The 144,179-nt window shown below is 36.5% G+C and overlaps 2 protein-coding genes and 1 pseudogene across 10 annotated transcripts; 1 reads left to right on the top strand and 2 right to left on the bottom strand.

Moving 5' to 3' along the window:
* The first annotated feature begins 26,044 nt into the window (after positions 1 to 26,044).
* On the top strand, positions 26,045 to 96,576 carry FXR1 (FMR1 autosomal homolog 1). Of its 7 annotated transcripts, XM_043594827.1 has the most exons (18): positions 26,222 to 26,500; positions 46,411 to 46,463; positions 48,056 to 48,149; positions 58,907 to 58,978; positions 59,399 to 59,547; positions 59,774 to 59,867; positions 60,291 to 60,407; positions 62,087 to 62,257; positions 63,532 to 63,610; positions 67,275 to 67,384; positions 72,544 to 72,630; positions 74,040 to 74,097; positions 74,185 to 74,247; positions 79,467 to 79,670; positions 81,427 to 81,627; positions 82,348 to 82,428; positions 85,928 to 86,019; positions 86,788 to 87,212. In XM_043594827.1, the coding sequence occupies exons 1-18, from the start codon at positions 26,450 to 26,452 to the stop codon at positions 86,956 to 86,958; spliced, it is 1,947 nt and encodes a 648-aa protein (XP_043450762.1). In that variant the 5' UTR covers positions 26,222 to 26,449; the 3' UTR covers positions 86,959 to 87,212. The 7 variants fall into 7 exon arrangements, with proteins under 7 accessions (XP_043450763.1, XP_043450759.1, XP_043450762.1 ...); XM_043594828.1 differs by lacking the exon at positions 82,348 to 82,428 and having other exon boundaries at positions 26,045 to 26,500; XM_043594823.1 differs by having other exon boundaries at positions 26,251 to 26,500; positions 74,040 to 74,247.
* On the bottom strand, positions 95,449 to 100,080 carry DNAJC19 (DnaJ heat shock protein family (Hsp40) member C19). Of its 3 annotated transcripts, none has more exons than XM_043594833.1 (7): positions 99,922 to 100,050; positions 99,300 to 99,411; positions 99,017 to 99,068; positions 98,864 to 98,937; positions 97,704 to 97,783; positions 97,082 to 97,152; positions 95,449 to 95,598 (listed from the first exon to the last, which is right to left on the bottom strand). In XM_043594833.1, exons 2-7 carry the CDS (start codon positions 99,372 to 99,374, stop codon positions 95,528 to 95,530), a joined length of 423 nt encoding a protein of 140 aa, XP_043450768.1. In that variant the 5' UTR covers positions 99,375 to 99,411; positions 99,922 to 100,050; the 3' UTR covers positions 95,449 to 95,527. The 3 variants fall into 3 exon arrangements, with proteins under 3 accessions (XP_043450768.1, XP_043450767.1, XP_043450769.1); XM_043594832.1 differs by having other exon boundaries at positions 99,300 to 99,408; XM_043594834.1 differs by lacking the exon at positions 99,300 to 99,411 and having other exon boundaries at positions 99,922 to 100,080.
* Positions 100,081 to 121,390: 21,310 nt separating this feature from the next.
* On the bottom strand, positions 121,391 to 121,856 carry LOC122492376 (annotated as a pseudogene).
* Positions 121,857 to 144,179: the final 22,323 nt, after the last annotated feature.

Raw genomic sequence — 144,179 nt, 5'->3', positions numbered from 1 at the left:
CAGAATTACACTTGTCGAACAGTTTTTCATTACCAGGGAAGACTTCCATTATGTTTTTATTGCCTGAAAACAAAAACCCCTGCCATGCTTTTCATGTTATCATGTCATCTATAAATAGATTTTCTCATTCAGCAGAAAGGAAACAGAAATTTGAAAAGTTTTACATAAGGTATCAAATATTCTTGTGGTTCATGGGTCAACAAACTGAACAACTACACCAAATCTCCCTCATATATTACAGTCTCCATTAGCAGTAATTCTTAGGTTAGCAACCTAAGAAGAATATTGTAACAGAATCAAGGTCTGAAGGCATCAGAGGGTATTTTTAGACTTCAGTAGGGTCATGATCTGTTCTTTTTAGGTGTGGATTTCATATATTAAAATTCAGTCACTAGTTTTCTCAACTTCATAAAGCCCTTTAGGCAAAATGCATAATGAAAAATTCTGTGGGGCCCAAACAGTAACAAGGGATATGTTCTAATTTTCTTTCCAATATCGTTTTCAGTAGTTATTCAGCTTGTTTACTGTCATACCCTAGGTCTTCCTAGGCAGCCAGTTGTAAAAAGCGTCTGTGATTTGGCAGTGTAAGAGCCTATAAAGGAATGGACACTGAGTTATTTCCAATTAGCACAAATGCTAGGTTAGATATCAGTCAAGTACAGCAACAGATAACATTTCTTGTATGTGTAAGAAATTTTTGTTCAACAAAACTTCCTGCCAGGTTGAATTTAATTTAAACATACTAAATAAAGAAAACTTCCAGAGACTTTGTAAATAGATTTCTCAGAAGGCTATAAAATGGGCTTCAGTTTCTCAGTTGAGTCTTTTAAAAAATCTGAATTATACTCTCTCAGCATTTTTATACTAACATCCAGAGCAATCTCTGTACTTTGACCAAAGATTTTTTTTTAAGTTTATTTATTTATTTATTTATTATTTTTTTTATAAAATTTTTTTTTCAACGTTTATTTATTTTTGGGACAGAGAGAGACAGAACATGAACGGGGGAGGGGCAGAGAGAGAGGGAGACACAGAATTGGAAGCAGGCTCCAGGCTCTGAGCCATCAGCCCAGAGCCTGACGCGGGGCTCGAACTCACGGACCTCGAGATCGTGACCTGGCTGAAGTCGGACGCTTAACCGACTGCACCACCCAGGCGCCCCTATTTATTTATTTTTGAGAGAGAAAGAGAGAGAGCATGCACATGAGCAGAGGAGGGGCAGAGAGAGGAGGAGAGAGAGAATCCCAAGCAGGCTTTGCCCTGTCAGTGCAGAGCCCAATGTGGGGCTTGAACTCCTGAACCGTGAGATCATGACCTGACCCAAAATCAAGACTCGGTTATTTGACTGAGCCACCCAGGTACCTCAAAAGATTGCTTTAAAATGCAATGAGGTAGAATCAAGTTTTCCTTTGTATCTGCAAAGATGCTTACAAAATTAGGGAGAATTTTTAAATGCACTAGTAAAATCCATAAGACATTTTCATTCTAATTCTGATTCACCCTAAATAAGTTTAGGTAACTGTCCCAACTGTTTCATATCACTTGTGATTTATAATTATAAATACTTTCTCAAGTTTTGATTGTATGATGCCATAGTGTTCCAATATTATTCAAATTTTTAAAGCTTATACTTGAAATGATGTTATTAATCACACAGGAAAAAAAGGGACTATTATCAGCTCTTACTTTTGCAGCATGTGAAATTTATTTCATTCCTACTCAGGGGTGGCATGGGATTAGATCATGAGAGGTGAAATTTCTACTCATTATTCATTTTCTATGACCAAAGTTTGCCACATACTCATAGGTTGCCTCCATTTTATAGACAAGGAATATAAAGCATGGAGATGGTGAATAACTTTTCCAAGCTTATATAATATTTTAGTAACAAATCAGAATAGTCTTTCTGGAAATTTCAGAATGTGACTTAACCCACCAAATGATTTTAAAATACTAATGCAGTGACTGAACATAGGAATGAATTGTAGCTGATGCCATAGAGCAGAAGCTTGTTATATTTACCATTTTTCCTAGAATGAAAAATAGGGCAAAGCATAGAAACAGAATAAGAAATATATTGGGGCGCCTGGGTGGTTCAGTTGGTTAAGCGTCCGACTTCAGCTCAGGCCATGATCTCGTGGTCCGTGAGTTCGAGCCCCGCATTGGGCTCTGTGCTGACAGCTCAGAGCCTGGAGCCTGTTTCGGATTCTGTGTCTCCCTCTCTCTCTGACCCTCCCCCATTCATGGTCTGTCTCTGTCTCAAAAATAAATAAACGTTAAAAAAAATTTAGAAAAATATATAACTAATTAGCATATAAAATATGTATTATCACTAAGAACTAAAAAAAAAAAAAGTAGATATACATAGAACAAAGTCTGAAAGACACATACCACTTAATAGTAGTTATTGAGAATCAAGATGATGGAAGACAAATCTTTTATTTTTAAATTTAAGCATTTTTGTAATTTTTATATTTGTTACAATAAAAAAGGATCATATCTGACTTCGGCTCAGGTCATGATCTCACAGTTTGTCAGTTCGAGCCCCGCGTCGGGCTCTGCGCTGACAGCTCGGAGCCTGAATCCTGCTTCAGATTCTGTCTCTCTCTCTCTGTCTCTCTCTCTTTCTGCCCCTCCCCCACTCATGCTCTGTCTCTCTCTCTGTCAAAAATAAATAAACATTAAAAAATAAAAATAAAAATAAAAAAAATAAAAAAGGATCATAGTTAACAAATATTTATTAAACTTCCACAGTGTACCAGCACTTTATTTGGACTGCATTAGTGAGCAAAATAAAAAATATTATTGCCATGAAGCTTACATTCAGCTTCTATTATATTGGAGTTCAAAAAAACCATAAGACATCCTTAATGTAAGTCTAATTTAAACTTCAGCAGAAAAACTGACAGGGGGAACGGCTTTCTCAAGGAACATAAGTTACACTGAGGTAGATTTGTTTGTTTGTTTTCAATGACTAGCGAAAAAAAAGCCCCATGGGAAGGTGGAAAAGACACAAAGCAAACAAATTAAAAACAGGAATTAGTGATAATATCATAAAATGTAAACTATCTTTATATCCAACACTAGCTATGCTTTATGATTTCAGCATAAAGCATGATTCACAAAACTTAAAAGTAAACCAAGAATAGGAGTTAGAGTTTGTATTTGTAGTAGAATATGGTTTCTGTAGCACATTTAAGAGACCTTGTATTTTTTTCTTTTAATTTTTTTTTTCAACGTTTATTTATTTTTGGGACAGAGAGAGACAGAGCATGAACGGGGGAGGGTCAGAGAGAGAGGGAGACACAGAATCGGAAACAGGCTCCAGGCTCTGAGCCATCAGCCCAGAGCGCGACGCGGGGCTCGAACTCACGGAACTCGAGATCGTGACCTGGCTGAAGTCGGACGTTTAACCGACTGCGCCACCCAGGGGCCCCTACCTTGTATGTTTTTGTAACTTAGGTATCAGGTGACAGAGGAGGAGGAAATCTATGAAGGAAATGAGAGTGTAACAAAATTCAGTCTGAAGTGCAACTTTGAATCTTAGCCCAACTGGTTCAGCTAATTTGCTGAACAAGGTACTGTAAATAATTCAGAGCAGGGGCATTTACTGCTTTGCTGCTGAGTAAACTGAGGGGCCAAATGATTGCTTCAAAATCTCCCCTTAATTAAAACTGGTTTCCTTTCTTACAAGAGTGATTCATATCTCTTATTTAATATTTTCCATTATCAAAAAGATGGTTTATACTGTTCTACACTTAGAAGGCACTAATTTTTATTTACGATCGCATACATATTTTTCAAATGCCTTTCAGTTGTATACGTGATATATACACATATGTGTTCACATATGTGCATGAACACCATACCATTCATGGTGTGGATGCAATTAGGTTTGATTTTTAAATAATTTTTTTTTTACATTTATTTATTTTTGAGAGACAGAGACAGCACAAGCGGGAGAGGGGCAGAGACAGAAGCAGACACAGAATAAGAAGCAGGCTTCAGGCTCTGAGCTGTCAGCACAGAGCCTGATGTGGGGCTCAAACTCACAAGCCATGAGATCATGACCTGAGCTGAAGTCGGACGCTTAACCAACTGAGCCACCCAGGCGCCCCTGATTTTTAAATGTTCTTGAGTTTATATTTGAAGATTTTCTCTGCTACGTGGTACATTGTATCTGAATTTGATTTTTAAATGCTACAGGAAAGTTTCAAAATGCTATATACACCTTGTACTTTGTAAGTCATACTGAGAAAAAACACTGATTTCCAAGTACAGGTCCATAATAATCATAGCTATATTCCTATTGAATACCATCAATTATGCTAGAGAGCTATTGCACATATGGTGGTAAGTTCTGTATCATATATTCATTAAACTTTCATTTTGTTCATCTTGGATTATGAAAAATATATTATTATATATAACATATTTCTGAATCTATTAATATTTATATATATTTATAATATGTTAAAAATATATCATATATACCTACATATCATATATGTTTTTTATATATTTTAAGTGTGTATTTTTTCTTAATTTATTCAATGGGAAAATAAGAAAAGAGGCAAAATGATAACCAGTGGACAATGATTTCTTTTTTTTTTTTTTTAATATTTATTTATTTGTTTTGAGAGAGCTCGAGAAAGCAGAGAGAATCCCAAGCAGACTCCGTGCTGTAAGCACAAAGCTTAACATGGGGCTCAATCCCACGAACTGTGAGATCATGATCTGAGCCGAAATCAAGAGTTGGACACTCAACCAGCTGAGCCACCCAGATGCCCCAGTGGATAATGATTTCTTAATAATTAAAAGAAAGCAGTGAATATTCTTGGTGTATTTAATACTATTTTTCAAGTGTTAATACTTACCAGTTAAGCATTCCACATTTTTAAAATCACATTTTCCAGAGAGCGAGGTGAATTATATATTAAGTGAATCAAAATACTCTTGGTTGTTTTACACATGATTCTTCTAAAAATTTCTTGGTAAAATGAAATAATTATCCAAGAACCGATAGACATGTTTTTTGGTGTCCTCTATGATATTTTATTGTTAAGTTCTATTTTTGTGTTTACCTTATTAAACCAAAAGTTCCATTTTATGGAATATGAACTGAATTGATCCTGAAAATCTTGAATTCATGCTTAAATCTCTAAATTTATGAAACAGGTTATGAGCAGGTTGGAATGATTAATTTTGCTTTTGTGTTAGGAATCAGAAAGAGTAGGTTTTGGTTCTCTTTCAAATTCTGAATTAATTTCATGTCAATGAAAATACGCCCAAAAGAGTTACATGATATTTTAGTAGTCTTCAATAAAGCCTAGGGGAAAGAAAAAAAGAAATCAGTAGCTAAAGGCCTAAGTTTGCCAGGAATTGATACAAATGTTTTTTCCTCAATCCCTACCAAAGTGTTATGAGGTAGGAAATATTATTTTCAACAGTTAGTAGGAAATATTATTTTCAACAGTTCAAATTTTAAGGAAAGTAACTTTCTCAATGTCACACTGTTATTAAGTGTCTGTGTGGTTGAGCCCAGGATTGATGGCCTCAGAAACTCAGCCCTTCATGACTTGACCCTACTGCCCATCTGATTGACCTTAATTTCCTTTTGTTTCCTGGTTTACTGTTAACTTCCTGTTTTTATTCTACTTCTTTTTCTTCCTGTACCCCCTCTTTCTTTCTTTTACCATGTTATGAATGGAGAAACACAAGAGAATAAGTATTACTTCATTGTGTTGGGGAAAATGTGTTATGAATATCCTAGGCATTTTACATTATTTATTTTCAAATTCTTTAGGGTATGGTCAAAAGCAGTAGAGTCCTAAAGGATTTTATCAGTGAGGAACTGGTAGGAAATTGATGACATACTCAAATTGGATCATTCAAGTACAGTTTTAAAAAGAGACTATTGGGGTGCCTGGGCGGCTTAGTCTGTTAAGCGCCTGATTCTTGGTCTCGGTTCAGCTGATGATCTCACAGTTTATGAGTTCAAGCCCTGCATTGGGCTCTGGGCTGTCAGTGTGGAGTCTGCTTGGGATTCTCTCTCTCTCTCAATCTCTCTCTCTCTCTCTCTCTCTGTCTCCCTGGCCTCCCCTGCTTGTACTTTCTCTCTCTCTCAAAATAAATAAATAAACTTAAAAAAAATTTTTTTTAAAGAGACTATTGTAGAGGCGCCTGAGTGATTTAGTTGGTTAAGGGTCTGACTCTTGATTTCGGTTCTGGTCATGATCTCACAGTTCATGAGTTCGAGGCCTGCATCAGGCTCTGTGCTGACAACACGGAGCCTGCTTGGGATTCTCTCACTCGCTCTCTCTCTCTGCCCCTCCCCTGTTCTCTCTCTCTCTCTCTCAACAAATTAAAAGAGAGAGAGAGAGAGAGAGAGAGAGAGAGAGAGAGAGAACCTATTGTAAAAGTGCCCCCAGGATATAGGGAAATTACCATATGAGATAGTGCAGTAGGAATTGGGTTCCCTCGCCACTGCAAGGCCTGCAGAACAAGGGGGATGTGTGGCTTCCAGAACCTGGAGACTAAGAAAGCTCTGTGGAGAGGGTCTGACAGGCACTCTAACTTCAGTCAATAGATGCAAATGTATGTTAGATGGTGGAACCAGTTCCCGAATAGCTCATGGCCCTTCTACCATCTCCTGCGGGGGTTCTCTCTTAGCAGCAAACACTCAAAGCTTAAAGAAAAAAAAAGCCTGTGAGGCAGCCTATGCAGGTCAACCTCCCTGGTTGCTGCTAAAGGTTGCTAATCTAAAGAAAGAGTAGAGAAAGGGTCCAGCAAAGCAAACAGAAAATATCCAGCAAAAGGTCTAAATTGTGGTGAAAAGAGGTAGTGCATCTTCTCTAGCTGGGAGTAATTCCTTGTCTATCAAACGCTTTCATTTTTGCTAATATCAGAAGTAGCTTGCCCTGCTTAATCCCATCAAAATTAATGTAATTTCTTTGTACAAATTGTAATGACATTAAATATTTTATCTATGCCTGATTAATTTATCATTTCTTTCATGCATATCATTGTTCCTAAGTTTTTGCAATGTGTATATTTTATGTATGCTACTGCTGAACCATCAAAAGAGTATGCCTGGGCATCCTACATCAGCTGGCTAGGCCCTGGACAATATTGAGGACTGCTATGGTTCTCAGATACTAGCCTCAGGCAGCCTGTACTACACAATGTTTAAGAACAAGGACTTTGAAGCCAGACACTGCTACCTGCTAGCTGTATGATGTCGGGCAAATTATTTCTGCCTATGCAACCTATTCATAAAATAGGGAGTAACAATACCATCTACCTCAAAAGGTCATTCCAAAGTTTGGATGAATTGCCACGTGCAAAGTGATTACAGCAATGCCTGACACATTATAAGTACTGGACAAATGGTACCTTTATAATCTCAAAAATGAACGTTTCTGGTCTGACACAAATTGACTGGTTAAAAGGAGACTATGTGTTAGAGTAAAGATAGATTAGTATAAATTACTAATTCAATTCTAAAAGCAACTCAAAGTGACTTTGAGACCACATAAAGAAACATCGAGGCAGAAACCATATTAAATGACCAATCTGCAAGCAAAAACATAATCCCAGAAACCAATTTTGCAGTATGGAGCCTCACATCAAATCTGCTTTATGTTTAGCTGACTGTCATAGTCCCCTTATTCCACAATACTTTATCAAGTATTTTGGGGTCATCCCAAGTGACTACAAGTCAAATTGTTTTCCCCCTGGATCCTCTTACCTGATCTCATATCTCAAATGTCTTAATGAGCCACTTTCCCTCTCTATGTCTCTGGCTCTGCTCTGATTTCATTTGATGCCACTTTATTTTCCCTGCTTCTGGGGACAATGCCTTTTTCGCCATTCCTGTTCCTACAGTTCTCTACTTAACTTAGCCTAGTTCACACTTAGGGCCCTGGATTATTCTCTCTAGAAACCCATAGCTTTATCAAATTTATTCCTGTCAAACAATTTCTTCCTCATACAAAATGGTTGCTTTTGAGTAGTCATTTTATGTACTTGTCCTTAACTTTCGTAGAACCAAAAATTGAAAGCACAGAAAACATGTTATCATAGGTAAATGAAAAAGTATTATTAGTAATCTAACAAGCTCAATGTTTTCCAAATTATAGGCCATGACTCATTATAGGGTCATAAGCTAAGTTTAGTTGGCAGACTCTAGAATGTTTTTAATTAAACAAAATACAATGAAATAGGATGGGATAAAAAAATAGAATTTAACCATAAAATAAGACTATGCATTCTTTCATGACTTTGTTTTAGTTATTTATGTGGATATATGCTTGGTCACCATGCAAAATGTATTTCTTACTCTGGTTCAAGATGTAAAAACTTCGAAAGCCACTCTAATATGTCTCATTTACTTGTTTATTGCTTTAAAAATGTTCTCAGTCTTAGGCACCTGGCTAGCTCAGTCGCTAGAGCACGCAACTCTTGATCTCAGGGTTATGTATTCAAGTCCCGTGTTGGGTGTAGAGACTACTTAAAAATAAAATCTTTAAAAAATAAAAAGAAATAAAAATTCTCTTAATCTTTTCTATAAGAACATTTTTGTGTTTCCAATTAGATTGTAAGCTGGTTGAGGGAAAGGACTCATATCATTTACCTCTTGTATAACAGCCCCACAATTCAATTGAACCAACATTACTGAAAGCCTTAACACATACAGTATACTAAGTATCCAATAAATATTGACCATCTTGACATCTACATAACTGAAGAAAAATGAAAGCATGCTAGCTGAAAATAAATCTATAAATGAAATATCCAATTATGGTAAGTCTCCAACTTATTTATAGAAGACCCACTACCATTTGTTCAATAGCATTAATTAAATTAAATGAAAAAAATTTGCCAAATACTTTTGCCAGACCAGGCATTTTGTTAAGTGTTTAAGGTAGAGATGTGATTAACATATAGTCCCTGCTCCCAAAGAGTTCATGATCTATAAAGGACATGTATTTTGATGAAAGAAAATGGAATTATAAGTGTTAAGTATTAGGTGTTTTTCTCCCACAACATTCTACTGACATGGGTATCATATTCCCATTAAAAATTTTTTTAATGTTTTTATTTATTTTTGAGACAGAGAGAGACAGAGCATCAGCAGGGGAGGGGCAGAGAGAGAAGGAAACACAGAATCTGAAGCAGGCTCTAGGCTCTGAGCTGTCAGCACAGAGCCCGACACGGGGCTCAAACTCACGGACCGTGAGATCATGACCTGAGCTGAAGTCGGACACTTAACCGACTGAGCCACCCAGGTGCCCCTCATATTCCCATTTTAAAGAAGTGGAAACATGTTTAGAAATGTTAAAGTATTACTGCAATTTTAATCCCTCTGAATTCAAAACTCATGAATTTCTACTAAGATTTTTATGTGACTTATTTTGCCAAATCCCAGGATATGGAGATGCATTTATTAACTAATCAATACATTTTTTGAGTGCCTACTATATGCTTATGTTCTAGAAAGAAGATAAACATGTGGAAATTTAGTATAGAAATTAACTACCAAATTTAAGGAATCCCACAAGGTGGACAAAGTCAGTTGCCAACGGGATGGACTTTATGAGAACTGCTATAAAAATCAAGTATTACAGAAAACTGCTGTAGAAGTCAAATAATTCAAGTTAGGTCTGGTTACACACAGCATTGCAAAGCATTTCAAAGAAGTCATAGCTCTCATATCACAAAATTGGAATAGCCCTGAGAAACACTGCTTGTATGCCGCCACCAGATCCATTCATTCTAAAATGTGTAAATCTGAACCAAAATGAGAATACCAGCATCAAGTAATTAGGGTTTACTGCAGTAGTTAATTTTCCATAATGTTACAAAACTAACAGTTTCCTCTGTGGCAAGCTTACAATGAAGTCTAAAATAGAGAAGAAATAAAAGCAGAGTTGATCATGAAGAGACAGGTGGTCACACAGAGTAACACCCTTCTCTGTCAAACAGTATTTCGTTGTTATAGGATTAGAAATACTTCCATCAGGCAGAGATTCCTTGCTTACTTTATTACATAGTAGGCATTGGTGGCAGCCCTCAGGGTACAAGAGAAAGTTGGAGGAGAGGAGATTTAAACAGCCTTTAGGAGTTTATAAAACACATCTCATTTTCTCAGAATAATCTTGTGTGATAGGTTCTGGCAGAGATCTCAGACAATTTGGCAAGACTGTGAAGCTCCAACCTGATTTTTTTAAATTGGTTCTTTCCTTCAGTGGTATTCATACAAGTGGCTTTATAAATACGTTCTTAAAATAATCAAAAAGTATTTTTACATACTGGATTCCTTGGTAATACCAAAAATCCTTTACGTTTTATCACAAAATAATAATGTGTTGATGATTATTGATGGTGGAATGGGTCTAAACTTTGTCACTGTCTTATTCAGTAGGCTTTGAGACTTCCTGAATAACTTAACATTTTACATTCTTCGTTCTCTTGATTTTAAGTTGACATGTAAGAAAGGCCTAAACTTTTGTGTCAAATGTATGTATTTATACTTTTTTAAAATATACCTAAGCTCCATTCACATTGATTCAAGGGATTAGAATCCCACCTTAGCATCCTTAGTATCCTTAGCATCCTTAACATTTTCCCATTCTTTAAAGTGGGGTTAAAGTTACTCACCTAAGGACCGTCTATTTGTAAAAATTAATTACCTGTCAAATGTCAAGTTACTGAAGGTTTGCGGATGTGTCTTTAAGCATTTTCATTACACAGCCGATCCTTGAATGACATGGGTTTGCATGGCACAGGTCCACTTCTATGTAGATTTTTTTCAATAAATATATCATAGTACTATAAATGTATTTTCTCTTACTTATGATTTTATAAATAAAATTTTATTTTCTCTAAGAGAGCTTACTTTATTGTAAGAATACAATATGTAATGCATACATAAAATATGTGTTAATTGACTGTTTATGTTATCAGTAAGGCTTCCAGTCAATAGCAGGCTGTTTGTAGTTAGGTTTGGGGAAGTCAACGTTATATGCAGATTTTCCAATGTATAAGGAGATCGGCACCACTTACCCCCTTCTTTGTTGCAGGGTAAACTGTAATTCCCATATATTCCAATTATAGATGTATTATGTAATTTCCTACTGTGAGATCTCAGCTTAAACCTCACTTCCTCCAGGAAATAATACATTGCCTCTCCCTATGATTACATTATGATGCCCTGTTTTGTGCTCTAATAGAACCCAGTCCTTTCCCCATCTGGAACCTGTCTTATTCTATTGTAATTCCTTGTTCAGTCACCTTCTTGCCTGATAAACTGAAATCTCTTAGAGAACAATGACTCTAACCATCTTTCTCATACTATTATATCATATGTGTACCTAGGATAACATATAACACAGTAAAAGTCTAATAAATATTTGCAAGGTGAATGGAAAATTAAAGTTGGAGCTCTTTCTCCCTTTCATAAAACTTTATTTTCATCATTGAAAATTATTATTTAAAAAAAATAATGTTTTCATTTATTTTTGAGAGAGAGAGAGAAAAAACTAGTGAGGGAGGGGCAGAGAGAGAGGGAGACACGGAACCCAAAGCAGGCTCCAGGCTCCCAGCTGTCAGCACAGAGTCAGTCACCAGGCTCGATCTCGTGAACCATGAGATCATGACCTGGGCTGAGGTGGACGCTTAACCAACTGAGCCACCCAGATGCCCTGAAAATTATTATTTAAAAAAATAATTTTACTAGTAATGCAATCCCCTAAGATTGTGATCAGTTTACTCTTCCTGTAATCCATTTGTATGAACATTTTTGCATGGAAAATGCAATCGTAATAGCAAAACAATCTTAAAGTGCCTCACAACATATTTGCCTAGAAAACTGGTGTTTTTGAATGAGGAGTCATTAAAATGAAATTCTGAGTTATCACACTTGTTGAGTTGTTATGACTTAATTACATATTATTCTCAAAAAATGTCATCTTACTAAGGACATCCTTTTCCCTAAGAAGATAATTCTTAGTAGAGAAGAAAATGTTTCTATTTTCTAGCCATGGTAGAAAAAGAATTTACAAAGCAAGATCAGAAAAAGGAATAAAATAAATCCATAGACAACTTTCAGAAAATAAAATTGTAATAAAATATCAAGATTCATGGGTGCATTAACAATTTTTTTAACTTCTCAAGCCATTTCCCAAGTGAAGTTGTATATCTTGGTCTTTCTCATGATGAATACCAAGGTTATCTTAGTTTAAAAATATAATGTGAGCTATGAATAATAGTAGTATGGTTTCTATTTTGATATTAAAGTGTATGTACAATGTAATTAGTAAATTAGAGAATTCATACGAAATTGGAGATCCAAGTATTATCTCCTTTTTTCCCCCTTTTCTCCCACTGTTTACTCTGTGGGGAAAGGAGGGGTAATTCACATAATATAAAAAATTTTGCTCAACATATACCCATAAAAAGAATATGAGAGTCAAAGAAATTAACTGTATATATGTATTTTTGCTGTTTATATACTTGATACTTAACAAATGCTTGACATATTGTAGGGGTGCCCAGGTGGCTCAGTTGGTTGGGTGCTTTCAGTTCAGGTCATGGTCTCATGGTTCATGGGATTGAGCCATGTGTTGGGCTCTGGGCTGACAGCACGGATCCTGCTTGGGATTCTCTCTCTCCCTCTCTCTCTACCTCTTGCACACGTGCACATGCACATGCTCTCCACGCGCGCCCCCCCCCCCCCGCCCAAAGTAAATAAATATTTTTTTAAACCCTATATTGTATATATCCCAGAAATGTTTAATTGATAAATGAAGAACAGTTTTTAAAAGAATTAGTTATTCTTTAAGATCACATTAGACTTTTTAAAAATTCTTAGTCTCCATACAAATGTATTTGCTTACATTGCTTATGCTAACTAAAACATCTAATAATACTTGTCAGAGGAAAAAAAAACTTATTATGGATAAGAACCTAACTTTATTTAGTGAACTAAATCCAATACAATTTCTACATCCCCAGCTTTTATGGTTTCTTAATAGAAATGTGTCATTAGAAGAATTACTGCAACTCCGTTTTCTTAAATCATTAGCTTATTCACAGAGAACAGAATGAAAACTCACCAAAGAAAAACAAACAAAACAGTTAAACCAGGTCAAAAGATTCATCGAATCTAAGACAACCAAAAAAGCTTCTGTTTACCCTCAATTAGAACAGATGTTTTCTTTCCCATTTTTGCTTAACTGAATCTACCTGATTAAATGTTCTTTATATAGAAGTATCTTTTTCTCAACATCACCAAGTATAGATTTAAAGCAAAACAATTTTAATCAAATTCACATTCAGATTATATGGGCTCCAGCCAATTCCTCTTATCATAATTGACCAGAACTGTGGTACTGCTGTGCTTCATAGAGTTTTAGAATAATTTTCTTTGATGCACATTTCATATCATTATGAAGTGATATGGCCTGTTTAAAAATATGTCTTATAAAATCATTTCCCTCTCCTGTCTTATTAACTCTTGAGAGTATTGAACAGTAAATATTTGGAAGTTATTTATTTCCATCTTTCTGGCTTTGAAATTTTCTTTATATTGGAAATTAGAGAAAACATTATTAAGTTTCCATTGTGTTTCAGGAGTGCCTGGGTGGCTTAGTCAGTTAAGTGTCCAACTTTTGATTTCAGCTCAGGTCATGATCTCATGGTTTGTGAGATCGAACACTGCATCGGGCTTCACATTGATAGCGCAGAGCCTGCTTGGGATTCTCTTTCTGCCCCTCCTCTGCTCTCTCTCTCAAAATAAATAAATAAACTTAAAAATTTTTCAGTGGTGTTTCAAAGTAGTTTTATTTATCCCAAATATATATTTAAATATGTATATGTGTCTCTCTGTATATGTGTGTGTATATATACGTGTGTGTGTGTGTATTTTTTTTTTTTTCCAGTAAGCTGTAGGCCCATTGTGGGGCTTGAACTCATGATCCTGAGATCAAGAGTCACATTCTCTACCACCTGAGTGAGCCAGGCACCCCCCACCAAATATATTTTGAAAGTACTACAAAGTATACATTCTCTGCAGTTATGGAAATTGTAGAGTCAAAATTAGCCAAAGAAGTTAAATCCAAAATACAAAGAATTTTATAGTAAAATTGGAAATGCCTATCATTTTTTTTTGTTTGAAAATCATCTTTAAAATTTTTAGATACAAGCACCTGGGTGACTCAGTCAGTTAAGCATCTAATTTCTTGATTTTTGACTCAGGTCATGATCTCACACTTCATGGGTTCAAGCCCTGCATCACGCTTTTTGCTGACATTGAGGAGCCTTCTTGGGATTCTCTCTCTCCTCTCTCTGCCCCTTCCCCTCCTCTCTCTCTCTCTCTCTCTCTCTCTCTCTCTCTCTCTCTCTCTCAAAATAAATAAATAAACATTAAAAAACTTTAGATATATCATGTATTCATAAAAGCATATAAAAAGCAGATCTTCTAGAGAACAAAATCAATAATAGGTTGAACTCCATAAACCTATTCGCTTAATAAATAAAGCATTACTAGTATCTTAGAAACCCTTTTTAAACTCCTCTCAGATTGAAAATCTTTCCTTCTCCCATCTCAAGAGGTAACTGCTATCCTGATTTCTCTGTTAATTAGTCCCTTACTTTTCTTTTCTTTTTTTTTAATGTTTATTTATTTATTTTGAGAGAGGTGGGGGTAAGGGCAGAGAGTAAGAAAGAGAGAGAATCCCAGGCAGGGTCTATGCTGTCAGCACAGAGCCCTACGGAATGTAGGGCTTGAATCCATGAACTATGAGATCATGACCTAAGCTGAAATTAAGAGTTGGGTTCTTAACTAACTGAGCCACCCAGGTGCCCCTGCTTTAGACTTTTTAATAGCAACATTGGAAACAAGAAGATACTTGAGCAATGTATTTCAAATGTCTGAAGGAATATGATTTCAACTTAAAATTTTATAGCCAGCCAAACTATCATCATCTATGAAGTAGGATAAAAATACTTAAGATACAGAAAAATGTAGAAAAATTTACTTCCCCACATTCTTTCTGTGGAAGCAACTGAAGATTATGATCTTTAAAAAAAATGAGATAAACGAGACTCTAATACAGGAGAGAGGTGAAGTGAAACCCTAGGATGTTGGTGAAGGAAGACCTCAGGATGATAGCTATGGGTCTGGTGAAGAGTATAACCAGTTCAGTTTAGAAAAACTTAAAAAAAAAAAAAATCCCTGAGAGATACTTTTTTAAGACAAACCTGTTAGAATGGCTTATTGTGAATGAACTTGTTGAAATGACATTTAAACAATTAGTGAAAAGTTTGGGATTGAATTGCTGATAAATAATTAAAACATTAAGCAAGTTAACAAAATAATTTAAAACTCCAAGAAAATTAAAAAAAAAAAATTTTTTTAACGTTTATTTATTTTTGAGACAGAGAGAGACAGAGCGTGAACAGGGGAGGGGCAGAGAGAGAGGGAAACACAGAATCTGAAACAGGCTCCAGGCTCTGAGCTGTCAGCACAGAGCCCGACGCGGGGCTTGAACTCACAGATGGTGAGATCATGACCTGAGCCGAAGTCGGACGCTTAACCGACCGAGCCACCCAGGTGCCCCTCCAGGAAAATTTTAAAGTCATCCTGGGGGTGCCTGGGTGGCTCAGTCGATTAAGTGGCCAACTTGGGCTCAGGTAATGATCTCATGGTTTGTGAGTTTGAGCCCCAAGTCAGGCTCTGTGCTGACAGCCCAGAGCCTGGAGCCTGCTTTGGATTCTGTGTCCCCTTTCTCACTGCCCCTCCCCCTCCTCTCAAAAATAAATAAACATTAAAAAAATTTTTTTAAGTCATCCCAGAAAACTAACTCTTATTTATCTTATGGCTCACCCCCGAGTATATAAATATATATTATATAAGTATAACATATACTATTATTACATAATATAATATACTGATCCAACCTAAATTCCAATAAGACTAAAGTAAAAGGATAACAATAGAAAGTGTGCATGTGCTGTGGCGGTAGTAAAAAGAAAAGACCTAAGGCCTCCTTTTCCACAATGGGAAATTGTGGAATATTGACTTCCACAATGGGAAGTCAATAGCTAATGCCCACATATTATCTGAGATACAGAAGATAGCTAATAAGTTATAAGTGGTTATCTCTGGGAAAGGGGAAATGATTATAAATGAGAGTGGGGCACTGAAGTTTCTAAAATTCGTTGAGAACTAACTGATTCTTTAAATTAGATATAACTTTCAACAAAAAGAAAAACTTACAAGAGAAGATATATAATTTTTCAAAAGAAAGAAAGTGTATCCTGTGTGCTTTGCATAGAATCCAGGACTGAAAAGTCTGAGATCTGGTAATATCAGTGAGGACTAAGAAAAGTAGAAGTATGTTCAGAAGGTCAGTAGACAATACCTGGTTCTCAAATTCAGATTCCTGTTCTTGGCTACATTATCAAATCCTTTGTCTACTTCTTTTTTTTTTTTAAGATTTTATTTTATTTATTTTATTTTTTTATGTTTATTTATTTTTGAGAGAGACTGAGTGTGAGTGGGGGAGGGGCAGAGGGAGGGAGACAGAATCTGAAACAGGCTCCAGGATCTGAGCTGTCAGCATAGAGCCAGAAGAGGGGCTTGAACTCAGGAACAGCGAGATGATGACCTGAGCCAAAGTTGGATGCTTAACTGACTGAGCCACCCAGGTGTCCCAAGATCTTATTTTTAAGTCTACATCCAACATGAGGCTCAAATCCACAACTCTGAGACCAAGAGTTGCAAGCTCTAGAACTGAGCCAGCTGGGTGCCCCATTCGTCCACTCTTAACCTGACTTCCTCCACCATCTTTTGAGGTAGTTCTTATCATTTAACCCTTGTGCCCATTCCACCTTAATTAGCTTGCTAATGGTACTAAGATATGATAATTTGGTAGTTCAAAACATGAACAGTTAGAAAGACTGAATTTGAATTCTAAGCTGATTGGTTAACATCTCTGAGCTTTGGTTTTCTCTTCTGTGAAATGAAGAATGATAATGGCCACCCCTCTAAGGGCTAATGAGAAAATTAAGTGAAGCAATACATGTAGAAGAGCTGAGTATGGTGTCTGGCATGTAATGAGTGCTCAGTTATTATTATTAAACCCCAGAAGCACTGTTAGAATCAGTGCTGATTAGAGTATTAAAATTACCATTTTTGTTAGAATCAGTATTTGATTTTATTTTTTAAAAATATTTATTTATTTTGGGGCACCTGGGTGGCTCAGTCGGTTAAGCATCCAACTCTTGATTTCAGCTCTTGATTAACTGCTCGGGGCTCTATCCCATGAATTGTGAGTTCATGATCTGAACCGAAATCAAGAGTCAGACACTTAACCAACTGAGCCAGCCAGGTGCCTGGAGAATCAGTATTTTAATTTAAGTGTGAGACTCATTTATTTGAAAAGACTAGGGGTTCTTTGTGCAGTTTATTTATTTTTATTTTTATTTAATGTTTATTTATTTTTGAGAGAGAGACAGAGCATGAGCAGGGGAGGGGCAGACAGAGAGGGAGACACAGAATCTGAGGCAGGCTCCAGGCTCTGAGACAGAGCCTGACGCTTGGCTTGAACTCACAGACCGCGAGATCATGACCTGAGCTAAAGTTGGACGCTCAACCGACTGAGCCACCCAGGCGCCCCTGCTTTTTACCTTCTAAGAAGAAAAGTTCCCTAAAAACAAGGACCATCCATTTATAGATGGTCCATCTATAAATTGCATTCACTCTTATTTTACTTTCTCCTCAAAAGCTTTCCTAGGAAATCTCATCTGCTTTCCTAATCTTAAATGCTAAATATTCAACATAGGCTCCCAAAACTTCATCTCTACCCTACACCTCTACTAAACCTTCACAGAGTGTTTTGAAAACATCTCAAATGCAGTATTTCCTGAACAGAACTTATCTCCCTCCACAAATCTCCCCTTATGTTCTAAATTAATAGCATCATTATGTGCCCAGTTGCCCAGGTAAAAGCTAACATTTATCCTTGAGTCTCTCATTTCTCATCATATACCTAGCTATTAGGTCCCATTGCTTCAACGTTTTAAATATCTCAATTTTATCTCTTTTTCGTCACTCTTATTGCTTTTATTTGGGTTTTATTTATCTCTTATCTAGCTTGCAATAGCCTTTTATCTGGTTTCTGTTTTCACTGTGATTTTTAAATCTATGTTCCTCTCTACTGATAAATTTTCTTTCTTAAAACCCAAACGTAGTTAAGTGATCACCCTATTTCTGAACTTGTGGTGGCTTGTTCATTATCTGACTCCATCATCGCCATTTATCAAACATCTATCTAAAATATACCTGACATTCTTCTAAGTTCTTTGTATATATTATTTCATTGAATCCTTATATCAATTCTTTTGGAGTAGTCATTTTCATTCCAGTTTTACAAGTGATAAAACCAGGGCACAGAGAGGTTAAATAATTTGCCCAAGGTTGTAGCTAGTTAGTGGCCAAGCTAGAAGTTTGACTCTAGTGTTTTTACTTTACTTTACATTACATTACACAGCTGCCTTTCAGAAATACAATAATTCCGAACCTCTTAACATGGCTTACAGTATTCGTCCCAATGTTTACTAAATATTTATTTAGTAAATGTTTATTAAATACCAAGTGCAGTTGAGTATAAACCAAAAACTTCCTTCAAAGAGCTTACAGGTTGGTAGAAAATAATATGAGTGCAATATGTTTCAATTAAGTGGCATAATACAATGACATAGAAATATTCCCATATTCTAGGGGCGCCTGGGTGGTGCAGTCGGTTAAGCGTCCGACTTCAGCCAGGTCACGATCTCGTGGTCCGTGAGTTCGAGCCCCGTGTCAGGCTCTGGGCTGATGGCTCAGAGCCTGGAGCCTGTTTCCGATTCTGTGTCTCCCTCTCTCTCTGCCCCTCCCCCGTTCATGCTGTGTCTCTCTCTGTCCCAAAAATAAATAAACGTTGAAAAAAAAATTAAAAAAAAAAAAAAGAAATATTCCCATATTCTATGTGAACAAACTAAAAATCTTTAACTGGACTGAATGTTCCTATTTCACGCATTTGGTCATTTTTCACATTGTTCTTGGGTTTGGAATGTATCCTTCTTTGACTACATGATAACTCGTGTCTTCAAGGTGCCACTTAATTGCATTCCTCCTTGGAATATCCACTTTACAGGAGCAGAGTTGTAACACAGTATGTTCTGTTGAATCGTCATTGCTTATTTATGGGGCTATTCTCTACCTCAACCCCCAGACTTCACCCACTGCAGAGGCCAATAGCTAAGTAAGTCCAGGCTGTCCTGTGCTTCCGGCCAACCTACGAATTAGAGTTTTCTATGACCTCCTCCTTGGGTTCAATTAATTTGCTAGGGTGGTTCACAGAAGTCTTTACTTAGGTTTACCAGTTTATAATAAAGGAAATTATAAAGAATACAGATGAAGAGGTACATAGCGTGAGGTCAGGAAAGATCATGAGCATGGGAGCTTCTGTCCCTGAGGAACTAGGATGCACCACCCTTCCAGTATGTGGATGTGTCATCAAATCTCCTTATTCAAGAGTTTTTACAGGGTCGGCTGTGTGGCTCAGTTGGTAAAGGATACAACTTTGGCTCAGATTATGCTCTTGCGTGCAGTTCATGAGTTGGAGCACATGGTGCTCTGTGTTGACAACTCAGAGCCCGGAGCCTGCTTTGGATTCTGTCTCCCTCTCTGTCCCTCCCCCGCTTGTGCCCTTGCTTTGTCTCTCCCTCAAAAAATAAATAAACATTAAAAAAAAAAAAAAGAGTTTTTACAGAGCTTTAGTTTCCAGCCACTACACTCTTGTCCTTCCCAGAGGTCAGAGGTGGGGCTGAAAGTTCCAACAGCTCTAATCTCTTAGTCTTTTTGGTGACCAGCCCAATTCTGAGCCAGATAAGGGGTTCCATGCTAAAACACATTAGCATAAACTCAAGAGTGTTCAAAAAGGCTCCATATGAATAAAAAAAGACACTCCCATCACTTAAGAGATTCTAAGGAGGAGAGAGAGACAGAGACAGAGACTGATTAAAGAATTACCTCACAAAACTGTAAAGGCTGGTGAGTCTGAAATCTATAGCTAGGCCAGCAGAATAGAAGTTCTGGTAATTTTGAGTCTAAAGGTCTTATCCCATTCCTTTAATGGGTGTATATTATTTAATTTTATGGATAAGTTTGCTCTAATTATTGCTGTATGAAGGGTTAATTTAGCATTGATTTTTATTTCTTACCTTTTTTATTTATTTTTTCTTAATTGTGACCATAAGTTCCTTCCTCCAATAAAAATCCTTATGAACAATCTTGCAACCTTATTGAGTAGATCTGTAGAATAAATTCCTACAAATTGAATTGCTGGCTTAAATGGTATGATTAATTTAAACATTGAGACCATTGAAAAATGTCTCCAGGGGTGCCTGGTTGGCTCAGTCGGTTAAGCAATCGACTTTGGCTCAGGTCATGATCTTGTGGTTCGCGAGTTCAAGTTCCTTGTGGGGCTTTGTGCTAACAGCTTAAGCCTGGAGGTGGATTTGGATTCTGTGTCTCCCTCTCTCTTCCCCCGCCCCCCTACTTGTGTTCTCTCTCTCTCAAAATAAATAAATAATCTTAAAAAAAAAAAAGAAAAATGTCTCCAAAGAAGTTGAACCAATTTACACATTTGTGTACCAATATGACTCTTTTCCAAATTTTTTCTAAAATGTTTCATCAAACTTTATTATATATTTATACATATTTATTATTTCTAGAGAGTTATATTATTTATAAGTCATTATTTTTCAGAGATGGAAAAAAGTGGTATCTAGATGTATTTCTTTTGTTGAGAGTTTTACTTGAGTTTAAATATGTATTGACCATTTATATTTAGTTTTATGTCAAGTGTTCATGTCCTTTATCCATTTTTCTTTGGGCTTATTTGTTTCCTTATGATTTGCAAGAGATCTTTGGTTTTTTTTTTTTAATTTTTTTTTCATCGTTTATTTATTTTTGGGACAGAGAGAGACAGAGCATGAATGGGGGAGGGGCAGAGAGAGAGGGAGACACAGAATCGGAAGCAGGCTCCAGGCTCTGAGCCATCAGCCCAGAGCCTGACGCGGGGCTCGAACTCCCGGACCGCGAGATCGTGACCTGGCTGAAGTCGGACGCTTAACCGACTGCGCCACCCAGGCGCCCCAAGAGATCTTTGTTTAGTAGGAATTCAGTTATTTTCCCCCTCAGGCTATATTTTGACTTTGTTTATGACAAATATTTTCTTTCCATTGAGAAGTTTTAAATGTTCATGTATTCACATTTCCAAGTCTTTCCCCATTGGCTTCTGGATATTTTGTTTTGGCAGAATCAGTCAAACAATAGTTTTTAAACTATTTACTATATTTACCTGTTATTTACCATAATTCCATGGTTATTTTTACCCTTAAGTTTTTGTTTCAACTGGAATTTATTTTGAAGTAGTAGAGTAGAAATGTTAGTAGTCTAGTATCATTGTGTCTTAACATTAATAAAATGTTCTTTCTCACTCACATATAATTTGAACTAGAAAATGACAGAGCTGCGGCACCTGGGTGGCCCAGTTGGTTAAGCATCTGACTTCAGCTCAGCTTATCTCATGATTTGTGAGTTTGAGCCCTGCGTAGGGCTCTGTGCCAGCTCAGAGCCTGGAGCCTGCTTTTAGATTCTGTTTCTCTCTCTCTGCCCCTCCCCAGCTCAAGCTGTGTCTCTCTGTCTCTGTCAAAACTAAATAAACATTAAAAAAAAAAAAAAAAAAAAGAGCTGAACTTCAGAAGGGCAATCCACATTCAGAGCCTATGCTCTTGATTTTATTATTTGTAATCTAGTCTTTTTTGCTTTAAATTCAACTTTACATTAGGTTAGGGCCGTGGAGAGGAATGAGATTCAGTTTCTGACCTGCAAAATAAAACTTATATGGTGCCTTTCTTCTTTCACTCTAGTTGCCAATATCATAATAAATAAATTGAGACATTATAATATGAAGACAATTGAACTCGATAGTTAGGTTTAATGTAGTTTTCTTTAATATTAGTCCTTATACTCAATGACTGATAACATATATTGTGATTAAAAAATTAAAAATGCCTGTGGAGCAAAAGCTAAAATATTTTAAACTATGACCCCTGAGTCTTTCATTAGCTATTTATGATATAGGGCACAATTTATCTTGGAAACTATTGGTTGAAATATTAAAAGTTATTTCACACAGTCTTTTTTTTTTAAGTTTATTTATTTTGGGGGGCTCCTGGGTGGCCCAGTTGGTTGAGCATCCAACTCTTTTTTTTTTAAATTTTTTAATTTTTTAAACTTACATCCAAATTAGTTAGCATATAGTGTGACAATGATTTCAGGAATAGATTCCTTAGTGCCCCTTACTCATTTAGCCAATCCCCCCTCCCACAACCCCTCCAGTAACCCTCAGTTTATTCTCTGTATTTACGAGTCTCTTATGTTTTGTCCCCCTCCCTGTTTTTATATTATTTTTGTTTCCCTTCCCTTATGTTCATCTGTTTTGTCTCTTAAAGTCCTCATATGAGTGAAGTCATATGATTTTTGTCTTTCACTGACTAATTTCACTTAGCATAATACCCTCCAGTTCCATCCACATAGTTGCAAATGACAAGATTTCATTCTTTTTGATTGCCGAGTAATACTTCATTGTATATATATATACCACATCTTCTTTATCCATTCATCCTTCAGTGGACATTTGGGCTCCTTCCATACTTCGGCTATTGTTGATAGTGCTGCTATAAACATGGGGGTGCATGTGTCCCATTGAAACAGCACACCTGTATCCCTTGGATAAATGCCTAGTAGTGCAATTGCTGAGTCATAGGGTAGTTCTATTTTTAGTTCTTTGAGGAAGCTCCATACTGTTTTCCAGAGTGGATGCACCAGCATGCATTTCCAGAGCATCTAACTCTTGATTTTGGCTCAGGTCATGATCTCATGGTTTGTGAGGTCAAGCCCTAGTCAGGTTCTGAGCTGACAGGATGGAGCCTGCTGGGGATTCTCTCTCTCCATCCCTCCCCAGCTCTCTCTCTCTCTTTCTCAAAAATAAGTAAATAAACATTTAAAAAATAATAAAGCTATTTATTTTTTATTATTTTTTTTTCAACGTTTATTTATTTTTGGGACAGAGAGAGACAGAGCATGAACGGGGGAGGGGCAGAGAGAGAGGGAGACACAGAATCAGAAACAGGCTCCAGGCTCCGAGCCATCCGCCCAGAGCCCGACGCGGGGCTTGAACTCACGGACCGCGAGATCGTGACCTGGCTGAAGTCGGACGCTTAACCGACTGCGCCACCCAGGCGCCCCATCAATCTTCTTTTTATTAGTGTATTATAAAAATTTTCTCATATTAATATTACTCTAAAACTTCATCTCTAATGGCCACAGAGGAGTCCATGGTATAATGCTTGAAAAATGGAAATATTTTTGTGAGAATCAAGTGATTTGCTCATTCCAAAAGATCCAGATATGCAAAAAATACAATAATTATAAAATTTATGGCTATCATAAGTTTCCCCTGTGGAAATATACACTAATAATAAACACACACAATATTTTAAATGTGATTATGCATGTTGCCTTTCTTTTCCTTTAATGATTTTTTTTTACTTTTACTTTTTTCCAGTTTTATTGAGATATAATTGACATCCTTTCCTTTTCATGACAAACGTCTAAGATGATGAAAATAGATCTATTCAAAATTCTAAACTTTGTGTAATATTTCATTATGAATATAACAAACAGGGTCACTGATGGGGATTTGGAAATGGAAAAGGGAGGACTTCAATCCTAGTCTGCTACTTAGAACTTGTGTGATCTTAGATAAATGTCTTTGCTGTGAATCTCAATTGCTTAATGGAAATCATAGGTCTACCTAGCAGGAGTAGTAAAGTGTTAGCGGCAACGGGTCGGGGGTGGGGGCAAACTCACATGTTTTTAGCATGCAAGTCCTGAAGAGGACCAACTTTTATTCTTCAAAGTTCAGATAATATGGAATGCTTTAGTTTGTCTCCAAATGGAATTTTTGCAGCCCTACCCAAAGTCATTCACACTGAGAAGTAGAAGAAAACAGTGCATAGTTCTCCAGAGTAAATTACATCTAAAGACCAGGTGAGAATGACCAGAAGAAGCTACCATAATGCACATTCCAGACTCCTAGAGCTAGACATCTCAACACCAAGACCCCCTGGCTCCAAGGAATGACACCTGCTTACTCTGAGAGGATATGTAGATCAGAACTCCATTCTCAACAGGACATGTAGATCAGAACTCCATTCTCAATAACCCCTCCAGCACTCTCTCCCCAAACAAAGATGGGACTCCCTCCTTTCCTTTCTGAGTTTCCTGGATACTCACTCTGTCAATTGCTCTCTCTATATCTTCAGTAAACTGCTCTCACGTCCTGCTGGCTTACATTTGATTTCCATCCTATGTCAAGTCAAGGACCCTTTTGGCTGGTCCTGTGGGACCCCCTCGGGGTCCTTCAACCTGGCCTGCTGGTATCAATATGATCAGCAATTTCAATTCTACATATATTAATGAATACATACATCTATACAATAACTTGTACAGGAATCTTCATTGCAACATTTTTTCCTAATAGACAAAACAATGTAAACAACTCAAACGTCTATCAAAGGATGGATGAATTAATAAAATGATGTTGTATATCCATACAATGGTATACTTGACAGTAAAAAGGAATGGATAGTGATACATGGATGCTACAACATGGATGTAACTTGAAAACACTATATAGGCTAACTGAAAGAACTCAGTCATAAAAGACCATGTACTATATGATTTCATTTATACGAAACGTCTAGATTAAGAAAATCTATAGACAGAAAGTTAGCGATTGCATAGTGTCTGGGACTTGTGTGAAATAGGGGAGTGATTGCCTACAGGTACAGAGATTCTTTTTGGAGGGATGAAAATGCTGTAAAATGGATTGTGGTGATAATTGCACAACTCTGTGAATGTACTAAAATCCATTGAATGGGACACTGTAAATGGATGAAATGTATGGTATGTGAATTATATCTCAATAAAGCTGTTGGAATAAAAAGCAAACTAGGGCATTGAATTTGAAGGATCTTAATAGGATGATATTAAAAAGTGTTGGGCAGATGAAGCCCTTAATAAATGGTGGCCATTACCCATTGATGAATTCAGTTTAATTACAGTGTCCTCACCATAATTAACATTGTAAAAAGGTCATTTTGTACAGTGCAAACAATAATGAACACTTATATATTGTTTTCCTTCTGAACATTTGGAGATGTAGATGCGCCGATGAAAGGTTATGTACATTTAAGACCCCCTGTCCTAGAAAGGCTGGGCCCATGGGCGTTTCTTTGAGAATACAGTGTCAGCAAAGCACCCTTTTTAAAGATTTTTTTCTGTCAGAATGCTAATAAGACACACACATAAAAGAGTCCTAATATTTTTTTCCAACGGCCTTGCTAGGGGAAAATTTTTTAGTATGGTTAAAATAGATACTCAAAATATCTCCGTCATAATGCTTGGTAGAAAGCCATACAAGATGATTCTGCTTTGATCCTTTTCGTGGAAGTTTGCAGGATTTGCGGAAGGGGAAAACATGGTCTCCCGCTCAGAACTAAGTTTCTCCGCCTACTTATAACAATGGGTACTAACCTAAACTCTGCTGCAGGTTGTACACACTTCTGACCCAAAACTAACAGCTTTAGCTTGACATTTAAGCATTTGAAACGTTAACAGGTGGAGGGAGGATTCAGGCGAACTGTCAGGAGGCGTGGAACTGCGGAATTTGAGTCAAGGGAGGGCCATCCGACTTAAATAAAAACGAGTGAGGTGAAAGAATTCGGAGAACATAGGTACATTTTTATGCTCCCTGCTCAGCCCAAAAGTTGTGCCAGTGGACAATTGGAGCCCCCAAAGTTGCCCTTCCGTAGGTGAGGAAGCTACTCCAGGGCTACCAGCACTTGCAAGAAGTTTAGGGCAGAATGCCCGAGCCCCAAGGAAAGCAGATGCGTGGGGCAGGCGGCGTCAGGGAAGCTCACGCCTGGGCAGCTGGAGGCACCCACTGGCCGGAGCGGGCAAGCCGCGGGCACTGGAGGGCGGGGACATAGGGGCGGGTCAGCAAAGGTCGGGCGATTGTGTCGGGAGGCGAACGGGGGCGTGGGCGGCGGCGGGCGGAGCCCAGGACGAGTGATGTAAGAAAGCGAGGGATCTCACTGGGAGAGTCGGGGTCGTTGCTGTGAGACCCCAGGGGTGTGGGGCGGGGGATCCCAGTCCCCGCCGTGTTTTCCCCGCCCCTCCCCCCGCCTCCTTTACGCCCCTCCCCCCTCCTCCCCTCTGGTTGGAAAGTTTCTAGAATCTCTTCCCAGCGGCCTTTGCGGTTCCAACATGGCGGAGCTGACGGTGGAGGTTCGTGGCTCCAACGGGGCTTTCTACAAGGTACCGACCCTTTTGCCGCTTTGTCGGGTGTTGTGGGGGTTAAGTCAGGTTTGGGAGAATGCTGGTGGTCCTGGAGAGTGAGCTTTGGGGTCGAAAAGGACGGCCAGGCCGAAGCCCGAGGCTCCTGGTTTCCTCGCTTCTCCCCCCTCCACCCGCGGTTTAACGGTCTCGGGGGCCCGGGCTCCGTTATGTTTTGAAACAACACGTCGGACACCTCTTGTGTTTTTCTACTTATGGACCTTCTTCTTGGATGCTAGTGCAGTCCTTGGCGGGCCGGTGAAGAGAAGCCCAGTCGCTGCTCGGCGGCGGGGAGCTTCCCGGGAGTAGGCCTGAGCGCCGGGAGGTTGGGGAGTCGTGAAAGGAGGTGGTGGGATTGTGTGGTCACAGCAGCTCCCCCGCCCCTCGGACTGAGCCGAGCGGGAGCGCGTCGGCCCGCTGCTCCGACCCCTCCCCACCCCTTTGAGGGGGGGTGCGTCGCGGAATCTTAAGAATTCACCTTTGTTTTAGGGTTTTGGGCTAATAAACTTTAGTGTCTGATTGGGAAGCGGGTACCGAATTGAGGGTTAGGATCGAAGGGAAAACAGGAAAACCTTTTAATGTGGCGGGTTGAAATATTTTTGCGGCCTGGGAATTTGGGCGGCGCCTTAGCCCCTCTATTACGGAAGAAAAGGTTAGAGTTAGAGGCTTTAAAGCAAGATTTAAAAAATGAAATCGATAAGGGAGACGGGTGGGGAGGTGACTAGTTTCTTTATATTGCCCAGTGTTTTTGGAAAGAAGTGTTGATTTTTTTTCTTCCCCACGAGGTTTTTTGTTTGTTTGCACTGGGAGATGCATTATTACGGGATCGGGCTGGAAAACAGAAGAGGAATTCGAGAGTAGAGGAATTTAGTGGGGGCTTCCAGTGCAGGGGTCACATAACTGAAAATGAAATCCTTACAATTTAGTTTTGCCAATATAAAGGTCCCTTGTCCCGATTCTTTCTCCAAAAGTATACCACCACAATGTTTCGAGATCAATACAAAATCTCCCCAGCTGTTGTCTGTCAGTCAATCTCACTAAGCCAGGATCTCAAATGTTTGAGAGTCCTGGCTATTTTTATGAAGGGCCTTCTCCTAAAACAGGAGTATTGTGCGTACGCAGAATGCATTCTCCCAGGGTTTCATTTCGGCGTACCTTTCATCCCACAGGATTATGTTTTACTTGATGGTCGTAATTTCCTATTTCAGCGTTGTTTTCCTTTTGTAGTTTACTGATAAGCTGTGTGGATTTGGTTTAACTGTCACGTGGTAATAGCATGGTGGGGAATCGCAGTTGGCGTCTAAAGGATCTCCCTAAGCTTTTTACAAGTTTAAGTAGCCTTAGGTGGTCAACATGAAGTGAAAACTGCCTGGTGGAAAGGAGTCTTTTTGCTTGACTAGATGTATTAGCAGTTAAGATTTAAAACTTGGTGTCAGACAAGACCCAAGTGAAATTTGAGTAGATATTTCATTGACTTCTGTTATTGAAATCTAGTGGTTGCCTTCTCAGACCCTAGATACAATACAGTTGTGACACAGTGCACAAAGAATGGGCTTGCCATACTTCTGTTAAGGGTAGGTAAGGTTCATTGTTTTTTGCCGCCCCCCCCCCCCCCCGGAAAAGTTTCAGATTCCTACTCTTTGGTGATACAATTGTGTAATGGAGGTATACTTTTCTTTCCTCTTGGCAAATTGAAAAATAGAAAAAAGATTTTTTGTCTTAAATCATTTCGCAGCATGTAGATGGTAGAACATTTCTTGTTTAGCCAAAGTATTGTGTTGGTTGCTAAATAAGCTGTTTTTCATTTCTTATTTTTATTTTGTAAGATTCATTATGTAAGGTCATCAGTTTACTAAAACTTTAAAGATTGTTTTTTACAGTCTTGAGTTTTTCATAGTTTTTTAAAAATTAAATTCACAATATTCCCATTTTGGAACTCTATAGTATTGTGGATTCTTACTCATACTCTACAAATCTACTTGATTCTACTTAGACTTTGAGTCCATTACTTATTTTTATTTCATAAATAAAGGTGGTTCTTTTGCAGAGGTTGGGAAAGATCCTAGCCACATTGTACCAAAATAATTGCACTTGAACGTACAGAATTTTATGTCCTGTCATAATCCACTTGTACTTTGTGGAAGCTGAGATCTTTAGAACTCTGAAAAGAGTGGGAATGGTGAAGTGGAAGGAGCCCTGGATTTGAAGTTAAATAGATGGGAATTCTAGGTCTCTACTTCAGTTTACCATTATCTGCCATTGGACTCTTGAATAAATCTTGAGTCCGTTTTCTTTTGTGTAAAATGAAGGGTCTGAAGTAGTTCAGATTCCCAATTTTTTTAATCCACAGAATTGCCTACTTGGGGAAAAATTGATTTATGGCACAAGCAATTTAGTATTTTTAAGTATATGAGTTTTTAGGTTAATTTGCATGTGGTAAAATTCACCTATTCTGGTACACAATTACATGAGCTTTGGTAAAATGTTGTGTAACCACCATCAACATTGAAGAGAAAGAAGAGTTCCACTGTGCCCCCCAGTCTTCCTTATGCCTCTTTGTAATCATCCTGTCTTCTCACCCTCAGATCCAAGGGGGTTTTCCTGTCCTCATAGTTTTGCCTTTTCCAGAATGTCCTATAAATAGATTCATACACTATGCTGATTAGTATTTTGAGTCTGGTTTCTTATATTTAGCATAGCAGCAGTTTAATTTTAAGTAAAATTTGTTAATTTAAACAATAATAGTGGTCAGTGAGGGCATTTTGAAAACAAAAGTTGCCTTGGGATAACAACTGTTAACATTTTAGTTTATTGTTTCATAGTGTTGTTTTTTTTTTTTCTTTTTCAATGTGCAGGTGATTCTGATTTTCCTCTTTTTTTTCCCTTGCCCCCATATACACACACAGCTGTAAATGTTGTAAATCTCAGTAGAAGAATTTCAGAGTCCTGGGTTTAGTAGCCAGTGTCACCATTCCTTGGGGCAGTGTTCTGTAGACCTTTATTAAAAATTTTCTGGTGGAACTGAAACTGCATTTTACAAGTTAATTGGAATCAATGAAAAGCTGAAGATGTGACCTAAAATTAGGATCGTTTTTTTCTTCGGTAAAAACCCCAAAAAACAAAACACATAATATGTTTTGCATCTTGCCTTTTTTTTTTTAAACAAGTGGATCTATAGTTGTTAAAGAGATACAAATCTTGATACATTAATGGAAGATATGTTAATTAAGTACCTGATAGGGGATATAATTTTATATAAAAATTTGTGTTTATAGCCTTTTCTACCTAGAGTGAGACATCTTAGGGTTTATACTACTGGCCATTTAAGGAGCTTTTCTAAAAAAATATTTAAGATAGAATTTACATTTTATGATTGTTAGCGTATTTATAGAGTTGTGTAAACCTTATCACAACCTTACTTTAGAACATTTCCATTACCATCCAAAAAAAAAAAAAAACCTTATGCCCATTTGGAGTCATTAAAATGCTTTTTAACTGATTTATTATATAAATGGGCTTTGTAATTGCATTGCAACTTGCATAGCCATGGGCAGAATATCATTTAAATGGAAGTTGAAAGTAACCCCTCAATTCCTAGCTGATGTAAAGGAAAGTTTCCATGGTGTTCCAAGCAAATATGTAATCTCTAAGATGGCTGAATGAAATTTCAGGCCTTCTTTGTAAAAGAATTACTTTCAGAGCTCTACGATTTCTGCTTTTACTAATTGACTCCAAATTTCATTTTGTTTTTTAATTGTAAGTTTATTTATTTTGAGAGTGGTGGGGAGGGGCAGAAGAGAGGGAGAGAGAGAATCCCAAGCAGGCTTCCCACTGTCAGCACTGAGCCTGATGCAGGGCCTGAACTCCTGAACCTCGAGATACGACCTGAGCCAAAACCAAGAGTCAGTCGCTCAACGGACTGAGCCACCCAGGGATTCCTTGACTACAAATTTCAAAGGAATGCAGTGTTTCCAAAATTTCCCATTACTTTACCTTAATATTAAAATGAAGTTTGAGAGAGTAAATTAGGCAATAGGTTTATTAACATTAATAAATGTTGTAAAACCTATAGAACTTTAGTAAAGGAGTTTTCTGGGAGTGTACTGATCTTTCAAAGTTAGTTTAGCATATTGATTTCTTTGTGCAGATTAATAATTTGGGAAAAGATGGTGGCTACTTTTTTTTTTCTTTTTTTTTTTTTTTTTTTTTGAAGTTCATTTATATTTGAGGGAGAGGGGGAGAGAGCGCATCCCAAGCAAGCTCTGTGCTGACAGCACAGAGCCCAGTTTGGGGCTCAGTCTCACAAACTGAGATCATGACTTGAGTTGAAATCGATCAAGGGTCACATGCTAACCCACTGAGCCACTCAGGCTTCCTGGTGAGGGAAATTGTGTTAAATTAAAACCCTACATTTCCAGATATTTTAAAGATTTTTAGTTGTACCTTTTTTTATTATTAAATTTAATACATGTACAAATGGGGTATCTACACAGATGTGGAAATTCCAAAGATTGTCCTAGTTGTTTTCAATGTTTTAAAATGTCTTTTTAGGGGCGCTTGGGTGGCTCATAAGTGTCCCGACTTCGGCTCAGGTCATGATCTTATGGTCTGTGGGTTCGAGCCCCACATCGGGCTCTGTGCTGACAGCTCAGAGCCTGGAGCCTGTTTCAGATTCTGTGTCTCCCTCTCTCTCTGACCCTCCCCCATTCATGCTCTGTCTCTCCCTGTCTCATAGATAAACGTTAAAAAAAAAATGTCTTTTTATTAAAATGTAAAAGAACTAAGATTTAACTGGAAAGGCCACTTAATTTTTAAAAATTAAACTTAAATGCTGTCTGTAAAGTTTTGATAAAAGCAGTATGTAGGGGTGCCTTGGTGGCTCAGCTGGTTAAGTGGCTGACTCTTGATTTCAGCTCAGGTCATGATCTCCCTGTTGTGAGTTTGAGCCCTGAGTGGAGCTCTGCTTGGACAGCGCAGAGTCGGCTTGGGATTCTTTCCCTTTCTCTCTCTTCCTGTGTGTCTCTCCCTCCCTCTCTCTTTCTCTCTCTCAAAAATAAACATAAAAAAAGTAGCATGTAAGTATAAAAAACCTGAAAACAGAAAAGCAAAAACTGAAAAAATTTTATCTACCTAGAGATAAATCATCAAGGCCTTGGCTTTATGTATTAAGAGAAAACATATTCTTTTCCATTTTTCATGCACCTGTACATTTTCTGTAACATCAGATTCTTGTGTGGGTTATTTTAAATAATAGTTTACTACAAGTGCCTGTTATTTGCTGGATAGTCTATGAAGCTTATATGTATTTTCTGATTTTTTTTTTTTTGTCTCATAGTCTCCATGAGGCATGTGTTTTTATTCCCATTTTATATATTAGGAAACTGACAATAACCCATAACTTTGTCCAAGACTACACTGTAGCCGAAAAGAGATTTAAATCTAGGGCTTCTCACTTCCGGTGCCTAGTTTAGTGTGATATTAGAGGATCTTCAAAGGAAATCTCAGGGTAGTGAGCTTATAATGTATTTTAATTAGACAAGGCAGACACTTGATAATTCGAGAAGTGAGGTTTTACCACAGTGTTAAGGATGTAGCAAACTAGCTTTTTAAAATTTTTACGTTTTTTATTTTAGAGTGTGTGTGCATGGGTGGGGGGGAGGGGGCAGAAAGGGAGAGAGAACACCCCAAGCAGGGCAGGCTCCATGCTCAGCTTGGAGCCCCACGTGGAGTTTGATCGCACTACCCCAGGACATAAGATCTGAGCCCAAATCAAGAGTCAGATATTCAACCAACTGAGCCACACCCATGTGGCTCATTTTAAAAAAAATTTACTACTTTTTTTTTAAGCAATCTTTACACCTATTGTTGGGCTCAAACTCCTGACCCTGAGATCACCATGCTCTTCTGATGGAGCCAGCCAGGTGTCCCAAACTAGCTTTTTTTTTTTTTTTTTTTTTAAGTTTATCTTGAGATCTCAGAGTGTGCTAGCCTAGCGCAGGAGTGAGGGAGGGGCAGGGGGGTTGAGAGAGAATCCCAAGTAGGCTCCACACTGTCAGTGTGGATCCTGATGAGCTTGAACTCAAAAACCTTGAGATAGTGACCTGGGCTGAAGTCAGAGACCACCCAGGTGTGCCCCCCCCCCCCATTTTTTAAATGTATGTTTATTTTGAGAGAAAGAACTCCAGTGGGGGAAGGAGGGGGGGGGTAGAAAGAACCTCAAGCAGCCTCCACACTGCCAGTGCAGAGCTCAGTGTGGGGCTAGATCTCTTCACCAACCGTGAGCTTATGACCTGAGCCTAAATCAAGAGTTGGATGCTTAACCTACTGAGCCACCCAGGAGCTGCCCTCTTTTTTTAAATAGAAGAGCAATATTTGTTCCATGAGTGACTCCACTTCTTGTACTAGGTGGTTGTTAAGACCTTTTTTCTTTCTTTCATCTGCAGTATTAGGCAGTTAGATTTAACAGTTTATCAAGTGGTCTCTGCTAGGTTCATTTAGGTCTCATTTAGCTCCTAACAAAGCTACTGTTTATTGGCACTCAGGCTGTCCATCAGACTGCACAGGTACTTTTCATGAACTTATTTCATTTAGTCTTCTCAATCACAGTGAAGGGGAGATAATGTTATCAACACCTGAGGAAATGAGACCAAGTGAATCCAGGTCCATAAAATTAATAGACTGATTCATGGTTCCCACTGGTCTTTCAGACTTCATTAAAGTGTGATTTTTAAAAATACACATAATTTTATCACACATTAAAAAAACCCAAAATGTAACATTAAAAAAACCCCCAGAATTTACTATGGATGCTAATTTCTACAAGTTTGCTGTGCTACAGTACACAAGTTAATAAATTAGAAACATTCACCATCAGGAGCTTTAAAAATCTAACTGTAGTAGCCCTTCAAAAAGCTACAACCTGCATTTAAAAATTTTTTTTTTTTAACGTTTATTTAACGTTAAAAGAGAGAGATGGAGCATGAATGGGGGAGGGTGAGAGAGAGGGAGACACAGAATCCGAAACAGGTTCCAGGCTCTGAGCCATCAGCACAGAGCCCGACGTGGGGCTCGAACTCACGGACCGCGAGATCATGACCTGAGCCGGCCGCTCAGTCGGCCGCTTAACCGACTGAACCACCCAGGCGCCCCTACAACCTGCATTTTAAAAAATATTTTCTCTACAAAGAATGTTATCAGCTGTATAACAATCTGTACAGCTTTTATTGAGCTGCACTTGAGTTCACATTCTTAGAACAGTCGGCTGAGTACACACCCACTCTACACACATCATTACAGGATAGCCAGTTATTCTTTTTTTTTCCTCTTCATCTTCATTTTCTTCCTCTTCATCATCTTTGAGCCTGTTGGCCTGCCAGGGCCTTTCTTTCTTTTCTGCCTCAAAGTGTGATTTTTTTAAAAGTACAAATATATAGCTTAAGAAACTATCATTAATTAGATACAGTTACTAACAAGCTATTAATACATATTAATACAGTTGGAGTCCGGAACTAATTGAGAGGATTCCTGGAGAAATGATTCGATCTGCGCCTTCACATTACAAAAATTTCTTTTCAATATGATAGCCATAAGCCACAGGGCTGAAGTATGTTAGTGCGAATTGAGATGTGCTTTAATTGTAAAATCTATATTGAATTTCAAAGAGTATGAAAAAAAGAAGGTAGGACATCACAATTTTAGAATCTTGATTACATGTAAAAATAGTATTTTGGATATATTGGGGTAAATTTGAAGTTAATTTTGCCTGGTTTTTTTTTTTTTAACTTTAGTATGGTTACTAGAATCTTTAGATATTTGCCTCAGATTATAATTTATGCTAGACAGTTATGATTTAAATATACTTTCCTCTCCTGGCTTTACATTATTCCTTGTATGAAGTATCTTGGGAAATATTTGAAATGCTTCCTATATGCATATAAAGTTGACCTTTTAACAACATGGGTTTGAACTGTGTGTGTCCACTTACATATGTAAATATTTTTGTTGTGATTTTCTTAACATTTTTCTCTAGCTTTACTGTAACAAGAGTATATATAACATAAAACGTATTAATAGACTAATTGGTAAGGCTTTTGGTCAATAGTAGTCTATTAGTATTAAGTTTGGGGGAATCAGATAATACACATGGTGGGTACCCCTATCTCTTGGTTGTTCAAGGGCCAACTGCATGAAACTTACTATTCACATTTTCTTATTCACATTCAAATTTTCTTACGACGTGGCACCTCTGGGTAATCTGGCCACATAGTGTTGAATATTAAAAGGCTTTAGAACATTCTTTGGTGGATGTTTAGGCAATAATAGATTTTTGATAGCCCTGTTAAATTTCCTAGTACCAAGTCTTAAATACCTTGAGCAAAACAAAATGAAGCAACACAAAGGGTTGCTTTGTTGATCTGAATGTGTATATTTAAATGTACAATTCTTAGGGGTCTGAATGTGTATATTTAAATGTACAATTCTTTGGGGCGCCTGGGTGGCTCAGTAGGTTAAGCCTCCAGCTTCCGCTCAGGTCATGAACTCATGGTTCGTGGGTTCAAGCCCCACCTCTGGTTCTGTGCTGATAGCTCAGAACCTGGAGCCTGCTTCAGATGCTTTGTCTCCCTCCTTCTCTGTCCCTCCCCTGCTTGCACTCTCTCTCTCTCTGTCTCAAAAATAAATAAACATTAACAAAATTTTTTTAAATGTAGAATTATTTTATTTGTCCTTATATTAAAAGATGCTGAAAGCTGTGGCAAAATTTGGCCAACATTAAATCTCAGTTAATTATCAGTTGTTTTAACTTGTCTCCTTTAAGCCCCAGCATTTTTTGCTTAGCCTTTTTGGGAGAATGAGTAGCAGTCTCCCCCAGTAATAATTTATGAAGTTTGTAGTTATTGTTGGCAGAAGCACATGCATTCCTTGTGATCTCTTCAGGGTCAAGAATTTCTCTCAGGCTTCTGTATCTCCACCTTTCTTAACATTAGCTAATTAATAATAGTAAAACTTTTCTTCTTTCTTTCCCGTTTTGTAACCTTTTGCTTTTATAGTTTTTCAGGTGGTAGGATATTTTCAAGTCTTAAATTTTCCAGTGACTTGAGAATGTGTATTTAGTACATAGTAGACCTTCCTTATGTGTTTGTTGAATGAACAAGTGATTCAGTCATTCTTGGCTTCAAGACATTCTTTGATTTGTTTTTAAACTTAGGCAATATAATAGCATATACACAAAATTGACTTCATCATTTCTGATTTTGATTCTTCAACTTAAAATTTTTTGGGGGGGAGGCATCTGGTTAGCTTTGAAGAGCATGCAATTCTTGATATCAGGGTCTTGAGTTAAAGCCCCATGTTGGGTGTAGAGATTACTTGACTATTAAAACTTTTTTTTTTTTAACGTTTATTTATTTTTGAGACAGAGACAGAGCATGAACGGGGGAGGGGCAGAGAGAGAGGGAGACAGAATCGGAAGCAGGCTCCAGGCTCTGAGCCATCAGCCCAGAGCCCGATGCGGGGCTCGAACTCACGGACTGCGAGATCGTGACCCGGGCCGAAGTCGGACGCTCAACCAACTGAGCCATCCAGGCGCCCCGAATATTAAACTTTTTTAAGGCTTACGTATTGATCCTTGTTGAGTTCTGATGTTATCACTGAATTTTATGGATACATAGAACTATAGGGAACTTCAACTCTTTGCAACTGGAAAGGTCACAATAGTTTTGGGTGGCCATGTGGAACCAGTAAGTGATTCCATTTTCTTTTCTTTTTTTATTTTTTTTTCATTTATTTATTTTTTGAGAGACCTAGAGAGACAGAGCCCAAGTTGGGGAGGGGCAGAGAGAGGAGACACAGAATCCAATGCAGGCTGCAGGCTCTGAGCTGTCAGCACAGAGCCCGGTGCTGGACTCGAACTCACAAATCATGAGATCGCGACCTGAGCCGAAGTCGGATGCTTAACTGAGCCACGCAGGTGCCTCAAGTAATTCCATTTTCAAGGAGAACTGTTGGGTATTATAAATTTGTGAAATTAACAATCCAAGAACATTGTGGTATGTAAGCATTAGTAGGTATTTATGCATCCTTAGGAAATTCTCATATTGTCATTTTTTAAAATTTTTATTTTTTTTAAGATTTATTTTTTTTAGTTTTTTTTTTTTTTAATGTTTATTTTTGAGAGAGGGAGTCAGAGCATGAATAGAGGATGGGCAGATAGAGAGGGAGACACAGAATCCAAAGCAGGCTCCAGGCTCCAAGCTGTCAGCACAGAACCCAACACGGGGCTCGAACTCAGAAACCACGAGATCGCAACCTGAGCCAAAGTCATTGAGCCACCCAGGTGCCTCATTGTCATTTTTTTTTTTTTTTTTTTTTTTTATTCAGAACTCTTAAGTGCTCAATACTAAGGAATGCTGGAGGTTTACCTGAAATAATTTTTTCCATGGTAAAATTTACCCCATTATCCAATAATTTAATGTATAACGTATTTAGTAAATTTGCAGACTTTTATCTGTAGAACATGTATCCATTGATTTGAAATGATGTCCATTTCTAGATTTAGTTATGTAGGTTTAAAAAAAAAAAACATTTTTTTTATGTTTAATTTTGAGAGAGTGAGAGTGAGAGCCGGGGAGGGGCAGAGAGAGAGGGAGACACAGAATCTGAAGCAGGCTCCAGGCTCTCAGCTGTCAGCACAGACCCTGATGTGGGGCTTGAACCCTCGAACTGTGAGGTTATGACCTGAGCTGAAGTCGGGCACTTAACCAAATGAGTCACCCCGATGCCCCTTCAAAAAAATACTGTTTGAAGTTAAATTTGATTGCAGTATCAGTCTTGAATGGTTATGCCTGATACTGGAATCAAATTACAATTCAGATCTTTTAGGTGTTGTAAGCATCAAACTAGTTTGTTAATTAGAATGCAGAATTGAGATCTCTAGAGATGGAAAAATTAAAAAGGTGTATAAATGTGCTGTATGGAAAAAGTGCTGGTTGACAAGTGTTTTAAGATATGTTTCAACTCTTTAAAGAATATTTATACATATGTATACATATACATATGTATAATTATACACCCATGCATTAAGTATTCATGAACTTGCTTTAAGTTTTTTTCCTTGCTTCCATTTGCCACTTAATCTCCTCTCATTCACACTCCATTTTAGGTAGCATAACCGGAGCGTATCGTACTAGATTTTTCTCTACTCCTATAATGGTGCATAGATAAATATCCATACACGAATGTAGGTTTGTTTTTTTTGTTTTGTTTTGTTTTGTTTTGTTTTTAGTATTGCTCTATGTAAGTATGATCTATTTTGGCTGTTTTCACTTGGAGTGTAATTTATTTTTAAATGGTCATATAATGTTCCATGGCAAGAATTATGAAATCCAGCCATTCCCCAGTTAATAGACACTCACTTTGTTCTCACATTTTTGCTACTCCACATGTTTCCATTGGATAAGTTTCAAAGAATGGGATAGCTTGGTGGAAGAGAGCTTTTTTAACTTTAATAAATGTTAACATTACTTGCCACAGGGCTTGACCCTTTGTATTTCCTCTGTCAGTAAATGTAAATGCTTTTCATTACATCCTTGCCAGAAAATTGGTTCTATAATCTTTAATTTTGGCCAGTCTCTGTTGGACCTAAAGGATTATCATATTGGAACTTTGATTTGCAGATTTCTATGTGAGAATTTTAATGTTTTGTTGGCCATTTGGATCTGCTTTTCTGTAAATTGTTCGATGTTTGCCCATATTCCTGTTGTGCCTTTTGTCACTTTTTGAGATCTGTTAGGATTCATTTATTGTTAAGAGTGTCCCCTTCTCATTTAATTCTTGTTGACTTTTTGGTATCTCTGGGTTGTAGAGAAGTTTTATGTTTTACATACTGAACTATTTTTTTCCTCGACAGAAACCAGAGTTTCTAGTCCTGGCTAAACACAGCCTGTGTCAGGTTTATACATATAATTTCCTAAATTCTTTTGTGGTGTTTTCATTTATTTTATCTTAATTATAAGACTTATGTTTGAATATTCATAGGCAAATGTGTTAGTACCATGTATTAAAAAATCATCTGTTGTTTTAAAGGTTTTTTGTTTTGTTTTTGCATGTGTGGGAATTATGAGGAGGATGTCCAGCATCCAGGAGAGCTGGGTCTCATTCAGGGTTGATAGAACATCCTGAGAATTGCTGCAGAAAGTCTTCTGGAGTGCTCTGGGAAGACCGTAACGAGTCCTTGAAGGAGGATGTGTGACATGTTTTTGGCAAAAATGCAGCCACCTAGGAGTCTTACCCTTACCTTACTGCCCTGGGCCCTCTTGTTTTACCAATCACATAGTAAGTAGTGTATCTGCGACCCAGTCTTTAACAGCTAAAGCACTGGGGGCACCTGGCTGGCTCAGTCGGAAGAGCATAGGACTCTTGGTCTCAGGGTCGTGAGTTCAAGTCCCATGTTGGGTGTAGAGATTACTTAGAAATAAAAAAATCTTAAAAAAACAAACCCAAAACAGTGAAACCATTGCACTCTAGTCTTTTTAGCAAGAATGTTTTCCCCCTTCCTTAATGAGGTCTTTTTATATCTGTTACCTGAATATATAGTCCAGAAACATAAAATGTTTAAATGTGAACTATTATATTACTTGACATAAAAGCACTGGGAGGAAGGTTTTTAGATGGTATTTTTTTAGGGAGAGGAGTAGTTTTAAGTACTTCTGGCACACCTTTGAGTGCGTGGGAATACCTTGATTTAAGAAGCTTTGATTCCTTCAGCTTACAAATTGAGACATAAAAAATTACTTAGGTGATGACCTGTATTTGGGAACCTATTATCTAAGTCAGTTATAATCTGATAGAGTTTCTCATCTGAATTATATAGAAGCACTATTTTCTTTAATTTTTCCGAGGTTAGTGCATAGCTTGTACCATTCTAGATGCATGGGAGAGAAGTTCATCACACATGGTAATGCTTAGTGAATGGATTGTATGTATTCTCTTAATACCCTGGTTGAGAAATACTGTGTGCTATATTCAGTTGCCTTATTTTTACCCTTGTAAAACGGATCATAACATGTAGAGTGCAGAGCAGGACAAGAGATGATTCTGATTGTTGACATGTTGGTTTGAGGTAGGAGAGTGAGCTAGCAGCAGAGATGACCTGTACAGTTGAAATTGGGGTTTAGAGTCCAAGGAATAGGTTACTTTTCTGTACACAGATTTGGTAAGTTCGTGGGAGATATGTACAATTTCATTGTATCTAAAGTGGTATCAGTTCTAAGTGGCATTAAGAAATATTGCCAGTTAATCTTAGTGGATGTTGATGTTTATTGGAAGATTATTTATTAAGGTTTATTTATTTTGAGAGAGTGGGGGAGAGGCAGAGAATTCCAAGCAGGCTCTGCGCTGTCAGTGTAGAGCCCCGTGCATGGCTTGAACTCATGAAACGTGAGATCATGAACTGAGCCGAAATCAAGAGTTGGACACTTAACTGAGCCACCAGGCACCCCTTTATTTATTTTTCAGTATTTTATTTTTTAAGTAATCTCTGCACTTAACGTGGAGCTCAAACTTACAACCCCGAAAGAGTTGCATGCTCAAGACTGAGTGGGCCAGGGGCTCCTGAAGGGTTTCTTCAACATTTGAATGCATAAAATGGAAGGAGTAAGCAAATTAAATTGGTTAAAGTATCTTCACATTCAGGTGGTTGTGTTTCTACTTACAGTATCTTCCTCAGTGCCAAAGAGAGCATTGATGTTGCAAGCATACTTTAAAAAGAACTCTCCTGTATTAACTCCAGGATTTTCTTGCAAGAATTTTCGTCCACTCTGTAAGTTTTGGTGCTGGTGTTTTCTTGATTTTATCAGAAGGTGTCAACAGAACTACCTTCTGGTAAGAAACCTTAATCCTTGCTTTTGTTGGTTTGCTGAATGAAATGCCAAGAGGTTGCAGTCAAGTGCCACAGAAAATTGCAGGCAAACCGAGTTTGAGGGTGTTCAGTGACATTTATATCCTGGCTGCCATGTGGCTATCTGCTGTTCTCTTAAGATGCCATCAATTTTAAGATGTATCCTGATTTCAGAGAGATTAAATTAGAAGTGAAGAGCTAGGAAGGTAGACTGGGGCCAGACAATCAGTAAATAAGTAGGTAATTGATCGAGGGATAACAAGTGATCATCAAATCCATGGGGGTAGTTTTTGGGGGTGGTGGTGGCAGAGGAAGACCTGAGGTGAATTTTTATATGCTGTCAACTTTTCCTTTCTCATGGGTTTTGTTTTCATAATCCTATTTATGCACAGCAGTAACTTTTACTGATGTAGCTGGGGAAATGGAGAGTTAGCACAGAGGAAACAAAGGATCTAAGAAACTGAGCCCAGTGCCTTTAATACATAATTTTTTAATCCACTTAATTTTTAGAAATACAGTATTTTGTCACAAATTTGCTTATAATTAAGCCATCAGCTGTGATGTTTTAACACATTGGAAAAGGCATCCAGAAATACAGAATTAAAAAATTTTTTTTTTAATTTTGGGAGAGCCCCAGTTGGGGGGGGGGTGGGGCACAGAGACAGGAGCCAGAGGATCTAAAGCGGGCTCTGTGCTAACAGGCTGACAGTAACGAACCTGATGTGGAGCCATCCAGTTGCCCCTAGAAGATGAGTTTTTAAATTCAGCATTTACAGCCTCCTATGGAGTGAATTTGGGGGCTGCGTGCATGTGGTTTCAGCTTCCCTTTTGCAAAAATGAAGGATCTGGAAGGGCTATAAAAGAAAAATACATTTTTTTTTTAGGTAAACTTTACGCCCAATGTGTGGCTTGAACTCAAGGTTCCAAGGTCCAGGTGTGCTCTACTACTGAGCCAGTTAGGCGCCCTGGTAGAAATTTTATCTTCAGGATTATTAGTTAACTTTTCCACAGACAGGGTCCCTGATTCATCTGTCCTGATATTTGACTATATTTATAATCTCATTCTTCCCATTCCTGAAGTAATTCATACCATGTTTTTTTCTGTTTAATCAGTAGGATTCACCCCCTACACCCTCCCATGACTACCTTCATCAAGTTGAAAACTTTTTCAGCTGTAGTGTTTTCTGCCTTTTAGGTAGATAATTCTGTGCACCTTGTTCTTTCCACAGACAATTTACGCTCTCACCTCAAAATTGCTAAATACATTATGCAAATATTAAAAAAAATGAGGTTACTGTTTATATTCTGATAAGGGAGGATCTGCAAGATAGAAAGGAGAAAAGGGAAGTTCATAGGAATTGACAGTAAACATAAGATTTTAAAGAGGATTTGTATATTATTGAAATTACAACTTTTTCTGTGATTACCCCTTCATATAGTTCATACCCATTGTTACTTTTGCTTATTAGCTTTGTTCAGCTTTTAGCTCACTTGACACTTATAAATTGGGAATTTAACTCTGCTGTGTTCCATCCTCTTCTACTCTTTTCATGTGATGATTGTTTACCTATTTTAGCTTTTAGGTATTATAAACTTGTCAAACTTTTTGTGGCTTTTGGGTTTTGTTTATTTGGTTAGAAAGGCCTTCCTTACTCTGAAGTTAAAAGTAACTTGTGGTTTGGGATCTTTATTGATTTAAAACACTTTGAGTCTTTCATCCATTCCATTTTTGGTGAAAACATCAATTTCATTTTTTTTCCAATAATTATCCAGGTGTCCCAGTACCATTTAAAAACAATCCATTCCTCCAATTGTAATTTCCTAAGTGACTTGGACCTTTCTGGAATCCGTTTTCCTTTAAAATGTGTTTTCTTTTGTCTTGGTTATTGTAGCTTTAAAATAAGCTTTACTATTTGGTAGGCATAGGGGTGCCTGGCTGGCTGAGTCCACAGAACATCTGACTTTTGATCTTGGTTGTGAGTTTGATGAGCCCCACGTTGGGTGTAGTGATTACTTAAAACTTAAAATATTTGATTGGGATAGTGTGTTATCTTTACTTCCTACTCCCACTTGTTTCCTTTTTGAGTGTTTCCTTTCTTTCTTTTTTTTAAACAGACTTTGGTGTAATTTTATTAATATTAGCCCCTTTTCCCCCAATGGAATCATCAACTCTCAGTATTTTAGTGGGGTCTCATAGAAGGGCATATTGAAAATTTTACAATATCAAGATCTCCTATCAAAGAATGTGATAGGATTTACATTTTCCTGAGTATTCTAGTTATGTTCATTAGTTGAATTTCAAATTTCTGTACATAGGTCCTGTACATTTATGTTGTTTTAACTGTGGAGGCATACCTAAGATTATATTTTTTCATTGCTACTGCTATTAGAATTTTTTTGTCTGTTTTATTTTCCAGCTGTTTTTTGCTTTAATGCTTGAATTGTTGAAATTTAAAGAAAAATTTATTTTTGAAAAATACTTTTGAAAATACTTTTGAAAAATCACTTCAGGCACTTCTATAGCTCAGGGATTCTTGCTGTTCATCGTGTCCCTTATCTCAATTTTATACATGGTTCATGACATTCTTAGGTTTTTACTATGTAATGTTCTATTTGTTGTTTTACTATGTAATGTTCTATTTGTTGTTGGGGATAGCATTTTAAAGATACATATGTTTTTAATTTTTTTAAGTTTTTTTTTTTTTTTTTTTAAGTTTATTTTGAGAGTGAGAGAGAGTGAGCAAGCATGAACAAGGGAAGGGCGGAGAGAGAGAATCCCAGGCAGGCTCTGCGCTGACAGTGTCCTGAAATAGGCTTCGAATTCAAAAACATCATGACCTGAGCTGAAATCAAGAGTTGGATGGTTAACCGACTGAGCCACCCAAGTGCCCCTAAAGATATTTCATCACATTTTAGATGTGGTATACTGCCTTGTTGCTTATTAATGCTATTTTAAATTACAGTTAATAGTGTTACATACAATCATATAAAGAGACCATTTTGTAATGATGAATCTTCCATGTTTGCATATCTATGGGAAGAAAAGAAAGAAATCTCAAAGGTTTTGTTCTGAGAAATATGGGTCCTGGGCCAGATGAATAGTGAATAGGAAGAGAGAAACAAATCCCCAAAGGTTGGACTAGAATACAAGGTGGACAGAAGTTGTGAAGACTTAGTCATAAAGGCCCCTACTGCTTTGTGCAGAGAAATGTGACCTTTGTAATTCAGTGTCCCCTGACTCCCAAGATTTTGGCAAAGACCCAACCCTGCCATTTTGGGTCTTGAGTGTATAGGGACCTAGCATCATCATTCTGGTGACTTTGAATGTACAGAAATAATTTCAGGAGTGTGGACTGAGTCCTGAATTAAATGGACAAAGTTTCATAGAGATCTGGCCATTAGAGGTACCTTATCCTTAGAATCTAGAGTTTGGGGATTAGAACATGTTTCCTAACTGTTCATCACAGCCCAAATACATTTTAAGAACCGGGTTTTAAATTCTTTTTTTTTTTTTTTTTTTTTTAACCGGTTTATTTTGAGTGAAAGAGAGCCAGTAGGGGAGGGACAGAAAGAGGGAGAGAGAGAATCCCAAGCAGGCTCCTTGCCAGACTCGGGGCTCAATCTCATAAACAGGAGATCAGTGACCTGAGCCGATCAGTGACCTGAACTGAAATCCAGAGTAGGATGTAACTGACTGAGCCACCCAGGTACCTCCTGGGTGTCCAATTCTTAATCTGCTTAATCTCATGATTGAGGGGTATTAAGTAATTAGAATAGGTGTCTAGAGTTGTATTTTCTCTTAAAGTTTGTGGAAAATGTGCATCCAAATAAAGCTGGTGTTGGTGATGGAAGTAAAGGGGATGGGGCTGGAAAGAGATGAATAAGCATTGAATTTTAGATAGGATAAAAAAAGATTTTTACTGTAACGAAGGGTAGAATTTCCCCAGTGGCTTGAAGTTCTTATTTGAACGAATTCACTGTGTAAACTATACAGAAATCTTAAGGGTTACTTAGTGAAACATTCTAGACTCTGAAAGTGGTTTGTGAAGGACCAGAAAACTAGTGAAAGTTGGAAATATGACTCATTTCTGATGGCAAGATGTGTTTTATTGTCATATTCGTGAACTTGGAAATTTTCAGTTTCTGAAGTATTCCTTACAGATGTTATGGGTATTAATAAAGAGGTTTGTTGGTAATGTAACTATGAAAGTGATGACCAAAATTATTGCTGAAAGTGGATGTGTGGCTGAACCTACTAGAAATAAAGAAACTGGCTAGGCTGTCATTATAGCATGGTCAGATAATCAGAAGTGGAATGTTAGCTCTTAATATTAATTAATTAATTAATTTATTTATTTATGTTTATTTTTGAGAGAGAGAGAGACAGAGCGTGAGCAGGGGAGGGGCAGAGAGAGAGGGAGACAGAATCTGAAGCAGGCTCCAGACTCTGAGTTGTCATCACAGAACCCGATGTGGGGCTTGAACTCAGACTGAGATCGTGACCTGAGCCAAAGTCGACGCTTAACCGACTGAGCCACCCAGGCGCCCCTAGCTCTTAATTTTTAACTTTGAGGAAGAAAGGAATAAAAAGATCTCCAGAATTGCATGGCTGGAGCTTCTATAACACTCTTAAAAGGAATGTATTCTGAATTTTAGGCCTCATATGAGGATATTTGCATTGAAATGTCCCAAAGTACACAAAGCAGGTAATAGACGTTTGAAGCTGGAGTGAGAATCAGGGCCAAATACAAAATGATGCAGTTAATTGAGTAGCAAACGTGAGAAGAGTGCACTGACCTTAGATTTATTAGTTACCTACATTCTGTGATAGGTGAGTCTGCATTATTAAGGAAAATGTTTTTGTATTAAGCCACATCTGTTACTCTCTCCTTTTTAAAGAATTTCTGTCTGTAGTTCCAAAAGTTTTCTGTAGTACTGATCTTCTTGCTTTTCGGTTTTTCCACTGCCAGTTTGTTTCAGTGTTGGGTTTGCTAATTTGCTTAGAATTATGTCTGATGTAGTAAGTATTCAATGTTAGTAATTGTTGGTTTGATTTTAAATAACTGACATTTCCTCTTCTGTTTTGTAAATTTCTAAAGTTTTGTTGTAATGTTTTCTCTTTATTGTCTTTATTGTGTCAGTTTACGCGTTAAAATTCCTTTAGTACTATTTAATGGACTTTGGGAGGAAGATGAGGTCAACAGGATATGTTCATTCCTGCTTTGCTTTAAGCAGGTACTGCAAGTGTGTTCTTTATTTAGCTAGTTTTTTAGTGGACATTATGGAGTTTAGTGTGATAAAAATGTTTTAGAAAATTATTTACTGAATACCTTGTGGTTCAAAGTGTGTGTGTAAGCATTTGACTAAGGCTGAGAACTTTGCAGTTCTGTGTGACAGTAATATAAAGTATCATTTAATGTCAGTTGTAATCATACAAGTGCCAAGGACTGCTTTCCCAAGGTGTACAGTCGTGGAGCAAGCGCTTGAACCATTATTCTACACCTAAGTCCTTTGCTTTCTTGAATGTCCTCGGACAGTTTCTTTCAGTTGCATCAGTCAGATGACGATAGATTAAAAATACTCAACTAGAAAATGACTCCTGATTTTTATTAAGAATCTTTATATTCATCCCCAAATGGTTTTGCAACAATGTATTTACTGTAGCCCCCTGTTTTTTTTTTTTTTTAAGTGAAGGAAGATGGGAAGTTAGGAAAAAATGAGATTAATATTAATGGGAGATTAGTATTCAGAATGAAGTCATGCTTTTTACTAACAGTTGATTATAATTTAATATTTATAATCATAATTTCACCAAGTACTATGGTGACTATTAAATGTTTTAAATTCTCATAATTCCATTCTGTGCCCCAAATGGGGCTTGAACTCATGACCCTGAGATCAAGAGTCACATGCTCTACTGACAGAGCCAGCAAGGCACCCCAGTATAACCTTTGATTGAATATTGATATGCTTTTGATAATGTTTTTGTTTTTCACAGGGATTTATCAAAGATGTTCATGAAGACTCCCTCACAGTTGTTTTTGAGAACAAGTAAGTTATTTTTTTTAAATCGATACAGACCTTGATTTTAACGATTGGTTGTGCTAAACTGGTGTTTGCTTTTGGATATTCCTGTTGCCAGTGAAAGTGATTTTGCTCTTGGGTGGGGATCTTTGGTTGTTTGATCATCTTATCCGTTCAAGTAATTCTAGTTTTGGTGACTTTTCACCATTTTTCTGTCCACAGTGTACTTGTCACTTTTTCATGACTTTCTTTTTTTTTCCAAAACAGGTGAACAGGAATCCGTATTTTTTGTAAAAATAGGTGGCACAAATGGGATTATGCAATGCTTAATTCTTAAAATCCAAGAATGTTGAAATGATGTAGAAGGCCTTTCACATGGCTACTGGTAGTCAGAGTTGAGTATTGGGCTGCTTTTAATTTAAGCTGGATATTAATAAGGAGTAATAATCAGTTTTATAACTGTTGTAAGATCTAGGTCATGTAGTTTTAAAACTTGGTTAGGAAGAGCTATAAAGGAGCATTGTATAATTAAAGGTCAGAAAAGAAATCTTCAACTTCCACTTTTTAAAAGGTAGCTGCCCAGCAGCTGTTATCATGTAGAAACAAGTGTTGGAATGATTTCTGCCTTTAGCAGCTGCCATTTAGACTGTAATGGTGAAAAGAAAGCACTCAAAAATATTCCTTATCTCCTGATGTTTTGCACAGCATTTGCACCTGGAAGCTATAGGAATTCATGTGCTGATGTACCTCCCAGGCATATGAATGACGTATTAGAACTTAGAGTAGGAATATCCACACAAAAAATGTGAGTTAAGCAACAGCTAAATTTTTAGTTTGAGAGAGCACACGTGCGTGTGTGCAAGTCAGAGGGGCAGAGAGAGGGGGGGAAAGCGAGAATCCCAAGCAGGCTCCACTCCCTCAGCCTGGGGGTTGAACTAATGAACTGTGAGATCATGACCTGAGCCCAAATCAAGACTCAGACACTTAACGGATTGAGCCACCCAGGCACCTCCTAAATTTGTTCTAATACAGTATTTGCTACAAAGATTGAAAGTAAACTTTACCCAGGTTTTAAGATTGTTGTATGAATTCATTGCAGAAAACATAAATTCTGTGTAAGAAAATCTTTTATAATTCAGGCATGACAAATAATTGAGTAATTTTCTGTGTTTCTGTGAACATGTACACATTATGCAGCTAATATTTTATAATCTCTGAAATTCTGTTCCTTGATAGATCATTTACTTGTAAAATTGAGAGAAGTTGATTGCACTGCCGTTTATCGGCAGCAGTGTAGATGTGACATTATTTTGAGTCTAAATTACTACTATGAACTTAGCCTATTTCATTTTTAGGATAACGTATGTATTCCCTTAGGATGAGTAATTTGGATGGTGATACATAATTACTATTAATGTTAATTTAGAAACTTCAACAGTCTTGCAAAGTCTGTTTTACCTCAACAAACTCATTACTTGGGAAAATAATATGAACGAAGCTTGTGCTAAATGATTAACTTGAAAAATATACACCTCTAAGCATAGACTGTATAGTTTCCATATTAGGGGCTTATAGAATAATCTATTCTAAAATTGTTAATTATTTTTCTGATCCTTCAGCTGGCAGCCAGAACGCCAGGTTCCATTTAATGAAGTTAGATTACCACCACCGCCTGATATAAAAAAAGAAATCAGTGAAGGAGACGAAGTAGAGGTACGTATTTTAAGTTTTATTTTCTTGTGCTTTTTTTTTGTTTTGTTTTAAATATCCTTGTAGGAAAGTCTCTTTAGCTGATAGAGAATAAATATAATTCCTCTTCTCTATTCTTCGTATTGTTAATTGGCTGTGTAATATAGTAGTGCTTAAGTTTTGGAACCAGAACAGGGATTCATTGTCTCAGCTTTACCATTTTTACCTTTGTGGCCTTAATTTTTTTTTACCACTAAAATGAAAATAATTTGGGAATTAAACATGGTAGTACATTTGTATTGGTTTGTATAAAATCTGACACAACTGTGTGGTGTTGGTTGCTGTTTTCCTTCTTTTTGCTAATTACTTGAAAATTCTCTTGTGCTTTTTTTTTTTTTAAGTGTCTTTGTAATAGGTATCCTTTAATATGGTGAACGTTAATATCGTTGATACATAACTGTGAAATTTTGTATTTAGCATATTGCTTTGTTGAATATTTTAGAAATGTCCAGAAAATTTTAAAAGTACAGAAAAACACAAAGGACTAAACAGGAATTGCTGCTGAGAGAACAAAACTGCCGTTAACCATTTTTGTCATTCCCAGGCTCGCTCTCACCTATTCTTAAAAATAAAAGTGGGATCATATAGTATTGCTTCTTTGTATATAGCTTTTTTTTTTTTTTTTTACACTTAGTAGATTTTAGATGTCTGTCTGAAGTATGTTTGTGTTGGTTAATATGCCTGATGTTATGTAAAATGAAACTTGGAAATACTTGTCAAATAGAGGTGTTACGAGTTTGTTGGAGATAGAAATTTGTGATTTTCAAGAAATTGACATAATTCCTTCAAGTGCTCTAATACGCTGAATATATTTCTCACAGGGAGTTGGTTTGATAATACTGAAAGAATTTTCAGGTTTCCTTTGTACCTAGTTTATGTAGGGCGGGGGTAGGGAAACCAGAGGTATAGGAGAACCTATACAGATGAAATAGCTGTCTAAATGTTTTTATAAGCACTTACCAGTACCTACTCTGTGCCAGACAATGGTCTGAGCACTTTGCACATGAATTCATTTAGTTATTTGCCTTTTTTTCCTGTAATTTTTAATGGTAAATTTTGAGTTCCCATTAACTGTAGGTGTTATATACCAGGAAACCAAAGAATTATGGCACTCCTGACAGCCTGAAAGCATTTCCATTCTAATATTCAGCCTAGATTTTAATTACTTGCTCTAAGTTTGTGGGGGCACTCTTGTTTTTGGTAAATCAAGGCATGTTGTAACTTAATTGTGTCTGGGCACCATGAGCCTGCTCCCTAATGGTATAATGGTATAGGTTTCACTTCACTCACTTTTTTCTTTTATAGTTCACTTCCACCAAAAGTGGGTACTAAGAACTTTTTTATAAGGAGATCTGTAATTGTAGTCTTGGTGTGTGTATTTGTGTCCTTTAGGGAAATGTCATAGATGGTATGGGATAACACAGGGAAACAAAGTGGCAAAGTGATTGCTAAAAATTAAGGAATGTGAAGTAGGTTACTGGTGGGTAGTACTATGAACTGGTAGTGGTGATGCTGCTAATTACTACTGTACCTGTTCGCTTGGACTTCAGTGAAAAAATGTTTTTCTCAATACTGTATCCTTTCCTAATTATCCATCCCTAATTAGGAATGGTAAAAGAGCTTGATTTATTTTCAGTTTTCAAATTTTATTTCTGTTTTAGAAGTTCTTCCTTCTGGAATTCTGGTAATTAGGAAAAGCAAGGAATGACTTCATTTTTCGAAATGTTCTAGAATTAGGAATGTGTGGTGGTTGATTCTGAGATTAGTGCTTTTCATACGTTTTAAATTGTTGGTCAGATACTCATTGATAGTGTAAAGGCTCAGATTTAAGGAAAAACTTGGTGGTGTGCTCACAATGTTGTTACATTGCGCTTTCCCCCGTCTCAGACTTAAAAGTTCCTATCCAGTTCCTGGACGTCTTTTTGGCTTGCCTCCCCAGCAGTATACAAAATACTGGTGTAGGAGATGGAATGAATTGGAAATTGATGATTGCAGAGTATTTTATTTCACATTGTGTTTTATGGTTCAGTTGGTGAAATTTGCTCCTTAAATTGTGAGACTCATTATCTGAAATTAAGATGTTCTTGTCATTTTTTCCACTTTTGAAAAATTCGAAAATTTATGTAAAGTTAAAATTGATATTCTACCCATGGATTTATTGGCTCCCCCCCCCTTTTTTTTTTTGCTATCATTAGTTAGGAATCTGTCTACATGACCTGGAATGTTTAGGAATTGTGGTTATTGGTGCTTTATATTTTGAACCAATTTTTTGAAAACTCCACTGTTTTTTTTAATTTTTAATTAAAAAAATTTTAATTTTAGTGTAGTTAACATACAGTGTTACATTAGTTTAGGTGTACAATATAGTGATTGAATAGTTCCATGTATTACTTGGTGCTCATCAAGATGAGTGTACTCTTTATTCCTTTCACCTATTTCACCCATCCCCTCTGGTAACCATCTGTTCTCTATAAGAATTTGTGTTTTGGTTTATCCTCCTTTTTTTTTCTTTCTTTTGTTTTATTCCACATATGAGTGAAATGATACGGCATTTGTCTTTCTCTGACTGGCTTATTTTGCTTAATGTTATACCCTTTACCTTCGTCCATGTCACTGTAAATGGCAAGATTTCATTCTTTTTGTGGCTGAATTGTATTCCATTGTATATGTTCTGTGTGTGTGTACTACGTCTTCTTTATTCATCAGTTGATGCACATTTAGTTTGATGTACATTTTGATGCTTCCATAGTTTGACTATTGTAAATAATGCTGCAGTCAACATAAGGGTGCATGTATCCCTTCAAATTGGTGTTTTTGTATTTTTTAGGTAAATACCCAGTGTTGTGAATAGTAGGTTGTAAGATAGTTCTATTTTTAATTTAAATTTAAGTAAAGTGTAATATAAGAAATGAAATGATACAGAATTATATAAAGTGAAAAGCAGACCTTCCCTCTTAGTGTGGGTGTGCTTGTCTGTTCACCATATCTTAATTATCATTTACCAGAGTTGTGTTTCTCTTCAGCTTTTTTATTTGCATTTATAAATAATGTTTTCTTTTAAGTTACAGAAATTGGGAATACATTATATTTGTGATTTCTGTGTTCAGTTAGGATATAATTGGACCTTTTCATGTCTGCATATACAGATTTACCTCATTCTTTCTAAGCACCCCATCATATTTATTAAGATAGGTATATCATAATTAGAAGACACTGAAATTGCTAAATTGGAGGCATGTATATTTCAAATTTTGATGGTACCAAAATGTACCAATTTTGTCTTCCAAAATGCATTTTTGGGGGCGCCTGGGTGGCGCAGTCGGTTAAGCGTCTGACTTCAGCCAGGTCACGATCTCGAGGTCCGTGAGTTCGAGCCCCGTGTCGGGCTCTGGGCTGATGGCTCAGCCTGGAGCCTGTTTCCGATTCTGTGTCTCCCTCTCTCTCTGCCCCTCCCCCATTCATGCTCTGTCTCTCTCTGTCCCAAAAATAAATAAACGTTGAAAAAAAAAAAATCAAAATGCATTTTTGATTTACCACTTACACATTGGCTAACACATAAAGGTGTTTGTTTCCTCATAGATTGGCCGGCTGGGTTGTTATTAATTGTAAAGTTTTATAAACTTGATAACAGGAAGGGGATGTCTTTTGAGTGTTCATTTCTTTGATCACTAGTGATATGGAGCTTCTTTTAAATTTATTGGCTTTTAGCCCTTTGTTCTATGAATTGTGTGAGTTTTTTTGTCCATGTAGATTTTGATAATAGAACATTTTTGTATTTTATGTAGGTTTTTGTGGTATATGTGCAGTCAAATGCTCTACCCCTGAGCTATACCCCCATTTTTGTGTTATGTGTTGTACTTTCTCCCAGTCAGTTAAAAAGTGTATTTAATGCCTTTTGCCACAAAGCTATAATTTATTCCAATCTGCCAATTTTTTTTGGTGTGGCCTTCAAGATACTTTTAGTATTTTTTAGTATTTCTACAGGTATGGTCTGTTCTTTTTTTTTTTTTTTTTATTAAGGAGTGTTTAGGTTTTTAATTTAACTTCTCTAACTTAGTACACAGTATATTTTAGTATATTGATATATTTAAATCATCAGCCACTGTTTCTGCTAGTCACATATCATAAAGCAGTAATAATAGCTGATGCTTGTATAGCACTAACATGTGTAATATAAGAATAATTGGTTTTTTAAACAGATTATCTCAGTTTGACATAACAGTCTCTTTAGGGCCTCTTCTAAATGCTGTGAATACTTTATTAAGTCTTTCCTGGGTCGTATAGCCTGAAGGTTGGGAAGCTGAGAACCAGTTTCAGTTTTTGTCTTAAGTGTTATTCTCTAATATATTAATTATGCTGTATTCACAGGGTGTTGTCAGTTGTGTGCCAGACTTGCAACTCCTGTTCTTTTGCACCTTTGGGAACCTTTCCTTTTTGCAGAAGGGAAAGATCACTTTGATTTGGCTGTCAGTAATGAATTAGAACAAAAATGATCCAGGAGAGAGCTTTTTGTGGAGCTTTTCAGGCATTTGTTTAAAGTTCAGCCATCTGAAATTTTCATTCTTGTCAATCAGGAATGGCTGAATATTGACAATTTCATATGATTTACTCTAAAATATTTCTGTTATAAAAATGTTAGTAGGCTACTTGAGGATTTACCTTTCCAGTCAACCTGAGGCTGACGTGGAATTAGAGAATGTAAATTAATGTCATTGGTCCAGTGTTGTCAAGAAAACACTATATGATTTATAATAGAAAGATGATTTTGAGAGGTCTACAATTCCAAGCTTTATTTTAAGCCCTCTTTGTCACTTTCTTTTTTGACTTTTAAGAAGCGGTGACATAGGTTTTAAAATCCTTACAGCATTTAATACAATTAAATTTTTCATTAAGTGATTGTTTGCTTGTTTGATTTTGCTAACTTAGGATTGCTAAGAAAATGCTCAGCTTGTGAAGTTGGAGGTAATGAGAAAACAGATTTTTTTTTTTTTAGAATTTCTTAAGATGGCTATATAATGTGAGATATTGGAAGTGCAGTAGAAAATGTTTTTCCCCCGGTGATTTTACATGTGAAGTTTGTCTTTATTATAGATACCTGCCTTGTTCAGTAAGTTAATACGTGAGCTCACACAAACACATTACATAGAAAGTCTGACATCTGAGGCTAGTGTATCATTTTACAAGGTTTTTAAAGTTTTCTTCTTGGGTTTAACATATTTGATTAAAAAAACCTTTGTTTCTCTTTCTTTCTTTCTTTCTTTCTTTCTTTCTTTCTTTCTTTCTTTCTTTCGAATTGTGATGCTTTTTGTTTGAGATAAGAATTCGCACATTTTTGTTCTTGCAGCATAGGACTTTTCTCTCATTTTATGGCAGATTGTCAGGCTTTGTTAATACTTTAATAAATGTTGAGATAGAGGCCTTGAGAGAAAGTAGGTAAAGGTAATAAGAATACTTTGAGATAGGACACTCCCTTACCTTAAAATTCTTCAAATTCAGTATTTATGGGTGCCTATGTGTCTCAATTGGTTAAGCATCTGACTCTTGATTTCAGCTCAGGCCATGATCTCACAGTTTGTGAGCTTAAGCCCTATATCAAGCTCTGTTCTGACAGTGTGGAGCCTGCTCCAGATTCTCCCTCTCTCTCTGCCCCTCCCCCTTTCTTGCATGTGTGCACGTTCTCTCTCTCTCCCTCTCAAAGATAAATAAAAATGTAAAACAATTTAAAAAAATAAGTATTTGACTTATACAAAAGATGCAAGATATGTGTAGTTTCCATTGTACCTTTATTTAAAACTATTTTTTTAATTTTTTTTTGGGAGAGAGAGCAAGAGCCAGGGAGGGACAGAGAGAGAGACAGACAGACAGACAGACACAGAATCTGAAGCAGGCTCCAGGCTCTGAGCTGTCAGCACAGAGCCCAGCGTGGGGCTTGATCCCATGAACAGTGAGATCATGACCTGAGCCGAAGTTGGACTGACTTAACAGAAGGTTAACTGACTGAGCCATCCAGGCACCCCTCCGTGGTACCTTTAAAAAATGTCTCCGTTTGATTCTTGGAACCAGTCTGAAAATTTGTAGTCTTTCTTATAATACCAAGTCTGTTGTTAGTCTTAGTGCTTGGGAAGTGTTCTTAAATGTGCTTCTTAAAGAAGAGGTGAACACACTCATCTTTATTATGTGGGAAATGGATATTTTCCAAGACTTAACTCATTTGTTAAAAGTATCAGCAACATAGATGAGAAAATACTATTGTATAGGTAGATAAGTCACATTAGTGTGTTCTAGATGTTAAGCTTGTTTTTCTAATGTACATATTCCATTTTTTCATAATAGATTATGATTGTAATGAGATAGCGGATACAGAGGAATAGTACTCAACAGATACATCTCAGTTATAAAACCAGCTGCTGTGATTAAATATTCAGTTTAGTGGTTAATATTATTTAGAAATTTTCTTTATAATTCGGTGAAATTAATAAACATTATTTCTGGTGTTCATATTATCTTTATTTGGTTGTGACTTTGAAAGGGATAGTTGAACGTTACTATCTTGAATGAACAGTTGATTACGTTAGGATCCAGACTGAATTCCATTTAAATAATAGTTTGGTAGTGTGCTAGAATTTGGAGACCATTTTGTAATAAGATTTGACTTGGAGTTGTTTGGTAGCAAGAACCCTGAAATAGATTTTTGGAATTTGAGTCTTCATATTCTATCCTTCACTACATGAAACTGGACTTTTTCAGCTTGAGTACTGTTGTGTGTTTAGGTCTGTCACAGGTGCTTTTTGATCTGCCTTTTTTTTTTTAAAGATCTTCCTTGGATTTGAAGAAAGAGAATATTAAAAACAATGAGGGCCATCGCTTGAGAGTGTGATTTGCTCCCTTGGAATAGTTTGGGAATTTAAAGTCTGAATAAAGGGAATTTCTATGAGGTGCTTCTACTCCAATGATGTAGTCATAAATATAGTAGTCAACATCTGAGACATAGTATAGTAGGTCACAATAACAATGCTGGGTCAGTAAAGTGATTTTTTTTATTGTATGGAATACACTCTTCATTTTATAAAGAATGTGATTTGACCCACTGCACTCAGGTGGAGCCAAATTCATACTGTTTGATTCAAGCTTCAGGGACTTGGATTTAGTTGGCTTTATGTGAGTTGAGTGGCTTTGTCTTTCAGCGGTAAACTTACTAATGAAGCTTACAGAGGTAGATGTTAAGTATAGAATGGAATCCAGCATTTTAATGTTCATGAGAGATAAAGCCTCAAGGCAGTTCAGAATGGTTTATTCTCTCTTTTGGAGGTAAACTCAAATAGGAAGCCAGATTCCTAGAAGATTGTGTTTTGGTGAAAACAGAATTAGAACAAGGGGATTAGGTAGATTAAAGACCTATTTTTGTCAGCAAACTTTTGAGGCACCCATTCACTAGATCACCAAGAGATACTCCAGTCTGCTTAGCTGAACTGCCTTTCCGAGATAGTACTTGGCATGGACACCTTCCCTCTGGTTCTTAGGGTTTTCTTGTAATCTGCAGCGTTTTGGGGAAAATGGTCATCACTTCCATTTGGGTCCAGTGGGCCATTAAAACAATTTTTTTTAAGTCATTTCACATATAATTTCACAGAAGTTAATAATAAAAGGATGCTGAAAGTCAACATTAAGGATTTTTTTTTTTTTTAATTTTTTTTTCAACGTTTATTTATTTTTGGGACAGAGAGAGACAGAGCATGAACGAGGAAGGGGCAGAGAGAGAGGGAGACACAGAATCGGAAACAGGCTCCAGGCTCTGAGCCATCAGCCCAGAGCCCGACGCGGGGCTCGAACTCCCGGACTGGGAGATCGTGACCTGGCTGAAGTCGGACGCTTAACCGGCTGCGCCACCCAGGCGCCCCAACATTAAGGATTTTAATGAGCATTTAAAAGATAGCAAATTCAACTTTTTTTTGATGTTTATTTACTTGAGAGAGAGAGCACGAGAGAGTGCACGGTGGAGAGGCAGGGGGGGCGAGGCAGAGAGAACTATAGAGATACAGAATCTGAAGGAGTCTCCAGGCTCTGAGCAGTCAGCACAGAACCCGATGCAGGGGTTGAATTCAGGAGTGGTGAGATCATGCCCTGAGCTGAAGTCAGACACTCATCCGACTGAGCCATCCACGCACCCTAGCAAATTCAGCTTTTTATTTCGTATTTTTTGGTTTTGATAATACATCTACCTAAAGTGAGAACAGGTCCCTATTGCTCATCAGCTCATGCATATGAACCCAGAATAAATTCATCTTACAGATACTAATGTCAAATTTAAAACACATCTAGTAAGTTCTGGTTTATCATTTCATTCTAGTTCATCTTATACTTGAATTATAATTATAATTATATAATTGTAATTATCAGAATCCAATACTCTAAGAATATTTTGGAACTTTTAGTAGCTTCTAATTTTATTGAACAGACCATAGTCATCTTTGTGCTACAGTTATACCATTTTCATATTTAACCGATTGCATTGACTAATCCATTGAATTTTTTCATGTCTTCATCATCTGTTTCTTTCTCGTTATCTTTGCATGCACAGCTGTTTTGGCATTTTTCCATTTATGAATTGTATGGTGTACATTTTGGTGTGCAAACAAAAGATGAAAGAATATGGCATATGGTCACATGTCCTTTTAGAAAAACAGAATGGTCCCCAGTCTTGTCTCAGGATTTTGTATGATGAAGTCCAATTTGAATGATTAACTGGATGAGAATACTAAATTTCCTTTTTCTCCTTAGAAGTGTATTGTTTGAGAATATTCATCTAGGTTGTTGTCATCTAAGGGCTTCATATTGGGGAGATTCTGCTTGTAATTTCACATTCATCATTTGAATCTAGGGTGCTAATCTGCATCAGTCCTGATTCCTCTGAAGTTATGAAAGTTCTTCCTCTGTAAATTTTGTCTTTACAGTTATGGGTGGGAAATTAAAAATTCTGAATTCTTAACTGTTCAGTGAAAACCAAAGGCAGACTGCAAGAATGGTGTCTCCAGTCTTTTTATACTTTATTCTTGAAAGACTATGCAGTAAAACTACAGGGTGATGCAGTAGTAACACTATATTTCACTGTTGTGTTCTTTCAGGTGATACCATCATTCTTTTCTTTAGACTTTTTTAAAGCACAATTGGAAATAACTGATGAATGATGGTGAAGTAGTAAAGTGTTTCAAGATCCAGAAGAAACAGGATCACTAGATTTCCCCAGAGAGGTTCCATTGGATACATACAATAATTGCAAGATAGAATGAGTTTTGTTTTACTCTAAAGAAAGTAAAATTTATTTTTTGGAGACCTATAAGAAAGGATAAAAGTTGTGACGAAGTAGATTTGCTCGTAAAAAATGTACAGGTAAAGTTAAGTCCACTGGAGCCTGACTGGTATATAGGTCTTCCTTTTTTCTGATCATGGTGCACTGTGAAGTTGATCATGAGGTTTTGACTTATTTACATTCCCAGTATTCCCCCACTTCAAGATTACTCTCAGATCACCTTAGTGAAGCTTCAGGCTTTCCAACAGTATTTGCATGTTTAATAGTTTGCATTTAACCCACATATGGGTGTTATCATTGGTAGGTTTTCTCTACAGAGGCATCCTTAGTTCATATAATCAAGACTTTTGTGGGGTACTTCTTGGTCATCTGTTCCTCCAGCCTCCCCCCTCCACCCTCTGATTTCCACGTATTGAAAATGATATATCAAACAAGATGCTGTATCATAATAACTCTAATCCCTAATGGAAACTTCTCTAATGTGTTATGTTAACAAACTACTTGATAATTACAAATACAGAGCATATAAGGTGATTTTGTTGTTGTTGTTGTTGCATAGGATGCTTGTAAGATAAACTTATGTACCCTGCTTAGAGGTACTAAATTTAGAATTTATTGTTCAGGTGAACCATTTGTGCATTTGATTCAGGTTCTTCAGCAAGGAATCTAAATACCGTATCCTTGAAGGAATTTTAAAATTGGGTTTCTTTTTGAAAACAGCTCTTGATTTCAACATTAAAATTTTTTAAAAATGTTTTTATTTATTTTTGAGCTAGAGTGTGAGTGAGGGAGGGGCAGAGAGAGAGGGAGACACAGAATCCAAAGCAGCCTCCAGGCTCTGAGCTGTGAGCACAGAGCCTGACGCAGGGCTCAAACTCACAGACTGTGAGATCATGACCTGAGCTGAAGTCAGACGCCCAACCGACTGAGACACCCAGGCGCCCCTGATTTCAACATTTTAAAAATAGTTATCAGATTTCAAATACATCTTTAATAAGTTCTAGCTTATCCTTGTGTCTGATACTTGCATCACCACAACACAGTGCTTACAGATGAACAGTATTGACAGAAACTGAAAGAACTCTGTTTCACACTGTGTTAAACTGTCTTGTAAGAAGAATTCTTTAAAATACTTATGTTTAGGAAACTCACAAATTTGGAATTAGATTTCCAAGGAGCCAAATGGCCCAAAAAAGGGTTCATTTTTGTTTTTCAGTAGTAAAATTTAACTGTACATGACTCTTTTATTAAATTATTTGTAGCACACTAGTTTCAGTACAGTGACATTTTTGATTCTGGAGTTTCATGGGATTTCGCATTTAAAATAAGTCATTGTTTATAATGTTGAAGTCTTTCAGAATGAAGGATTCTTCATTCAAAAAAGATAAGGACCTTTTTTTCCCCCTCTTCTTAGGTGTATTCAAGAGCAAATGACCAAGAACCATGTGGATGGTGGTTGGCTAAAGTTCGAATGATGAAAGGAGAGGTAAGTAATGTTAACACTTGCATTGTGACTAGTTTCTAGGGAAATAACCTCAACTCTTGGTTTCTGAAAATGCTACTTCAACTCTTAGTTTTGTTTCTAAATGCCTACTTTATAAATAGTTCATCATACATTTAAAAAGTTCATCAGACTATTAATTTTTATTTGTTTTCTGAACTTGCAAACATCAAAGCTGCTCTCCAGGGGTGCACTTCAAACATGTGAGGACACCAAGGTTCATGCTTGTAAGAACATATAATCTAGTTTTAAGGCAAATCAGATTGACGTAACTAAGCTGTACTTAGTATTTGTGCCACAAGGGGGAGGGTCTACTGGTTAAGCTGAGCAAGGCAATTAGAATTTCATTTAAAGCTCATTATTTTTGTTCAGATGGGATTTTAAAAGTATTTTGATGTCTTTTAGTTTTATGTCATTGAATATGCTGCTTGTGATGCCACTTACAATGAAATAGTCACATTTGAACGACTTCGGCCTGTCAATCAAAATAAAACTGTCAAAAAAAATACCTTCTTTAAATGCACAGTGGATGTTCCTGAGGATTTGAGAGAGGCGTGAGTAGTTTTGTTTACTACTGAATTGCTTTGTGAATTAAGAGGATTTTTTAGTGCTACAAAAATCTTTTTTTCCCAAATACCCAATCAGAAACTTCTGATAGAAAATCTTTTTAATAAACAAAAGTTTTAATGGGTAGTGTCGAAATGAAAAACTTAGTTTGTGTTATAATTGCCTTCTGAATTTAATCTATTATTTAAGTCTTAAATATGAATTCCTCTCTAGGTGTGCTAATGAAAATGCACATAAAGATTTTAAGAAAGCAGTAGGAGCATGCAGAATTTTTTACCATCCAGAAACCACACAGCTAATGATACTGGTAAGATAATTCCATATTTTAAGGTAGTCAATGGATATTTTCCGGATTTTATAATTAAGTATTTCAAAAGATAAAAGCTAACTTGGTACAATAGTGAATTTATTAATCCATGTGGGAGAAAAATTTTTACAGCTATAAAATGTTAAATTCTTTTGTGGAATTAGGAAAAAATACGACATTCTTAACAACATGAAATTATTAACGTGTGGGATCCTGGATCCTTCTGTCTCCACCAATCATAATTTGAATAGCAGAACTAAATAATATGGGAATTCAGAAAAGAGTAAGATTACTCGTGGAAGAGGGTATGGTGGGTGAGGAGAGAAGTGTAGTAGTTGAGAATCAAGGAAGGCTTTATGTGGAAGCCCTTTGTATTATCTTGAAAAATAAGATTTTTTGAGTGATTAATTTGTTTGTTGATAGTCTGCCAGTGAAGCAACTGTGAAGAGAGTAAACATTTTAAGTGACATGCATTTGCGAAGTATTCGTACGAAGTTGATGCTTATGTCCAGAAATGAAGAGGCCACTAAGCATTTAGAAGTAAGTGGGTTTACTTAAAAGATTTTTTGTGTGTCCCACTTAGTTTCATAAGTATATTATTCATAAGTATATTGAGTTCCTGGCTCAAACTACTTGACTGTTAGGTAAGGCAACTTGGGACCTGTTCTGTGGCTAATACCAGGAGTCATTGTGTCTATAGAACAATTGTTTTTTGTTACTTTCCCCAAATATAGCCTTCTGTTTGCTAAATGCCTGTTGAGTTTTTTGTTACAACTGAGATAACAGGTGCTAAAAGAACTTAGAAACACATTAGGGATGTCCAGTAGAAAACTGTATTGCTAGTTTTTCTTTATTCTGTCCTTACCGTTTTTTAGTGACCTGTCAGCTATCAGTCATAACACACTTCCATTAGTAAGTAGTTCAGTTTAATAACTCTTATGTAAGAGGAGAGGAGGACACATAGCATGTAGTTTTAAAAAGAGCCTGTTGTTGGCTTTTCTATCTTATCCTAAGGTACTCCTCTCTTTTCACCTACTCTTCACTGGCCCACTGTTAGGAGAACCCAACATACTTTCAAATCTTTTAGAAATTGACGTTTGTTTAGGACAAATTTGTGCATACCCTTATTAATTTAAAAGTTCCAAATAAGGATATGTGACTGTGTTGTGAAAAATCAATCCTCTGAATTGGGGAACTCGTTGTATCAGTAATTCCAGAACATTGTTTTAGAATTACTATTTTCTGTGATCATGACTAAATAGGCTGATCAAACTCTTTTTTCCCCCTATTACATGATGCCAAATGAGTATCCTTTATATATTTTTTCTTAGTTCTTTTTTTTAATTATGGTAAGATCCAACATAAAATTTACCATCTTAGCCATTTTTATTTTTTTTTAGTTTATTTATTTTGAGAGAGAGCCTGAGTGGAGGAGGGGTAGCAACAGAGGGAGAGAGAGAATCCCTAGGAACTTAAACCCACAAACCATGAGATCATGACCTGAGCTGAAATCAAGAGTTGGATGCTCAACCAACTGACTGAGCCACCCAGGCACCCCTCATTTTAACCATTTTTAAGTGTGCAGTTCAGGAGTGTGAAGTATGTTCACATTGTTAATCAACCAGTTTCCTGAACTTTTCATTTTGCAGAACTGAAACTATACCCATTAAACAACTTCCGTATCCCCTTCCTCCCAACCTCAGGCAACCACCATTCTACTTTTTGTTGCTATAAATTTAACTACTCTAGAAACCATGTAAATGGAATCATACAGTATTAGTTTTTTTGTTAACTGGCTCATGTCATTTAGCACAATGTTCTCAGTCCACATTGTAGCATGTGTTAGAATTTCCTTCTTTTTTTTTTCTTTGAGAGACAGAGAGCATGAGCAGGGGAGGGGCAGAGAGAGGGAGACAGAGAATCTGAAGCAGGCTCCAGGCTCTGAGCTGTCAGCACAGAGCCTGATGTGGGGCTTGAACTCACAAATTGTGAGATCATGACCTTAGCCGAAGTTGGGACGCTTACCACCCAGGCACTCCTAGAATTTCCATTTGAAGACTGAATCATTTTGTATGCATATATCATTTTGTTTATCTGTTCATTCAGTTGACATTTGGTTTACTTCTACTTCTTGACTGTTATGAGTAATGCTGCAAACCGATGTGTAAAAAACTACTTTTAATCTTTTGTAATAAGTTCTAACATACCTCTTTTACTAGTGCACAAAACAACTTGCGGCAGCTTTTCATGAGGAATTTGTTGTGAGAGAAGATCTAATGGGCCTGGCAATAGGAACACATGGTAGTAACATACAGCAAGCTAGGAAGGTTCCTGGAGTTACAGCTATTGAGCTAGATGAAGATACTGGCACATTCAGAATCTATGGAGAGGTAAGCTATTGTCTGACCCCACCTTGGGTAACTTAGAGCATAACTATTGTTTGATTGCATTTTCTCTGGAATTTCAGTTTCCCAGTGATAAAATACTTAAAAATCAGTCAGCCCAAGTAATCATTACATGCATGGAGGTGGGTTAAAGAGGATATTGTGTTATATGGGGCAATGAGAGATTTACTGAGTATTTAATATGTACTGTTTTCTGAAGTTTCTTAACCCAACTGCCTCTGATTTTAACTCCCGATTTATGTGCATTATAAATAATGCACTTTGTTTTGAGGGCTTCCTACATGTCAGGCGCTGGTATTTATAAATAGCATGTAGTAGAGGAGCCTTTTTCTTTTTCTTTTTTTAAAAATTTTTTTAGCGTTTATTTTTGGGAGAGTGCAAACGAGGGAGGGGCAGAGAGAGAGGGAGAGACAGAATCTGAAGCAGGCTCCAGGCTCTAAGCTGTCAGCACAGAGCCCGATGCAGTGCTTGGACCCACAAACTGCAAGATCATGACCTGAGCCCAAGTCAGATGCTTAACTGACTGAGCCACCCAGGTGCCCCAGGAATTTTAATGATCATAATCAGTAGGTGCTTTTTAAAAAATATGTCTGCACAAAAATAGCTTTTTAAATAATTTATGTTGAGAATGAAAAAACTGCACAGACAGTATAGACAGTGTGAACAATTTGGTTATTTTAAACTTCATTTGTTATGAGAGCGTATGAGTGTGAGACGGGTGGGGGAGCAGAGAGAGAGGTTGAGAGAATCCCTGGCAGTCTCCGTGCTATCAGTGCAGAGCCCAGTAATGGGCTCGATCTCACGAAGTATGAGATGATGACCTGAGCTGAAATCAGGAGTTGGATGCTTAACCCACTGAGCCACCCAGGTGCTGCCCCATGAACAATTTGTTTTTAGCATTCACCTGAAGAAATTGAATATGCGAGTGTAGAACAAATACATTTAGGATAAGGTTAAAATTTGGCTAACATGATAAGTAAGTTTAACTCTTGCTGTTTTATTAGGAGTTTAAAAGGGCTTAGAAGAGATTTTTTTTTTTTAAAGAGATGTTCTAATACACTTTTTCCTAGGCTTTTTATAATTCTTTTTTTTTCTTAAGTACTTCATGAATTTCTTGACTTAAAATGTCACATTGATGGGCTGAGCAGAATCTTGTACTAGAGCATAATAATTCAGAACTTCTCATTTCTTTGTTTTTATTTTGGGTTGGGGTTTTCTTCAGTATTCTTTTTTATGTTTATTTTTTCCTCGTTCTGCAGAGTGCTGATGCTGTAAAAAAGGCTAGAGGTTTCTTGGAATTTGTGGAGGATTTTATTCAGGTTCCTAGGAATCTTGTTGGTAGGTACTTCTAACTATTAAGTAAGTTAAATGTTAGTAATTATATACAGTGATTTAATGGAGATTTAATGTTTCTGATAACCATATTTTATAGTTACGGGAACATTTGATAGGGGTACTTTTCATTTTTTAGTAACATTGTGTGTGTCTTGTATCTCATTATCCTATTAAAAAAGTAAAGGAGTTTTCTTCTGTACAGAGTGACTCACTGATAAGATCCATGATTTTTATAACAGTTTGTCATTAAGTTTTTTAAAAGCCGTTTCATCCCTTGGGCTTTATCTTCTTATTCACTTAATGCCTTTTTATCATTCATATGTCCATCAAAGTTGTCATCGTAATTTTTGAGAAGGTGTTTGTGATATTTCTTTTGTTTAGTGCAGAAGAAAAAGTAAGAGTGGACTAACAATAGGGTAATAAACTTCTACACAGTAGGCCCTGAATAAATAATAATTGGTTGTTGCAAAGGCATAGAATAAGGTAAGAAGTCATGGGCAGGAGAAAAGGATGGTGATTGTGATAGGAGGGGAGTTTTCACTACTAAGTTTCTGACACCATTAATGAAAATTATTGTACCCATGGCTTATTAAGATAGTGACAAAACTTTGAGATTCCTCCCTCGCCCCCAAATTTTGAGTTTGAAGCTGTAAAGGAGCTTTATAGTTTGGGATGATTGTTTAATAGCTTTGGTATTAAATCCTCTACATCTGTGCTAACTGTCCTTTTTAAATGCTATTTAGGACAAATGGGGAAATTTTTGTCCTGTATTAAATAGGGATTATCCTAAACGTTTAATACAAAAATAAGCATTCACAGAAAGCAGAGATGTTTAGAGGAGGGGCTTGAGTTTTTGTCCACTGTTGTGGTTTCTTGACGTTACTGAAACAGAGCCCCTTGGGCTTCATTTATATTTAATTAGGCCTGTTATGCCTTTAGGAAATGATTTCTTGCTATAGGTGTTCTATTTTTCAAATACTGCTAAAAAAAAATTAGCTGGAGAAAATATTTAAAAAGATGTTTGTTTTGACCAGTAACAAGTTAATATACCCTGGGACAAAAGTCTACAGCACAATAACTTGGGCAGTTTTCTTTGTTTTCAACTATCTGTTTGCTTCTAGCTCTGCCTAAGCATTTGGATAGGTATGACATACTGCTGATTAAGTTAATTCCATTTTATTTGTTTTTATTCACTGTAGATTGAACTGAAAAGATGAGTTTAGATGTTAAAATTGAGTCTAAGCTTGAAGGGTTTTGTATAATTCTAATAAACAATACACAAAATATAATCAGATGTTTATTGTCAAATGAAATCACCTTCAAAAAGCTGCTTTTGAAAATGATTCCCTGTTTTGTTTAAATCACAATTATTGACATCCATCAGCACTAACATTGTGGTTAGAACATAATTTAACTTTGGTTTCTTCACTTGTAAAAATGATTTGGCTATGAGTGTGTGCATGGGAATCAGGGTTTTTTCCAACCCAACAAGTATGTAGAAGATAGCCTTGGTCTTCTAGAATTTGTGGTAGTGTTAATTTTGAGTAAAAATTCCTGATATTTCAGAAATAACAAAATTGGATATATTTGTAGTTCTCTGGTTCTTTTGTTTATTCATTTATCTGTGCAATGATATGAGTATGTGTCATGTCTCTTTTTTTACTCTGTCTTGGTTGGCTTTGGTGATTTGGATTCTTTGGGACTCTTCAGAAAATATATATTAGCAGCAACTGTTACATTAGTGAACTGTTACATTAGTGAAATACTCAGATAGTGTAAAGATTTCTTCGCTGTTGTGTATAATAATGCTACGTTTTGCTTCAAAATGTTTTATGGGTGAAGCAGTCTTTTGAAAAATAGTAAATTCTTAGTCAAAGTGAAAAAGAAAAAGTGGACTGAGGAGTAGAAGGGAATGAGGACTTCTTGGTGGGTAAGTTCAAGAGAATTTCCTTATACATTCAGGTTCCAAGAATTCTAGACCCTGATCATTCCCACCCCTCCTAAGTCAAAAAGAAAAATACTATGTGGTCATTGATTTAAAGTGAATTGAAACCTTTCGCCTCCTGGAAGCCTTCCTTAATCACTTCTTTACTCTGTCCCTTCAGCATTTATGCTCAGTGCTCAATTTATACTACAGGTCTGCTTCAGTTTGTCAATATGCTTTGGAATTTAAACTATGGAAATGATCAGTTAAAATATTGACGGTCTCTGGTGGGACTAAATAAAACTTGCAGGTAGGTCCCTGCCACAGACCCCAGAAGGGTGATGGATGTACACTCACCAGTGGTATAGTTCATAGAAGGAAGGGGCAATGAATGATTCTGGGGGAGGGATTATGATATATCAATCTGATTTTTGTTTTTTCGAAAAGACATTTGCTTATTTTTAGCAGGGTCAAGGATGGAGTTGCTGCTTGAGCTTCACTGTGTTAACAATGAAGGTTGCTTTTATATACTGCTGCTAGGGCTGCTCAGAGAAGATCTACATCATGTGAATCCCTTGTCCTACTGTATTTTTTCTTTTTTACCTGTTCAGTTGCTGCTGCTTTTAAATTTAGGGTTATTAATGGGGAAGGAGGGTTGAGAATAGGAATAGAAAAATCCTGTAATGGTGTCTTTGCTGTATTGACCCACTTACTGTTGCTGTTGTTCCCATTTATTCTTTAATGGAAACTGTTCTCAAGCATGCAATAGGAAAATTTTCTATTTTAACTCTTTTCAACCAAAATGAATTTATTGTAGAAATAGATTGCTTGATTTAGTTAAAAAAAAAAAAAACTGGGGGGATTTGGACTTAGTAACTTTTATAAGGAGTGTACACATCTGTTTCATACAGGGAAGGTTACCTGAATATTTACTTCTGTTACCAGGTAACACTGTCCAGTATTGCTTTGGTATTTTGACTTTGCTGTCTTTGTAACTAGCAATTTCCTAAGGGGTAGAGAATCTTCCTTCCCCCCTTTTAGTTTCTGTTTTCGTTATTGGATACTCAATAACTGCTGTTTGACACATTACATGTTAAGTGTGGAGAAGGTAAATAATTTGGAATTTGTGTCTGTATACAGTATTTCATACCTAGGAAGATAGCATACCATGTACATGCTATGTGTATTTGTATAGCTGTGAAATACTTAAAAACTTGGTGAAAAATGTTACAGACATTTCATTGAAGAGAATATTCATTTTAAAAGTATGTTCAAATTATAGGTGTGTTTTGGATGAGTAGCAACTTGAATATGAAAGCAAGATTGAATTTGTTAACTTAAAAATAATATATAATAAACAAATTGTTATGATTAATGCCAAAATAAAAGTGTTTCTTTTGCCTTTATTTGTATATCTAAGCTTTTGGAATGGGTTGCATTGATATTTTAAAAATACTGAAAAATGACATAGAACATGTTTAGTCTTTGAAAATATCTTAACATGTGAGCAGTATTGTCAATCCTAGTTAACTATAGCCTTAGGAATTCTAAAGAGAAGGGAAGTTTCAGACCAAGGATAAAAATTTCTCAGTAGTTTTCAGGATGAATATATTGAGATTAAGAAGATGGAACTATGCTTGGTTTTTAAAAATTTGATAGCAAGTCAAATTATTTGGGAGATAGTGTTGGAAGGATAGCAGTACTGATTTTTAACTTGTTGCTATCTTTTTTCTCTTATTAAAGGAAAAGTAATTGGAAAAAATGGCAAAGTTATTCAGGAAATAGTGGACAAATCTGGTGTGGTTCGGGTGAGAATTGAAGGAGACAATGAAAATAAACTACCTAGAGAAGATGTAAGTATTCAAAATGTAATTTGGTTTGAGCTTTGCCTGTTTTTCTTTCTTTCTTTCTTTCTTTCTTTCTTTCTTTCTTTCTTTCTTTCTTTCTTTCTTTCTTCCTTCCTTCCTTCCTTCCTTCCTTCCTTCCTTCCTTCCTTCCTTCCTTCCTTCCTTCCTTCATTCTTTCCTTTCCTTTTTCCTTTCCTTTTTCCTTTCCTTTCCTTTTCTTTCTCTCTCCCTCCCGCCCCCCCCTTCTTTCCTTTCTTCTTTCTTTCACCATGTTCTGTTCTTGGCTGACTTACGATGTTATTTTATATTTTGGAAATCATTTTGGTGAGTTGTATGTAGTGATGTACTTCCACTCTGATAACAGTTGGGTTTTTTTCTTTTAAAAAATTTTTGTCCCTTACTGTATTGCTTTACGTACTTAGAAAATAAGTCATCTTTCAACGTGGGCTTTGGGATCTCATTTGGTTTCTTAGTAGTTCAGTAAAAAACCCCATTTTTGATAAAAAGACTTCAATTTGATAATTTCAACAGTTATTTTTTGTACTTAACAAGAGGATAGAGCTGTAAAATTTGATACTCTGACAAAAGTTTGTTTTAAAGGAATTCTTAGTAAATAACTGTGTACTTGACCCTTTTTGGAATCTGAAAGCCCTGATTTCTTAATTGAAATCTTTAAGGTTTTATGTTGCTATTCTTTTCAAAAAAATTTTTTTTTTATTTTTTAATGTTTATTTTTGAGACAGAGACAGAGTATGAGTGGGGGAGGGGCAGAGAGAGAGAGGGAGAAACAGACTCTGAAGCAGGCTTCAGGCTCTGAGCTGTTAGCAAAGAGCCTGACATGGGGCTCAAATCCACGAACCCTGAGATCATGACCTGAGCTGAAGTCAGATGCTCAATCAATTGAGCCACCCAGGCGCCCCTGTGTTGCTATTCTGACAACAACTTTCTGAAATTTCTTGTTCAGTCCCTTCTCACATGTTAATGTTTTGTCTATACTGCACTTCCTTACTTCTCATCCATCCCTTTAAGGATCTCTTAACTGGGTGGCTCCAGTGTCTTAAACTTTGTATGCTTGTGAATATAAGGCAAGCATTTTCTTCCAAATTATCTCCTAGAAAGCAGCTTTAGTTTTGCAGAATAGATTATTGCTTGAAGAGTTTGTTAGCCTGTTGGGAAAAACCACCTCTTTAAAAAAACAAAAACAACCGTAGTCAAAGGAGTCCTTATGTGTTGGATGTTGTAAAGATGCCTACTGAAGAGCCATTTCCTTTATTCCCTTTAATTAGAATGTAGAGGCAAAAAAAAAAAAAAAAAACCAAAAAACACATGACTTAGAGAAATGAGTAGTTGGTGGCTCAAATTGGTTTCATGCCTACACTGCTTCCAAAGTTGCTTTAAATTTCAAGTAAATTTTACTTTTTAAGCAACCCTACCTCCCATTGCCTTTGAGAGGGGGATTAAAATCAAGGTCATAGTATTGGAATTTGCACTTTCCCCCTTTATATTTAATGTATAAAATAATCCATTTGGCATACAACCACTGCCTAAAAATTGGTTTGACTATCAAGATGTGTATTGGTTAGGGCCATTATAGGACTCCAGTGTAAATTTCTTAGTTTTATCTACTTACTTATCTGTTCTTCTCTTAGCTTGACTTACCTCTAGTTGCTTTTTTTTTTTTTTTTAATTTTTTTTCAACTTTTTTTTTTTTTTTTTAAATTTTTGGGAGAGAGACAGAACATGAACGGGGGAGGGGCAGAGAGAGAGGGAGACACAGAATCGGAAACAGGCTCCAGGCTCTGAGCCATCAGCCCAGAGCCTGACGCGGGGCTCGAACTCACGGACCGCGAGATTGTGACCTGGCTGAAGTCGGGCGCTTAACTGACTGCGCCACCCAGGCGCCCCTAGTTGCTTTCTAGTATTTAACATTTTCTTGTGGGGCACCTGACTGGCTCAGTCGATGCATCAAGCAACTCTTAATCTCAGGGTCAAGAGTCCAAGCCGCATGTTGGGTGTGGAACCTACTTAAAAAAAGAAAAAAAGAAAAATCTTGTTGCAGGCTGACTCTTTTAGGTCTTTCTTCATAAATAAGAACTTCCCCGTACTATATACTGTTTGTAGTTTTGGTCAGTGTCACTCCTATTTCTGTGCCAGGGTTAAGAAACTTATATGCTTACAGAAACCAAGCAGATTATTAAATGATGAAGCAGGTTGGGTTATACAAGACCAGGGATAGGGGAGTACACGGTCCATTTCTATAAAAGAAACAGATGCTGCTTAGCTTTTATCTGGTTGCCATGTGGGAATGTATGTGTTATGTGTTGCTATATCTTTGGTATTAAGAGAAGCTAGAAACCTATAATAATGTGTAAAATTTAAAAATTTTCAAAACATTGCATTTTAAGTCAAATCTTAAGGTTGACTTCACTTACTTAAGGTTGGCATTCACTTGCGGCTACCATTTCATAAGCTAAATCCCGTGGCCAACTCTGTTTATAGCTTGTTTACTCTGAAGTCCTTGGTGACCCACCTTTAGCCTGAGAGGGTCTTTTTCTATCTCTATCATAGCAATTATTATCTGTATAATTGAGTATTTAATGGTTTTTCTCTCAATCTTCTGTTTATTATCTTAACCTCACCAAGCCACATTATGGACTCTGAATCAAGAAATGAAATCTGAATTCTCATATTCTCTACTCTAGCCCAATGAATTGTATAGGGTTAGGTGCTTGATAAATATTTTATATCAATTTTTAACATTGGGTTTGAGGGGTGCCTGGCTGGCTCAGTCAGTAGAGCATGTGACTCTTGATCTCAGGGTCCTGAGTTGAAGCCCCATGTTGGTGGATTTGAGTTTTTCACTGAAAAATAAATAATATTTATATACAAGTTAGACTAGCACAGAAGGGTATAGTGTGAAAAACAAATGAGTGTCTTATGTTCTGTCCATATCTCTCCTCTCTCCATTGTGTCTAATAGATTTTAGATGGTTGTTGGTTGCCTTTTTTATGTCTTTGTTTTGCTACTAAAAACAGTGCTGCAGCAAACATCCTTTACAACTGGAGAGTAAATTCCTGGAAGTGGATTTCTTAGATCAAAGGGTAAAAGATATTTAAATTTTTAGATCTTCTTAGTTTCCCTACGCACCACACATTCCTTCTACCAGTGTAGGAATTATGTCTATTTTCCACATACTTGCCACCAGTTTGTTTGTTTGTTTGTTTGTTTTATAAATGTGGTCTCCAAGCTCAGTGTGGAGCCCAAGAGTCCGCTGAGACACCCAGGCACCCCTAGAGCTTTTGTGTTTTAAGGAAGCTAGTCTTTTGTCTTTTCATATTTGTAGTAAATATTCTTTCTTTCTCCTTGATACCCCCCCCCTCCGTAAATTTTTTATGCTGTTGGGATTTTTTAAGACTTTTGTTTTATGACTTAAGACATTTGATTTTGCCATGCTTGGCAAGGTCTTTCCTACATGTAGGTAATTCAGAAATTCATTTGTATTTCATTTGCAGGGTTTTTTTAAGTATGTAAATTTTTCACTCCAGTGGATTTGTGTGTGTGTGTGTGTGTGTGTGTGTGTGTGTGTGTGTATTAGGAACAGGGATCCTGCTTTATTTTTCCCATGTGCTAGTTGGTAGTCTCAGTGCCATCTATTAAATATAAGTGATCAGTTACTAGTATTTTTAAAAAATCAAGAAATTTCACTGAAAAAACTCTTAGAAATCTGTATATTTAGTAATAATCATTTACTCTTCAGATTTTTTATTGTGGCTTTATAGTAGTCATTAAAATATTTTGTAGTATATGTGCCTTTAAGGTTGTGTTTCTGCCTGTCCTTTGGAGGTAGCTAACTGGTGATAGCATCTCATCTTCAGGGTCAAGGCATTGTATTTCTCTTAATTCCTTCCAGATCATCTGTCTGGAATGACTTTCTCTTCTTTACTTACTTGGTAAATTCTATTTGTTTTTAACATTTACTTTAATAATATTCTTAGGAATTCCCAAAGTTTCCATATCTGGGGTGGTGGCATAGTCCATATTCTACTTTAATATTCTTGTGTTTTTTATTGATATCACTAATATTACATAAGATTATTGCAGAAATGTTTAGTATCTTTTCTGAGATTGTGATTGCCTTTAGAATAGGGACTTTGTTTTATTTGTCCATTTTCCTTAGTGTAGATTCTGGCAAGTAACATGTAGTTGTTATTTGGAGTTAGGTGACTGGATATGAAATTGGCTGACTGATTTGCTAATTATATGACTTTGGGCAAATTGCTCTCTCAACTGTAAAAGTGGACTATTTTTTTAATTGGAGTATTAAAGTTACTTTTTAATATTAAGATACAGATGTAGAATAAATAATATACTCCCAGAAATATAGTATGTGCTTAAAATGTTTTAGATTCCACTCCGCCCTCCGCCCCCCCCCCCCCCCCCCCTTATTAATTCACTTTGCACTCTCTTATATCTGCTTGTGAATTCCAGAGGACAGGGTCAAGACTTCCGTACTTCCTAAGCTTGTTATATTCCCTTTTTTCAGGCTCTCTTAGCCAATCTGTTTAAATAGCTGTTAGGAACTAATTTGTAGACTCAAAATAAGGCAAGGCACTGAAACTGATTGGGTGAGTGTATTTAGGCTTTACTTATTTTCCTTAGCCATTAAGAAGCTGGAAGTGTACTACTTCATAAATTCAGCAAAGTTAATCCTGTGATTTGCTTTAATAGTGGTGACTAAATATTTGCTCATATTAGTAATTCCTTTATATTGTGTAAATGTTTGTATTCCTTAGGTGACACTTGTGTTAATGGTCAGGAAGCACTCCCTCCAATACACAGACATTAACGGTTTTGTTATGTGCCCTTGTCAGGGATAATCTAGGTGATGTACTTTACCATTTTAAAGCCATCACCACCAAGGTGAGATATCTAGTCTGTAAATTCATACCAGTTCAAGGAAAATGTCTTTAAAAGGTGGTTTGTATACAGAGAAAGATTGAATTAGAAATTAGAAAATCTGATATAAACTGATATTTTAAAAGTAAAAATTTAAAATTTTAAATCACTGTTTTAGAAAAGTTTTCCAAATTATACATTGGTATGTCACATTTATACTAGAACTTTGTTAAAATATTAAATACTGAAGACATTGTGTTTTCTTACAGGGTATGGTTCCATTTGTATTTGTTGGCACTAAAGAAAGCATCGGAAATGTGCAAGTTCTTTTAGAGTACCATATTGCTTATCTAAAGGTTTGTATGCTGTTCCACATTCATGTCATTGTTGCTTCACATGTTAAACTAAAGGTTACATCAATTTTATATTCATGTTAAATTTCAATTCTTTATTTTAAAATAATTTAATCAAGCTTCAGATTTACCCTGTTTTTCTACATGAGAATTTAAAAGTAAAAAGTCCTTTAAAAATTTTAAAAATTTAAAGTCCCATAATAAAATGATGGGCTTTATGCACGTTGTTTCTCTTTTTTCTGAACTGTTATATTTCTTTCCTTACTCTTTAGGAAATGATCATGCTTGTGTTCCTATAATGTGACTGTCATCACTTTATGTATCTACCTGTGCTACACTGAAACCATTTTATTTTACCTTGATGTTTTAGGTGCAAATAGGGCAGAGAACTGGGAGTGAAAGTGTGCTTTCTTGGTAACTTTGGTGTTCTCTGAATCAGATGCACTACCCTGTAGACCTCATTTGATCTTAACCATTGTTTCTAATATAATCTATTTGAGTTGATAAAGAGCAAGGGTTTTAGGAAAATGCCCCATAAGTTACTAAAAGTTACAATTGTTATTTTTTTACTTTCATTACTAAGTTTCTCTTGTAAAACCTTCAACAGCTCTGTCTCTAGTAGTAGTGGGTTTTTCTTTTAGTCACTCATATCACTGCTGCTATGTTAATATTTTGAAAGCACATCTGATACCATTCTTTTGAAACTCATCTCTAGAAATCTTAGTTCAGTCTGGCATTTTATGTTCATGCTTTATCTTCTAGTACTCTACTACCTTTTAGTCAAGAGCTTTGTCAAGTTACCTTACCTTCACATCTTGTAATGACCTTAGTTTCTGAATGACCAAGTCTCCTGGTACCTCTAGGCCACAACTTGGGTGTCACTGTTTTGATGGAAAAGTAGGTTAATAGTCCCTCTTATACATGGCACCTGTATCCCACTTAGCAGAGTTTTAATTTCTTGAGGGGTGAGTCTGGTAATATTGTGTAATTATTAGCTATTTAACAGTTTATGCATACATGCATTATTACATACAGGAACTAAAACTCCCAGTGAGAATACTGCCCTAGCATAAGAAACATTTTTTCTACCTTGTAACCACCAACAAATAGTTTAATGCTTGTCCGTTAAACATACCCTTGAACATGGAGAGTCCTTGTCTTTTTTAATATTGTATGCCTGTAACACTTAGCGTAGTTGGTGCTCAGTAAGGTATTTAATAAATGTTTAATGAATTGAGTCAGCAAATGACCTTGTGAATTGTTATTTATTAAGTACACAGTTGTATTTTACCAAATAATTGGTCACGATCATAGTTTCTTTCATTGGTAGGGAGTAGTATAGCTTCATTTTTTTTTTTAAGATGGTAAAAATGATACAACATAGAAGAATACCTTTTTTGTTTTACTCATAGGAAGTAGAACAGCTAAGAATGGAACGCCTACAGATTGATGAACAGCTACGACAGATTGGTATGGGTTTCAGACCTTCTTCCACCAGAGGGCCTGAAAAGGAAAAAGGATATGCCACTGATGAAAGTACCGTCTCTTCTGTACAAGGTTCTAGGTCTTATAGTGGAAGAGGCAGAGGTCGTCGGGGCCCTAATTACACCTCCGGTTATGGTAAAAAAAACAATTTTTTTTTTTTTAAACTTTTTGATTTAGTTAGTTCTTCACTCTGGTTTGGCATGGAGGGCAGGAGAGTGTTCCAAGTCATATGTCTTTATAGTAATGACTGTAAAAGGTATATGATGTTCAAGGAGCTATGTAATGAGATCAAACATGTTTTTTGTTAGGTTGGCAGTTCATGATCATGTTTATTCTAAATATATATGGAATTGTTGTACACATATTTATATATAGAATGTAAACATATCAAACCTACTAATGGTGATGATACTGCTAGGAATCTTTTTTTTTTTTTTAATCCTCTTTTGCCTACCCTCCAGGAGAAGTAAAAATGAAATACTATGCTAATTAGTGTGCTAAGGTTGTATGTAGCACATCTGTACTAGCTTTTTAAAATATACTTAATAGCTCTGTTGGCAGTTGTGAATATAAATCTCTCACATCTGCCAATATTTTGTCCAAAGAACATTTCACTAAAATGAGGGCTTTTTAAAAGCCAGAACCAAATCAATACTTCATAGATGAACATTTTTCTAAAATGTATTTCATTGTGAGGATGGGGCCCTAACCGATGTATGAAGGGGCCAGTGGATGGTGGTGGTCAACAATTTTCTAATCCTAAATTTTCACTTATTCTTCTTCAGCTTCGGAGTTCCATTTTTCTGCATTTGGACTTGGATCTTAGCAGTGACCTGATTTGTCTTCCCTTGTTTTCTTCCCTTTCTCTTTTCCTTCTCTTTTCTCCATTCCTCTGTTCATCCTAACTGCTTTAGGAAAATATTTCATAAGCCTTTTCCAAAATAGAAGGCATTTAGAGAAAGTGGGAATACATAAAAGCTTACAGTGTGCAGATTCCACATCTGATTTCATGTTTGAAGACTCATCTAATGCCAACATTATATTAAATCTGTACTTTGATTTGCTGTAGACTTGAAAGGTTAATTATCCCTTTCCTTTCTTATATTTCCATGTTCTAATTTCTTGATATTTTTTATTATTTAAAGTTAACTCTGTATTGAGAGCTGAAAAGCAAAATTCCAGGAACATGTTTTAGCATGTGAAGATCTGAGAATTGTGAAGTACTACTGTATTCTTGAAAATACATTTAATACAGAAGACAGATAATGAGTGATTAAAGAGAAAATAAGTATATTGAATGATTCTAGAGCCACAAATTACTAGTACAGATAATTAGATTTGGCTTTTTTTTGGATGATGAGGATGGTGAATTCATTGAAGACTTTTATAAGCCTTTGGGAAGTCAACTTGCTGAGGCCAGTCTTTTGCAAAATACCTTTGTTGAAAGTGATAATAAGTTTTTATGATTAGATAATAAGTTTTTATGAGTGGTAGAGGGAATATCCTCTGGATTGAAGAAAGTTATGCAAGTTGTTCAGTAGATGGCACTCTTACCTCTGAGACTTTGCAGACTAGTAGTATCATTGCGCTTGTTGAAATAGCTATTGAATTTTAGTGGGCTTGAGAGAAAACCATTTGAATTTGGTTATAGATGTTCTCTTGTCTACTTAATACCAGGATTTTTAGGTGATAATATATATACACACACACATATACGTGTGTGTGTGTGTGTGTGTGTGTGTGTGTGTGTCAGTCATGTAAGAAACTTGTTCTAGTAGCACTGAAGTTGGTATATACCTTAGAATGGATGATGTTTTAAAACTACAATTGGCAACATTTTCTTTAGTGGCACACAAAATATGTCTTTCAGTGAATGGATGGCATATTGGAGTTGATAAAACATGGTACTTTTGCTGTTAAGCAGTCATGATCATTGAAAAGGATGTAAAGCATCTTCATAAGAGTTTTTAGAAGTTTTGGAGAGGGGAAAATATGATGTAAAGTTCTGTTAAAAATAAGTATTTGGAGTCATGAAAAAATGGATTACTTTGAATCATTTTTAAAGCCCAGTGTAAATCATTTTTTTTTGATTCATCAACTTCTATTTTACAAAATTAAAAGAATGGTTGCAGTGATTTCAACACAGTTTTCTGTTGATGCTTTAACACATTTCAAATTTAAAGGCTTTTAACACTGATGTATTAAGAGTTTTCTAGGTCAGAAGTCAGACATGAGTCTCAGTGGGCTAAAATTGTCAGCAGGACTGTATGTTCGTCCTTTCTTGAGGCTCCAGGTTAGAATCTGTTCCCTTGATATTTCCAGCTTCTGACCCCCTCTTTGTCTGTTTTGTAAAGCCAGTGACTGTAGAGTTCTGCTGCTCTGTCTCTGGTTCTCTGTAGCTGAGATCCACTCGTTTAGTTTGGCCTCACCTGGATAATCTCCCCACCTCAGTATCCTTAACCTTATCACATCTGCAAAGTTCTTTTTGCCATCCCAGAAACGTTTAAGCTTTATTTAATATGAATAAAGCAAAAGCACTAGCCAATTCATTAGTCATTTTTGTTTTTTTTTTTATTTTTTTTATTTTTTTATTTTTTTTTATTTTTTATTTTTTTTTTAAATTTTTTTTTTCAACGTTTATTTATTTTTGGGACAGAGAGAGACAGAGCATGAACGGGGGAGGGGCAGAGAGAGAGGGAGACACAGAATGGGAAACAGGCTCCAAGCTCTGAGCCATCAGCCCAGAGCCCGACGCGGGGCTCGAACTCACGGACCGCGAGATCGTGACCTGGCTGAAGTCGGACGCTTAACCGACTGCGCCACCCAGGCGCCCCAGTCATTTTTGTTTTTGACTTCAGTATCTGTCTTATCTACTGAAATGTATTTATGATTTAGACCACTCCCCCTTAAGTCTTTTGAATACTATATTTTTTTATTACTATAATTTATTGTCAAATTGGCTTTTATACAACACCCAGTGCTCATCCTAACAAGTGCCCTCCTCAGTGCCCAGCACTCTTTTTCCCCTCTTCCCCACCCATCCACCTTCAGTTTGTTATCTGTATTTAAGAGTCTCTTGTGGTTTGCTGCCCTCCCTCTCTGTAACTATTTTTTCCCCCTTCCCTCTCCCCATGGACTTCTGTTAAGTTTCTCAAGATCCGCATATAAGTGAAAACATGTATCTGTCCTTCTCTGACTTGTTTCACTTAGCATAATACCCTCCAGTTCTATCCATGTTGCTGCAAATGGCCAGATTTCATTCTTTCTCATTTCCAAGTAGTATTCCATTGTATATATAAACTACATCTTCTTTATCCATTCATCACTTGATGGATATTTAGGCTCCTTCCATAATTTAGCTATTGTTGAAAGTGCTGCTGTAAACATTGGGGTACATGTGCCCCTATGTATCAGCACTCCTGTGAATATTAGATTTAGGTTAAACTTTAGTAGGAATTCCCTTGCTTGTGACATTGAGTTAAATACACTGTATTTCTAGAGAGACTTCAATAGGGACTTTGTAAAAATTTAAAAAACGAGATTACTTATCTTCAGATTTTGGTAATGTTTTCAGGCAGTGCATAGGTTTGTCAATAAATTCAGATACATTCCAAAGGATGTTTTCACTACTCATGAAATGATAAATTGCCCTTACTCCAACAAAACCGTGACATCAGTTAATAAATTCTTTTTTGTCATTTGGATAAATAAGTGTTTGGGAGAGACATTCTCTTTTGTGAGATTCTCGTTCCTAATAAACACACTTGAGTGTAAATACTAGAAACTTGCTGTATTTTTTATAAAAGTTCCAACTAAGTCATTCTTATATCATTGACTGGTTACATCCATATTTAATGTCAAGTGGAGAAAAAAAGATGAATGTTGAAGAATTTTCTTTAAAGGAGAAAGGAAATTGTTAGGCCTCTTCATTTGTTAAGTTTTATTGTGGGTACCTTACTGTTGTGCATCTGAAGAATTCTTACGTTTTACTTCCATCATCAAATGACTGGGGTTTAACTCTAGGGAACTTGTGGTTTATCATGGAATCACTTTTATTTGGGAGATGAGCAAATGAATATCAAAGTCATGCAGCAGATTGCTTTAACAGAGAATTGTTGTGCACATTGTTAGGTGTGGGAGGGCATTTAGAGGTAGAAGAAAGCTCTACCATAGGCCAAGGGAGATGTAAATCCAAAGGGAAAAAAATAGAAAACTACACATGACAGCATTGCATGATAGATACATGTTACTTTTAAGGAAATAAGAGGAGGGGAGGAGTCTTTTCAGTTAAATTGGTCTGAAACTACAAATTGAACTGGGCTCTCAAGGAGAGATCTATTTGGATATTTGATATAAAAGGGAGGGATGGAAGTGGCATCCCAGAATTAACAAAGAATAGAAGTGGAAATGAGTATTGTAGTGATTGAGTCATCTAAATCTAACACATAATTGTGATATAATGATAATGATATTGCAGGCTTTTATAGAATCTTTGCAATGTTTAAATTTTTAAAAGATCACTATTAAAATAGGTCACTGGAACCTTAGAAATGGTCTGTAAACTCTTAGAGTCATGATAAATTTTTCTGTCAGGTTAAAGTCGTCTTCTCAGTAACATTCTTAAAATTTATTCTGTAATTTCAAATAGTGTATTCTAATTTAAGCCACTGTTCGTAAAATGTAATTGTTTTATGTACAACCACTAAAGATACACTCACAATTTATAAGACACTATCAATTATGAGAAACACTGTGATTTCAGAGATGTTAAAGTGTGAAATAGTGTGCTTCCTAGAATCAATAAAATGGTAGAATACACTGTACAATTAAACTATTCGTTTTTCTGAATATGATTAAATTTGCTTTAAAATATAATAGCGGTTATTTCATTATACTAAAACCTAAAAGTGGGCAAGTTTTTTTTTTTTTTTTGACTATTTCCAGATACTAACTGCATTTGCATTATCTATGTAATGTTTTGTGTCTTTGCTGTAATACTATATTGGCTGTATTTCTGCATATCTAAACCAGTTTTTTTTTTTTTTTTGCTTGTTTTAATATTTATTTTCTGTATTCATGGAAACAAATCTCTGCTAAGTATAATTACCAAGTTATAGTATATCTAAACCAATTTCTAATCTCCCACTAGTAGATCCTATATTATTAGTATAATATTATATTTGATTATTACTTAGTAAATTTCACATTAATTTTAATTTAGCTTCCTTTGAATCAGCCAATTAATAGGGTGATTAAAATAATTTGTAGGAAATAATTTTGGAAAGTTTTCACTCCTTATTTTCCCTTTTTTAAAAATATCAAGAATCTAATTGGCTTATGTTCTCTTTCCCAAGGTACAAACTCTGAGCTGTCTAACCCCTCTGAAACAGAATCTGAGCGTAAAGACGAGCTGAGTGATTGGTCATTGGCAGGAGAAGATGATCGAGAGAGCCGACATCAGCGTGACAGTAGGAGACGCCCAGGAGGAAGAGGGAGAAGTGTTTCAGGGGGTCGAGGTCGTGGTGGACCACGTGGTGGCAAATCCTCCATCAGTTCTGGTAGTCTTTTATATACTATGTCAGCATCCTTATTTTGTAAACAGTATAACCTTGTACAAGTTAATTCATTCCCCAAGTGTCTTCTCGCTGAGGAAGGTAGTGGAGCATATGATAAGGAGAAACCTTGGAGAGTGTTTCTCAGTGAAGGTTTAGCTAGAATTTTCCAGTCAGAAATTTTGGTTGGCTGATTCTGTTTCAGTGGTCAAAGAGTTCTCTAGTTTTGGGGGGCTTACATAATTAATTAGAATGTTTTTTTTTTCCCGCTAGAATTTTTGGGTTCTATATTTCTGTTTGCCAGACCCAGAAAATTCTAATGCAAAGAGAGATCTAAGTTATGTAATACTAAATATTCTTAATGTTGAAAATCAACTGAGAACTTTTGCTGCACTATGTACGATTTTGGGAACAGGGAAGAATTGTGAAATTTAAAAATTTTTGTGTTGTTTGAGGAATTGAGCTGTATAGAAGACTGAGAACTGAGATGCATGAGCACCTTTGTCTTTTTCTTCCTTCCCTTTTTTTTGGTAGGAGTTGTGAGAATGTTTTTGGTTAGTTTAATGGGCTGGGGGACAGAATCATTAGAGATGTGTGAACTAGATTATGTCATAGATACAGCCTTAACGTATCTTTATTGTATACCACTTTAAGAAAACCATGTTTTCTTAATGTATATATATTCCTCGTGAAAGTTTATATGGTATTTTAAATGTTATAGAACATACGTATATATAATTAAATATATACCAGACTTGCTTACCAACAACAAAAAACTGGAACAAATCACACAATTTTTAAAAGGTACTCCGGTTCCAGTGATCTTCTTTGAGCCCTAAGTTTATTTTACAGGCTTTTAGGGAAATACTTTTATATTTTACTACATTGCTCACTATTACCAAGGTTTGTAAAATTGTAGTATGCTGAATTGCACAATAAATGTACTTTACCTAGTGCTTATGATTAATGGATAAACTTAGTGTCTTTTGCAAAGATGCTAGCTTGCTAGCTGTTACGGAAACTTAGAAAGGAAAAATCGTGATTAGGTGAATTTCTTCTATAATTTGATTGGTGGAGGCAATAAATGCACATAGGTAAGATGGGTATTTTTTTCCTTATGATTATATCTTAAAACTTTCCCTTTCTCACCTTCACCCTACTTTACCCCACCTTCATTCTTTGTTTCTGGAGATGGGAGTACTAGTCAACTTTATATTTTCCTATAACCAGTTAGAATTTGAACCTTCTTAGTTTGATTTTTTTTTGTATAGACTTGTTTTGATTGCTTCAGTTTAGTAACATTTCTATTATGCCATGGAATGCAGGTGTTGTGATTTACTTGGGTATAGCACATTAACATTAGCACAAAGAAGCAGCTGACTCCTTGAACTTGGTAAAGGGGACAAAATTGTGTATTTATGTCTCTCCACTTTTCATTTCTCTAGCTTCTGGGTAGGACTAGCTAAGGATGTGAATGTCAAAAATAGCAAGTAATAATATACTGTTTTCTAATACATGTTCAAAACAAGTCAAAGAGAAGTGGTAGGAAGGTGAGGGTGTTTGCTCATCTTCTGCTTTAATTTTTCATTGCCATTTAAAGTTCTTCATATTACTTTCCAGGAAAAATAGTCATACAGGAAACATTTTTTTTGAATATGGAATATAGGGGGAGAATTGTAGATGTAGTTCAATATAGATCAAAGCATTTCTAATGACTGCAGCTCTCTTAAACGAATATTTCTTGCCTCTGACATGCATATAGTGCTCAAAGATCCAGACAGCAATCCATACAGCTTACTTGATAATACAGAATCTGATCAGACTGCAGACACTGATGCCAGCGAATCTCATCACAGTACTAACCGTCGTAGGCGGTCTCGTAGACGAAGGACTGATGAAGATGCTGTTCTGATGGATGGGATGACTGAATCTGATACAGCTTCAGTTAACGAAAATGGGCTAGGTATGTAAGCACTTAGGGAAAAGATTGTCTATTGTTAATGTATGATGCTTTTTTCAAAAGACAAAAACAAAACCAAACCCAAACTTAATGCAATTCACATACTGAAGTTTTCTTAGTGTTTACTTCAATTCAAACAAGGTAGATAGCTTTGTATCTGTCTGAAATGTCTGGTTTTCAGATTTATATAGCCAAATTATTTGAAACTTGAAAGTGTTTATTAAAAGTGCCCTTTGATGCCATTAAATCAATATAAATATTCAAACTGCAAGGCACTTAATACTCTTACTGTTCATAAACCAAAATTGGGCTTTCTGCTTGCTTCTTTAGAAATTATTATGATGACATTAGTGAAGGTATGTATATTGAGTAGGCATTAACTTTCAAAGGGCTAAAATGTTATTAACTTTGCTAAAAACTAAATTGTATTGGAAAGGAAGACTTTATTCCTGAATCATGGTAATTTAAATTAAGTCTTTCAGTTTGTTCAATTAAGAGTTAAAACCCTCTTACTTTCCAGATGGTAATTCCATTTTTAATCTATTTGAAATGGTTAAAACTACAAAATTATTTTCCTGTCAGTAATGTATGTCGTTTTATCTTCCCTGTTTAATTAAAAGGTTCTCTCTCGCTTTTCTTAAATCTTTGAAGGAAAGAAGTTTTTTTTTTTATTTTGTTTTTTGTTTTTGTCAGAATAGTTCATGGTAAACTTTGCAATTACAGATGATAGTGAAAAAAAACCCCAGCGACGCAATCGTAGCCGCAGGCGTCGTTTCAGGGGTCAGGCAGAAGATAGACAGCCAGGTAACTTTTGAGTGGACCTGTTGACAACACCAGGTCACAAGCATGAAAACAATGTCATGTGTCTGCTTTCTAAATATATTATACTTACATGTACACGTGTGCATATACATTCAAGATGTGCATTACATAAATTGTTTTCTCAACTAATAAGACTACTAAAATGCATTCTTCCTTCACTTCGTAAATGTTTAGTAACCTGTCTAATTGAACTAATGTTGTGTTTTAATTTTTTTACATGGAAATACTATTGAGAAGACCATTATTTTGTCCACTTGGCAGATTCTTCATACTTGAATTGGGGCCTGCCATCCCAGGGACTATGTTGTAGATTGTGGTTGAGGTTGATTGGCAAAACTGGGCAACTTTTGCATGGTGCTGCTCACTATATCTGGATTCAGCACCTCATTTTTGTGGGAATTGTAAATACCCACAGTTAAAAAAAAGCATAAATGAGAAAAATACTTGAAAGTGTCTTTTTTCTAATAAGAGGAATGCATGTTATGTTTTGTTTGTTTACTGTAGTGTGATGCCTTTTCCCTTACACCTACTAACTATTCAAATTAATAGTACTTACTTAGTTTTAGAATGTTAATTTAAGTAGACATAATTTTTAGTAACTTCAAAGAAACTTGTTTGCTGTGTCTATATTATTTTGAACATAATTCCGTTTTCTGTGTACAGAGAATCACGTGTATATTCACAATGAAGAAAATGTGTGCACCAAAAATAAACCCCTTTTGAACTAATCATTTTCTGCATTCTTTACAAAAGCAAATTTTTGGGTGTGTATTCCCCAAATACAGAATGTAAATTCAAGTATCTTTAATATTTTAGGTTTAGTGGTTGCAGAGACATTTGGGAAAACTGGTTTTAAAGGTGTTAGTTCCATTCTTGAAGAAAAGTCCGTGTTTTAAAGGTAGTTGTAAATTTAAAAGGAATTTAATATTGTCAAAAATAGAAAGTTTCCACCAAGTTTTTTTATTGCTTTCCTTTCTCTTCTCTCTGTAGTGTTAGAAATATTCTTTAGATCAAGCGATCATAAAGTTGGCACAGTGGTGAATACAGTTCTTTCTGGTCATAGTTTATAAATAAGAAAATTCAAGCTACATTGTGGGTTTAACATATAACATAATTTTTTAACTAGATGGTGGTTTATTAAGTCAGTGGACATCAAAAACATAGTGGTGTTAAGGAAGAGGCAGATTTTTCTGTATGATATTAATTGAAAATTGAGTAGTTTGAGGTGTCCAGTAATATGGTTTGTGTTCTATAGTGCATTTATTCCTATTTTACTCTGTTCTTTGGATTGCCACTTTTCCTAGAAATTCTTGTTCCCTAGCCTGCCTTTCCGCCGCCTCCCCCTAAAAAACTGTTAAAAGCCCCCCCCCCCAGCCCCCCAAGATAGGATTAATGGAACAGGCACATCATTTTCTCCTTGCCCCTGGCAGTGCTTCTAGGAAAGTAGCCTCCTAAAATGTCAACATTCCCTTATATAATTTAATTTATTCTCATTTGCTCAAGATTTCTTGTTTTTAGTATAAATTAAGCAGTGAATATTCCTTACTAATAAGAATGTGATTATAACACTTGTGTCAAGTTGGTTTACTTAGACCACTTAGGAAATTCTACAGTCCAAATTATGCTGCACAAATTGCCTATCTTTTTTTCTAATTATTAATTAATCTTCATTGACCTTTTAAGTGGCTAGTATTGTAAAGACTAGCTATAAACAGGTTTTGAGTCAATTGAGTTTGTTTTTAGTTGTACCTCCCTTTATGGGGGAGGGGCACTGGTAAGTTTTTACCTTTCCAGCTATGTGCCTCTAATGTTGATACCCATATCAAAAAAGTATATTATTCTGTGTGTGTGCATAGTGGATGAAGGGTTCTAACAATTGTCACATACTCAAAGTTAGCAATATGTCTGTCTATGCAGAAGGGTTTCCAAGTAGCTGAGTTCTTCCGGGTGCCACTAAGGGTTGAACTATGGAAACAGAATGAATTCATGAAGGTGTTACACAAACTAGAATCATTTCTAGAATGTTTTTGCCACCATATATGTGTACATAATAATGAAATGGACTTGATAGTATTCCTCTTCTTAATTGTGGAAACTATTACTAAATGTTTTTATAAATTAACAGTGGATTTAAATGATTTTAAAAGCTTCAAAATGAGCACAGTGAGTTTCTTACAATTTGGAAGACAAGAGGCAGTTTTAGACAGGAAACGTCTTTTATTTAGTGCTGTTTCTAATAAATGATTTGCATTCTGAATTAAGTGGTTTTTTGAGATTTAAAAAGATTAGTAGTTTCAGAACGTTCTTGGATCTTATAAAAGGATTATGTTAATTTGTGATCACAAAAAAAGTGAATTGTAAATACCATCCAGCTTTCTTATTTTATCAAAATGATTTATTTTCATATAATTTGAAACTAATGGACTGACCATTTCTCCCCTAGTGACTTTAAATAAATAATTTAAAATTTACTTGAAGTTTTCATTCTTTACATAAACCTGCTCTCATCCTGTAATTTAAAATACCTTGTATTTCACATAATCAGAGATTTTCGTCACCAGTTTCTGGGAGAAAATAATTCTTTGAAAGAGAGCAATCATTTTGACATTTCTTCAAATCAGTAAATTCTAAGCTATAAAGTCCTAAAGAGAAAGGGTTGAGGTGTAAAGTGAGGCCAGAGTACCTGTAGAACAGAGATCATTTTTTTCCACTTGGGTTGGCAGAAGGGTGTTAGCTTGTGTTAGTCTTTTTCTTATGTCACTATTGCCATCCAGTTCCTTGCAAACACACATAACACTTCAGTTAGTCCCTTGAAAGATTATTGAAGCAGGGAAGGGATTGTTACAGAATTAATGGCGGCCCTTTTCCCCACCAGAATTAATGTCCACGTTTTTAGGGTGATGGTCTGCCATCTTTAGTTTGCTTGTAGTTTTTTATTTTAGATCACTCACAATGGTTTCTAGTGTGAAATGTTAAAAGAAGGACTGTAAAATACCACATTTGGATATCTTGTACTTAAAAAAAACCAAAAAAACAAAAACAACTAATATATGAGTACATCTTTTATATCTCTGGTGAAGTATAGCACACCGTGATTTGCACCAAATGTGCCCCATTTTTTCCCCACTGAGAATTGCAAACACTGGGCTGAGAATGCTGCATTTCCTATTCTTGGTTGTGGATTTCTATATCAAACTTTATCCCAACCGTGGAGTCAACCAGAAGCAATGGCTGGATTCTTAAGAAAGCTGACTTAAATCTAGGCTTCCTTGATCTCCAGCTTGGAATTTTCTATTGTCAGCACTAAATCACAGGCACATTTTTCAAGCTTTGTTTTTGGTTGGAGGTGGTACCCAGCTTAAAATTTTGAAATTGGGTTACCCACCGTCAGTTTATTTTAAAAGTAAAATTACTCTTTATCCATAAATAAACTTTAGAAATATTTTTTCAACACCTGTAATTTTTTTCTCATCTTCAACAGTCACAGTTGCAGATTATATTTCTAGAGCTGAGTCTCAGAGCAGACAAAGAAACATCCCAAGGGAAACTTTGGCTAAAAACAAGAAAGAAATGGTAAGGAGAATTTAACCTGTAGGTTTTGTTGGTTTGGTTTTTGTTTCTGTTTTTTTTGTTTTTGTTTTTGTTTTTTATTATTTTATTATTTTATTATTTTTTTTGGTATGGTTTAGCTTTATGTTTACTTCTTATCTTATTGTATGATCACTTGTTTCCCCAACTAGACAAATAATATTTTAAAGACTACTCTTTGTTTTGTTCTTGGCCCCAGGTAACTGAAGATATGCATGCTTGAGCCTGGAATACTTTTCATTTAGAATTCCAGATAGCATTTGTAAAATTCATTCTATCCAAAGATATTGGACAGAGACTATTGGCTTAATTTGGGGAGCAGTAGGCTATATATATCTCTTCTCAGTGATAGCTATAGACCTCTTTAAGTGTCAAGTCTTTTAAATGCTTTAACAGATGTGAAATGTAAAGGTGAGTAAAATAGGCATTATTTGCTTAGGGTATTAACCTTATATCTTTTACATGGTGAGCTTTCCAGTGGTTAAAATTAAATTAGGTTCAAGTTTTCAGTAAACAAGTCCAGATTCTTCCTGTTGTTAAGGACTGCTAGGTACTAGAGATAGAGTTGAAAGACCAGTAGAGGTGGAATACATTGGTATATGCTTTGAAACTTTTAAGAACATTTTAATTCTTTGATCCAATGTCGTATGTGAAACTGAAATGATTTATTAGCTAATGTTTATATAGCTGTTTTCCTCCTCAGCTATAGATTTCATTTATAAAGAAGTTGAAAAAGTTGTCTCCCTTTGGCAGGCAAAAGATGTGATTGAAGAGCATGGTCCTTCAGAAAAGGCAATAAATGGCCCAACTAGTGCTTCTGGCGATGAAATTTCTAAGCTACAGCGTACTCCAGGAGAAGAAAAGATTAATACCTTAAAAGAAGAAAACACTCAAGAAGCAGCAGTCCTGAATGGTGTTTCATAAACTGAAGAAGTTCCTAGTTTACAGTTCTTTTACATTACATTTTACAATAGTGCTTGTACAAGCTTGCCAAAGATAGAATATGGATCGCCAGTCTTTACATCGCACTTTCAGTTCCTCCATTTGGAATTCAGAAAGGGGAGGGATCCTGAAGAAATCATATGTTAAACATACTTTGACACCTACTGTGTTATAAAATATATCATCAGATGTGCCTTGAGAATAGTATATGTAACATTAAAAAAAGTTGCTGGCTATAGGAAATGTTATTTTGTTTTCAAAATATGGCAGAGATGGGGGGAGGAGGGTGGGGTGGGATCCCTAACGTAATATTCTTTATGAAAGCATTAGCTGCTTTTGTTACATTTTTAATAATATGCAACCACTTCTTCACCTGAGGAAAACTAGAATGAAATGCAGTCTAAAATATTTTGCACTGAATTGTAATTCTTCATTAGTTTAGTCTGGAAACTGGTCTGTTTTAATGTGTTTTTTAAATGCTGTATGTTGAGGAAAATCTGCAGACCACTGGAATACATTTGTTAAACTCTCATCTGCAGGGACACTGGGTGATATTGGCAGTGACTGTTCTACATTGAGGCTTTGTTTGGTTTATTTATTAAAGTGTACAGTATTTAAAAATCAAACATAGCTTTAGTTAAAACACTAAGCTGAATTAGTCATGTCCATTTCAGAGATAACCTGAACTACTGAAAAGATCAATTTCCAGGTTTATTCTGTATAAAAGTACATGTTAGTCTTCAGTAGAGTATCTTTTCCTTTTTTTCTTTTTCTTTTCCTTTTTTTCTTTTTTCTTTTCTTTTTTTTTTTTTTTTTTGATTTTGGTTGTTTGATGTGCAATATGTTTTTGTATGCAGGTAGTAAATAAACTTTGATCTTCCATTTGCTGATTTTTAACTTTCTACTTTTTATACCAGTATACTTTTTATAGCATAGTAGTTGGAACTAGTAATAGGCCTAGAATAGTTATCCTAATTGCTTTTAAAAAAGCATTACTTGCTCATAAATAGTATAAAAATATTAATTGATGAGTTAATTATTTTGTAATGAAACCTCTGAAAGCTTAAAATTTAGTCTGTTAGAATAGATTGGCTTAGGGAATTGGTCATACATTTAATAATTAGGAAAAGTTTTATAACCTACTCAAAGGCAACTTTTGGAAGGCAATGGGATAAAATGCAGAATTTTACTTTGGCCTTTGATAATTTACTAAAAAATATTTTTATAAATCAGAATGGTGAGCAATTTTTAAGTAAGAAGTAGACCATGAACTTGGTTTTTGATTCTCAAGGAAATAATTTTGAAGATTGTCAAACTAATGATTGTATTTTTTGTATATATTTTAGCCACATTACTTAATTTTAGGAAGATGAAGACTTCACATAAAGTGTTTCAAAGAGTAATAATGATATAATTATGCAGATAATTGTGAGGTCATATCAGATAATTGTGGATTTACTGGAGGATTTTTTTCTATAGTGGTATATATAGACCACTGAGCAAGAAAGACAGCCCTTTCTGTCACTTGATGTTTGAAAGTGTTTTTTATGTGCATAATTTGTGTTAATTTGTTATGTGCATAAAACTGTTAAGTGGTTTTAGTTAATTTATAATGGCTGAAAGACATTTCAAGGTATTGCTAAAAATGTAATAATTGTCAGGTCAGTGTACATATAACCCTAGACCTCACGTTTATTATCACTGAGGTTAACATGTGATGGCATTAACTGCATTTCCCTAAAATCCTAATAATAGAATTTATAAGTAAGGTGTGGTATGAATAGTGCAATCCTTGGATTTTGAATAACAGTATCAAATCATATCCTGAGTTTAAAAAAAAACTTAACCCACAGATGTCTTTTTTAACCATCAAAAGAAAGAAGTAAAACTGTTGGCCTTTTAATTCTTGTCTAGAGTAACAGGGTTACAGATTAATTACAAGTTAAGAGAATTTTCATTAATCCCCAAAGTGGTAAATACGATGTAAAGAAAAAAATGATTTTTCATTTTCTTCCATGTACAATAGATTCACTAAGATTCTTCTGCCATAAAGATTGTTTCACTGAGAAAGTAACCTAAAACCATCTTAGAAAGTGGGTATTGTACAAGCAGTTGTTCAGAATAACCACATTCTAGGAAATTAGTATCAAGATTTCATTATTTACAAGTGACTAAACCCAGCATCTTCTGTACTGCAGAACCATGAGTCTTTTCTTGGGTAAATACCGTATACTCTGATTCAAAAAAGCCTATTCCCCAAAGGCGGTAGCTGTTGGTGATTAGGTAGCCCACCAGATTATTTGAGAGGGATGTATGTTTTTTTGGCTACTACACCAGTTAAGTGAGATGTTGCTCTGGGAAAACTTACTGCTAAGTTAGGCCATGCTAAAAGACACTCAACAGAAAAGCCCAAATGTCTTGTGCAACCCCCATATTTCAGTATACTTATGTGAAATCACATCTGGAAGCTTATTAAGATTATGTGGGGATAAAAATCTTTTCCTGAAACTTTGGCAAGCCTAGGATCTTGGGTTTGGCATTACCTTTTCATTTCATTATTTTTTAAAGATTTTAAGTAATGTCTACATTGGACGTGTGGCTCAAATTCACAATCCTGAGATGGAGTTGCATACTCTACCAACTGAGTGAGCCAAGCGCCCATGGAATCACCTTTTTAAAGCCTTCAGTGGGCCTAAAACTTGCAAAATGGTGTGTATGGGTCTTTGTTGATAGATCAGTCACCTTTGGTAAAACAGTCACCTTTGGTAAAATTGTACTAAGAATACACCAATTTTTAAGTCGTTTTGTGTATTTTAATGTGGAGTTAAGAGAAGCAGGACATCGAACTGTTCGTGAAAACCTCAGACATTCTTTAGAACAAGACTGAGGGAAGTTGCCTAAATAGTTGTGCAAAACAAATACAGGTACACGTAGGGAAGTAAAATATCTAAGAGCAGAAACACTAGTAAGTTACTGAGGAAGAGGCAAAAGTAGCTGGTATTTTATTGTTTTCTGGATCTCCATGTCAGCCATTCTTTAGTAGCTTGGATCCATCACCTCGATGCTAACATCCGGTATTTTTGTAGCTGTTATTTGCTAGAAATCTGATTTGTAATTTGAGAGAGGTCTCTGCGGAGTTGGCATATTAACAATGTTGCACTTTGATTGGATAATAATACCAAATACAACTTCACACAGATTTGCATTTTCTTGAGGTTGAAATCAACCTAGTTTTCTCATAGGCTATGCCTACAATAAAGCTTTTAATCTAAGGAAGGACAGATGAATGGAAAACCTGATTGTAATGCATTAAGCCCTGTACTGGTGATTATTGGAGAGTAAAGGTAAATTACTTTTACACTTGGATTTTCTAGAAGGCTTTAAGGAATTTGGATTGAACTGGATCTCTGTGTTTGGCATTATTCCAAAAGATAAAAGGATGGTGTGAATCCTCACTGAGTTTCCTACCTTTGCTATTATGGTTTGGATCACCTATACCTTTTTTCTTTTGAGAGAGTGCACACGCAGGCGGGGGGGGGGGGGGGGGGGGGGGCAGAGAGAGAGAATCCCAAGCAGGCTCTGCTCTTGGGATCATGACCTGAGCTGAATTGAAAATCAAGGGACTCTCAATGGACCAAGCCACTCAGGGGCCCCTCCCAGGATCCCCTATGTTTTTTATAAGGACATCTGGTATAGTGAATTTGGGGACTCCTTTTTTAAACTTTATTAGAAAGCTTTCTTGAATGGATAGTAGTCACAACCTTTGATAGCATTTGGGTTTTATTTCAGAAACTCAAACAATCAGTCTGCTATGTATAGTTAAATTTTGGCAAGTGGTAGTAATTTGAAGTTGCACTCGTTGAAAGTCCAATATGTTGAAATATAGGAGATTGCCACAGTTGACCATTTTTTCCTACAAACGTGGCATTTTCTTATGTATGATTTTTTAAGTATGATCATTTTACTCTAGAAATCAACCAAGAGTCTAATCATCCTGAAAACCCCTTAGTGGTGAGAGATGTACATACACTCAGAAATATATTGTTTTTTAAAAGGTTATCAGCGGATCACGTTATAAAGAATCATCTGTACCTTCTATATTACTACTTCAAGTACTGAAATAAGGTGTAGACTATCATGTAGCTTTCTCTTTAAGAGGATCTCCACCAATACATTTGGTTTGCGTATTACTTCTTTGGTAATTTGAAAATTGCAGGTATAGGTTTATAGAATTGGGAGTTTCTGTGTACTTAAACCAGACATTTCCAACTATGCCATGTGCAGTCTAAAGATAGCAAAAAGCAAGGGCAAGATTATTTTTCACTGATCTCAGTCCTAAAGCCCCACTATTCCCTAGTATACTAGTTAATAACTTGCCAAATTTGTTTCAGTGATTGGTAAATTTTTCTTGGGGTGAAATTACAGGGGTATTCTGTGAATAATTTTGTAACTTTTTTACTTGCATTGTCAAAAGTAGTTGCTCATTTTTTAATTTAGAGAGTATTGCAAAAAATTTCCCACAGTTTTTGTGGATAAACCAATTTATATTGCCTTGGAGCTTGTGTCAACCTGTTTGAGCTTCATTTTCAACCTGCCCATTTTCAGGTTGTAAAGAAGAATGTAAACATTACTTTTGACATGCCATTAATTGCACTTGTACTAAGGTAACAGCAAGTGTTAACATATTCATATTAGACCTTAACACTGGATTGTAGACATTGTCTTTTGGTCAGGAAAAACTAGTAACACTGGATAGAAGCTCCTTCTATATTCTGTTGCTAAGGCAACACTTGGCTTTGGCTGTTAAAGCAGAGATACACAGTACTCAACAGTGCCAAGAGCAAAAGGAGCTTAGGTCATTGATGTTTCCTGGTACTCAAGGTTACTTTCAGTCCAAGATTCTTTTTTATAACCAAAAACCCACTCTAACATTTTAAACAGTGTTTTTGTACTTTATCTCAAATTTAGATATTTTTTCTATCCTGTTCTCCCATTGAAACAACTGTTTCAATTCTAGCCTGAGTGTTGAAACGTAAACGTGACTTGTCAACTCTTTGAAGCATTCTGCCTGAGTGAATTTTTTAAATAATCATTTCTGACTCAGGGTTTAAGGTAAGGTGTACATTTTCAGTACGCTGAATATAACTGTAGTGTGGCACAGTTAACATGCTTAGGGTTTTACCCCTGTATTAAAGATGCTAGTTACCTACTTTTTACTTCTAGCTGCCTTATGCCCTTTTTTGCTTCGATTCTAGAGTAAGGATAGCAGAGAAAACCATATAATCAATCTTCTAGAATTAGAATACATATGTATGAATATTCCACCTATTTTCACACAAGTTCTTGAATGGTTTGGGTGTTCTGGGATACTGATTTTGTAGAACTGGAATTTTCTTTAAGTTTATTTTGAGAAAGAGAGCACAAGTGGGGGAGGGTCAGAGAGAAGTAGAACCAGAATCCCAAGCAAGACTGCAGTATCAGTGCAGAGCCTGATGCGGGGCTTGAACTCAAAAATGGTGAAACCATGACCTCAGTTGAGATCAAGACTTGGACGCTTAACCAACTGCGCCACCCAAGCATCCCAATTTTTTTCCCCCCATAGGTATTTCCATCATTTGGAAAATAAGAGAGGGAAAAGGTTTAACTTTGAGAACCACTTATTATGCCCTACTTTCCTCACCAACAAAGCATTTTTTATAAAGCAGCATAGGACTCATAATGTCAACTCTGAGGCAGTCAAGGCAAAATTAGGGTAACTAAATCTCTGGTATTCCAGATATTCCTATGTCCCAGTGTTGTGTTCATACCTCCACTTCCCCCCCACCCCACCCTTAAAAAACCATTTGAGTACCTACTGATAAAAAGGCCCCAAGCTGAAAGTGTAAGGACAAAGTCCCAGACTCAAATTTCCTTACCACTAAGGCAAATAACCCTGGGTTTTCAAATATGTGAAGGGTACCACAGTGCAGAGGTTAACAAAGCATGGAACTTTAGGTTTGAGAAAGATCAGCCTTCTCATTCAGAATGCTGTTTTGGGTAAATTACTTAATCTCACTATTGTTTCCTTGTGAAACGCTTAAATGCTTACTTGTCTAGCACACTGTTAAAGTAGTCAGCGTTAACATTACACATCAAGTATTTCATAAAAAAAAAAAAAAATTAAAGAGGAAGGCTCTTTTACACAGATCATACTTGAATCAATTACCCTCTATGATCTGGAAGCCCTCTCGCAAGTGACCTTTCCCCAAGAAAAATGGTAGGAGTGCTTAATAGCCTATAATGAAATGTGGATTCTTCCATTTAAGGTAAGCCTAGAGGAAATAAAACTGATTACTGTGAAAGAAAAACATGCTTTGTTGTGCTCAGTGTTATTTTAAAGCATTTTTCATTGTCTTAATATTTGCCTTTAAACAGGTGTGCTATTTATATTACACACCTAAAAATATACCTACTACATGACATTTTCCCTTTCAAGGTTCATGCTTGACTGCCTGTGGGCATATTAACACTCTATTTGTCTTTCAAAAATTTGTTTTTAGTTTTAATTGATATCTCTTAAAGCTCTTGTTCAAGAAACTTGATTAGTCGAAAAGACTGAAATAAAAGGTTAGTAAGCCAAAATACAGTTGGTCTTCTTCATTAGATTTCTTATTTGCAAATTCACCTACTTGGTAAAATTTGTAACCCCAAAATCAACATGTGTAGGTACTTTTCCTAGTCATTCGTGGCCATAAAGAGTAGTGAAAATTTAATCACCCAGTGCCCAAAGTGAAGCTTGCCTTGTTTCATTTATACTGTAAACAAGTATGCCTTCTGTGGTCCATTTAATGCCAAGTTCTTCACATTTTTGTCCTTATTGATGGCTTTCCTGTTTAACTGTCCTCAAGCCTAGTGAAGTGCTGCCTAGCATTCCTAAACACAAGGCTGCGCTATGCTGACAGGAGCCATATTGTTGACTACAAGTTTAATGTTAATGAATCAACAACATGAATAAGATGTCTTTAAATAGAAGCACACATAAAACAAGGTTATATATTGACTGGTTGATAAAAATGGGACCCAGAAGTTCAGAGGTATGAACAAATGGTTCGGTGTTTGTTAAATTCAGTGTTTCAGTAACTTCTAGAACATAACTACTTTGAATCACAACTACCTTCATACCTCTTTACTAAAAAAGACTTCTCATATGTAACACCCATGGCTGCTGTAAACTGGTGCTTTCTCATACTCTAAATCTTAACAAGTGGACTCGATCAGATTTTAAACAAGGAAACAGGATGGGAAGTAAACCTAGAGCAGGTCTAACCCAACTCTGAAGCGCAGGTAAACACATTCCAACACTAAATATGATTGCCTTCCACCATTTTGACCTTGAAGGTCTTGTGTTCTCCATTGACAATTAGGAACTTTAAGATGACTTAAAGGTTTAGATGACGGGTACTATAAATTACCATTTTAGAGCTAAAGATAGTATTTCCAGTGGTGGCCACAGACTACTTCATATGTTTTATACAGGTCTTGTGGTTAAGATCCCTAGGTTTGAGGTTTAGGCCAATAGCCATTTTACCCTCAAATATCATTTAAATAGGAGTATAAATTCTCCAGTAGTCCAAGCTGAGTATTTTGATAACTGAGAGCATTTCATTTCAGTTTTACTAATTATGGTTAACCTTGGTTATAGCAAATGCAAAACTTTATTATGCATATATATATATATTTCTTGCATTTAAGTGGCTAGTTCAATACAATGTAATTATTTTCTTGATTAAAAACAAGACCTATATTCTAACATCTTACAGTGGTACAGTTTTTAACGTATGAAATCTAAATTGTCAATAATATAGTTAGATATATTTCTTAGGTCAAAGATGTACCTAAATTCATTTTTAAAATTTAAGGTTACAAGCAGTGGGGTCAGTTTTCTGAACTGTGAACAGCCTTTTCTCACAATAAGATGAATCCCTCCTATAACAAACCTGTGTGAATTCATGCCATCCTAACACCCCACTGTTTCTGTTTTTGTTTTTTGAGAATGCATGTGTGCACGTGTGTGAGCCTGGGAGAGGGAGAGAGAGAATCTTAAGCAGACTTCATGCCCAGTGCAGAGTCCTATGTGGGGCTTGATCTCACAGCTGTGAGATCATGACCTGAGCTGAAGTCAGATGCTTAACAGACTGAGCCATCCATGTGCCCCTATCCCCGCTGTATTTTAATTACCAGTTTATCAGCATCCCATTAGATTGGGAGCCCTTTCAAAGTCAGACTGTCACATTCATTTTGCCTTGAAGTGGGTAAGAAATTACTTGCTAAATGAATAATGAAAAATATTTCTATTCAGATGGTATGCATTTATCTGTAATTACTGAGTGTTAAATCTCCAAATATTTTATCATCTGATTTAAAATCCTCAAATTCAAAGAAACTTATACCCAAGCTTTGGTTTAGCTTGCGCTAAATCATTTTTAAAATTTGTAGCTTTGAGGCCTTTTATTATAAAAAGCTAGCACGCATATACATAAACTAACAAGAACTTAAAATTCACACATTTACTTCATTTTTTAGCTTGACCTTCTAGTAAATCTTTAGCTTCATTGATTTTGGCTGCTATATAAGGAGATCCTCCTATAGGAAGAAAGAAAAAAGGAATAGTTATTTTATTAAAAAAATTTTTTTTTAATATTTATTTTTGAGAGAGAGAAACACAGCCAGAGTGGGGGAGGGGGAGAGAGAGAGGGAGACACAGAATCAGAAGCAGGCTCCAGGTTCTGAGGTGTCAGCACAGAGCCCAACGCGGGGCTCAAACCCACGAACCGCAAAATCATGAGCTGAAGTCAGCTGCTTAATCGACTGAGCTACCCAGGCACCCCAAAAGGAATAGTTATAATATGGCTTCTTAATTTCTGCTTGGTGAAAACCTATTCTCTTCAAGGATCCCTATGCTCATCTGATAGGTGGAATTAGCAGAAAATAATGAGGACACTGCAACCAGATCACCAAATGTATGGTAATATGTATGATCAACAGTAAACAAAATCACATGAGGAATATTTCCACAAAAATGGCACCTTTAAAAACTTAAACTTGACAAATAGGATTAAAAACACCTCCACATGTGACCTTGAAATGGTGTATGTTACCTATTTATGATGATTATAAGTTGTAAATGAACATGAATTTATGGTACTATGTTATTTTGAAAACATGATGTTCTCAGAGGTTTCTGAGCTTTGTTGGAAAGACCCCACTATGATTTGCACTCCTTTTCTATCCTTCACAGTTTTTCTCTTTTCATGTTACTAATTGTGCCTTCATGATGTTATCTGCAGGTGCTTTCCTACTACTCTGCTGGAGCAATGATTCTCAAAGTGTGATTCTCAGACCAGCAAGCATCAGCATCCCAGTAAGAAGCTTGGTAGAAATGCAATGTTACAGGCACCATACTATACTTAATGAATCAGAAGCCCCCCCAGTTAATGCAAGCTAAATTTCGTTAAAGGAGGCTACTACAGTCAGATAAAAACAATCACAACCAAGTTTAAACTCAAAACACTCTTAATGAAAGGCCTATCGTACGAAAGTAAAAAGATTTGTGCACTGGAACATGTATTTTGTGGTCTCTATTTTGGTATTCCTAAATAATTATTTGCTTTCTTTGAACACAGCCAAGGCTGCTTAGACATGTATCAGAGAGAAATATATCCTATAGGTTTCTAACTAGGAAACCTATAGTTCAAAGGTCTAAATGGATAGAAAAAATTAAATTTTTAGTTTGAAACTTAACATTTCCTTTAAGAATGTCTCCCCCCCCCCAAAAAAAAACAGTAGTATTAATAGTATTTAGAAGTCACATTTTATCACTACTTAAGATCTGAAAACATTGTTAATGCTTACCCCTACTTTCAAATGACATGGTCATTATTCTATAAATTTTTTCACTCAGGATTTATAATTTTAAGACACCGGAAAACGGATCCAGCCTGGGCAACAGTGCTTACACACAGATTTAAGCATTTCCCTTGTAATAGCCAAGAATTAAATATGAAATTATTCCACTAGTAACAACTAGTCACTTTAAAACATGTGTAAGAATTTAACAGGTACTTACCCTTGTCTGGGTGATTTAAAAGCATAATTCGTCTATGGGCATCTCTTATTTTTCCTTTATTGGCAGTAGGGCTAATTTAAAAAGGAAAAGGTATAGTTTACTTCAGACTATGTCTGGATCACATAAAAAAATTGTATATAAAAGCCAATTAAAGATGCTGTGAAACTGGAGTCAAGTCATCAAAACAATATGAGAAGTGGTTTAGGAACTTCTTTCATATCACATAAGGAAGATGAATATTCTGAATCAAGGAACTAAACCGCTCCTTAGAAAAATAAGACATTCTTAAAAAATTAGTTGAACTTGATAATCCTAAAAACCCTTTTACTGAAAGGTAAAACATGTTTAAGTATCTGGAAATGAAGGCAGAATTTCACCACAAAAAAAAAAAAAAAAAAAAAAAAGTGTTCTAGAGAACAACACTGAGCACTGCAATTATCTGTTTAAAAGCCTTTCAATGAATTGAGTGCTTATGTACCAGAGTGCCTTCTCAATGGACTTGTAGGGAGTGTTTAGATCTTAAAAATGTATACAACTATTATAACTCTTAACAAAAGATCTTTTTGTTTGCTCATAGCTCTAGAATTGTAGAAAAATATTACAAATATTAGAAATTATTTACCTTACGCCTAGTATTAATGCTGCTTCTCGTTTTGTCATTTTAGGTTCAAACCCACCTCTATAATAGCCACCACTGAAAGCCTGAAAGAGGAAATGCATTTGTAAAAATGGGTTATTAGAATAAACTGAATGTTTATTAAAGTTCATAACTGAAAAACTGGAAGTTTAATTTTGATAACTGTTCCTAGAAACAGCAGAAAAATTAAGACTTTTCAGAGAATTTTAACTGCAACTCCTATGGTATTTTAGCTTTGTAAGTAGCAGCAAATACTTTAATGATTGTTAAACATCCATATTTTTTTTTTCCCCCAGAAAAACTGTCTTAAAAATGTAAGACAAAACAACAGTGCCTCAAAGCCAGTTCTGGGAATAACAGGAAGATTATTCCAAGTTAGCTGTGTTACAGATAAAAATTTGATATAAGAATATGATTATATGTTTTAGAAAAACAAGTGCCTCAAGAAAAGGATTTGGAGATGTTTTCAGATGAGTGAGTCAAGGGTATTTTGAGGGTCAAGGCAACTACTAAAACAAGACTAAGTATCGAGAAAATTATGCTACCAGCTCTCCTGACCTTGTTATGTCAGAGATCATATTGGTAAAGCCCACCATCACTCTATTCTCTCACATTCAATCACAACAATAAAAATAAATACTCAACAGGCTGCCACAGCCAATTTCATTCTGAACTGTGACCATGGAAGGTGTGACATTCATATCCAGTCATACTCTATAGCCTACTTAATTCCAGTGATATCCAAGTATCTATTAGAGAATGCCAGGGCCACACAGTTAAGAATGGATCCCTTCAGATTCCTAGATTCCTGTGTTTTTGTGATGTAGAGCAGATGAGGGAAGGCAAGAATTTGTGGACAAATGATGCTGGAGTTAATAGTATCTACACAATGAAGTAGAATTGATTTTCATGGTACCAGAATTGTGTTAATCCCTCAGCCCCAATTCTGTCACACAAAACATTTTGATTTTTTTTCAGGGTAACAACATTACAAAGCTCAGAACCCTTCTTGCGGGAAGCAAGAGAAGGGGCCCAAAGTAATCTCTTAAGAGCTTCATGGGTGTTTGGAAATTTACCCTCTTCAAATGTGACTCTGGGCTTCATAACACAGCAAAGAATTAGCAAAAATGTTTAGTAAGTCTTACAGATTTTGGTAGACTTTGAAAAACTTGTTTTACTTGAGGCTCCATATGTTTCATGGCTTGCAAAACATAACGGCCTAAAAACAAAAGCAACAAAATAATTAAAAAGTCTCCAACTTTCCCTGCTTCATTTCCACTTCCAAACCATAAACAAACCTGCAAATCCTGCAGCAGCAATGGTCAGTCCAACTGCTACCACTGTACTGGCCTGGTAAGGGGAAGCAGAGTAAATATTTACTTCTTTTAATTATCACCCTTCCCTATGGTACCCATTCTCCCATTCCACCTCATCACAAGTTTTATTTCAAAGGGAGAAACAACTTTTAGGATGAAAATATCCTACCCAATGGCCCTTTAAAAGGACTTTTATGTCCAATTCATTGTAGAGATACTGGATTTTCACTGTGAAAGGGAAGGGCGAGCGGACTTGCATATTTACCTTTACAGCAGTGAAAAAAATGATTTCCCTCCCTTTGAAAACGTCTTTTGCATCTCCGGGCAAATGAGGCCACATTCAAGTTCAATCAAGAATAATGGAAATAAAATTTCTGCTAGAGAAAGAACCGTTTAAGGTCACTGTAGAATTCTGATAACGCATCTCAACGTCAAATGTGGACTTCACTAGACTCGCTTTTCAGAGTGCCTTCGGCACTGGGGCGTCTCTCGACCACAGAACCGACGCCCAAATGTGTTCAGGAACCGAGAAGAGATGTATCGGCAAGAGCCAAGGAAAAAGAGCAAAGTAGAGAAGGTACTGTTAGGATGTTTGCGGAAGGGCAGATCTAATCAAACGCGTTTCCACTAATCTCTCAGCCTCGGAGACAACGGACCAGGGACTGCACCCCCCCCCCCCCCCCTGCACAAAGGCCATAGTAGAACACAAAGGCCCTAGAGAGCTGTGCCAGCAGCTCTGTGTCCTACAGGGTGCGACTCTTCGGGGCCCTACATCTTCAGAGTCTCACTGGGGAGACAACCTCGGCTCCCCTCCTCCCACCCAGGTCACGAGTTGAGATTGTGGCCTGGGCCCGAGATCGCCCAGGGGACCAGAAAACCGCACTCACCATGGCTCTGGCTCGGCTCCCCGGCCTCCACCGAGAGCGCGGTTCATTCCAGGCCAAATGCCGCAGCCACAAAATTTCACGCCCCTACCAGAGAGCGACGCGGACACGAGCAGGCACAAATCGCTCAGACACAGGTGCCCAGGAAATACGGCAGTGGCGGCCGCAAATTAGGCCGGAAAACTGTCGTAAAAGGGGACCGCCGCGGGCCGTAGGGGAAAGGTCGCTCAAGCAGTGGGCAGGTGCGGAATACGGCTTCAGATTGGCTGATGGGTGGGCGGATGGCCTCCTTACTGGGCTCAAAGCTGGGGCTTTTCTGTGTTTTGCCCTTTGCTACCTGGCCGGAGGTATTTGGAAATTCCTGTGGGGAAAGGTATTGGTGCAACAGGGCGTGAACAAATACTGTGTAGCCTTACTCAGAACGTTTTTCCTCCCTTCTCAGTACATGCATTCACCGTTTATTTCGTTTATGATTGTCGAGGGTAATGAATATTCTTAAATGTGCAGTAACAGTTCCACCTGAAGCCAAATAAATATGTAGCAAGCCAGTATAGCAAACGAGAATATGTCCCAGAAAACTAAAACAACAAACCACACTGTGTTTCAGGGGTGCTCGGTAGCATTCTCATATTTAAAAGAATTTTAATTTGTGACTTGATGGGACCTTGTGGGAATATTTGGGGTTTGTTTTGTGAAGTGGGATTACCACTTTAAATACAGTTAGTATTCTGATCATGGGATCCCCAAATCCCCACAACCCCTCAAAAAGTAGGGATGGTTTTGCCATTACAAGGCATCAGCTTCATATAGCCCTACATATATGCTTGGGAAGAGAAAAGTAACGGAGACATTAATCGAAGTTTTACAGTGTTTGGATGATCAAGTAAGTTTGGAGTTACTTTCCACTTAGAATTTACAAAGTATTAAAAATTTGCTTACATTGCAAGGAAATTTGCTTTGATTAGCTGGTTGCATATTAGACATGTATGCAAATTTGTTGGCCTTGTTTTCCCTTTCTGTAAAAAGATTCGCTATTTGGATCTTTAAGAATTCTTCTAACCCTGATATTTTTGTAATGTCATTTCTTGTGAACAAAATTTCTTGTTATGTAATATGTAAAGAATTTCTTATTATGTATATTTTTGTATGTACAAACTGCAGCATACAGCTTGCTTGAGGAACAGGTTAACGTACAGAAGCCCAGTCTCAGGAAACCAAGGATAGGTAACACAGAGAGACACTTGAAGTTGAAGTGAACAGGGCTCTGTTTTTGGAGGCAAATCAAAGTAGATGTACAACCTAGTTCTGTCATTAGTTGTAGGACTTTGGATAAGTTATTTGTGACTCTGAGTTTTCTCATTTGTAAAATAAGGGTAATGATGCACACCTCACCGAATTATGTACATGGTATGTTCTGCATGTAATTATTACTCAGTGTATTGGCCATTATTATTATGAGGCATGTTGAAGTACAAGTTGATGTGCAGAGCCTTCCCAATTCTCAGGATATCTCACCTCACTCATAGATATAAGTCTGGTAATCTTTTCACACTAAGGACATGGAAAGAACCTTTAAAATTAATCTTTTGAAATTTCCAGCAACTGAAGAATGGATAATCATTCCTTGCTTCTTCTAACTTCTAATGACCGCCAGCATTCCTTGACTTGTGACTGCATCACTTCGATCTTCAGGGAAGGTCAGTATCTTGAAATCTCTCTCTACTCTGTCTTCAGATTGACTTTATGTATAGAATCTCCTCTTCCTCCCTTTTAAAGGATGCAACAGTTGCATTTAGGGCCCAATCCTATAATCGAGGATAATATCTGCATCTCAAAATCCTTATTCATAGCTGCAGAGATGTCGCCATATAAGGTATTGTTTACAGGTTCCTGATTTTACGACCTGATATCTTGGGGGCCATTATTTTGTCTACTACAGAGAGTAAGAGAAGACAAAAGAGGGAGCTTGTAGGGACAAGAGAATGAGAAAGGACTCTGGTCAATTTTTTTTTTTTCCCAAATTTGCTAGTCAGGTAAGTAACTTCTTGGGGAAGAATAAGTGAGAGATGAGAGTGGATAAAGTGTTCTTGCATTGTGCCTTTCAAATACTTTGAGACTATGATCTCTTAGTAAGAGATACATTTTACATTACAGAGAATACATACAAATGCATACTTGAACACACACACACATGCACACACAAATACGCACTGAATTTAATGTGTGTGTGTGTATGTATGTATCTATTTATTTGTTTATTTTAATGACTGACACATTTTTTAAAATGCTTGAAAGGCACACATAGTTTAGGGCATACAACAGAAAAAGCAGGTAAAGGATGTTCTCCAGTATAGAAGCTCCTATACCAGAGACTTATGGTAATAGGTCTGAACTATTCAAACCTCTTAATTAGGAATATGAAAAAAATCTATGAGAAGAAACAAGTCCTATCTAATTTGGGGCATAGATCAGCAACCTCATCAGGTTAGGAAGACTTGACATTGCTGAGTCACTTTCTGCATTGATGCAATATTAGCTTCTTCACCTTTCCTTCTCAGCAATCAGTTTATACTCTGGGACAGCTCAGTGGAGTAGCTCATTAATATGGACCAATATTAGAGCTCTGAATCTAAATTGCTCTGTTCTATTACTAATAGGAATCCAAATATCAGTGGGACCATAAGTGGGTACAGCCATGAATTCCCATGAGCACTTAACCTCCAAACGAAAAGGACACTTTCAAATTAGTTAAAATGTTATGCACAATCATGGGGCGCCTGGGTGACTCAGTCACTTAAGCATCTGACTCTTGATTTTGGCTGAGGTCATGATCTTATGGTTTTTGTTTTTTGTTTTTTTGTTTTTTTGTCCTTTTTTTTTGATCTTATGGTTCTTAGATTGAGCTTTGCATTGGCTCTGTCAGCGAGGAGGCTACTTGGGATTCTCTCTCCCCCTCTCTTTCTGCCCCTCCCCCACTCATGCTCGCTCACTCATGCTCCCCCCTTCTCTTTCTCCCTCTCTCTCTCTCTCTCTCTCAAAATAAATAAATAAACTTAAAGAAAATGTTATGCACAATCAAAAGTGATTGTTAGAGATGATCTCTCAGGGCAATGTAACCTACCATTTCTTCTGGATCTATATCAAAAACAGTAAATGACTCTACTAGAACCTGAAAGAAAATGGCATAGGACATGAGAAACTATGGAAATACCTAGAATACTGGTAGAGCTGCAAACATCTTCAGAGAAAAGCCTCCTTATTGACCATTTTGTAAAACACACTACTCCATTCAGAGCTGAGTAATTTGCTGAAACCAGAGGTGATTCAGGAAACTGGGTAGTCTTCTGATTTCTGCCAGTCCAAAGCAAACTGCTCTGTGTTTCCTGCATCCTGAACCCTTAAATAACTGCTCTGTGAAGTTAACAATGTCTGAATTCTAATTTGCATTTCTTATTCTAAGATAATGTTGGCAGAATAGTTTGTGCTTTTACTTTTTGTCCTCTCAGAGAACACTTGACTTCAGAGTTTATTTTCCAAGCATTGGAAAAAAGCAAGTTTTCTCACAGATTGCTGAATGATAGTTTGTCTTGCCAATGGCTAAAAATTCCGATAACCAAGAGACAAATTTACTAAGACACGATGTATTACAGATGCTTTCTTGCAATTTTGAGGTGCAGCCTTCTGAGACTCCATATTCAATCCGCTGGGTTCCAAACGGATCAAAAATGATTCAGTTCAATAGGAAATAGATGTTAAGTGCTTCAGTCAGTTCTAAGGTAACCAAGTTGGAGAAAAATTATTAAAACTGTATGACTGGATCTGGTCTTAGACTTTTAGATAAGTTTACTTTAAAATAATAGGATTGTTGCAGGAGACAAGGAAACAACTTCTGGTCAGTTCTATGTCAGAAATCCTGGATGGATTTGAGAAAAAGGCATACTTAGAAACAATGCATACGGGCTTCATCTTATTCTCTTGTGGAGGCTGAATGGGTGAGAGGATGAGACCACCTTTCTGAAGTAAAAGAAACCTCTTCCTTTAAGACCCAAATCCTTTCTGCCTGGACTTGGATCAGTTCTGTGACCTTTTCTTTTGCCACAATGTCTGCTTTCCTAGGGCCCTGGAAGGCAGTGCCCTGGTGGTTCTTTAGGTATTCAACCGAGATTCAAGTTCCTTCTTTTCGATACATAAATCATTTCATCTGATGAAGCTTTTCAGTGTGTTCCTTGGTCTTTGTCATCAGCTCCCATCACACTTGAGCAAGCTTTTCCTACCACATCTTCTTTTGCATTCAGTAATTCCTTTCAAAGTTTCTTGATCTTTAGCTCTCCAAGCGTTGTATTCACAGAAACCGTCTGAAGGACTTCTAGGTATATCATACCACCAAACTTTCCGATCGGTAGTTGACAAACTATTTCTTCTATTCTGCTTATAGTTTTACCATCTCTCTCTTTTTGGATAAGCTGTTTATACCTCTCCCAACATTCTTTGTTAAGTTTTCCTGTACCTGGAATCCTTCACCTGGGCCTGCAGATGCTGCCTGTTCCACTTCAGGGAGCCTTTTCATCTTGACTCTTCATTTACTGTTGCTTAAAACTAGGAGCATTTCCTCATATATTGAAATCTCTTTTCTGGAACTTCTCCTGGGTGTATCTGGGGCATTTGGGGACTAGGAATATGCTGGGATATGTGGGGAAGAATCGACTGAATGCTCTTCAGTTCTTGTACCAGGCACTGTATTTCTTTGATGACAGCCACTTTAAGGTCTTGAAGAGAGAGGATGCACTTGTTCATGTGCATTTTCTTTGAATGGGCCATGGAGTCTGGGTGTCCCAGTTTCTCTTTCTTCTTGACAGTGTTTATTCTCATGTGCTCAGGTATCTTATAGTCTGAGGCTGTCTTCAGATTGAAGTCTGCCGTGTTACAACTGGGCCTCTTTGATGGTTTGAGCATCTTTGGGATCGTCATAGTCATCATAAGATTTACTGTTGTATGGTTTCTTCCATTCTTTTTTTTCACTGCTGAATCTTAAATTGGGCCCTTTCAGTTTTTATATATTTCCTCCTTTTCTCAATTTGATTTTCCACTATAATTTCACTTAGGGTTTTATGCCGATATTTCTTCCTTTTTTCTGTAATCGATTCTTCCAGCACACTAATAATCCCACCTGTATGTTTCTGGCCACCCTTTCTTCCAGCTCCCTTTTTCAAACCTCTCCAATTTACTTGTTCTTCTCTTTGATTGACTTACTCATTTGGACTTGGAGTACTTAGAGGGCTTCACGAACCTATAGGAAGATACTTGTGATCTCTTTGTATGGCATGAACCACAATAGCATCACTTGCTTTTTTTTCTTAATTTTTTTTTAATGTTTATTCATTTTTGAGAGAGAGAGAGAGAGAGAGACAGAGTGCAAACATGGAAGGGCAGAGAGAAAGGAGACAGAATCTGAAGCAGGCTCCGGGCTTCGAGTTGTAAGCATAGAACCTGATGTGGGACTTAAACCCACAAACTGCAAGATCCCAACCTGAGCTGAGGTCGGATGCTTAATCAGCTGAGCCACCCAGGCTCCCCAACAGTATCACTTTACAATGAATCATGAAATCTGTTCTGTAGCTTCATGAAGCCAAGTTGATGTTTCTCTTCTTCCGAAGCAAATTCCTTTCCCACTTGTTGAATTTTATAAGCTGTCAATCTTGGCATGAATTTTGGAATCTAGATCAAAATCTGTTCATTTAAATTATGTATGCTTTGGTAATTTTTTTTAAAATTTTGTTTGTTTGTTTGTGAGAGAGAAGGAGAGAGAGAAAGAATGTTAGGCAGGCTCCGTGCTTAGTGCAGAGCCTGGCACGGGGCTCAATCCCATGACCCTAAGATCATGACCTGGGCCAAAATCAAGAGTCAGATGCTCAAATGACTGAGCCACTTAGATGCCTTGCTTTGGTAATTATTCATTCATTTCTAGGAGTTTCCAAATTTTTTTCCTCAAAGCTTTGAGTTGTTCTTTCTTCCCACCTTTATTTCTTTCACTTCTTTCATTAACTTATCATGTTCTCTTTTTCTTCTGGAGTTCTCAATACCGTAGGCTTTGGGATCTTCAATATCTTCTGTAATTGGCTCTGCTTCAGTTCCAAACCTGAGCAACAGCACTTGGGCTTTGATGGCTTTCTTTAGCTCAAATTCAGAAAAAATGGTGAAAGCAAAAATATTATTATCTATTCCAGTAGTCACCAAGAAATGGTCATCAAGCTAGGATAGATGCCTTTAATCCATCCATGCATATTGTCATGCATATTGAAGTGCCAGTAGTCCACCATAGTTGTCAATGAAGGATTTTTCTGATTTAGGATATAGACTTGAATTGCTCTGTTTTGAGCAATTTGCATTGCATTTGCATTCCAAAAAACATCATATCTTGGTTAATGCTGAAAGTGATAGTTTGGATGGTATTATCCTCTGTATCTTCAAGAAGATGAAAATCAACAAGTTCATGTTTCTTTTCTGTGATATCACTACTTTTGTCATATGGGGGGAACTCACAATGATATAGAAAACCAGAATCATACCCTCCCAAAAAAGCCTAGAACTTCCCTGGCTCAGAGTAAAATCCATAGAGGATGTGACAGGGAATTGATGGAATAAAGATTTCAGGTAATGGTTTCTCTTCCTCCTTTTTGCCCTGGAAATCCTTTTCTCCATCTTCTCTCATCTCTGCTGCTGTCGGTTTCCTCCTCTCTTTCATTTCTTTCTCTTCTGGCTCCTTTTATTTATTTCTCTTTTCTGTTTCTGTTAATCACAGAATCTTAGATTTGACACCTGAGGAATGGAAACATTTTAGGCACATGTCTTTGATTTCATAGGAAACTACATCACTATCTTCCCCTTCCTCCTTAATGGTTGGAAATAGAGTTTCAAGAGCATAGCCATTTCACAGATAATCAGTAAAGTACTTTCAGGATGGGAGGTCAAAGACCATATTAACTGGCAAACAGGTCCAAGAATAGTAACATAATCGATTAGCTTATAATCTTTTTCTACCTCAAAGAAGACAGTTTGCTGTTTATTCCCTGTAGCTAGAATTTCTCCATCATGTTCATAAGGTAAAACAGTGACACAAGCAATATAGGATTTGAAAAACCATTTCAAATGAATATCTTCATTTGAAATTTTCTTCCTTTCTGCAAAATTGTGAGGCCTTTTGGATCACAGAGTTCAAGAATTTGAACAACTCCATCTTTAAATACTAAAATAATATGTCTTCCAGTGTAGCTTACCAGTTGGGGTACCCAAGCCAGGGCAATACCTCTTTGAATTTCATCTGAGCCAAAGATGTTTTGCTAGCAAAATCCTAGATTACAAAAGAGCAGTTCAAGGAAGTAGTGGTCATGAGATAAGTGAGGGGTGAGATAGCCAAGGCTTCAGTAGCTCCCAAATGGAAGGAGAAAAAACATTCTGAGTCCTAGTTTGAACTAAAATTTGAACTAAAATTCAAATTTGAGTTTGAATTTTATGTGTATTTAAATTGAATTTAATTGAAATGAATGTTTTTGAGACAATATTTATCCTTACTTCATGAGATGTATGCTGGTCATTTCTGTTTCTTAGAAAAAAATGCTTGGAAAACCCATGAAGTTTACAGCCCATTAATTGGTCATGATAGGAAGTATGGAAAGCATAGCTCCATAAAATTCCACACTTGGAAATATGATACCAGGCAAATAAGATTGTTTTTCCTTAAAACCTATGTGCTAGACATTGGGCTATATTCTTTATGTAGATTATTTCACTTTACTTCATGACAATAATACTTATTTCTGTTTTGCAGATGAGGATATTTTGCCAGATATATTGTTTTTCCCTACAGATCCCTTCTCTGTCATTTTCCATTCTGCTCTATATCCCAGAGGAACGCACGAAGTTAGGACACTCTCTTGTATTCTGGCTTGGGGTTCATTTATGTCCATGATCAGAAGATGAGAAGGTAGGAGGACAGTCAGTTAATGATGTTCATTTCTCCATCTTCATACCTAGTGGTTGCCACAGGCTGACTGAGTTTGTCCACTGAAGAATACAGTTTCTGTCATATGTGTGTGTTTGCATGTGAACATATGCGTGTTATTCCCACTCCTTGCTCCTTCAAGTCTAAGAGTAGTAGTGACTACTACTACTAATAAGGCCCCAGTGGCCTTATTCGACGCAGACACTTTGACCATCATTTTGAGTTTCCCTTAATCCTGTTGATACCTTTGTAAATAGTTCCTTTATTAAATTCTCCCCAGTTACTCCATTTGGCTATGCTTTCTGTCTGTCTCTAACATGGGTGGTGACTGTTCTAAGAAGCTACTGAAATAATTCAAGTAGGAGATGATGGTAGCAGTGGAAATGGAAAGGAGGGCTGGACTCCTGCTTATGTTTTGAAGAAAGAACTGATAGATTTTGCTGATGGAGGAAATGTAGTGTGTGAGAAAAAGAAAGGAGTCAACAGTGACTCCAAAAGTGTAGGCTTGAGCAGCTGGAAGGATTGAGTTGCCACTGGATGGGACCAGAAAGACTTCAGGAAGAACAAGCTGGGGAACTTTTTTCATGTTAAATTTGAATTTAGATATCAATTAGGTATATAAAGAATGTTTTCACATAGGCTTTTGGATGTATAAGTCTGATGTCAAGAGAGAGGTCTGGGAGTCATCAGCCCGGAGATAGTCTTCAAGGCCAAGGAACAGATGAAATCATTGATTGCCTAAGTGGAGAGAGAAAGAAGAGGAATAAGGGCTGTTTTGTGGATCCTCTGTGTTTGGAATTCAGGGAGATGAGGAAGAACCAGAAAGTTAGACTCTAAAGGGTGACCAGAAACCAGGTGAGTGTGGTGTCCTGGAAGTCAAATGAAGAAAGTGTTGAGTGGAGAAGTGTGTAAAATGCTGCTAATAGTCAAATGAAACAACAACTGAGAATTGACTGCTAGAGATCACTGGTGATATGAGAAGAGCTTCTCGGGGCGCCTGGGTGGCGCAGTCGGTTAAGCGTCCGACTTCAGCCAGGTCACGATCTCGCGGTCCGTGAGTTCGAGCCCCGTGTCGGGCTCTGGGCTGATGGCTCAGAGCCTGGAGCCTGTTTCCGATTCTGTGTCTCCCTCTCTCTCTGCCCCTCCCCCGTTCATGCTCTGTCTCTCTCTGTCCCAAAAATAAACATTGAGAAGAGCTTCTGTGCTGTGATGGGGACAGAAGAATAGAGATAGGGATTATAAGACATCTCTTTCAAAGAATTTTGCTGAGAAAGGAATTGGAGAAAGAGGACAGTTCCCAGAGGGAGAAGTAGTGTAAGGAGGGGTTTTTGTTTTTTTAAGATGGAAGAAATAAAAGTATGTTTATCTGCTGTAGGAATGACCTTATAGAGGGGGAAATTTGACAAAATTCATTGAATTACATATTTTAACCATATAGTTAATTAATATTTTAATTCAATTATTTTAACTGAATCTAATAATTTTGATGAAATTAAATTATATAATTTAAGAACGAGAAGAAAGTGTAGAGACCATTTTTTCTCCAACAGCTTTGCTTTATACAGGGCCTCGGAGTGGTTGACTGACTTCTAAAGCGCTGACACAGTTCAGTAACTGCCCACCCTTATTGTCCACACTCCAGGTGTGTGTAATGTTAGGGTCATGAGATGAGAGGGTCACAGAATTACCTTTTCCTGTCTTTCCTGACCACTGTTTTTTAGGAACTATCTCAGATCTGGATTAATGGAGTCTTAAGTTCCTGACTAACAACCATTTAGCCTAGGGAATCTTATGTAGGCAGCTGCTCACATAATGCTATATGTAAAACTGAACAGTGCTCAGTATGTATTTTCTTCCTTTCCTTCTTCATTCCACCTCCACTTATCCTATTCCTGCCCTCCTTTCCTCCACTGATCCTGCCATGACCTGACAATCTACCATTGGGAATTCATCTTGTTGTTCCCTGTTTGGATATGAATACTGAGCTGTGATCAACAGCTCCTCTGTGAAGTATTTTAAGAGATACTTTTGGGGTTATAACTAGTAAGAAGAATACTTTAATTGGAGTACAGAAAGAAAGGAAGAAAGAAGAGATTTAGAACAAGTGGGACCAAAGACTGCCCAGGTAGGAACCATTCAAAGACCTAGGGTAATGGGGAAGTGGAGGGGTTGCTATGAAGCCAGAAAGGAGGGCCCAAGGTCCAGATACTGTTTACTCTAGTCAGCCTCATCTGCATCCAGTCAGCTGAGCCTGCCCTGCCCTGTGGCTATTATAAAATAATTTATAACTATGTCTCCTGTGATTTTTGCTTCCCTTTTCTCAAGCTGTTTCATTTTTTCCTTACTGCATCTTAGTCTGACTTCCTGATTTACTTTTTAATTACCAGAACTGTTCTCCTTATTTGGTCCAGAGCATGAGTGGAGGGCCAGTCAGAAAAATGAAATGTATTTGACCAGGGTGACAGCCTTAGGGGGCATGTATTTGTAGATAAAGACTCTGCTCTCAGTCTGTGAGGAAGGAAAATTGAGGCACTCAGAATTTCAGGGGACTTGGAAATTGGGGTAGCCTAGGTGCCTTTTTCCAAACGGAGATGTCCCAATCAACCCTCCATTTCATTCCATCTTTGCATGTCTTTTTCTGTTGTGTTTCTCAGTTCTTTTTCCCCCTTCCCCAGCCAGGGTTCCACGTGTATGTAGTAGCTTTATGCATTGAGTAAATTGAGCCCTCCCTGCTGAGCTGTCAGCAAATGGAACTGACCAGCAGAACAGTCTGTGTAAGTGCATCTTGTGCCCGGGCCAGACAGACAAGCACAATTATTTGATTGCAGGAGATTGCCACTAAATGAGGGTGAAATAGTGGGTCTGCGACTTGTTGGTGAATATTATTAATAATATAGTGTCATGAATTAATAACATAGTGTCATGTGAAACAAAAGCTACACTGGAGGGTCTGTCTGAAGTCCCATTTTAAATCACATTTTCAGGGAGGTAGATGGTGGAGGAGATGAGATGTAATAAAACAAGGTGTCTTTAGGCACCCGTTTGGGAGTTTCAGTTTGACGTAGGCTGAAGTTAAGGGGATACATGTTGCATTCGTAAGTTATTTGGTGGCCAGAATGAAGCATGGGATTCATTCCTGGCTAATTGTCATAAGCATCTCATTGCTATAGTGCTCTACTGTGAAACAAATCATCTTCTAGAGTCCTTGAAGAGAGGCCATTGCAAAAACCCCATGAAATTCTTCCTGGCAACTGTGATGTCCTTGGTGACTGCATAGTCAACTTCTTTAGCCCACCCACCACACAATCATTCCAGACTCTTCCACTTCTCCCTTCATAAACCTCATAGTCCTGCCAAATAGGATTTGTCACCATTATTCTCCAGATGTGCACTCAATTCCACTGCCCCTGGGTTTTTATTCAAGCGATTCTCTCTGTTCCAAGTGCCCTTTCCCCATCCCATATCTCTGTCCATCAGTTAAAGGCTCAGATCCAGTGTGCCTGCGGTGAAGCTTTCTTTTGTTTATTCTTCTTTGTTCATTGTGAACAGGTGTCCATAAACTTTATGTAAAGTAACAGATAGTAAAATTTAGGCTGTCCAGGCCATATGTAATCTATTTATTCTTCTATCAAAATGTGAAAACTACCTTTTTAGCTTGTGGACCTTGACAAAAACAACCCACAGGATGAATTTGGCTCATGGCACTGAGCTAGTCCATGGTCTAAAGTGATCTCTTTTCTCTAAACTGTACAATTTTGTTTTACACATGCCGCTTACCTCATCTAGCCTTGTATAGAAATTATTGGTATACAAGTATTTTCTCTATTGAACTGAAGATTCTTGTGAGTTGAAATCATGTCTCATATACTTTACTCCTTACAAGATCTATTATCATATCTATTATCATATAGAAAGTGCTCAAAGGATATTTGTAAAATGAAAGAACTTATTACTTACAGTATCTTCTATCAAGAACATAATTTATTTTCCACTCTCCTAAGCCCTACCAAGCCCTTCACTTTCTGACAGGTAAGTCTTCTACCTCTACTTTGAACCTGGATCCGAACCTGGATCCCTCAATAAGACCATTGTGCACCACAAATACAACTGGTATTCAGACATTGAATATTGTTTTCATTTATTAAATATTGTACTCATTGAGCACTTACTGTATTCACTGAACACTCAGAGCAGAGCTCTGAGAAAAAAATCTATGGTGAGACAGATGAAAACCTCAGCCTCTGTGGTGCTTTTGCAGTCTAGGCTGGGAAGCATGATCTTAGTATGATCTTTCCTCCTGACATGTTTTAATTTCACTCTTCTGTTTTTCAGATCATGACTTAATAATAATATATGCTATTTGGTTTACCAGGATGCAAGAAATAATAAAAACTATCATAGTAGAAGCTGACATTTATTATGTACTTGAGACAGTTATAGATACCCTTTTTAATGCATGTAACCATAAGGACATTAGGGAATTTATCTGTAAGCAATTTATCCATAAGGAAGTTAATGAAGCAGTTAACAACATTTAGTTATTACATTGTCACTCTGGATAAGCTGGTGATCACAGCTGTCACTTAACCAGGTTATAGGAGATAAAACAGTCCACTAGAGGCAATATGTTGATCATCAGCTAAAGTAAGCAACATCAGTTAGCATAGGCACATAGTGCTTAATAAGCGGCTCTTGGTTTAAAAACATAACTTAGCCAGTACGTGAAGGACTAGAGATTTTATTTAAGGTCTGTTTGCGTCCTAAGCCTGATCTTTCCAGTATAATCAAAACAATGTTGGCTCATGTTGAAGTTCATTCTGAGCACATATTTGCACTGATAGGAACAACAGTGAAGCAGAACATAAAAACAAACAAAAATAACTGCACATACAATTTGTTGAAAGAAATTAAGATATTTTCGGCGGTCTCTGAAGAAAATATTTTAAGAGGGACTAAGACGTAATAGAAGAATTTCTTTAAGGTCTTGTGTCCTTATTGTCTCTTTCTTACTGTCTGCCTCACACAAAATCTATTGACAGACAAAGCTCTAAGCGCTCCCAGTTCCCCTCAATGCTGTTTGCTCAGCTCTTTTTCCCCTTGCCATCACTCCTCAATCCATTTTATTCCCTTTTCCAGTTACTCTCTACCCATTCAAGGTTTTCCCATTCCTTTGTATTCTCTCCCTCCCCACAGTCCACACTGTGGTAAGTCAAATTCTAAGATAGTTCCCAAGATTCCGAGGCACTGGTGTTCATCCATAGCATGATTTATCCCTGTGGGTGTGGGCTGGACCTGTGGACATGGTGGGCTCATTGCTCTTGATTAGATTACATAATATGGCAAAGGTGATTTGATAGTCATTCCTGTGGTTATATTACTTTATGTAAGAAACTGTCATAGCAGACTGGAAGATTCTCCCACTTGCTTTGAAGAAGTAAGCCATCATGTTTCAAAAGGCCTGTGGCTAGGACCTGAAGGTGGCTTCTGGGAGCTGAGAACAACTTCTAGAAGCTGACAGCCAATAAGAAAATGAGTCCTTAGTTTACACCTGCAAGAACTGAATTCTGTCAATAACTGCACTGAGTTGGGAAGAGGCCCCTAAGCCTCAGGTGAGATTGCAGCCTGAGTTGACAACTTGGTTTCAGCCATGTGAGACCCTGAGAAGAGAATTTAACTGCAGTGTTTCTTTCTTATCCTCTTTTGGATTAGTCAAGTGTTTTGTTTTTTGAATTCTGTTTCTGCTCTTCCATTACTTGTTAGTTACACACTCTTTTACTGTTATTGTGGTGGCTACTCTTAATAGTAAAACATGGCTTTTCGACTTACTAGAATCTAATATACATTAATACTTCTGTGATTTCTTAAAAGACTTTTTCCCCTTTCTGCCTTCTGTGTTATTTTCATATATTTTAATTATACATGCATTTTAAATGCTGAAAACCTTATTTTTATTTTATACAGTCAGTATTCACTAAGATTTACCCCTATAGTTATCATCTCTGTTGTTCTTTATTCTTTTTGTTTTTCTTTTCTTCATTTCCATGCCTCTGTCTGTGATCATATTCCCTCCACCTGAAGAAATACTTCCAGTAGTTCTTTATTGCAGGCCTGTTGGTGACCTACAATTTTTGTTTACTCAGAAATATCTTTGTTTTGTTTATTAAAGGGTATATTCTCTATATAGCTGTAGATTAATAGCTAATTTCTTTTATAACTTTAAATAAGCCATTTCATTAGCCATGGTTCCCATTGTATTCTGGTGAGAAGAAAGGTCTCTCAGTATAGTTTTGTACCTCTATCATTTTTTGGAGGGGTGTGCTTTTAAGTTTTTATCTTTATCTTTTTTTCCCTCAGCAATTTAATTATAATATACCTACATGTGGGTTTTTTTTTAATGTTTATTTATTTCTGAGACAGACAGAGCATGAGTGGGGGAGGGACAGAAAAAGAGGGAGACACAGAATCAGAAGCAGGCTCTAAGCTCTGAGCTGTCAGCACAGAGCCCGATGCGGGGCTCGAACTCACAGACTGCGAGATCATGACCTGAGCCCGAAGTTGGACGCTCAACCGACTGAGCCACCCAGGTGCCCCAGATGTGGATTTTTTTTTAATTTACATTTCTTGGGAATAGTTTTTCTTCACGAACCTATGGATTTTTGTTTTCGGTTTGAAAAATTCTCAGTCATATTTCCTCAGGTATTATTTTTACCCTGTTTTCAGTTTTCTCTTTTTCTGAAACCTCAGTTAGATAACGTGTAAAAAATTCTTACTGCATCTGTTTTCTTTTATTCTGTGAATTTGTTATCCATGACTGAATAACAAACCACCCCAAAATTTATAGCTTAAAGCAACAAACATTAGTTATAATGCAGTTTCTTTAGATCAAGAATTATAGAGCAATCATCGTTCTGGCTCAGGCTCTCTCATGAGGTTGCAGTTGAGATGTTGGTTAGAGCCATACTCATCTAAAGGTTTTTATGTGGCTAAAGGGAATTCTTTCAAAATGGCTTGCTCACATGGCTCTTGAAAGGAGGCCACATTTCCTCACCACGTGGATAGTATATTTCATAAGGCTGTTGCATGTCTCATGATAGGGTATCTGGCTATCCCCAGATTAAGTGAAATGAGAGAGAATGCAAGGAAGAGATTGTAATGCCTTCTATGACCTAATTTTGGAAGTTCTACACTGTTACTTCCACCATATTCCATTTGTTAGAAGTAAATTATTAAGTCCAGCCCACAGTCTAGAGGAGAGGAATTAAACTCTAACTTTTGAGAGGACGAATGTCAAATATATATTGTGGATATATCTTAAGATATATTGTGGATATATGGAATATATAAGATATATTATGGATATTTCTTAAAACCACCAAACTCTGAATTCTGTTTTGTGCATCCTTTTCTATTTCTGTGCTTCCTTATTAAAGGTTTTTTTTTTTTTTTTTCCTGATCTTTCAGTTTATAGATTCCCTCATTAGCTAAGTTTAATATGCTGCTAAACACAGCAGTTGGGTTCCTAATTTTGGTTCCTTTTCAATTTTAGAATTTCTGTTTGGCTCTTTATAAACTTTCTGGTCACTGGGTATAGTTTTAGCTCACTGACAAAATTTTTAATCTCTTCAATGAAAAAAAAAAGCATAGCTATTTTAAGTTCATGTATGATCAAATCTAGAGCTGTTTGTTGTTTATACTTATTCTTGTTTGTTGTCCTGACTTCTCTTGTATTTGCTTATACTTCATTTTCTGCCAGATATTTCATTTAAAAATTGTTTGTAGAAATTAGTTGGAACTTGAGAAATGTTACATTTTCCATAAGGGATTTTTTTCTCCCTTTTCCAAATGTCTACAAACACCTACTTATGTAATTACTTTAATCCAACTAATATTTTCTGAACCACTCAGATAACTAACTTGAAGCTGGGTTTCATTCTGGTTCTCTCAACTCAACAGAGAATGCTCTTTGGGAGTGCTAATACAAAGATGGATGGTTTACTGGAGCTCTTATCATTGGGAAGGCTGGAATCAATTTTGTCATCCTTGCTGCATAAACCTGTCAAAAAACGCTCTATAGTATCTCAGTCACCTCACCCAAAATTGGCAAATGCCACCAGTCAAGGCAGAAGAGGCCAATGTTTGGCTAAACTCTCTGAATCTCTGACTTCTCTAATATTTCAGATAAATTATTCTTTAATCTTGTTAGCTGTCCTGACTTATCCAAGTCAATGTTTTATGTATGTTATCTATTCTTTCCAGTTTGCCTTTTTTCAGAGGATGATCTGAATTACTTTGGCCACCATCACTGAAATCCAAAGTCTCCTTGTTCTTTATAGCAATATAAAAAAACTAGCAAGATCTGACTATAAATAAATAAAGGATCTTAACAAAGAATATGAAGAAATTGCATTTTTTTCCTTTGTTGCAAAAATATTGTTCATCTGCTGGGAATGGACATAGAAAATCTTGCATACCTTGCTTGAAAGCACAAATCATGGTTATTCCATTTACTTCCAATGAAGAGGAACATAGTTGAAGAGATCTCTTCATATAGTTTTCATATAGTCTTATGTATCTAATTTTCTTTGGGAGCTCTTATAACATAGATTATAAATGTAATGGACAAGCTGATGTGACATTTTGAATTTAGTTGATAAAGAGGGAGGAAAGAAGAGGAAAAGAGAGAAAGAGAGAGAGGAGGGAGTAGAGAGAAAAGAGAGAACAGACTAGTTTACAGTGATATTACTATAAGTCTAAAACAGATTTATATGTAGGCTTGTGAGATAAACTGTCACAGGGTTTAATTGCATAAGGATTGTGGTTGGATGTTGACGGGGTTTTGGAGTGTTGGGGGTCCAGAGCCAATGTCCAAGAAAGAACTATTGAGATATCTTTGGTGCAAAAAGGTGATTTTATTAAAGCATGGGACAGGACCCATGGGCAGTAAGATCTGCACTGGATGGTTGTGAAGAGTGACTGCTTATATACTGTGGAGTTGGGGGAAGTAAGTCAAGAGAAGTTTCTTTCTTTTTTTTTTTTTTAAGAAAAAAAAAATATTTTTTTCAAGAATAGAACTTAGTAATTCATCACTTACATGTAACACCCAGTGCTCATCCCAACTAGTGGCCTCCTTAATGCCCCTCACCCTTTAGCCCTTCCCCCTGCTTAACACCCCACCAGCAGCCCTCAGTTTGTTCTCTATATTTAGGAGTCACTTATGGTTTGCCTCCCTCTCTGTTTTTATATTATTTTTGCTTCCCTTCCCTTATTTTCATCTGTTTTGTATCTTATGAGTGAAGTCATATGATATTTGTCATTTTTTGACTGATTTATTTTGCTTACCATAATACACTCTAGTTTCATCGACATTGTTGCAAATGGCAAGATTTCATTCTTTTTGAGTGCTGAGTAATTTTCCATTGTATATACCACATCTTTTTTATCCATTCATCAGTTGATGGACATTTGGGCTATTTCCATACTTTGGCTATTGTCGATAGTGCTCCTATAAACATTGGGTTGCATGTGTCCCTTCAAATCAGCATTTATGTATCCTTTGGATAAATACCTAGTAGTGCAATTGTTGGGTCATAGGGTAGTGAGGTGGTATCTCATGGTGGTTGTGATTTGTATTTCCTGATGATGAGTGATGTTGTGCATTTTTTTCATGTGTCTGTTAACCATCTGGATTTCTTTCTTGGAAAAGTCATGTCTTTTGCCCATTTCTTCACTGGATTTTTGTTGTTGTTTTTGTTGTTAGGTATTGAGTTTGAGAAGTTCTGTATAGATATTGGATACTAACCCTTTATCTATCTGATACATCATTTGCAAATATCTTTTCCCATTCTTTTGGTGCCTTTTAGTTTTGCTGATTGTTTCCTTCCCTGTGCTGAAGCTTTTTATCTTGATGAAGTCCCAGTCTTTCATTTTTAAGAGGAAGTTTCTTAAAGGGATTTCCATATGCTAAAGAAGACTCACAGATTACTGGAGGCCTAGCCATTGTCAGGCTAGGGTTGTTTTACCTCTAGCAAAGCATTCTCATTAAGATAGTAGGGAGTTCCTGGAGGTAAGGCTGTTGATAAGATATTTGTAAACTGATGGAGACTCTGTCAGTTTAACCACTCATTTTCTGTCCTTTCCTTTGTTCTTGGGCTACCAGGAGTGCCTGGGGAATGTCACAAAAATCCCACCTGGGGGTGGGAGGTTGCTAGCTTGTGTTTTGTCCTCAGCTTGCTTTATGCTCCCTCATCAGATGTGACTGGAAATGGGGAGGAGGAGACCTTGGTACTTTAGATTGAGCCTGAGCCTTGTGGAGAGAGAAACTTTAGACAGAAGCTGAAGTTGTTCAGCCTTAATGATGGGCTTATTGAAATGAGGGCACCAGCAAAGCTGTCCTAATTCCCAGGAACAAGTGAGATACAGAAGGACCATGAGAGGATTTGTTACTGGGAACTCTGTGGGAATCAAGTGCCATTTAAGTATTTTGGTGCTGTGACAATGAGACATCTAATGAAAGTTCAATAGGCAACTGAATTATGGAGTATGAGTTAGAATTTGGTATGGAAAAATCAAATTTGGCAGTCATTAGCCTAGAGGTGAGATCAATATCCTTAGAACAAGGATATTGTTAAAAATAGTGATTCTATATAAATTATAAAAAGTTCTATTTTTTAAGATTTTATTTTAGACAGAGAGAGTACAAGCCGGGGGGGGGGTGCTGAGAGAGAGAGAGAGAGAGAGAGAGAGAGAGAGAGAGAGAGAGAATCTTAAGCAGGCTCCATGCTCAGCACAGAGCCTGATGAGGGGGTTGATCTCATGACCCTGGGATCATGGCTTGAGCCAAAATCAAGAGTTAGATGCTCAACTGACTGAGCCATCCAGATGCCCCTAAAGATTTTATTTTTAAGTAATCTCTACACCCAATGTGGGGCTTGAACTCACAACCTTGAGGTTGGGAGTCACTTGCTTTACTCACTGAGCCGGCCAGGTGCTCCCCAAATTCTATTGTTTTAATGACACAATTCATTTATGCTTGCATTTCTTTATTTTTGACATATCCTTTAGATGAGATGCTTAGATCATTCAAAATTGAAGGGTTTTATAAAAGGAAAAAAAGAATAGTGAGGCAATGATATCACTGAAAGGAATCTGTCAGCAGAGTAGGATTAGCTTGTAGGGAAGGGGCTTAGTGACTGTTAAGCAAATGAAAAGAAAAATGGAATTAAGAACAGAATCATTCATTCTCCATACACTGAAATATAGTTTGTAATAAATTAACTGCCATAGTTAGAAAGACATATGGGCTCAGTCTCAAATACCAGACAGCATTCATTAGACAGAATCAAGGATAAATTTGGAGTTGAATGATTTCTGTGAACTTCTTTCCTCAGGTCACCTTTCAGACAGTTGAGAATTCACTACCTGGGGCACTAGGAAGTCTGTTTCCCTCTTGTTCTCCTGTCTTCTTTCCATTTACGCCTCCCCCTACCAGGCTCTGGCTTGCCCTGGATCTTCACCATCTCCACACTGGAGACCTGTCAAACAAACAAACCTTTCCTGTTGCAGTTAATTTATTGTTATGGTAAATCATCTTCTTTTCATTTGGTGTGAGCATGGGGTAGGATGAGAGAGAGAATCCTGTTCCGCCCTTCTGGTGAAGATCAGGTGGGACAAAGGTAGGAAGGGGACAGAGTTTCCAGTCTTATATGTGAGTGATGAAAATATTACTGTTTACACAGAAATACAGTAGCCAGGAAATGGGCCATGTATTAGAGAAGGCTTTTAAATGTTATAAATGCTATTTTTAAATTATCAAGTGTAGTCACTGAAGGGAAGGGTGTAGAGATATGCAGAATTAAACTTCTTTTTTAATTTTTATTTATTTTATTTAAAAAAATATTTTCTTCTCCTCCTCCTTCTCCTCCTTCTCCTCCTTCTCCTCCTCCTCCTCCTCCTCCTCCTCCTCCTCCTCCTCCTCCTCCTTCTCCTTCTCCTTCTCCTTCTCCTTCTCCTTCTCCTTCTCCTTCTCCTTCTCCTTCTCCTTCTCCTTCTCCAAGACCATACAAGCAGGTAAGAGGGGCCTGAGGGAGGGATAGAGAATCTTAAGCAGGCTCCAGGCTCAGTGCAGAGCTCAACACAGAGCTCAATTCCAGGACCCATGACCTGAGCAGGAACCAAGAGTCAGATGCTCAACTGGAGCCACCCAGATGCCCCTAGCTTCTTCTATTAGTAGGCATTTACAGCTATAAAGTTTCGTCTGAGCCATGCTTTGACTCAGTTCCACACTGTTAGAAGTTGTATTTTTGTTTTCATTAATCTCACAGTATTTTCTAATTTCCTTTCTGATTTCTTTTGACCCATTGGTTATTTTGGAATGTGTTGTTTAATTTCCCCAATTTCCTTCTGTTATTGATTTCTAGTTTCACTCCATTGTCATCAGAGAATACACTTTGCATGATTTCAGTTCCCAAATTAATAAGAATTGTTTTATGTCCTAAAATATCATCTGTTTTAGAGAATATTCCATGTGCACTTGAGTGGCATATGTATTTTTCTGTTACAGAGCATTCTGTAGATGTCTGTTAGGTGTAGTTGGTTTATAGTGTTGTCAATTAGTGCTGTTGAATTAACTATTTCTTTAATTCTGTCAGTTTTTTATTCCTGCATTTTGAAGCTCTGTTAGATGCATATATGTTTATAAATTTATATCTTCTTGGTTCACATTTTTTATCATTATAAAATGTCATTCTTTATCTCTACTACAATTTTTTGAATTTTTTTATTATTTACAATAATAAATTATTATATACAAAAATTATAATAATACAAAATTACAATTTTTTATTTTTGAGAGAGAGAGAGGACGTGCATGTGAATGGGGGAGGGGCAGAAAGAGAGGCAGGCACAGAGTCAGTCCAGAGCCCAATGTGGGGCTTGAAGCCATGAACTGTAAGATCATGACGTGAACTGAAGCTGAGTAGGATGCTTAACCAACTGAGCCACCCAGGTGCCCCTCTAGTAACAATTTTTGTCTTAAATTCTGTTTTGTCTGATGTTAATATCACTACTCTAGCTCTTTTCATTTCTTTTCACGTGGTATATCTTTTTCCATTTTCTTTTAACCTATTTGTGTTTTCGAATTTGAAGTGTGTCTATTGTATAAAGCATATAGCTTCATCATGTTTCTTTGTTCATTAATGTCTCCCTTTTAATTGGAGAGTTTAATCTGTTTACATTTAATACAATTACTAATAAGGTAGGAATTACACATTTTGCTGTTTTTAACATATCTTATGTCTTTTTTTTTTTGATCCTCCAGTTCTCCATTACTCCTTTCTTTTGTGTTAAATAAATCTTTTCTTTCTCTCTTTTTCTTTTCTTTTCTTTCTTTCTTTCTTTCTTTCTTCTTTCTTTCTTTCTTTCTTTCTTTCTTTCTTTCCTTCTTTTCTTGGAATAAGAACCAAGTTTTCTATTTGTTCATTTCTTGCATTTAAAATATTCTTCAATGACATCCTTGGCCTGAACTCTTTACCATAGTCCTTAGCCACCACACAACTGCTTTACAGGGTTTTCTTTGTCAATTTTACTGAGGCCTACCCATTCCCCTAGCTTCTTGTTGTCATCAGCCTTAATCAGGTTGATTTGGTGTTCAGCACAAAGGGCCTCCACCAACTTGGCATACATAGGCTCATCACAGTTGGATGCAAGCACACAAAGATGGGCTTGGCGCTTATTAAGCTTTTGGCAGCTTTGCGAATTCCATGTACTAGGCCATGTACTCTCATCATGGATGAGAGTGGTCTTCAGCAACTCAGTATTTACACCTCCAACAGCAATGCCTTCCTCAGCCATGGTGGCAGATTATGGGTGGAGCTGAATCTTTAAAAAAAAACAACTTTTTTTTTAATGCTTATTTTTGAGAGAGAGAGAGACAGAGCATGAGCAGGGGAGAGGCAGAGAGAGGGAGACACAGAATCCAAAGCAGGCTCCACGCTCTGAGCTGTCAGCATGGAGCCCAATGCGAGGCTCAAACTCACAAACTGTGAGATCACAACCTGAGCTGAATTTGGACAGTTAACTGACTGAGCCACCCAGGCACCCATGTAGAGCTGAATCTTGACTGCACCTGAGCCTCTGCCTCCACGCAACTGGGTGGCCACAAGGAAAGAGCAGATATTTTCTACTATAGAAAATATCAGTTGTCAGTTCTTTTGCTATGTATCTTAGATTGCTTTAGGGATTACCATTAACCTCTTAATTTATAACAATCTGGTTTCAATTAACACCAACTTAATTTCGGCAGTATACAAAACTTTGCTCCTCTATAGATCCATTCCACCCACCCTCATATGCTGTTATGTCACAAATTACATCTTTATAATTTATTTGCCTGCCAAAGTAGATTTATAATTATTGAATTATGCAGCTGTCATTTATATTTGATGGAAAATAAATTAAAAACAAAAAACACATTTATACCATTTTTTATATTTACCTATGTAGTTACATTTATTGGTGCTCTTTATTTTATCACTGTCTAGTATCCTTTTATTTCAGTCTGAAAAAGTTCCTTTGGTATTAATTGTAGGGCAGATCTGCTAGAGAAGAACTATCTTACTTTTTTTATTATCTGGGAATGTCTTAATTTCTCCTTCATTTTTGAGGGTTAATTTTGCTGGATATAGAATTCTTGGTTGATAGTTTAAATTTTTTAGCACTTTGAATATGTCTTCCCACTTCCTTCTGGCCTCCATGGTTTCTGATGGGGAATTAGCAATTAATGTTATTGCGAATCCCTTGTATATGATGAGGCATTTCCTTCTTGCTTATTGATAACGACAGATCTTTTGAGTAGGGCCTTATAGGAACAAGACAGATCAAATACTGACTCCTTTTTGGAACTGAGCCTCTGAAAGAGCTCTAGGTCTGTTTTGCTCTCTCCAGTACCTAAATGTGGATTGTTGTTTTTTCAAAGCTGCTGAATAGCTAGGAAGCAGGAGATGAGAGTAGGGTAAGTTAAAATGCCACAAAGTTCACTCTTCTAACCAATATCTAATAGTTTTTCTTGACTAAATAAATTCTGACAATTTTTGCAAGTTTTTTCATTGATTTTATGGAGGATTGAACTTTCAGAGTTTCTTATCCTGCCAGTTTTGCTGACATCTATGGGTAATATTTACTTAATCATGACATATTATCTTCTTAATCAAATTTTGAATTCAAACTTGCTAATATATTATTTTTGCTTGGGAATTTTTTTTTCCTTTTCTTTTTTTTTTTACATTTATTATTTTTGACAGACAGAGAGAGACAGAGCACAGTGGGGGAGGGGCAGAGAGAGACTAAGACACAGAATCCAAAGCAGGCTCCAGGCTCTGAGCTGTCAGCACAGGGTGCTGGGCTCGAACTCACAAACCCCGAGATCGTGACCTGAGCTGAAGTCGGATGCTCTACCAACTGAGCCACTCAGGTGCCCTGGAAGTTTTCTGTCTTTTTATGAAGGCTGTAAAATTTAAATTACTTAATAATTGTTACTTGTTGACTTTATAGAAGATTAACAAGTAAAGCTCTTTGGGCCTGGTTTCTTTTTTCCTTCTCTCTCCCTCTCATGCATTGGTAAAAACTGGGATGTAGAACTTTGGCACTTCAGTTTATTCCATTCAGTTTGTTTACTTCATTTTGAGTCAATTGTTAATTGACTCTTTTTTAAAGAGTTAATTTTTGTTTTTTCAAAAAACATTTATTTATTTTGAGAGAGAGAGAGAGAGCACTCACACATGTGTGTGAGTGGAGCAGGGGCAGAGAGAGGAAGAGAGGGAAGAGAGAATCTCCTGAGAGCACAGAGCCTGATGCAGGGCTTGAACCCACTAACTATGAGATCATGACATGAGCTGAAATCAAGAGTTGGATGCTTAACTGACTGAGCCACCCAGGTTCCTCTGTTAATTTTTCTTTTATAACAATCAAACACTTCATCTAAATTTTTTAATGAGAAAAATTTTTGTTATGTTTTATTTTATATTTGAGAGAGAGAGACAGGGATATATATAGAGAGATACAGCACAAGCAGGGGAGGGGCAGAGAAATGGACACAGAATATGAAGCAGGCTCCAGGCTCCTAGCTGTCAGCCCAGAGCCCGACGCAGGGCTTGAACCCAAGAGCAGTGAGATTGTGATCTGAGCTGAAGTCGGATGCTTAACTGACTGAGCCATCAAGCCTCCCCTCATCAAAATTTTTTAATATTTTAGTGTTTTGTTTTTTTTTTTGTAGTCTCTCTGCCCAATGTGGGGCTTGAATTCATGACCCTCAGATCCAGAGACACATGCTGCACTGACTGAGCCAGCCAGGTGCCCCTTTAATATCTTAGTTTCGATTTGAACATAACAGCAATCTTTAGAGTACTTGTATCTCTGAGGATATATGACAATGTTCCTAAGGGTCTACCGGCCATAAACTTTTGATCAGAATGCAAGAAGAGCGTAGCTTTTATCCACTCCAAACCTTGGTTTATTGTTCCAAAGTTTCACAATCCCAGTGTATCAAACAAGAGATAAGTTTGAAATATTTGGCTCTCCAAAGACTACTTCAATCAGGGCATACTTTTAAAATGTTTTTTTTTGTTCCTCTTAATTCTTGCTTTTTCCTAAAAGGACAGTTTCTTTCTCTGCTTCCCATGATTTTTTTCTTCCATGCTGTAGATTTTGCTTAAATATATGATGATTTTTATCTGCCTATTCTTGGTTTGGAAATGAAGGAAAATGAAGATTGACTGGGAGCTCTGTGTGAGGACCATCCATTGTGTTGGAGGACCCTGAATATTAAGATTGAGAAAACATCATTATGGGGCAGCATCCACAAAATACTAGCAAACTGAATTCAACAGCACATTAAAAGGATTATATCCCATCATCATGAAGGATTTATCCCTGAGATGCAAGGATAGTTCAACATCCATAAATCAAGTGCGATACACATTAACAGAATGAAGGATAAAGGTCATATAAGTATCTCCATAGATGTAGGAAAAGCATTTGATAGAATTCAGTATCCTTTCATGGTAAAAACTCAAACTGGGTATAGAGGAGATATACCTTAATGTAATAAACAGCCCATATATGACAAGCCCACAGCAACACCCATATTAACAGCCCTGGCTTTTTCCAACGGATCATTCAGTTTCTTGAGAACAATTTCAGTGACAGAATGGTGGCACTGGAAGTGGGGTATAGTCCATCAAAGAATCTCATGAATCTCCCTATTTTTATTATTATTTTTTTTATTGTTCAGTTTTTTTTTTAATTTTTTTTTTTTTCTCAACGTTTATTTATTTTGGGGACAGAGAGAGACAGAGCATGAACAGGGGAGGGGCAGAGAGAGAGGGAGACACAGAATGGGAAACAGGCTCCAGGCTCCGAGCCATAAGCCCAGAGCCTGACGCGGGGCTCGAACTCACAGACCGCGAGATCGTGACCTGGCTGAAGTCGGACGCTTAACCGACTGCGCCACCCAGGCGCCCCTTTATTGTTCAGTTTTAAGAATTCTTGGTATGTGTTAGATAAGAGTCTTCTTTCCAATATATATTTTGTTGATATTTTCTCTAAGTCTTGGACTTCTCTTTTCACTCTTTTACCAGCGGCTTTCACAGAGCAGAAGTTTTCCTGCTGGTGTTCTCTCCCTCTCTCTCAAAATAAAGAAATAAACTTAAGAAAAATCATTGTCTGCTAATATTAATGTCCAGAGTATCCTGAGGTCACACTTTCCTGTCCTTCTGTTTGAGTATAAATAATGTTTATTCTATTTTTTGATATGTTAAGTGATTTTGTATTGTATCCTGGACATTGTGAAAAATACTAGAGACTATGGAGACTGAATTTTATTATGTTAAAAAAATTTTGTTTAAATTATTTTTTTTTCAACGTTTTTTTTTTTTTTTTTAATTTTTTTTTTATTTTTGGGACAGAGAGAGACAGAGCATGAACGGGGGAGGGGCAGAGAGAGAGGGAGACACAGAATCGGAAACAGGCTCCAGGCTCCGAGCCATCAGCCCAGAGCCCGATGCGGGGCTCGAACTCACAGACCGCGAGATCGTGACCTGGCTGAAGTCGGATGCTTAACCGACTGCGCCACCCAGGCGCCCCTGTTTAAATTATTTTTTAATTAAAAACTTTTTTTTTTTTTTTTTTTTACTTATGACCCTCTTCGCCCTTTTCTCTTACCCTCTCTCTGCCTCTGGCAACTACTAATATGTTTTTTTGTATCTATGATCTTGTTTTTTTTGTTTTTTAAAGATGGCAAATAAAAGATTATGCAGTATTTGGCTTTCTCTAACTTATTTTACTTAGCATAAAATCCTCAAGTCTTGAGGTTCATCCATATTGTTGCAAATGAAAAAGATTCATTCCTTGTTAAGGCTGAATAATATTCCATGGTATATATACCACAATTTTATTATCCATTCATCTATCATTGGACACTTCGATTGTTTCCATATCTTTTCTGTTGGAAAGAGTGCTGCAGTGGGCATAGGGATGCCTATTATCTTTTCAAATTGGTGTTTTCATTTTTCATATATATTCCTGTAAATACCTGGAAGTGGAATTGCTGGATCGTATGATAATTCTATTTTTTTGATGTTTACTTATTTATTTTGAGAGAGAGAGAGCATGAACAGGGGAAGGGCAGAGAGAGAGGGAGAGGGAGAGAATCCCAAGCAGGCTCTGTGCTGTCAGTGCAGAGCCCAATGCAGGGCTTGAATCCACAAACTGTGAGATCATGACCTGAGTTGAAATCAAAAGTCAGATGCTTAATCAACTGAGCCACCCAAGTACCCTGATAATTATATTTTTAATTTTGTGAGAAACCTCCAGACTGTTTTCCATAGTGGCTGTATCAATTTTTAGTCCCGCTAAGAGTGTGCAAGTTTTCTCTTTTCTCCATATCTTCACCAAAACTTGTTATTTCTTATCTTTTTGATACTAGCCATTCTGACAGGTGTGAGGTGATATCTCATTGTGGTTTTGATTTTCATTTTCTGGAAGATTAATGATGTTGAGCATCTTTTCATGTGCTTGTTGGCCATTTGTATGTCTTTGGAAAAATGTCTATTCAGATCTTCTCCCCATTTTTAAATAGAAGTATTTGTTTTCACTATTGGGTTGTTACCATTCTTTATATATTTTGAATATTAACCCCTTACAAGATATATGATTTGCAAATATCTTTTCCCATCCAGTAGGTTACCTTTTTGTCTTGTTGATTATTTTCTTATGTTGTGCAGAAGGTTTTTAGTTTGATATAGTCCTACTTGCTAATTTTTGCTTTTGTTTTTATTTTTGGTGTCGGATTCAAAAAATCATTGCCAAAATTTATGTTAAGAAGCTTACCACCTGGGGTACCTGGGTGGCTCAGTTGGTTAAGCATCCAAATCTTGATTTCAGTTCAGGTCATCATCTCACAGTTTTGTGGGTTTGAGCACCCTGTTGGGCTTTGTGCTGTCCCTGCAGAACCTGCTTGGGATTACCTCTCTCTCTTTCTCTCTCTCTGCCCCTCCCCTGTTCATGTACTCACTGTCTCTCTCAAAATAAATAAATAAACTTTAAAAAATATTAAAAAAAAGAAGCTTACCATCTATGTTTTCTTCTAGAACTTTTATAATTTCAGGTGTTACATTCATATCTTTAACCCATTTGAGTTAATTTTTGTGTATGGTATATGAAAGTCCAGTTTCATTCTTTTGCATGTGACTGTCTAGTTTTCCCAGCACTGTTTATTGATCTGCCCTTTCTCCATTATATATTCTTGGATCCTTTCTTGTAATTGTATTGACCAAATATGCATGTGTTTATTTCTGGGCTCACTATTCTGTTGATTAATCTGTCTGCTTTTATGCCAGTAATTATACTGTTTTAATTATTATAGCTCTGTAATAGAGTTTGAAATCAGGGAGTGTGACATCTCTAGCTTTGTTCATTTTTCTCAAGATTGCTTTGGGAATTTGGGGCCTTTTGTGGCTCCATACAAATTTTAAGATTGTTTTTTCTATTTCTGTGAAAAATACCATTGGAATGTTGATAAGGATTGCGTTGAGTCTGTGGATTGCTTTGGGTAGTATGGACATTTAAAAAGTATTTATTATTGGGGCGCCTGGGTGGCGCAGTCGGTTAAGCGTCCGACTTCAGCCAGGTCACGATCTCACAGTCCGTGAGTTCGAGCCCCGCGTCGGGCTCTGGGCTGACGGCTCAGAGCCTGGAGCCTGCTTCCGATTCTGTGTCTCCCTCTCTCTCTGCCCCTCCCCCATTCATGCTTTGTCTCTCTCTGTCCCAAAAATAAATAAACGTTGGAAAAAAAAATTTAAAAAAAAAGTATTTATTATTATAATCCATGATCAAAAATTATTTTTCCATTTTTTGTATCTTCAATTTCTTACATTAATGTCTCATAGTTTTCACTACACAAGTCTTTCACTTCCTTACTTAAATTTATTTCTAGGTATTTTATTCTTTTTGATGCAATTCTAAATGGATTGTTTTTCAAATTCTCATTTCTGATAGTCTGTTATTAGTGTATAGAAATACAACAGATTTTTGTGTAATGGTTTTGTATCTTACAACATTACTGAATTCATTTATTCTAATAACTTCATAAAATTCATAAAACATAAAACCCAACATTTTAACCATTTTATTTATTTATTTATTTTTAAAGTTTATTTGTTTTGAGAGAGAAAGCATGTGATGTGGGGATGGGGAGCAGAGAGAAAGTAGGAGAGAGAATCCTAAGTAGGCTTCATGCTGTCAGCACGGAGCCTGACTTGGGGCTTGAATTCACAAACCATGAGATCATGACCTGAGCCAAAACTAAGAGTTGGACTCTTAACTGACTGAACCACCCAGGTGCCCTTAACCATTTAAAAGTTTACAATTTACTGACATTTAGTGTATTCATAATATTAATTGTCACCACTATCTAGTTTCAGAACATTTTCATCTTCTAGAAGGGAACCTGTGTCAGTTGGTTACTTGCTTCTCATTCTCCCCTGCCCCCATCCTCTGGAAATCACTAATCTGCATTCTTTCTTATGGATTTGCCGACTCTGTTTTTCATGTAAGTCAAATAATGAATATGTAGTCTTTTGTGTCTAGCTTCTTTCACTTAGCATTATGTTTTCATGGTTAATCCATGTTGTAGTATGTCTATGAGTATTTTACTCCTTTTTATGGCTGTATAATATTCCATTATATGGATATGCCACATTTTGTTTATCCACTCACCAGTTGATGGACATTTGGGTTGTTTCTATCTTATGGCTATTGTGAATAGAACTGCTAGAATCATTAATGTACAAGTTTTTATTTGAACACCTATTTTCAATTCTTTTGGATATGTACCTAGGATTGGAATTATTGGGTTACATGTTAATTCTCTGCTTACATTTTTGAGTAAATCCTAACCTCTTCTCCAAAAGAACTGCATAATTTTATATTCCCACCACTCTTCAGGCCTGAGAAAGCTCTAAATTATGTGGGTGTAAATAGGGAGTAGAGAAGCCCCTGAGGTGACACCTCAGTGAGCTATCAGATAGAACAAAAACACAACTACAGTTCTTTAAGGACAAGGTTCATATTGTTCACCTTTGTCACCAGAAAGCTGCATCAGGAATCTGGGCCACTATCTTCATGGTTGCCACCTGATCTGGGTGGGGTGGGGATTTTAGGTAAATAAATGCTACAGTCCTCTCTTACCAAAATTCAGTAGTTTCTTTCTTTATTGTGTGTTCTTCTGGATGTTTTAAGTCTTTTATTATATCCAGAGTTCAGAAAAAGTTGATTCTGACTTTTTTTTTTTTTATCAGCTTGTTGATTGCTTTAAGAGGGATGAAGGTTTGGGGTTCTCCATTCTGTCATTTGCAGTAATGTCACTCGTTATTTTTTTTGAAGATACTGATTTGTTTTGTCAGTTTGGCTCAGCTCAAACTGAAAATTTGGTCTTTTCTATAAGAGAGCAATAGCTGAAGTTTCATTTTAGCTCCTCTAGCCTTATCTAGGCTGATTGCAATTTGGCCTGTGCAAACATGGTTCAAGAGTTAGCCAGAGATTTGAGCAGAGATTATAGACAGAATCTAGGACACTCTTTTCTGGCTCTCTTCTTTCTGGGATGTCCTTTCTTCCCAGATGTGATTATCTTGGAGTCTTTCCTTAACGTGTTGAGTTCATAAGACTGTATGTTTCTATCTAATTTTAAGTGTCCCAAATGTCATGTACTTGGTCCTTAGCTGTGTGCTCTTTAAATAATTTAAGAGGAGTACCTAAGGTGAAGTTTCAGGCACCGTCTAGTAGGAGAAGTTATATTAAGGATTTGGTATCCACATTAGTCTTCTAGATATGCCATAACAAAATACCCTGGAATGGGTAGTTTAAACAGCAGAAATTTATTTCTCACTGTTTGGAAACCTGGAAGTCCAAGACCAGGGTGTCAGCAGGTTTGGTTTTTCCTCCTGGTTGCAGATGGCCACCTTTTTGGTGTATCCTCACATGGCCTTTTCTCTGGGTATGCATAGAGACCCCTGATGTTTCTCCTTTTTTTATAGTGATGCCAGTTTTATTAGATGACGGCCCCACATGTGTGACCTCATTTATCCTTAATTACCTCTTTATTTTTTTGTTAAAATTTTTAAAAATATTTATTTAATTTTGAGAGACTGAGAGAGAGAGAGAGAGAGGGAGGGAGGGGGAGACAGAGAGAGGGGTCACAGAATCCAAAGCAGGCTCCAGGCTCTGAGTTGTCAGCACAGAACCTGACTCGGGGCTTGAACCTATGAACTGTGAGATCATAACATGAACCAAAGTTGGACTAAGCTACTCAGATGCCCCCTTAATTACCTCTTTAAAGGTCCTATCTCCAAATGCAGTCATAGTGAGGGTTAGGACGACAACATAAATTTGGAGGGACACATTTCAGTCCATAGCAGCATCTTAGTCTCATGATATCACTGAGATCAAAGAGAGGTGTGCTTTTCCTCTGAGGAAGGCATGTAAACTTTAAAAATAAAAAAGAAAGAAAAATTCAAAATCAGCTTCCCAAGAGAATACTTGAATTGTGGTGTCACTATCCACTCCTGGATGGGTGAGTGACAATTGAATACCAGAGCATTCCTTTACTTTCCTGCTAGTGAAAAAGCTTCTCTTACAGAACCAATCATCTCAATATTTCCAACTAATCACAAGTCTTTATTTATTTATTTATTTCTTTATTCATTCATTCATTCATTCACTCACTCACTCACTCACTCCAGTTAGTTAATACACAGTGTTATATTAGTTTCAGGTATACAATACAGTGATTCACCAATTCTGTATATCACTCAGTACTCATCATGATAAGTGTACTCTTTATCTCTTTCATCTGTTGCACTCATCCCCCAACCCATCTCTCCTCTGGTAACCATCAGTTTGTTCTCTGTAGTTAAGAGTCTGTTCTTTGTTTTTTCTCTCTCTTTTGTTCATTTGTTTTTTTCCATAAATTCACATATGAGTGAAATCACATGATATTTGTCTTTTACTGACTGATATTTCACTTAGCATTATACTCTGTAGCTCCATTCATGTCATTGCAAATGCCAAGATTTCATTCTTTTTTGTGGCTAAATAATATTCCATCACATATGTATACCACATCTTCTTTACTCATCTGTTGATGGACACTTGGACTGCTTCCATAATTTGACTATTGCAAATAATGCTGCAATAAACATAGGGGTCCATGTATCCCTTTGAATTAGTGTTCTTGTATTTTTTTTTGAGTAAATAATGTAATGGTATTAGTAGTGGATGGTAGGTATTTCTAAATTTTTGAGGAACCTACATACTGTTTTCTACAGTGCTGCACCACTTTGCATTCCCACTGACAGTGCATGAATGTTCCTTTTTCTCCACATCCTCGTCAACACTTGTTGTTTCTTGTGTTGTTGATTTTATCCATTTTGATAGGTGTGAAGTGATATCTCATTGTAGTTTTGATTTACATTTCCTGATGATGAGTGATGTTGAGGATCTTTTTATGTGTCTGTTGGCTATCTGTATGTTTTCTTTGGAGAAATGTCTATTGTTTTCTGCCCATTTTTGAAAAGTGTTTATTTTTGAGAGAGAGAGAGAGAGAGAGAGAGAGAGAGAGAGAGAGAGAGAGAGAATGCAAGTGGGGGAGGGGCAAAGAGAGAGGGAGACACAGAACCCAAAGCAGGCTCCAGGCTCTGAGCTGTCAGCAGAGAGCCCAGTGTGGGGCTTGAACTTACGAGGTGTGAGATCATGACCTGGGCTCAAGTCGGACGCTTAACCGACTGTGCCACTAAAGCACCCCAATCTTCTGCCCATTTTTAATTGGATTGTTTGTTTTTTGGGTGTTGAGTTATATCAGTTCTCTCTCTATTTTTTTTACTAACCCTTTATCTGATATGTTATTTGCAAATATCTTCTCCCATTCCTGAGGTTGCCTTTTAGTTTAGTTGATTCCTTCACTTTGCTGAAGCTTTTCTTTTGATATAGTCCCAATAGTTTATTTTTGCTTTTGTTTCCCTTGCCTCAGAAGACATATCTAGAAAGAAGTTACTAAGGCTGATGTCAGAGAAATTACTGCCTGTATTCTCTTCTAGGATTTTTATGTTTTCAGGTGTGACCTTTAGGTGTTTAATCCATTTTGAGTTCATTTTTGTGTATAGTGAGGAGTGGTCCAATTTCATTCTTTTTTTTGCACATAGCTGTCCAATTTTCCCAACACCATTTGTTGAAGAGACTGTTTTTTCACATTGGATATTCCTCTTTCCTTTATTAAAGATTAATTGATCATATAACTGTGAGTTTCTTTTTGGGTTTTCTATTCTATTCCATTGATCCATGTGTCTTTTTTTGTGCCATTGCCATACTATTTTGATTACTACAGCTTTGTAATATAACTTGATGTCAGAAATGTGATACCTCATTTTTCTTCCTCAATATTTCTCCGAGTATTTGGGTTCTTTTGTGGTTCCATGTAAATTTTAGGATTGTTTGTTCTTATTGTGTGAAAAATGCTGTTGGTATTTCGATAGGGATAGCATTAAATGTGTATATTGCTTTGGGTTAGCATAGACATTTTAACAATATTCGTTCTTTCAATCTGTGAACATGAAATGTCTTTCCATTTGTTTGTGTCTTATTCAATTTCTTTCATCAGTGTTTTATAGTTTTCTGAGTACAGGTCTTTTACCTCTTTAAGTTTTCTTCTAGGTATTTTATTATTTTTGGGGCGGTTGTAAATGGGATTGTTTTCTTAATTTCTCTCTCTCATGCTTACAATATTCGTATATAAGTGTAACATATTTATGTACATTTACTTTGTATCCTATGACTTCACTGAATTCATTTATTAGTTTAGCAGTTTCTGGGTGGAATCTTTCAAGTTTTCTATATATATTATCATGTTGTCTGCAAATAGTGAAACTTCTACTTCTTCCTTACAAATTTGGATGGCTTTTATTCCTTTCTCTTTTCTGATTGCTGTGGCTAGGACTTCCAGTACTATATTGAATCAGAGAGTGTGAGTGGACATCCTTGTCTTGTTCCTGATGTTAGGGGAAAAGCTCTGTTTTTCCTCATCAAGTATGAGGTTAGCTGTGGGTTTTTCATACATGGCTTTTATTATGTTGAGGTATGTACCCTCTATACCTACCTTGTTGACGGTTTTTATTGTGAATATATGTTGTACTTTGTCAAATGCTTTTTCTGCATTTTTTGAACAGATCATATAGTTCTTATCCTTTTGCTTATTGATGTGATGTATCATATTGATTGATTTATGAATACTGAGCCACTCTTGAATCCTAGGAATAAATCCCACTTGATTGTGTGAGATGTCTTTAAAATATGTTGTTGAATCAGGTTTGCTAGTATTTTGTTGAGGATTTTTGCCTCTATGTTCATTAGAGATACTTGGCCTGTGGTTCTCTTTTTTTTGTGGTGTCTGTATCTCATTTTGGTATCAGGGTCATGCTGGCCTCATAGAATGAATTTGGAAATTTTTCTTCCTCTTCTGTTTTTTTGAATGGTTTGAGAAGAATAGGTTTTAACTCTTCTTTAAATGTCTGGTAGAATTTGCCTGTGAGGCCATCAGGTTCTGGACTTTTGCTTTTGGGGAGTTTTTTGATTACTAATTCAATCTTTTAATGTTTGTTTATTTTTGAGAGAGAGGGAGAGAGAGCGTGAGCGAGTGCAGGGGAAGGGCAGAGAGAAGGGGACATAGGATCCAAAGCAGGGTCCGTGCTGACAGCAGAGAGCCTGATCCGGGTTCGAACTCACAAACCATGAAATCATGACCTGAGCTGAAGTTGGATGCTTAACCGACTGGCCACCCATGCATCCTACTAACTCAATTTTATTGTTGGTAATGAGTCTGTTCAAATTTTCCATTTCTTCCTACTTTAGTTTTGGTAGGTTATATGTTTCTAGGAATTTATCCATTTCTTCCAGGGTGTCCCAATCTGTTGGCATATGATTTTTTGTGATACTCTCTTACAATCCTTTGTATTTCTGTGATATTGGTTGTTATTTCTTCTCTTACAGTTCTGATTTTATTTGAGTCCTGTCTCTTTCTTTTTTTGTTTTCATGAGTCTTACTAGAAGTTTATCAATTTTGTTGATCTTTTTGAGAACCAGTTCCTGCTTTCATTGATCTGTTCTATTGTTTTTTTTAGCGTCTATATTATTTATGTATGTATGTATGTATGTATGTATGTATTTATTTATTTATTTATAAATTTAAAAAAATGTTTGAGAGAGAGAAAAGCCAGTAAGAAACTGGCTTTCACATGATGGTAACCAGGAACTCATCTTTAATATTAAATTCTAGGGACACCTGAGTGACTCAGTCAGTTAGGCGTTTGACTTCAGCCCTGTGTTCGGCTCTGTGCTAACAGCTCAGAGTCTGGAGCCTGCCTCAGATTCTGTGTCTCCCTCTCTCTGTGCCCCTTCCCTGCTTGCACTCTATCTCTCTCTCTGAAAAATAAATAAACATTTAAAAAAATTAATATTAAATTCTAGGCCTGCTTCAAAGATTTGAGAGTCCCCTTAATGGGGCCTTGTTGGTTCACTTTTGTGCCAAGTCATGGAGATCATATTTCTTTAGCCAAATATTGGGACTCATGATTCTGATAATGGGATACAAAAATTGGGATTGAGATCATTTCAGCAAATCTAGGATATACGATATAGTATGTGGTAGCCTATAAGGATAGGCCTAAGATGCCTGGCAAAGAAAACCAGCACATCTACTGGCTGAATTGTTCCTAAAGAGAAACCCCTATGGGAATGGGTTGATGCTGGATTTTCTGCAAGTTTTCAGAACAGCTTCAGCAAGAAATCAGAAGGTTCTGGTTCAGTTAGGATCTTGATTAAATGGAATTTATTATAATATCCATGGGATGTCCACAGCTTCCAGTGTACTTTCTGAAACCCATGACCAGTATGAACTTTGTTTTTCATCCTGTTTGCTAAAACCTTTTAAGCAAACTAAATGAATCTTTCTTTTGATTGTGTTTCTAACTGAATTACCATCTGCTATTTGGAAATCATAATTAGTTTTGAAATTTACATTTAAATATAAATTGTGCACTATCACACTGATTGGTCTGAGTCTAGGATAAGGAGTACAGAATTATTCTTATAGTTTGGTCTTATTATTCACTCCAATGCTTCATCTATTACATGGAATCCCAAATGTATCTTAAAAACCCTGATTGGTGTATAGAGGCTTCAAGTGCTTATTATTCTTTCCTTAGCTTCTCATATTTTCAGCATCTCATTCATTTAAGACACGGTTTTAATTTCCATGGCCACTGTGGCTTTTCTGGGCTCTCTTAAAGGAAAACTGCCAAGGTTGATAGGTTCAAATTTGACTTTTCTTTGTAAGTGCATTTATACATTGCCAGGATCTTCCTGCTTTTTAACATACTTTTGATTTTAATGGTTGATGCACTGCCAGTTGACTCAAGGACCAAGCAATTACAATAATGTCAGCCCTCAAATCTGATTGTATAAATCCAGAACAGTATGCTGCTTTTCTTTGTACTTAAGGAATGTAACAAGAACAGTGCCCAGGAATCAATTTAAGAACAATAGGCTGTTGAGTTAAAGCATCATTGTGATTAAGAGGTATTTTTACAATGCTTGGCATTTTTCAGTAGATGCAATGATTAGATCTAGGTTCTCAGCCCATTCCTACCATGACTTATTAGTTGATGTTGGACAAGTCACTCTAATTCCTCTGAGCTTCCTCATTTGTAAAATGAATGTTGGACTGGATATTACTTTTCCAGATTATTTCAGATTCTTAAAATTTATGATTAATAAAATTATTCTGCTGAATACTTTTCAAGTTATTCTCACCTTTACTAATGAAAACGGAGCCACAGTGGTATTAGAACTCAGGGTTATATAATAAGGCTTTTATGAAATGGATTTGAATGCCTACCTTTTTTTTTTTTTAATTTTTTTTTTCAACGTTTATTTATTTTTGGGACAGAGAGAGACAGAGCATGAATGGGGGAGGGGCAGAGAGAGAGAGAGACAGAGAATCGGAAACAGGCTCCAGGCTCTGAGCCATCAGCCCAGAGCCCGACACGGGGCTTGAACTCACGGACCGCGAGATCGTGACCTGGCTGAAGTCGGACGCTTAACCGACTGCACCACCCAGGCGCCCCGAATTCATACCTTTTTTAATTCCTAAATTTTGATCCACACATATACTGCTTTATAGGTTTTAAAACTTGAGTCATATAAAGACAACTTTTAGAGGAAAAAGTATTTTAGATTTATGATACTGACTTAAATAATTGTGAAGTATGTAAAAGTTTAAGAATCTAAAATTAGGCATGCATTTCTTATGTTTGTAGCTTCTACAGAATTGAAGGGAATCAATAAATTAAGCATAAACAAGCAAAAATTTTAATTTAATACATTGGATGATGTTGTTTGCTGAAACCAAATCATCTGTTGAAAGTTGTGTTTGATACTGTCTGTTATGGGGTAAGTTTGTTTTAATTTGGCATATCTAATTAATAGTGCCCAGCCATGACTCAACTGTTTAACCAATTTCTTTTATTCATTTGTACAGCAAACTGAGATATTATTTGGTCTCAAGTAAGTGCAAGCATATCATTTACTTACTTAATCTACCTTTCCCTTTTTCTCTTTAGCTTTAAAAAAAATTTTTTTTTAATATTTATTTTTGAGAGAGAGACAGAGATAGAGACAGAGTGTGAGCAGGGGAAGGGCAGAGAGAGAGGGAGACACAAGAATCCAAAGCAGGCTCCAGGCTCTGAGCTGTCAGCACAGAGCCCGACACTGGGCTCGAACCCACGAACTGTGAGATCATGACCTGAGCCAAAGTCAGATGCTCAACTGACTGAGCCACCCAGGAGCCTCTCTTTAGCTTTTAACAATAGAAACAGGACACCTTAGTGCCAGTGTGAACATGACACAAACATGTGTAATGGATTTATGTGGCAGAAATTAGTTATGAGTTGATTTGTTCATTAGTAATTCACGTGTCAGATACTTACATGTTTCAGACCCTGTTTTAGGCACTGGGGATAAATAGTGAATAAAAAAGAAAAAAAAAAGCTTAGCCCTCAGAGAGCTTGTATTCTACTAGGAGTATCAATATAGATTTGAAATATTAATTTTAGATTATTATAAATCAGACATAAACATATTGCTATAAGGAACTTGTTGACTTTTGGGAATAAGTCTATGGTGCACATTTCTAAGAGGTCAGTGGATCCATATTTGAGAAAAATTGCTTTTTTTAGTTTCTTCCTTTCACATTATGAACTTCTGTGATACATTTGAAAATAGAAAAGCTTATCCAGTTCTCAACTTTTAATAAAATTTTAATTTGAAAGAAGTTGCAACCTGGACCATACTGCCCAGTGAGCTAAGTTAAGGCAGGTGGCAACATGGAAAGAGAAGACTGGAATCTTGCTTTGTTCTGATATTAGCAGATTGTTGTGACATTGAGGAAGGCATTTAATCCCTCTGAACCTCAGTTTCCTCCTCTTCAAAATTGCAAGGGCACCTTCGTCATTCATTCTTTCCTTTTTTGGGAACTATAACCCTTTGAGAACCAAATAATTACTATGAAGCATATCCATACTAAATGGCTTATTCACACAAAATTTTGCTTCTAAGTTCAGAGGATTTATAAACTCCACTATTAATATGTTGTAAATAATTTTATTCTTTTAGTTACTGCTTTCTCCTATCTTAACAATATATTGTGGAAATCTTTCCATGTAAAAAAAATAATCTTCTTCAACCTAATTTTAATGGATGTATCATACTATATTTGAGCAGTGGCTTAATCCTGGACATCATGGGAGATACCTGTGTCTGTTGCCTAGTGTCAATTCTCCCTCTTAGTAGTAATTGTATTCTGCATTTCTTTGGTAAACTCCCACTATGTAATTTTTAGCCATATGTTATGGGTGAGATTACTCTAGCAAAGCCATATGATCAGGTTCAGGGTGGACATGTAGCCATGTTAGAGCTAGTATGATTTAAGAAGACATTTGTCAGAACTTCTGGGAATAAGATTTTCATACTCTGTTTGGTGTATTCAAATAATAACCATTAAGTGGACCAGTTAGAAGATGAAACTGACCTTCAGAAAAAAAAATGAAGCAGAATCAAAGGATGAGTGTTGGTGACATTAATGAAACCTGAAGATACCCCTAAAATCTTCTTCTCTTGGAGATTTTTCAGTTATAAGAGCCAACAAATAACGTTTCTTTCTGTTTAAACCCTTTTAAGTTGAGTTCTTGGTCATTTGCAACCTAAAACATGTTACAATACGGGCATTTAGATTATTTTCAAAATATTGGCTCTTATAAATAATGCTATAATAAATATGCTCACATTGTTAACTATTTGAAATATCTTTATTTCTTTAGTGTTAATTCCTAAAAGCAGAAGTCATACTAATTTTTCAGCATGATTGTCTCGTTCTGTTTTCTGAATCATGTATGGTAGAACTGATTCAATTAAAAATTGATGTAGATTGAATGGTTTATTGCCTTGACTCAATGACAGTGTAACATTTTTTTCTTTACAACCCGGGAACCAATCCATGATTATGCACTACACCTTGTTGTTATAATTCTATAGTTTCCTGTAACAGTTCCTTAATCCTTCTTTTTCTTTCATGTTATTTTTGGAACATACCTGCTGATTTTGTTTCTAAGTTTATTTATTTATTTTGAGAGAGTGAGAGCACATGCACATGTGAGCAGGGAAGGGACAGAGAGAGAGGGAGAGAGAGAATTCCAGGCTGGGTTTGATCCCACAACCATGAGATCATGACCTGAGCCAAAATCAAGATTCAGATGCTTAACCTAACTGAGCCCCTCAGGCACCCCTACCTGCCAGTTGTTTTACAGACTCTCAGTTGGGTTTGACTGTTGTTTCCTCATAAGTAAATCTAGATTATGAATTTTTGATAGGAAAATTATATAAGCGACATTGTGTCCACCTAGTGCATCATATCAGGAGGTACCTGATGTCAGTTGTCCTATTATTGGTAATATTAATCATTTTTACCTTTGAAATTAGTAACTGATATGCGTTTCTCTGATATTGTGTATCTTTTTCTCCTTAAAGTCTCTCTCAATAGTTATAACATCCTTTTCTGATTCTTGCCTGAATTTATTATTTTTATGATGATTGTAAAATGGAATTTCCTAACTCCGCCATTCTTTTTACATTTATTAATTGATATTCTGCAGTTATAAAGAGCTTTTCCTTTTTTCCTATTCATTTGTTCATTCACTTATACTCACTATCAGTATGTACTCTTTCATTCTTATTTTCTTAAGTGGTTTATCATTGTTTATCATTTTTTAAAATAAACTTTTTATTTTGGAATAATTTAAGTATATAGAAAAATAGAAAAGTTAGTATAGGGAGAATTCCTATATACCCCTCTCATAGTTTCCCCTCATGTTAGCATCTTATGTGAACATGATATATTTATCAAAATTAAAAAACTTAACTTTGGAATATGCTATTAGCTAGATTAGAGACTTTATTTTCCTTTCATGAGTTTTTTCAATAACATTCTTTTTCTGTTCCAGAATTCATCCTGGAATACCACAGTTCATTTAGCCTATATGGTTCCTTAGTTTCCTTGGATCTGTGATAGTTTCTCAGTCTTTCATTGTTTTCATAACCTCGACAGTTTTGAAGATTACTGGTCAGGTACTTTGTAGATGTGAGATGTACCTCACTTTGGGTATGTTTAATATTTTCTCATTATTAGACTGGGGTTATGGGTTTTGGGGAAGAATACCACAGGGATATTCTTCTCATTGCATTATATTAGGTGGTACATGATATTAACTTGCCTTATCACTGATGATTTTAACTTTGATCACTTGGTTAAGATAGTATCTGCCAGATATCTCTGTTTTCCCCTTTCTTTATTTTTTGGAAGCTAGACACTATTCTTTTGAAGGTATCCCACACTGAGAGGGATTTAGTTTTTTATTTTTTATTTTTTAATGTTTATTTATTTATTTTAAGAGAGCATGAGTATGAGCAGGAAAGAAGCAGAGAGAGAGGGAGAGAGGGAATCCCAAGCAGGGTCAGTGCTGTCAGTGTGGAGCCTGAGGTGGGGTTTGATCTCACGAGACCATGAGATTATGACCTGAGCCAAAATCAAGAGTTAGACATTTAACTGACTGAGCCACCCAGGCACCCCACTCAAAGGGATTTAAATTAAGTTCTACTTCTTAAAGTGGGGGATATCTACATATATTGTTTAGAGTTCATGTGTAATGAAAATTTGTTCCTTTGCTCCCATATATTTATTTATTAAATCATTTATATCAGTATTAACTCATGCCTACTTATTTTATACTTTGGGGTATAATTCAATACTATGTTATTAATTTTGAAGTTCAAATTATTCCTGTTTCAGCCATTTATACTTCTTTCAGTTTGGCTTCTGAGTCTTTTTTTACATGTTCCTTTCTGGCTCAGCAGTTTCTTACTTTCAGGGCATCACAAAAACAATTCAACACTGCAAAAACAAACAATCCAATTAAAAAATGGATAGAGGACCTGAATAGACATTTTTCTAAAGAACACATACAGATAGCCAACAGATGCATGAAAAGATGCCCAAACTCTATTCATCATCAGAGAAATGCAAATAAAAACCACAATGAGCTGTCACATCACACCTGTTAGAATGGCTAAACTCAAAAACACAAGAAACAAGTGTTGGTGAGCATGTAGAGGAAAGGAACTCTCATTCACTGTTGGTGGGAATATAAATTGGTGCAGCCACTTGGAAAACAGTAAGGAGGTTCCTCAAAAAATTAAAGACAGAAATACTATATGATCCAGTATACATATAATTACATAATTGGGTATTTAGCTAGGGAAAACAACAACACTAACTAAAAAAGATATATGCACTCCTATGTTTATTGGAGCATTATTTATAATAGCCAAGACATGGAAGCAACCTAAGTATCCATTAGTAGATGAATAGAAAAGAAAAATGTGGTGTTGGGGTGCCTGGGTGGCTCAGTTGGTTAAGCGTCCGACTTCAGCCCAGGTCGTGATCTCATAGTTCGTGAGTTTAAGCCCCACGTCGGGCTCTGTGCTGACGGTTTGGAGCCTGGAGCCTGCTTCGGATTCTGTGTCTCCCTCTTTCTACCCCTTCCCTGCTCGTGTTATCTCTCTCTCTCTCTCTCTCTCTCTCTCTCTCTCTCTCTCTTTCTCAAAAATAAACATTAAAAATAAAAAAAAAAGAAAAATGTGGTGTACACACACACACACACACACCATGGAATATTAAACAGCCATAAAAAAGGATGAGATTGAGACCTAGAGGGTATTATGCTGAGTGGAATAAGTCAGACTAAGAAGGACAAATACCATATGATTCCATTCATAAATTGAATCTAAAAAATGAATAAAAAACAGAAAACAGACTTAATAAATACAGAGAATAAATTGATGCTTGCCAAAGGGGAGGGGAGTGGGAAGTTGGGCAAAATGGGTGAAGGGGAGTGGGAGACAGGCCTCCAGTTATGGAATAGGTAAGTCACGGGAATAAAAAGCAGACTATAAGGAATATAGTCAATGATATTGTAATAGTAGTGTAATGGGGCAGATGGTATTTATACTTGTGGGGAACATAGTGTAATGTATAAACTTGTCAAATCACTAAGTTGTATACCTGAAACTAATGTAACATTGTGTGTCAACTATACTCAAATAAAAATGGTCCAGACTAATTTTGTAATTTCCCTCTCTAGCCCTTAGAATCAGCTATTTCTCCAGATATTATTTTTGATTTAAAAAATTTCCAAGATTTTCCTGTGAGAACATTTTTTAAGCGGGCTTCTTGGTTATTTTAACATGTCCCATCAATTTTTGAGCAATTTTAACTTTATTGCACAATGAGATGTTCCAGTCTCATCTTATTTTTTTGCCTCTGCTGAGGAATCTGCCATTTCTCTAAAGAGTTCTGGTTCATTTCATATGGGAATGATATTTAGAAACCAAGATCTAGGCAGTGGTATGTTAATTGCTATTAGGGACTTATCATTTTTTGGATCTCTGCAGATGGATCTAGGTTGATGGCAGCTAGGTTGATGGCTCATCTAAGCGTTATCTCATTCCATATTTATATCGTTCTTTTCCAACAGTGAGAACTATGGTTCCCAATAACTTCAATATTTACTCACTTGGTCACTTCTATAATACATAAAATATAGTTTCAGAATTATTATCTTCGTATCACTATGATGAAAACTAAATAGAGTTCAAGATTGTTGATCTTTTTATCTTAATCCTTAAGTATACAGTCTATGTATTGTATTAGTCAGAGTTTCCTAGAGAAACAGGTTCATATATATTATGAAGAATTATCTGATGCAGTAATGGAAGCTGAATAGTTCTATGGTCTGTCATATACAAGCTGGAGACCCAGGAAAGCCAGTGGTGTAATTCAGTTCAAGTCTGAGGGACCAAGAACCAGGGGAGCCAGTGGTGTAAATCCCAGTCTAAAGGCCAGAGAAGCTGAGATGTACCAGCTAAACAATGATGCAGGAAAAAAGGGGATAATTCCTTTTTCTTTGCCTTTTGTTCTATTCAGGCCATCAAGAGTTTGAATGATGAGAAGGGCAATCTACTTTACTGAGTCCATGGACTCAAATGCTAATCTCATCTAGAAATACTCTTACAGACATGCCCAGAAACAGTTTAGTCTGAGCACCTCCTTGTCAGTCAAGTTGACATATAAAATTAACCATCACAATTGTGTTCTAAAACAGGGGTCAACAAACTTTTTCTGTAGAGGGCCAGATAATAATCATTTTAGGCATTGTGGGCCATATAATCTCTGCCACAACTACTAAACTCTGCCACTGTGGTGGGGATTCAGCCATAAAAAATAAGTAGCAAAAGGACATGGCTGTATTCCAATAAAACTTTATGTGTAAAAAGCAGGCAGTGATCTAGATTTGGCCAGTGATCTAGATTAGTTACTTCATTCTGAAGTTACTTGGATTATTATTTTTTTTTCTTTTTCAATACATTTTGTCTTTAGATTGAGGACACATAGTCCTAGTTCTTTGGTTTCTTTCTTTTTGCTTTTTGAGGTTATATTATTTATTTCAAATGGAATTAGATTGTTTTTTCTCTTTACAGTCAATTTTAGAGTTTGGTTCCTTAGTTCTTGTTGATTTAATTTTATTTATGATTAGTAGACATTTTTATATTCTTCAGAATTTATTTTATACACTGGGAAAACCACTTTTTTTAGGTGGAATAACTTTAGGTTTTCTAATTTATGAAAATGAATACAAGTGTAACCAGAGAAGTTAAGGAGATTGCCCTGACACTGTGCTAGGTGCTTTACATGCATAATCTTATTTAATGATCATCATAGTATTACCACATTTCATTGATTCTAAGATTCCATAGGTTATAAAATGTGCTCTTTTTCATTTCATGTTAAAATGCTAGAATGATGAAAGACAATAGTACGTAGGTACTATTATTTCTCTTATTTTAAAGATGAATAAATTGAATCAGAATGGTTATTTGCCTAAGAATGTATAGCTGGTAAGTGGCAGTTTCAGGAAACAAACCCAGATCTTTCCCTACTAGATGTTTTTTTATTGCCTTTCTCTCCCTTTTCCCTTCTTTCCCTTTCCTTTTTCCTTTC

Source organism: Prionailurus bengalensis, chromosome C2, assembly GCF_016509475.1.
Source record: "Prionailurus bengalensis isolate Pbe53 chromosome C2, Fcat_Pben_1.1_paternal_pri, whole genome shotgun sequence".
NCBI classification, from domain to species: Eukaryota; Metazoa; Chordata; class Mammalia; order Carnivora; family Felidae; genus Prionailurus; species Prionailurus bengalensis.
The sequence above is the reverse complement of the archived record's forward strand: the minus strand, read 5'-3'. Positions and strand labels throughout refer to the sequence as shown.

Excerpts from the sequence above, each read along its gene's own strand:
- FXR1 (XM_043594823.1), top strand. The coding sequence starts at position 26,450 with ATGGCGGAGCTGACGGTGGAGGTTCGTGGCTCCAACGGGGCTTTCTAC. Across the intron at positions 58,979-59,398 it reads TTCGAATGATGAAAGGAGAG|TTTTATGTCATTGAATATGC; the intron begins GTAAGTAATGTT and ends GATGTCTTTTAG. Across the intron at positions 86,020-86,787 it reads CTAAAAACAAGAAAGAAATG|GCAAAAGATGTGATTGAAGA; the intron begins GTAAGGAGAATT and ends TCCCTTTGGCAG.
- DNAJC19 (XM_043594833.1), bottom strand. The coding sequence starts at position 99,374 with ATGTGGCCTCATTTGCCCGGAGATGCAAAAGACGTTTTCAAAGGGAGG. Across the intron at positions 98,938-99,016 it reads TGCTGCTGCAGGATTTGCAG|GCCGTTATGTTTTGCAAGCC; the intron begins GTTTGTTTATGG and ends TTTTGTTTTTAG. Across the intron at positions 97,784-98,863 it reads TTCAAAGTCTACCAAAATCT|GCTTTCAGTGGTGGCTATTA; the intron begins GTAAGACTTACT and ends TTCCTCTTTCAG.